At 46.9% G+C, this 144,179-nt stretch overlaps 1 protein-coding gene across 1 annotated transcript; it reads left to right on the top strand.

The window, feature by feature from the left end:
- The first annotated feature begins 37,990 nt into the window (after window positions 1-37,990).
- LOC147725694 (uncharacterized) lies at window positions 37,991-118,411 on the top strand. The gene is made up of 3 exons (XM_086964481.1): window positions 37,991-38,040; window positions 77,313-77,418; window positions 117,675-118,411. Exons 2-3 carry the CDS (start codon window positions 77,349-77,351, stop codon window positions 118,409-118,411), a joined length of 807 nt encoding a protein of 268 aa, XP_086820607.1. The 5' UTR covers window positions 37,991-38,040; window positions 77,313-77,348.
- Window positions 118,412-144,179: the final 25,768 nt, after the last annotated feature.

The raw sequence follows: 144,179 nt of genomic DNA, 5'->3' as shown, positions 1-144,179 counted from the left end.
GTGGGGACAATAAAACAAGATATGAGAGCAACTCATTGCTTGAAGTTAGAGTGTCCCTCTGATGTGGGGGCAGGCAGCAGCGTGTGAAATCCCTGTCCTGCTCGGAAAGTAATGAAACAGCAAGGCGTGGCCAACAGCGTGGGTGAAGGTCCTCTGGCCGAGTGTGTTACCCTGAGCACATCGAGAGAGGCTTTACACGTAGTGTGGCTCACTGGTTAGAGGCGGCAGACCCGAGAGCAGAGGACGGCCCGGGACCAGGGTTCGATTCCCGGCGCGGCAGGTTTCTGGACCAGGGTCAGCGGACTCGATAATTCTCTCGCCTCGGTGCCCACTCTGATCAGCGATCACACTCGGCAACTCTGGGCTTTAGCTTGCCTCATCTTCACTAACGGCCCCACCAGACCGCCGGGGATGCCTGGTCTCACCCTGGAGATACCCATTAAGGGACCATCTCTCAGGGAAGCCAGGAAGGGTTTCGCAGCGGTCGAAGCGCCTTGGGACCCTACGGGTAAGTAGTGCGCTATATAAATGCCTATACATTTTACATTTTTTTACATTTACACGCAGCTTCAAAGCTGCACTGAACTGCACTGGTGCCTAAGAGAGCGTTCCCCTGCCATCTAGTGGCCGTTTCTGTTATGGCAGCTAGGACAAATCAAGATAATTTAGAGCACAAGTCTGCAGTAAGGGGATGATTACTGTAGCCTGTGGTAGACCAGTGCCAAAGAGGGTCAATAGAAGCTGGCCCAGGCAGGTAAAAGGGACACAGAGCATTTGCAAACAAAACAATCAGAAAGGCAACACATGGCAGCGTGAACTGCCACATACAGAGCAGTGTGCGGCAAGAGAGACTTGCCATGCTAGTGTGGCACCAAACCACTGCGAAGGAACCACGCAGGAACGCGCCAGGAGTGCAGGAACTCCACACAGAGACAGTGTGGGTACGTTACCCAAAGTGCATGAGGACAGAAAACAGGATTTCAAAAAGGGGCAGGCAGACCCCTAAGACATTCTGTCTGCGGGAAAGGAAGCAAGCAAGCCCCCCTTCGGCAAAATACAACCGGAGAAGCCTGGGGGATTGTCAAACGGAAGAAGCCAACCACCCAGTTGGTCGCAAGGGAGAAGAAGCTGACCACCCAGTTGGTCGCAAGGAGGAAGAACCTGACCACCCAGTTGGTGGTAAGGAGGAAGAAGCCTACCACCCAGTTGGTGGCAAGACGGGAGAAGCCGACCACCCAGTTGGTCGCAAGGGAGAAGAAGCCAACCACCAGGTTGGTCGCAAGGAGGAAGAAGCCGACCACCCAGTTGGTTGCAAGGAGGAAGAAGCCGACCACCCCGTTGGTCGCAAGGGAGAAGAAGCCGACCACCCCGTTGGTCACAAGGAAGAAGAAGCCAACCACCCAGTTGGTCGTAAGGAGGAAGAAGCCGACCACACCACTGGTCGAAAGGGGGAAGAAGCCGACAACCCCGTTGGTCGCAAGGAGGATGCTGACCAGCAAGAAGTCAGCAAACAAAGAGATCTGACAAAGACATCCGACAAGAAGAATGGAGAAGACATATGTGAAGAGAACGACTGAGGAGCTGTCCATGAAGAGGACCAGGAAGAAGACTGAAGCGAAGTCTAACGGAATCTACTGAAAGTCAGAAGTAATCAAGCGAGAGAAGGTCGTGACGACAGGTCCAGTCATGACGGATGTGAAGATTGTGTCCGAGAGGAGGAAAGACCAGGGAGACCCGGGTAGAGTGCACGCTACACTGTGACGCCTGGTGAGGGAAGACCAACCAGAAAGAGGACCAGACCGAGTCGCAAAGGAAGGAAGAGAAGACCAATTCTGAGTGCCATGATGCCACGCTGAAGGAAGAAGAGAAGAGAGGAAAGGAGAAGAGCAAAGAAGTGTGCGTGACAGACCAACACAACACACACCAGAAGGGGAACACCCGATGGGGAACTGAAAAGGTGCATGAACATCCGAACACAGTACCTGGAAAGCATCAGCACCACTGGGAGAACACATCTACGTGCAAACCCGAAGGTCACCCGGGAACGACAGAGGCGAGCAGGCCGGTCCATTGGCAACAACCACCTCTGGGATGGAACGGACACAGGACCTTGGCTATCCAAGGGGCTGAGGCCTCAGGGACACCGGTGGCAGCTGGTCCTGAAACAAGAGATGGACCGTTGAAGTTTGCTCTGGGGATCCAGGGAGAAAAACTGTAGCATGGGACAGAACAAGGGCCAACAACACCCTTTTCTTGTGGAGCTTCGGACACGGAGAAGGGACCCGTAGCGACTCCTCTAACGCGTTTGGAGCGACAAGGCGGCAGCCCACCGGTCCAGTGGAAGCCTGGCAGCTAAGGGCCTTCGGGTCGTCCTGTGAGAGGGGATACCCACGAGAGAAGGGTATCCGTGAAAGGGATAGCCTGCAACTGCAGATCCTGTTGGAGACAGCCACCAGTTGGAGAAAACACCTCAACCAGAATTATACAGTGGACAGCAGCACACCAATGGTCCACCATCATCCCATCTGCACTTTTCATGGACTGTGGTGTCGGAAGAAAACAACTGTAAAGCACACTTCCACGGTGCCAGTACAAAAGGAGCACGTCCACAGGGCACCGGAACATCGTGCCGAGGAGAACTTATGGTTCTGGCAGCAAGGATGCCCTCGCCAGCAGATGACCACTAGTGAAGAGACTCTGTGGATGTCATCTACATTTAGTTACTTTTGGTTTGCAATTTTGTATTCTCTCCCACAGGTTCGGACTTCATTTAGTTCGGACCTTCATTAAAGTTTGGGAGGGATATAGTATCGCGCTGGATACATTCTAGTGTTCAGCATGTTGTCACACACACTGAACAACCACCCACCACAGGCATCATCAGTCAGATGACCCTGCTAAATAAAAAGGGCTTAACGCACATGCTCAGGGCCAGTTATCTAATTACACAACCTGTGTCTGCGACACCTCAATTCATTAGTATGAGGGCCTCGGGCCCAAATACCACACCACCCACTCCAGTATTCAAACCTGTGGCCGCAAGGAGCACGCAGTTCTGGGCAACACGTCCATACCACTTGGACCTACCTTAAGCAACAGGAAGTCAGAAAGTTTTCGTGATGAAGTTGGCAGTGAAAGAGGCAAACACATTCTTTTTGTGCTGACAGCCTAGTAAGTGGGTGCAGCAAAGGCATGGCGCGATCACGCCGGAGCAATGGGAATGGGGCAGAAAACCAGGACATCCCACAACAGGGGTTGAGATGAATACAAGCATTGCACCCTCCCTTTTTATACGCTTTAACAAAATACAGGCCAATGGGAGGGCAGGGGCAGCCGGGCCACCAAAGGATCGAAGCGCACGATTCTTACTCTGACATCCTCGAGTCTGTTGAGATGGGACACGTCAGACACATTCAGTGCATGGCCTCTCTCCGACCCCGGTAGAGAGGGGCCCGACAGAGAGGGGCCCATCAGACAGGGGCCTGGCAGAGAGGGGCACCAGCAGAGAGGGGCCCCGGCAGGGAGGCACTCGGCAGAGCGGGGCCCCGGCAGAGAGGGGCCCCGGCAGAGAGGGGCCTGGCAGAGAGGTGCCCTGGCAGAGAGGGGCACCGGCAGAGAGGGGCCCAGCAGAGAGGAGCTGCGGCAGAGAGGGGACCGGCAGGGAGGGGCCCCGGCAGGGAGGTGCCCGGCAGGGAGGGGCCCCGGCAGAGGGGGGTCCTGGCAGATAGGGGGCTGCCAGAGAGGGGCCCAGGCAGTAAGGGGGAAGGCAGAGAGGGACCAGGCAGAGAGGGGCCCCGGCAGTGAGAGGCCTGGCAGAGAGTGGCCCCGGCAGAGAGGGGCCTGGCAGACAGGGGCCCGGCAGAGAGGGGCCCTGGCAGACAGGGGCCCGGCAGATGGGCCTGGCAGAGAGGGGCCCAGCAGAGAGGGGCCCAGCAGAGAGGGGCCCGGCAGAGAAGGGCCCCGGCATAGAGAGGGGCATCGGCAAGGAGGGGCCACGGCAGAGAGGGGCCCAGACAGGGAGGGGTCTGCAGAGAGCGGCCCTGCAGAGAGGGGCCTGGCAGAGAGGGGCCCGGCAGACAGGGGCCTGGCAGAGAGGTGGCCTGGCAGAGAGGGTCCCTGGCAGAGAGGGGCCCGGCAGAGAGGGGCTCATGTATTTCTTCTACACAAAAGTCAACAGAGCACATCCGATAGTTGATGTGCAGCTAATATCGCCATGTCTACCCATCACAAACATGCCCAATAACGGAAGATGCCGCTCCCACACCAACGAGTCTCCTCAGCTATGTCAGGACTGGGGTTCGACTAGTAAATTCAACCAGCGCTTTTTACAGGGCGGCAAACAAGTAGTTAAGTGGTTTTCACAGAAACGCTCATAGATAGGTTCTGACTGCCATACAGGGCACGAGTCGGGGGTACACACGGGTGGAAAGCATCCCCCTACTTTTTTCACGGGGTGGACTCCGTCCACCCTGCCAAGAGTTGGGCCCCACTGATAAAGATGCTGAATTTGTCCCCGTGTAATTTCCAAACACCGGGACACTTTCTGCAACGCCTGCACGCTGTTATCTTCTTTCCATCTGCAACAATGTGTAGGCGGGGATGGGACGGGACGGGGCTGACTTATTTCTGACTCCTGCTGGGCCCATAACAAAGGCCGAATCTGAGGGGTCATCAGACCACCTTTTGTTGGAGTCTCCTTTCTGGCAGCAGTCAGGAGCCCACACCTAGAAGCAAATGCAGTGGAGGGGAAACAAAGGCTTGCACCTTGTTAGCACTTCACACATACTTAAGAGGGCCAACTTTTAACTTTCTTCAGGCTCTGTTCAGGAGATATGCATGCTCTGTAAGAATACCAAATGGGAAGATGGACGGAGCGTTTGAGCAAATCAAACACTCACCCCCAGTCAACTGATCTGGGTTTAATCCATCATCATTCTTTAGCTCACTCCACCACCCCAGTGCACTGTAAGAATGTCAGATGTGTTGATCTTTCCCAGTATTTGCACAAAATAAATAGCATTTATATACCGCTTACTACCCCTGAGGAGGCATTGTAATCACTTAAATATCACTATTTATTTAAAACCACTATGCGTAAAGGAAGCTTTACGCTGACAAGAGGCAACATTGGTTTATGTGAAGCTTACAAACGTATGAATGTTCTGCCTAAATCAGGAGGGTTTGGAAGTTTACTCAAAATGTGCTCAAATGTACTCATGATACACCTGCTAAACATATATATAAGGGCTTAAAATCTGACGTCACTTCTTGTGCTGTCACGTGCTTCAATGTCACGCGCTGCCATGCCATGTGCTGCGATGCCACTTGCATACTGATTAACTAGGTTAGTCCCCCCACTTCTTTCTTTACGACTTGTGCCCTGCTCCCATATATCAAGTGAGAACAATGAAAATGATGCCTTGGGACTAATTATCCAACCAAGTAACAGAAAAAGATACCACTAATTATCTCTTCCTATTGTGTTTACTCAGTTATGAAATAAATCTGTATTTATTTTAACCTCTTCAAACAATGGCAACCAAGAAAGAATTTTCTAAATTATAAAGTCTTTGTTCTATTTATTTCACCATCTTCTTAAAAAAAGAACGATTATATATAGTTTTTTTCACTATTTTGCAAACATATATATATATATATATATATATATATATATATATATATATATATATATATATATATATATATATATATATATATATATATATACATATATATATATATATACATATATAAAACTTCCCGTAGGGGAAAACTGAACTAATATATATATATATATATATATATATATATATATATATATATATATATATATATATATATATATATATATATATATATATATATATATATATACATATATATATATATATACATATATATATATATATTTCACTATTTTGCAAACATATATATATATATATATATATATATATATATATATATATATATATATATATATATATATATATATATATATATATATATATACATATATATATATATATACATATATAAAACTTCCCGTAGGGGAAAACTGAACTAATATATATATATATATATATATATATATATATATATATATATATATATATATATATATATATATATATATATATATATATATATATATATATATATACATATATATATATATATACATTACACTCGAACGTTTTTCTCCTCCAGAAAGAACGTAGTCGACACACCAAGAGTCTGCTGTGCTGTGGAAATTTATTAGCAGGCAAAAACAAACAACGCGTTTCACCTCACGGCTTGCTCACGTTTGTTGTGGATTCCAAAACATAGTCCTTTTACATTGTTTTTACAATAATCATAGAGGTAGGACTATCATATCAACACCCAAAAGTGCAAAGTGCAGGAGACATGTTGGAATTGGAAAATGTCAATTACATTTCATTGGATTGGTGTCTCATTGTCCTAAACAGATTATTATTTAGACAAAACCAGAATTACAAAATTAATAAACGTTATGTCATTATAACATTTTTGCCAATCATTACTGCGGTCTCTGGATTTGTTTGCCCCTTAAATGTTCTTTTTAGCGCCAAATTGGCAAAGAAAGGACAGAAAGTCACGCCCAAGTGGGCTAATTAGGAAAACGCTATATATATATATATATTAGTTCAGTTTTCCCCTACGGGAAGTTTTTCAAAATGCACTCTCGGGTTAACCAATTAAACCACACGTTTTCGAAGATTTGTTCCGTTTATTTAATTGTATAACAGCAAGCCAGCAACACCTTACGCGTTTCGGTCTCTACGGAGACCTTGCTCACAGGAAAGCCAAATCGTCATTTTTTTACTCAAATTAAAATAAAGTGCATCCACATTACTCTTACATCATTTCCTGTTATCTACACAGGAGTTCTGGGACATGAAGTTTTTGTTTATAAAAAACAATTCTTTCTCATTTTCTTATAATGTATTATCAATTATATACAGGGAATTATATCACTTTGTGATTCTGCCCTCCAGTGGGTAATTTCAGCATTCTATAAGTCATATATTCAGAGTCATACTTTCTGACCTCTTTATGTTTCTCATTTTAACAATTCATCAAATATTCCCAATATTTAAAGCTTAATCACTTTCATTAATGCCCTCCAGTGGGCTTGAATTCTATGATACAAGTATTGAAGGGCAAGTTCCCTCTTATGCAATATTGTAATATCATACTTTTGAATTCAGTAATTACATATGTAATGTTATGATTACGTGCCCTGTGATGTAATAAGAAAAAACAAAAGTGTAAATCATATTAGTGCTACAAATTTTCATATGACCATGTAAATTTAAAATCATACATAGAGAGGTAATGTTCCGTGCTCATTGTTTGTTCAGTTAATCAGTTCATTATCAGAGTGTCTAAAGGTGGCAATGTAGTTCCTCGTCCTGGTTGTGCCCGTGAGGGCTCAAAGTTCGAAAACTCATAATGTGCTTCGATTCCTTCTGCCTCATTATTTTTTCACGATCACCTCCTCTTTGGTGTGGCCCAACACTTTCAATTCCATAAAATTTGAGTTCCTTCCAGTTACCGTTGTGTTCCTTTTCCATGTGCTTGGCCACTGCGTTGCTTCTGTCCATGTTAATTGTGGCCCGGACATGCTCCAGTATTCGTACCTTTAGTTCCTTCTTGGTGCTGCCAAACATATTTCAAAGAGCACGGGCACTCCAAAACATAAATAACAAATTGAGTTTTACAGTTAATCAGTTGTTGGATTTTTCATGTCTTTTTATTAGCCATGTCAAGTTTGTTGATGTTTTTGGCAATACAACACACTTTGCAACCAGAGCATTTATAAAATCCCTTTGGTTTGTACCAAGCTTCTGTTTTTTTCTGATCTTGAAAATCACTGTAAATTAATTTGTCTTTTAAGTTTTTTGCCCTTCGATAGGTAACATTTGGATGGTCCCCTACAATTTCTGCTATTTTAGGATCCATATGAAAAATATGCCAGTTTTTTCTTAAGATTTTGACTATGGATTGATTGGCCGTTGAGTCAGTTGTGATGAATCGAATCTTTTGTTCCTCAGTATTTGTTGTTTGTTTTTCTTTCAGCAGATTTTTACATTTGAGGATCGATTTAAAGCAGTTTGAATAATCGCAGGATTGTATTTTTGTTTTTCAAATCTTATGCTGGCTTTTTTTGTTGATATTCCAATCTTCTTCTTTTGAGCAAATTCTCTTTCTTTTTAAGAAGTCTCCATATGGAATATTGTGAGTTAAACTGGATTGATGAAAACTCTGAGCATGTAGAACCGCATTAGTCGCAGTGCTTTTGCGGTGCAATGTTGTCTGTATTGCGTTGTATTCAATAAAGATTTCAGTATCCAGAAAAATCACTCTTGACTCACTGATTGTATATGTGAATTTCAAACCAAAATTTTAATTATTGAGTATTTTGAAGTAAGTGTCAAATTCTTCATTTGTTCCGTCCCAAATCAATAGCAGATCGTCAATGTATCTTAACCATGCTATACTTTTTGATACAGCCTCATCATTTTCAAATTTCCAAGCCCATATTTTCTCCCATTGTCCCATCGTAAGACATGCATATGATGGACTAAAAGAAAAGCCCATCGCTGTGCCTTTTGATTGGCGATAGATCTCTTTCCCAAACATGAATACATTTTGCTCCAAACACATTGAAATCATTTCTAGAAGCATATCGTTGTGATCTGCAAATTGGATATTTCTGTCCATTAGGAAGGATTTACATGCTTCCAAACCAATTTTGTTTTGAATATTCGAGTACAGAGATATGACATCCATAGTGATTAACTTGTAGGAAGATTGCCATGGAGTGTCTTGTATTCTTCTCAACAGGTCTCCAGTGTCTTTAATGTATGATGTAAGTCCTTTTACATAAGGTAGCAAAAAAATATCTAGGTAATTTGCCATTGGTTCTAATAGGGCTCGTTTGGCCGAAATTATCGGCCTCCCTGGTGATTTCGTGGGATGTTTATGGATTTTGATCAGGAAGTATATAGTGGCCATTTTTGGGTGGGATGTCTGTATATATTTATATTCATCAATGTCAATTAAATTCTGTTTGAACCAATTGTCTAGTTTGGCAAGGGATTAATTTTCAATTTTTCATAATATTCCTTATTTTGAAGTTGGGAATGTGCTTCTCGCATATATGATTCTTTACCCAGAACAATCACATTTCCACCTTTATCCGCCATTTAGATTTCGATGGTGTCATCTTTTTTTAGGTTTTTCAGAGCTTGGCGTTCTTCTCATGTTAGATTGTCTTTTTTGTATGGAACTTTAAGTTGGTAAAGATCCTTTACTACACATTCGTGAAAAAAGTCTATTTTGTTTCCTGGAGGGAGTTGCGGGTAAAATTTTGACTGTGGTTTCATATTAGAGATTCCTGCTCCTAATTGTACACAATAGGCTTGTACTTCCCTGCCACTGCGTTGAGGATCTTGACTTAGTTCCATTAAATTGACAAAATGTTCCGCATCATGTATTGGTATTTCCATTGTTGGTTGAGGTATGTTTCTTCTGTAATTAGCCATATTTGGTTTATCCAGAAATAATTTTGCCAGTTTTATCTTTCTGACAAATTTATATAAGTCTACGCGTGTTTCTGCCAAGTTCATTCCGCTCGTAGGACAAAAATTCATGCCTCGTTTTAGCAGATTAAGTTCCAAATCATTTAGATTTTTTGAAGATAAATTGATTACTTGCAATTCCTGATTTTCAATTGTTGCATACGGGTTTAGATCTTGATTTAGTGGTTCCATTTCTTCCGCATGTTTCTTGTCATGGTTCCTATGCGGTTTGCGCCAGTATTTTGTGCCGTACTTCCGCTTGCCTCTTCTGGTTTGTTTTGAAGCACATTTCCTCATCCTCTTCCTATGTTGTTGATTTTTGGAGGTCCCATGATTTTTTCCAATTCTTTTGGTGGAATGCTAATTTCATTTCGTCTAAAAAAGAAACTCTAGCTCTAGCTTCTCTTTGCTCTTCTTCTCCTCCACTGACACTTGGTTCCATTGACGTAAGTGAGGATAATGAGGACATGCTTCCAGTGGTCATCATATTCCCAGGCTCATCTTGTCTGAATTTCTCATATTTCCTGGCATATGTGAAGATACGGCCCTCCTCGTAATCCTCTTTATCTCGTTGGAACTTAGATAGTTTCCTCAGGCGTACACTTTCCTCATGTTTTTCAATATATTGCTCAAGATCTTCCTTGAATTTTTTCATTTCTGGATTTAAATCCAATGTGGGGAATTCTTTTTCCATTTCTTTTAACTGTTTTGTCGTTTTTTCCAACGCAATTTCTATGTGTTTCACTAAGATCTCCATTAGACCTAAAGATGAATTCAGGATAAATTCGCCCCATTCACTCAATAGTTCGTTGCTTGTATCTTGATGGCTAGGCATCAAACTGATGCGTAAGCCTCGGGGTACTCGTTTAACCTCCAAATATTTATTTAGGGCTGCTACTTCTCACCATTTATTAATTTTCTTTTTTGGATAGTTTTTCCCACGTGCGTAGTTTTTATTTTTAGATCAGTTTTTCGAACACCACCACTTGCTCCAGTGGATGTTATTTCCTCCTCAAAACATGTCTGAATAAGAGCACTTCTTGTTACCTCCCTTTTATCCATGATGAGCTGGCACTTGTTTGTTTAAGCTGTATCAAATTTAAACACTTTTTCTTATTTTTCTTCTTTTGACTGAGAGTTTTTATACTTTGTATTGGCGCCCAACTCCACTTGTGTCAAAGTGAACCAGAAGGGTTCCGTTCCGTGTTTCAATGTTCCAGGAAAAAGTTCCCCGAGTTTTTCTTTCACTCGTAGTTTTAGATTAAATGACACACTTTTTGGAGACTAACCGACACTTGTGCGGATGCACATCCGAAATGTTGCACTGTTTTTTAAAAAAAAAGAAAGAATAATTCGTGGTCGCTTACCAACTCCAGGGTACTCCGGTTAACATGCTCCCTCCAGAACCTCTGCCTCCCGTTTCCAACCTGTGTCAGCTAGTTTCCCTCGATTTCTTTCCCAGCACTCGTTCTTTCAATATTCTTGTCGGCGTTCACCCGAGCCTTTTCCAAATCACCCCCGTTTTAATCCAAAATCCAGGCTTCCGGGTGCTCTGAGACGGTGCACGCGAAGCGCGGCGGGACCCAGACGTGCTTTCAATTAGTTCCGTTTCCCCTTCGGGAACTTTTTCTTCATGCACTCTCGGGTTTACCAATTTAACCACACGTTTTTCGAAGATTTGTTCCGTTTATTTCATTGTATAACAGCAAGCCAGCAACACCTTACGCGTTTCGGTCTCTACAGAGACCTTGCTCACATGAAATCCAAATCGTCACTTTTTTACTCAAATTTAAATAAAGTGCATCCACATTACTGTTACGTCACTTCCTGTTATCTACACAGGAGTTCTACACAGGAGTTCTGGGACATGTAGTTTTTGTTTATAAAAAACAATTCTTTCTCATTTTCTTATAATGCATTATCAATTATATACAGGGAATTATATCACTTTGTGATTCTGCCCTCCAGTGGGTAATTTCAGCATTCTATAAGTCAGATATTCAGAGTCATACTTTCTGACCACTTTATGTTTCTCATTTTAACAATTCATCAAATATTCCCAATTTTTAAAGCTTAATCACTTTCATTAATGCCCTCCAGTGGGCTTGAATTCTATGATACAAGTATTTGAAGGGCAAGTTCCCTCTTATGCAATATTGTAATATCATACTTTTGAATTCAGTAATTACATATGTAATGTTATGATTACGTGCCCTGTGATGTAATAAGAAAAAACAAAAGTGTAAATCATAATAGTGCTACAAATTTTCATATGACCGTGCAAATTTAAAATCATACATAGAGAGGTTATGTTCTGTGCTCATTGTTTGTTCAGTTAATCAGTTCATTATCAGAGTGTCTAAAGGTGGCAATGTAGTTCCTCGTCCTGGTTGTGCCCGTGAGGGCTCAAAGTTTGAAAACTCATAATGTGCTTCGATTCCTTCTGCCTCATTATTTTTTCACGATCACCTCCTCTTTGGTGTGGCCCAACACTTTTAATTCGATAAAATTTGAGTTCCTTCCAGTTACCGTTGTGTTTCTTTTCCATGTGCTTGGCCACTGCGTTGCTTCTGTCCATGTTAATTGTGGCCCGGACATGACCCAGTATTCGTACCTTTAGTTCCTTCTTAGTGCTGCCAGCATATTTCAAAGAGCACGGGCACTCCAAAACATAAATAACAAATTGAGCTTTACAGTTAATCAGTTGTTGGATTTTCCATGTCTTTTTATTAGCCATGTCAAGTTCTTTGATGTTTTTGGCAATACAATATATATATACACAACATTAATATATATATACATATATATACAATATACACATGAACAGCATTATATACATACAGACACTGTATTCCTATTATTCACAAGCTAACATATGTATATATATATATATATTTTTTTTTTAACCTTTAAGCCTTCGCCCTTAATTGTATCAATCAAAGGATGCTTCCAAACCATATATAAACAAAGGCATTTCTTACAAGAAAAGGTCACCATTCAGTAATGAGAGTATGAGAGGTATATTCATAAGCCTCTATTATTTTTATACTCTTTCTAGTCTCCTTTATATATTAAAAAATGTTTGGTGGTGCCTTTAAACAAAAGTGTCGACGCGTTTCAGCCTTTCTAATTTCCAGGCCTCATCAGGACTAGGGCGTTCAAGGTTCCGCCTAAAGAATCAAAAACAATTACATTTGCAAATTACCATATATACATCAGGGACTAATGATTTTTCTATATACACAACTTCCTATACATCGAGACATTATATTGTCATTCTACCACTTTATCTAAATATCCTCAGAGTGGTATGGCATCTTTTACATTTACACACCCGTTTAGAACAAGCCTCTCAATTCTACAAGGAGGACGATGCCCATTATACAAAAGTGACCACATCAAATCGCTATATGTGAATTAGTATTTGATCCACAACCAACAATCCATATGAGTACGAGGAAGGAGACATGGTTCTAGTAGTGCATATGGTTCAACGAAAAAGAGGGGATAAAAAATCTTTCAATACCAATTTCTATTATGTGACTCGGCTCTTCGAATGGTACGTCTATCTGTGTTTCCCAGTCTTCCCGATTCAGTACTGCATGTGGACAAGACGCGTTGTCAATACACTAAATAGAACCAGTCATTCGTTCTACCTAAAAAAAAACAAAGCCAATTATCCGAAAGACTTACCAAGCGTATGAGACCACCGTAGATGCCTCTCTTCCTAGTCACTTCAATTTTGGGCCAATCGTCATTTGCCAAAATTCTAAATATAATACAGGTTGTTAGATAATAGTAAGACCCCTCTTTTGAACCCAGTAACCTACACATTATTAGGTCTGGAACAACTTACTTGTAATTAGCTTATCTCCCGCGCTGTTACTACGCGTTCACTCGGGCGGCCATTACACTCCAAAGCGTTTACTGTATCACGTGTGCGGAAGACTCTTAACTTTCACGCTCCGGCAGTCGAAGTAAAGAAAGGACTAAGGAAACTAAATGTAAACGGGCACAACTACCGCAATAAAAAGAGGGCTTATCAACTTATTGTCATCTCAACTATTCCCCTCTGACTATTATCAATAGGTAATCCAAATGCTCGCAACAGCCAGCAATTATCGAAGGGTAAGCACACACCTTAAATGTATATGGGTATATAACATCAAACATTATATATATAGGGAGTTCTTCCGAACTGCTTGAAAAAAGAAACTATTGTGTGCTACCGAAAACCTCATCTGTGAATGCACACCTCCTCTACAAATAAAATTTCTAATAAATAATACAAAAACCAAGTATATACACCTTATAGCACAGTGTTGTGCCGCCACTCCTTACAATCTATACAGATTCAGAAAGAAAACACCAGATACAGTTATTGTAACAAAGCCCAAATTTCATCTTTGTCATTAAGGCCTGTCCTCGCAGTCTGATATTTCTCAATTAATCTGGCATCAAGTCGATTTAGTTTAGTCTCTACCTCGTCTCTGTTTGAGATACCTACTGTACATAGAACTGACCATTCTATATCTTTTTCGGTGTGGTTTGAGGTTTGAAAGTGATTCACCAGCGGACGCCTTGTACTTTGCATTGAACCCGCGATTTATGCTGCAAAATTCTTTTTTTTATGGCTTGAGTCGTTTGGCCTGTATAAAACTTATCGCAGGGACACCTAATGCAATACACTATGTTTTTAGAATTACAATTAGAAAATGTTCTTTGAAAGTGTATGTGGCCATTTATGTTCACTTCTTTGGAATCTTTCGTCAAATTGCACGCCAAGCAATTCTGACACCGATAGTGTCCAACTATTGGGGGCAACTTTAATAATTCTCTCAAATCTTTTTGAGGGGGTTCAGATTTTCTTGCTGCTTTCACCAATTGTTGGCGAACATTTTTACCTTTTTTAACGGCGAAAAGCGGTTTTGGAAATCCTAGATGTTCGATTACTTTCAAAATTTTTTGAACCAATTTATTAACTCTGTTGGCTCTGGGGTCATCTGTGATGACACATGTTAGCGGTGTATCTTTCTCTTGTGATTTGGGGGCTAATAGCGTTTCTCTCGGGGTATACCATGCTCTTTTAAGCGTCACTTTTACCAATCTTTTTGGGTACCCCCGTGCCACTAGCTTGTCCTTTAATTTTTCAGTATTAAAGAAGTAGTCATCTTTATTACTACAATTCCTCCTAACTCGGAGGAATTGTCCGCATGGCAAGTTTTCTTTTAATGTACGTGGATGGCTGCTGGTGAAATGTAACAACGCATTTCGGTCTGTTGGTTTAGTATACAGACTAACTTGTAATTGTCCACTCTCATGTTGGACATATACATCCCAAAAATGTATTTTATTTCTATCACTTGTCAGTGTGAAATTAAATTCTTGAGTCCTACAATTTCAACCAATTATAAAAAATTGTTAAAAGTGCCTCATCTCCATTCCAAAGCATAAAGATGTCGTCTATATAGCGACACCAAAACTCCACCTGGGTCTTAAAGGGGTTGGTGTCGCTATATATCCATTTTTTTTCAAACTGTGACATTACTAGATTGGCTATTTCAGGAGAAAAACTACAGCCCATGGCCCCTCCTGATATTTGCAAGTAGAGATTTTCTTTGAGGTTGAAGAAATTATTCTTTAAGCAAAGTGTTGCTAATGATGTTATAAATTCAGTAGGGACCTGATGTGGGTGTTCTCGTAAGTCACGTGCTTCAATGTCACGCGCTGCGATGCCACGTGCTGCGATGCCACTTGCATACTGATTAACTTGGTTTGTCCTCCTACTTCTTTCTTTAGAACTTGTGCCCTGCTCCCATAAATCAAGTGTGCACAAACCTTAACGTACTTCAATTATTTTGTACTGAGGGGCATTGTGTTGCAGAGGGCTTAGCCGGCCTGGGCCGGATCTCAAGCAGGAACACCTCGATCCAAAACCAGTTGGGAACAGCCACTCTGGCGCCCTGAAACCGTTCTTCTGTCTGCCTAGGCGGAGAGAATCCTTGTCCTTTATCTCAGGTAGTCACAGAGAACAAAGGCTGTGCGAAGGTAGGGTAATGCACTGCTGCTCCTCGGCCAATAAATGCACCTCGATCCAGACTCGAGCATGCCTTCTATTCCAGTATTGAGACCCCTCTATAGTATCTGCCGATCCACCTCGATCCAGACTCAAGCGCCCCTTCTATTCCACTATTGAGACCCCTCTATAGTATCTGCCGATGCACCTTAATCCAGACTCAAGCACCCCTTCTATTCCAGTATTGAGACCCCTCTATAGTATCTGCCAATGCACCTCGATCCAGACTCAAGCACGCCTTCTATTCCAGTACTGAGACCCTCTATAGTATCTGATGATGCACCTCGATCCAGACTCAAGCACGCCTTCTATTCCAGTATTGAGACCCCTCTATAGTATCTGCTGATGCACATCGATCAAGACTCAAGCACGCCTTCTATTCCAGTATTGAGATCCCTCTATAGTATCTGCCAATGCACCTCGATCCAGACTCAAGCCCGCCTTCTATTCCAGTATTGAGACCCTCTATAGTATCTGCCAATGCACCTCGATCCAGACTCAAGCACGCCTTCTATTCCAGTATTGAGACCCCTCTATAGTATCTGCCAATGCACCTCGATCCAGACTCAAGCACGCCTTCTATTCCAGTATTGAGACCCTCTATAGTATCTGATGATGCACCTCGATCCAGACTCAAGCACGCCTTCTATTCCAGTATTGAGACCCCTCTATAGTATCTGCCAATGCACCTCGATCCAGACTCAAGCACGCCTTCTATTCCAGTATTGAGACCCTCTATAGTATCTGATGATGCACCTCGATCCAGACTCAAGCACGCCTTCTATTCCAGTATTGAGACCCCTCTATAGTATCTGCCGATGCACCTCGATCAAGACTCAAGCACGCCTTCTATTCCAGTATTGAGATCCCTCTATAGTATATGCCGATCCACCTCGATCCAGACTCAAGCATGCCTTCTATTCCAGTATTGAGACCCCTCTATAGTATCTGCCGATGCACCTCGATCCAGACTCAAGCACCCCTTCTATTCCAGTATTGAGACCCCTCTATAGTATCTGCCGATGCACCTCGATCCAGACTCAAGCACGCCTTCTATTCCAGTATTGAGACCCCTCTATAGTATCTGCTGATGCACCTCAATCCAGTCTCAAGCACCCCTTCTATTCCAGTATTGCGATCCCTCTATAGTATCTGTCGATGCACCTCGATCCAGACTCAAGCACGCCTTCTATTCCAGTATTGAGTCCCCTCTATAGTATCTGCTGATGCACCTCGAACCAGATTCAAGCACGCCTTCTATTCCAGTATTGAGACCCCTCTATAGTATCTGCTGATGCACCTCGATCCAGACTCAAGCACGCCTTCTATTCCACTATTCAGACCCCTCTATAGTATCTGCGATGCACCTCGATCCAGACTCAAGCACGCCCTCTATTCCACTATTGAGACCTCCCTATAGTATCTGATGATACACCTCGATCCGGACTCAAGCACGCCTTCTATTCCACTATTGAGACCCCTCTATAGTATCTACTGATGCACCTCGATCCAGACTCAAGCATGCCTTCTATTCCAGTATTGAGACCCCTCTATAGTATCTGCCGATGCACCTCAATCCAGACTCAAGCACCCCTTCTATTCCAGTATTGACAGCCCTCTATAGTATCTGTCGATGCACCTCGATCCACACTTGACCATGCCTTCTATTCCAGTATTGAGACCCCTCTATAGTATTTGCCGATGCACCTCAATCCAGACTCAAGCACGCCTTCTATTCCACTATTGAGACCCCTCTATAGTATCTGCCGATGCACCTTGATCCAGACTCAAGCTCCCCTTCTATTCCAGTATTGAAACCCCTCTATAGTATCTGCCGATGCACCTCAATCCAGACTCAAGCACCCCTTCTATTCCAGTATTGACAGCCCTCTATAGTATCTGTCGATGCACCTCGATCCACACTTGACCATGCCTTCTATTCCAGTATTGAGACCCCTCTATAGTATTTGCCGATGCACCTCAATCCAGACTCAAGCACCCCTTCTATTCCAGTATTGAGACCCCTCTATAGTATCTGCCGATGGACCTCGATCCAGACTCAAGCACCCCTTCTATTCCAGTATTGAGTCCCCTCTATAGTATCTGCCGATGCACCTCAATCCAGACTCAAGCACCCCTTCTATTCCAGTATTGACAGCCCTCTATAGTATCTGTCGATGCACCTCGATCCACACTTGACCATGCCTTCTATTCCAGTATTGAGACACCTCTATAGTATTTGCCGATGCACCTCAATCCAGACTCAAGCACCCCTTCTATTCCAGTATTGAGACCCCTCTATAGTATCTGCCGATGCACCTCGATCCAGACTCAAGCACCCCTTCTATTCCAGTATTGAGATCCCTCTATAGTATATGCCGATCCACCTCGATCCAGACTCGAGCATGCCTTCTATTCCAGTATTGCGATCCCTCTATAGTATATGCCGATCCACCTCGATCCAGACTCAAGCACCCCTTCTATTCCAGTATTGAGACCCCTCTATAGTATCTGCTGATACACCTCGATCCAGATTCAAACACCCCTTCTATTCCACTATTGAGACCTCCCTATAGTATCTGATGATACACCTCGATCCACACTTGACCACGCCTTCTATTCCAGTATTGAGACCCCTCTATAGTATCTGCCGATCCACCTCGATCCAGACTCAAGCACGCCTTCTATTCCAGTATTGAGACCCCTCTATAGTATCTGCCGATGCACCTCAATCCAGACTCAAGCACCCCTTCTATTCCAGTATTGGGACCACTCTATAGTACCTGCCGATGCACCTCGATCCAGACTCAAGCATACCTTCTATTCCAGTATTGAGACCCCTCTATAGTATCTGCTGATGCACCTCGATCCAGACTCAAGCCCGCCTTCTATTCCAGTATTGAGACCCCTCTATAGTATCTGCTGATGCACCTCGATCCAGACTCAAGCTCCCCTTCTATTCCAGTATTGAGACCCCTCTATAGTATCTGACGATGCACCTCGATCCAGACTCAAGCACCCCTTCTATTCCAGTATTGAGACCCCTCTATAGTATCTGCCGATGGACCTCGATCCAGACTCAAGCACCCCTTCTATTCCAGTATTGAGTCCCCTCTATAGTTTCTGCCGATGCACCTCGATCCAGACTCAAGCATGCCTTCTATTCCAGTATTGAGACCCCTCTATAGTATCTGCTGATGCACCTCGATCCAGATGCAAGCACCCCTTCTATTCCAGTATTGAGACCCCTCTATAGTATCTGCTGATGCACCTCGATCCAGACTCAAGCACGCCTTCTATTCCAGTATTGAGACCCCTCTATAGTATCTGACGATGCACCTCGATCCAGACACAAGCACGCCTTCTATTCCAGTATTGAGACCCTCTATAGTATCTGCTGATGCACCTCAATCCAGACTCAAGCACGTCTTCTATTCCAGTATTGAGACCTCCCTATAGTATCTGCCGATGCACCTCAATCCAGACTGAAGCACCCCTTCTATTCCAGTAGTGAGACCTCCCTATAGTGTCTCCCGATGCACCTCGATCCAGACTCAAGAGCACGCCTTCTATTCCAGTATTGAGACACCTCTATAGTATCTGCTGATGCACCTCGATCAAGACTCAAGCACGCCTTCTATTCCAGTATTGAGACACCTCTATAGTATCTGCTGATGCACCTCGATCAAGACTCAAGCACCCCTTCTATTCCAGTATTGAGACCCCTCTATAGTATCTGCTGATGCACCTCGATCCAGACTCAAGCACGCCTTCTATTCCAGTATTGAGACCCCTCTATAGTATCTGCCGATGGACCTCGATCCAGACTCAAGCACCCCTTCTATTCCAGTATTGAGACCCCTCTATAGTATCTGCCGATGCACCTCAATCCAGACTCAAGCACCCCTTCTATTCCAGTATTGACAGCCCTCTATAGTATCTGTCGATGCACCTCGATCCACACTTGACCATGCCTTCTATTCCAGTATTGAGACCCCTCTATAGTATCTGCCGATGCACCTCAATCCAGACTCAAGCACGCCTTCTATTCCAGTATTGAGACCCCTCTATAGTATCTGCCGATGCACCTTGATCCAGACTCAAGCTCCCCTTCTATTCCATTATTGAAACCCCTCTATAGTATCTGTCGATGCACCTCGATCCACACTTGACCATGCCTTCTATTCCAGTATTGAGACCCCTCTATAATATTTGCCGATGCACCTCAATCCAGACTCAAGCACGCCTTCTATTCCAGTATTGAGACCCCTCTATAGTATCTGCCGATGCACCTTGATCCAGACTCAAGCTCCCCTTCTATTCCAGTATTGACAGCCCTCTATAGTATCTGTCGATGCACCTCGATCCAGACTCAAGCTCCCCTTCTATTCCAGTATTGAAACCCCTCTATAGTATCTGCCGATGCACCTCAATCCAGACTCAAGCACCCCTTCTATTCCAGTATTGACAGCCCTCTATAGTATCTGTCGATGCACCTCGATCCACACTTGACCATGCCTTCTATTCCAGTATTGAGACCCCTCTATAGTATTTGCCGATGCACCTCAATCCAGACTCAAGCACACCTTCTATTCCAGTATTGAGACCCCTCTATAGTATCTGCCGATGCACCTTGATCCAGACTCAAGCTCCCCTTCTATTCCAGTATTGAAACCCCTCTATAGTATCTGCCGATGCACCTCAATCCAGACTCAAGCACCCCTTCTATTCCAGTATTGACAGCCCTCTATAGTATCTGTCGATGCACCTCGATCCACACTTGACCATGCCTTCTATTCCAGTATTGAGACCCCTCTATAGTATTTGCCGATGCACCTTAATCAAGACTAAAGCACAACTTCTATTCCAGTATTGAGACCCCTCTATAGTATCTACCGATGCACCTCAATCCAGACTCAAACACCCCTTCTATTCCAGTATTGAGACCCCTCTATAGTATCTGCCGATGCACCTTAATCAAGACTAAAGCACAACTTCTATTCCAGTATTGAGACCCCTCTATAGTATCTGCCGATGCACCTCAATCCAGACTCAAGCTCCCCTTCTATTCCAGTATTGAGATCCCTCTATAGTATATGCCGATCCACCTCGATCCAGACTCGAGCATGCCTTCTATTCCAGTATTGCGATCCCTCTATAGTATCTGCCGATGGACCTTAATCCAGACTCATGCACCCCTTCTATTCCAGTATTGAAACCCCTCTATAGTATCTGCCGATGCACCTCAATCCAGACTCAAGCACCCCTTCTATTCCAGTATTGACAGCCCTCTATAGTATCTGTCGATGCACCTCGATCCACACTTGACCATGCCTTCTATTCCAGTATTGAGACACCTCTATAGTATTTGCCGATGCACCTCAATCCAGACTCAAGCACCCCTTCTATTCCAGTATTGAGACCCCTCTATAGTATCTGCCGATGCACCTCGATCCAGACTCAAGCACCCCTTCTATTCCAGTATTGAGATCCCTCTATAGTATATGCCGATCCACCTCGATCCAGACTCGAGCATGCCTTTTATTCCAGTATTGCGATCCCTCTATAGTATCTGCCGATGGACCTCAATCCAGACTCAAGCACCCCTTCTATTCCAGTATTGAGACCCCTCTATAGTATCTGCCGATGCACATCGATCCAGACTCAAGCACCCCTTCTATTCCAGTATTGAGATCCCTCTATAGTATATGCCGATCCACCTCGATCCAGACTCGAGCATGCCTTCTATTCCAGTATTGCGATCCCTCTATAGTATCTGCTGATGCACCTCGATCCAGAACTAAGCACCCCTTCTATTCCAGTATTGAGACCCCTCTATAGTATCTGCTGATACACCTCGATCCAGATTCAAACACCCCTTCTATTCCACTATTGAGACCTCCCTATAGTATCTGATGATACACCTCGATCCACACTTGACCACGCCTTCTATTCCAGTATTGAGACCCCTCTATAGTATCTGCTGATGCACCTCGATCCAGACTCAAGCACTCCTTCTATTCCAGTATTGAGACCCCTCTATAGTATCTGCCGATGCACCTCAATCCAGACTCAAGCACCCCTTCTATTCCAGTATTGGGACCACTCTATAGTACCTGCCGATGCACCTCGATCCAGGCTCAAGCACCCCTTCTATTCCAGTATTGAGACCCCTCTATAGTATCTGCCGATGGACCTCGATCCAGACTCAAGCACCCCTTCTATTCCAGTATTGAGTCCCCTCTATAGTATCTGCTGATGCACCTCGATCCAGACTCAAGCACCCCTTCTATTCGAGTATTGAGACCCCTCTATAGTATCTGCCGATGGACCTCGATCCAGACTCAAGCACCCCTTCTATTCCAGTATTGAGACCCCTCTATAGTTTCTGCCGATGCACCTCGATCCAGACTCAAGCATGCCTGCTATTCCAGTATTGAGACCCCTCTATAGTATCTGCTGATGCACCTCGATCCAGACTCAAGCACGCCTTCTATTCCAGTATTGAGACCCCTCTATAGTATCTGACGATGCACCTCGATCCAGACACAAGCACGCCTTCTATTCCAGTATTGAGACCCCTCTATAGTATCTGCCGATGCACCTCGATCCAGATGCAAGCACCCCTTCTATTCCAGTATTGAGACCCCTCTATAGTATCTGCTGATGCACCTCGATCCAGACTCAAGCACGCCTTCTATTCCAGTATTGAGACCCCTCTATAGTATCTGACGATGCACCTCGATCCAGACTCAAGCACGCCTTCTATTCCAGTATTGAGTCCCCTCTATAGTATCTGCTGATGCACCTCAATCCAGACTCAAGCACGTCTTCTATTCCAGTATTGAGACCTCCCTATAGTATCTGCCGATGCACCTCAATCCAGACTGAAGCACCCCTTCTATTCCAGTATTGAGTACCCTCTATAGTATCTGCCGATGCACCTCGATCCAGACTCAAGCCCGCCTTCTATTCCAGTATTGAGACCCCTCTATAGTATCTGCTGATGCACCTCGATCCAGACTCAAGCTCCCCTTCTATTCCAGTATTGAGACCCCTCTATAGTATCTGCCGATGGACCTCGATCCAGACTCAAGCACCCCTTCTATTCCAGTATTGAGACCCCTCTATAGTATCTGCTGATGCACCTCAATCCGGACTCAAGCACCCCTTCTATTCCAGTATTGAGACCCCTCTATAGTATCTGTCGATGCACCTCGATCCAGACTCAAGCACGCCTTCTATTCGAGTATTGAGACCCCTCTAGAGTATCTGCTGATGCACCTCAATCCAGACTCAAGCACCCCTTCTATTCCAGTATTGAGACCCCTCTATAGTATCTGTCGATGCACCTCGATCCAGACTCAAGCACGCCTTCTACTCCAGTATTGAGAGCCCTCTGTAGTATCTGCCGATGCACCTCGGTCCAGACTCGAGCATGCCTTCTATTCCAGTATTGAGTCCCGTCTATAGTATCTGCTGATGCACCTCAATCCAGACTCAAGCACGCCCTCTATTCCAGTATTGAGACCCCTCTATAGTATCTGCCGATCCACCTCGATCCAGACTCAAGCACCCCTTCTATTCCAGTATTGAGTCCCGTCTATAGTATCTGCTGATGCACCTCAATCCAGACTCAAGCACCCCTTCTATTCCAGTATTGAGACCCCTCTATAGTATCTGCCGATCCACCTCGATCCAGACTCAAGCACCCCTTCTATTCCAGTATTGAGTCCCCTCTATAGTATCTGATGATGCACCTCGATGCAGACTCAAGCACGCCTTCTATTCCAGTATTGAGAGCCCTCTATAGTATCTGCCGATGCACCTCGATCCAGACTCAAGCATGCCTTCTATTCCAGTATTGAGAGCCCTCTATAGTATCTGCCGATGCACCTCGATCCAGACTAAAGCATGCCTTCGATTCCAGTATTGAGACCCCTCTATAGTATCTGCTGATGCACCTCGATCCAGACTCGAGCACCCCTTCTATTCCAGTATTGGGACCACTCTATAGTACCTGCCGATGCACCTCGATCCAGACTCAAGCACCACTTCTATTCCAGTATTGAGACCCCTCTATAGTATCTGCTAATGCACCTCGATCCAGACTCAAGCACGCCTTCTATTCCAGTATTGAGACCCCTCTATAGTATCTGCTGATGCACCTCGATCCAGACTCAAGCACGCCTTCTATTCCAGTATTGAGACCCCTCTATAGTATCTGCTGATGCACCTCGATCCAGACTCAAGCACCCCTTCTATTTCAGTATTGAGACCCCTCTATAGTATCTGCTGATGCACCTCGATCCAGACTCAAGCACGCCTTCTATTCCAGTATTGAGACCCCTCTATAGTATCTGACGATGCACCTCGATCCAGACTCAAGCACGCCTTCTATTCCAGTATTGAGACCCCTCTATAGTATCTGACGATGCACCTCGATCCAGACTCAAGCACCCCTTCTATTTCAGTATTGAGACCCCTCTATAGTATCTGCTGATGCACCTCGATCCAGACTCAAGCACCCCTTCTATTTCAGTATTGAGACCCCTCTATAGTATCTGCTGATGCACCTCGATCCAGACTCAAGCACGCCTTCTATTCCAGTATTGAGACCCCTCTATAGTATCTGACGATGCACCTCGATCCAGACTCAAGCACCCCTTCTATTCCAGTATTGACAGCCCTCTATAGTATCTGTCGATGCACCTCGATCCACACTTGACCATGCCTTCTATTCCAGTATTGAGACCCCTCTATAGTATCTGCTGATGCACCTCGATCTAGACTCAAGCACGCCTTCTATTCCAGTATTGCGATCCCTCTATAGTATCTGCCGATGCACCTCGATCCAGACTCAAGCACCCCTTCTATTCCAGTATCGACAGCCCTTTATAGTATCTGCTGATGCACCTCGATCCAGACTCAAGCACCCCTTCTATTTCAGTATTGAGACCCCTCTATCGTATCTGCTGATGCACCTCGATCCAGACTCAAGCTCCCCTTCTATTCCAGTATTGAGACCCCTCTATAGTATCTGCCGATGCACCTCAATCCAGACTCAAGCTCCCCTTCTATTCCAGTATTGAGACCCCTCTATAGTATCTGCCGATGCACCTCGATCCAGACTCAAGCACCCCTTCTATTTCAGTATTGAGACCCCTCTATCGTATCTAACGATGCACCTCGATCCAGACTCAAGCACCCCTTCTATTCCAGTATCGACAGCCCTCTATAGTATCTGCTGATGCACCTCGATCCAGACTCAAGCACGCCTTCTATTCCAGTATTGAGACCCCTCTATAGTATCTGACGATGCACCTCGATCCCGACTCAAGCACGCCTTCTATTCCAGTATTGAGTCCCCTCTATAGTATCTGCCGATGCACCTCGATCCAGACTCAAGCACGCCTTCTATTCCAGTATTGAGACCCCTCTATAGTATCTGACGATGCACCTCGATCCAGACTCAAGCACCCCTTCTATTCCAGTATTGAGATCCCTCTATAGTATCTGACGATGCACCTCGATCCAGACTCAAGCACGCCTTCTATTACGGTATTGAGTCCCCTCTATAGTATCTGCTGATGCACCTCGATCCAGACTCAAGCACGCCTTCTATTCCAGTATTGAGACACCTCTATAGTATCTGTCGATGAACCTCGATCCAGACTCAAGCACGCCTTCAATGCCAGTATTGAGACCCCTCTATAGTATCTGCCGATGCACCTCGATCCAGACTCAAGCACCCCTTCTATTCCAGTATTGAGACTCCTCTATAGTATCTGACGATGCACCTCGATCCACACTCAAGCACCCCTTCTATTACAGTATTAAGACCCCTCTATAGTATCTGCCGATGCACCTCGATCCAGACTCAAACACCCCTTCTATTACGGTATTGAGTCCCCTCTATAGTATCTGCTGATGCACCTCGATCCAGACTCAAGCACGCCTTCTATTTCAGTATTGAGACCCCTCTATAGTGTCTGCCGATGCACCTCGATCAAGACTCAAGCACGCCTTCTATTCCAGTATTGAGACCCCTCTATAGTGTCTGCCGATGCACCTCGATCCAGACTCAAGCACGCCTTCTATTCCAGTATTGAGACCCCTCTATAGTATCTGCTGATGCACCTCGATCCAGACTCAAGCACGCCTTCTATTCCAGTATTGAGACCCCTCTGTAGTATCTGCTGATGCACCTCGATCCAGACTCAAGCACCCCTTCTATTCCAGTATTGAGACCCCTCTATAGTATCTGCTAATGCACCTCGATCCAGACTCAAGCACGCCTTCTATTCCAGTATTGAGACCCCTCTATAGTATCTGCTGATGCACCTCGATCCAGACTCAAGCACCCCTTCTATTCCAGTATTGAGACCCCTCTATAGTATCTGCCGATGCACCTCGATCCAGACTCAAGAGCACGCCTTCTATTCCAGTATTGAGACCCCTCTATAGTATCTGACGATGCACCTCAATCCAGACTCAAGCTCCCCTTCTATTCCAGTATTGAGACCCCTCTATAGTATCTGCTGATGCACCTCGGTCCAGACTCAAGAGCACGCCTTCTATTCCAGTATTGCGATCCCTCTATAGTATCTACCGATGCACCTCGATGCAGACTCAAGCACCCCTTCTATTCCAGTATTGAGACCCCTCTATAGTATCTGCCGATGCACCTCAATCCAGACTCAAGCACCCCTTCTATTCCAGTATTGAGACCCCTCTATAGTATCTGCCGATGCACCTCAATCCAGACTCAAGCACCCCTTCTATTCCAGTATTGAGACCCCTCTATAGTGTCTGCCGATGCACCTCGATCCAGACTCGAGCACCCCTTCTATTCCTGTATTGAGACCCCTCTATAGTAGCTGCTGATGCACCTCGATCCAGACTCGAGCACGCCTTCTATTCCAGTATTGAGACCTCTCTATAGTATCTGCCGATGCACCTCGATCCAGACTCAAGCATGCCTGCTATTCCAGTATTGAGACCCCTCTATAGTATCTGCTGATGCACCTCGATCCAGACTCAAGCACGCCTTCTATTCCAGTATTGAGACCCCTCTATAGTATCTGCTGATGGACCTCGATCCAGACTCGAGCACGCCTTCTATTCCAGTATTGAGACCCCTCTATAGTATCTGCCGATGGACCTCGATGCAGACTCAAGCACGCCTTCTATTTCAGTATTGAGACCCCTCTATCATATCTGCTGATGCACCTCGATCCAGACTCAAGAGCACGCCTTCTATTCCAGTATTGAGACACCTCTATAGTATCTGCTGATGCACCTCGATCAAGACTCAAGCACGCCTTCTATTCCAGTATTGAGACACCTCTATAGTATCTGCTGATGCACCTCGATCAAGACTCAAGCACCCCTTCTATTCCAGTATTGAGACCCCTCTATAGTATCTGCTGATGCACCTCGATCCAGACTCAAGAGCACGCCTTCTATTCCAGTATTGAGACCCCTCTATAGTATCTGCTGATGCACCTCGATCCAGACTCAAGCACGCCTTCTATTCCAGTATTGAGACCCCTCTATAGTATCTGCCGATGCACCTCAATCCAGACTCAAGCACCCCTTCTATTCCAGTATTGAGACCCCTCTATAGTATCTGCCGATGCACCTCAATCCAGACTCAAGCACCCCTTCTATTCCAGTATTGAGACCCCTCTATAGTGTCTGCCGATGCACCTCGATCCAGACTCAAGCACGCCTTCTATTCCAGTATTGAGACCCTCTATAGTATCTGCCGATGCACCTCAATCCAGACTCAAGCACCCCTTCTGTTCCAGTATTGAGACCCCTCTATAGTATCTGCCGATGCACCTCGATCCAGACTGAAGCACCCCTTCTATTCCAGTATTGAGACCCCTCTATAGTATCTGCCGATCCACCTCGATCCAGACTCAAGCACCCCTTCTATTCCAGTATTGAGTCCCCTCTATAGTATCTGCCGATCCACCTCGATCCAGACGCAAGCACCCCTTCTATTCCAGTATTGAGACCCCTCTATAGTATCTGCCGATGCACCTCGATCCAGACTCAAGAGCACGCCTTCTATTCCAGTATTGAGACCCCTCTATAGTGTCTGCCGATGCACCTCGATCCAGACTCAAGCACGCCTTCTATTCCAGTATTGAGACCCTCTATAGTATCTGCCGATGCACCTCGATCCAGACTGAAGCACCCCTTCTATTCCAGTATTGAGACCCCTCTATAGTATCTGCCGATCCACCTCGATCCAGACTCAAGCACCCCTTCTATTCCAGTATTGAGACCCCTCTATAGTATCTGCCGATGCACCTCAATCCAGACTCAAGCATGCCTTCTATTCCAGAACTGAGACCCCTCTATAGTATCTGTCGATGCACCTCGATCCAGACTCAAGCACGCCTTCTATTCCAGTATTGAGACCACTCAATAGTATCTGCCGATGCACCTCAATCCAGACTCAAGCTCCCCTTCTATTCCAGTATTGAGAACCCTCTATAGTATCTGCCGATCCACCTCGATCCAGACGCAAGCACCCCTTCTATTCCAGTATTGAGACCCTCTATAGTATCTGATGATGCACCTCGATCCACACTCAAGCACCCCTTCTATTCCAGTATTGAGACCCCTCTATAGTATCTGCTGATGCACCTCAATCCAGACTCAAGCACGCCTTCTATTCCAGTATTGAGACCCCTCTATAGTATCTGCTGATGCACCTCAATCCAGACTCAAGCACGCCTTCTATTCCAGTATTGAGACCCCTCTATAGTGTCTGCCGATGCACCTCGATCCAGACTCAAGCACCCCTTCTATTCCAGTATTGAGTCCCCTCTATAGTATCTGCCGATCCACCTCGATCCAGATGCAAGCACCCCTTCTATTCCAGTATTGAGACCACTCCATAGTATCTGCCGATGCACCTCGATCCAGACTCAAGCACCCCTTCTATTCCAGTATTGAGTCCCCTCTATAGTATCTGCCGATCCACCTCGATCCAGATGCAAGCACCCCTTCTATTCCAGTATTGAGACCACTCCATAGTATCTGCCGATGCACCTCGATCCAGACTCAAGCACCCCTTCTATTCCAGTATTGAGTCCCCTCTATAGTATCTGCCGATCCACCTCGATCCAGATGCAAGCACCCCTTCTATTCCAGTATTGAGACCACTCCATAGTATCTGCCGATGCACCTCAATCCAGACTCAAGCTCCCCTTCTATTCCAGTATTGAGACCCCTCTATAGTATCTGCCGATGCACCTCGATCCAGACTCAAGCACGCCTTCTATTCCAGTATTGAGACCCCTCTATAGTATCTGCCAATGCACCTCGATCCAGACTCAAGCACGCCTTCTATTCCAGTATTGAGACCCCTCTATAGTATCTGCTGATGCACCTCGATCCAGACTCAAGCACGCCTTCTATTCCAGTATTGAGAGCCCTCTATCGTATCTGCCGATGCACCTCAATCCAGACTCAAGCTCCCCTTCTATTCCAGTATTGAGACCCCTCTATAGTATCTGCTGATGCACCTCGATCCAGACTCAAGCACGCCTTCTATTCCAGTATTGAGACCCCTCTATCGTATCTGCCGATGCACCTCGATCCAGACTCAAGCACGCCTTCTATTCCAGTATTGAGACCCCTCTATCGTATCTGCCGATGCACCTCGATCCAGACTTAAGCACGCCTTCTATTCCTGTATTGAGACCCCTCTATCGTATCTGCCGATGCACCTCGATCCAGACTCAAGCACGCCTTCTATTCCTGTATTGAGACCCCTCTATCGTATCTGCCAATGCACCTCGATCCAGACTCAAGCACCCCTTCTATTCCAGTATTGAGTCCCCTCTATAGTATCTGCCGATCCACCTCGATCCAGATGCAAGCACCCCTTCTATTCCAGTATTGAGACCACTCCATAGTATCTGCCGATGCACCTCGATCCAGACTCAAGCACGCCTTCTATTCCAGTATTGAGACCCCTCTATAGTATCTGCTGATGCACCTCGATCCAGACTCAAGCACGCCTTCTATTCCAGTATTGAGAGCCCTCTATCGTATCTGCCGATGCACCTCAATCCAGACTCAAGCTCCCCTTCTATTCGAGTATTGAGACCCTTCTATAGTATCTGCTGATGCACCTCGATCCAGACTCAAGCACGCCTTCTATTCCAGTATTGAGAGCCCTCTATCGTATCTGCCGATGCACCTCAATCCAGACTCAAGCTCCCCTTCTATTCCAGTATTGAGACCCCTCTATAGTATCTGCTGATGCACCTCGATCCAGACTCAAGCACGCCTTCTATTCCAGTATTGAGACCCCTCTATCGTATCTGCCGATGCACCTCGATCCAGACTCAAGCACGCCTTCTATTCCAGTATTGAGACCCCTCTATCGTATCTGCCGATGCACCTCGATCCAGACTCAAGCACGCCTTCTATTCCTGTATTGAGACCCCTCTATCGTATCTGTCGATGCACCTCGATCCAGACTCAAGCACGCCTTCTATTCCTGTATTGAGACCCCTCTATCGTATCTGCCAATGCACCTCGATCCAGACTCAAGCACCCCTTCTATTACGGTATTGCGTCCCCTCTATAGTATCTGCTGATGCACCTCGATCCAGACTCAAGCACGCCTTCTATTCCAGTATTGAGACCCCTCTATAGTATCTGACGATGCACCTCGATCCAGACTCAAGCACCCCTTCTATTCCAGTATTGAGACCCCTCTATAGTATCTGACGATGGACCTCGATCCAGACTCAAGCACGCCTTCTATTCCAGTATTGAGACCCCTCTATAGTATCTGACGATGCACCTCGATCCAGACTCAAGCATGCCTTCTATTCCTGTATTGAGACCCCTCTATAGTATCTGCCAATGCACCTCGATCCAGACTCAAGCACCCCTTCTATTCCTGTATTGAGACCCCTCTAAAGTATCTGCCGATGCACCTCGATCCAGACTCAAGCATACCTTCTATTCCTGTATTGAGACCCCTCTAAAGTATCTGCCGATGCACCTCGATCCAGACTCAAGCACACCTTCTATTGCGGTATTGAGACCTCCCTACAGTATCTGCCGATGCACCTCGATCCAGACTCAAGCACGCCTTCTATTGCAGTATTGAGAACCCTCTATAGTATCTGACGATGCACCTCGATCAAGACTCAAGCACGCCTTCTATTCCAGTATTGAGACCCCTCTATAGTATCTGCCGATGCACCTCGATCCAGACTCAAGCACGCCTTCTATTCCAGTATTGAGACCCCTCTATAGTGTCTGCCGATGCACCTCGATCCAGACTCAAGCACTCCTTCTATTCCAGTATTGAGTCCCCTCTATAGTATCTGACGATGCACCTCGATCCAGACTCAAGCACGCCTTCTATTCCAGTATTGAGACCCCTCTATAGTATCTGCCGATGCACCTCGATCCAGACTCAAGCACCCCTTCTATTCCAGTATTGAGAACCCTCTATAGTATCTGACGATGCACCTCGATCAAGACTCAAGCACGCCTTCTATTCCAGTATTGAGACCCCTCTATAGTATCTGCCGATGCACCTCGATCCAGACTCAAGCACGCCTTCTATTCCAGTATTGAGACCCCTCTATAGTGTCTGCCGATGCACCTCGATCCAGACTCAAGCACTCCTTCTATTCCAGTATTGAGTCCCCTCTATAGTATCTGACGATGCACCTCGATCCAGACTCAAGCACGCCTTCTATTCCAGTATTGAGACCCCTCTATAGTATCTGCCGATGCACCTCGATCCAGACTCAAGCACCCCTTCTATCCCTGTTTTGAGACCTCCCTATAGTATCTGCAGATGCCTTTTATTAGAGTTGGTTCCAAAGGATATATATATATATATATATATATATATATATATATATATATATATATATATATATATATATATATATATATATATATATATATATATATATATATATATATATATATATATATATAAGCACCTCATCACACTGCATATTTATACACATTAAAACCCATCAAGGTAAAACATTCTAACACAATATCAATGATTCCAAAATGTCATAAAAACATAGCCGCTGTAACATACATTCATGAGTTCAAATATCATCTTTGTGTATTTGATTTTTCACACAAATACAATTTAAAAATAATTGTTGTATTATTATTTTTCTGTTAGTAGGCCAAAAAGGGTTCTATATTATAGCATCAAAGTACATTCCAAAACATGAACCAACCCATTAGTAGAGAAGTGTGGCTCAATGGTTAGAGCAGGAGACCCTGATGCAGGAGTCTGGTCGGGACCAGGGTTCAATTCCTGCCGCGGCGGGTCTCGGGCTCAATTTCCTCGGACCTGATAATTCTCGCTTTGTTGCCTATTCCAATCATGAGCTCCACTCTGCACCTCTAGGCAATAGCTTGCTCAATCTCTACAACGCCCCAACAACTCTGAGGATGCCTGACTTCACCTTGGGGGTGCCCAGGAGTGGGCTCCTCACAGGAAAAGGCCAGGAAGGGTTCCTCGGTAGTATTCGTACAAGAGCCGAGATGCCTCCGGTAGATGTGCGCTATATAAGTGCGTAATTATCCTTTATTAAAAACATCATGAAAATTACAAATACTTTTATGGGTTAGTTCATGTTTTGGAATGTACTTTGATGCTATAATTTAGAACCCTAAAAATTGCCTTTGCATATATATTTTGTAGGTAGCTATTGCTGTCAAAACCTAGTAGTAAGAAGCGGTAGGGTGTTAAAATATCGATAACAAAAATATAGCTGACATAAATATCGTTGCAAAAATATTGTTTACAAAAATATCGACACCCTATACTTAAACAGGTAAGTACATAAATATCGACTCCAAAATATCGTTGTAATTAATATAGATGTAAAAAATATCGACTTTTTAAAATAATTAAAATTACATTAAATAATAAATAAATATAAGTCCTATTAACAAAATACATTACATTACTTTTATTTTTTAACTATTTCAAACACATTTACTACACTTTTTAATTAAAAACTTAATAAATGTGGACATATAAATTAATTTTACACATTACTTTATATAACAACAATAATACATATATATAATTAAAATACCCCTTTACCCAAAAACCCAAAACTGACCCTGAACCCTAAAAATACCCCTTTACCCAAAAACATTTTCACTAAAAAAATCCTGTACACACACCTAAAATTAATTAAAAAATTAACATAATTAATGACATAATTATTATTCAATTAACTAATCAAAATTAATTAACTATTATTTATTACACTATTTATATTTATTTAAAACATTAATTAATCTATTATTTCATTATATTTAAAAACCCCTTTACCCAAAAACTGAAAACTGACCCTGAACCCAAAAAATACCCCTTTACCCAAAAACTAAAAACTGACCCTGAACCCTAAAAATACCCCTTTACCCAAAAACTAAAAACTGACCCTGAACCCTAAAAATACCCCTTTACCCAAAAACTAAAAACTGACCCTGAACCCTAAGAATACCCCTTTACCCAAAAACTAAAAACTGACCCTGAACCCTAAAAATACCCCTTTACCCAAAAACTAAAAACTGACCCTGAACCCTAAAAATACCCCTTTACCCAAAAACTGAAAACTGACCCTGAACCCTAAAAATACCCCTTTACCCAAAAACTGAAAACTGACCCTGAACCCTAAAAATACCCCTTTACCCAAAAACTGAAAACTGACCCTGAACCCTAAAAATACCCCTTTACCCAAAAACTAAAAACTGACCATGAACCCTAAAAATACCCCTTTACCCAAAAACTGAAAACTGACCCTGAACCCTAAAAATACCCCTTTACCCAAAAACTGAAAACTGACCCTGAACCCTAAAAATACCCCTTTACCCAAAAACTGAAAACTGACCCTGAACTCTAAAAATACCCCTTTACCCAAAAACATTTTCACTAAAAAAATCCTGTACACACACCTAAAAATAATTAAAAAATTAACATAATTAATTACATAATTATTATTCAATTAACTAATTGAAATTAATTAACTATTATTTATTACACTATTTATATTCATTTAAAACATTAATTAATGTATTATTTCATTATATTTAAATTACTTCCCACCCTACTCCCCTATAAACCCACAACCCGCTACGGAACTATTAATACTAAATTCAACTGAAAATACATTATTAAATAATAACATACTACTAAAAATACTACTTTGACTAAAAATAATCATTAAAAACACTACATTACTTATAATTATTTAAAAAACGATATTATTGTAAACTATGTTTTTGTAAACGATATTTATTACAACTATATTAATGTTAACGATATTACTTACCTGTTTGTCGATATTTTGGTCAGACGATATTTTTGTCAACGATATTTCTTCCTGTAGATATTTTTGCGGCGATATTTATGTTAGGCGATATTTTTGCGGCGATATTCCTGCTCTGTACCGTAAGAAGCCTGAAGAAGGAGGTCGGACCTGTGTTACCCTCCGACATGCGTCACTTTTTTGGCCTACTAATATAAAAATAATAATACAGCAATTCTTTTTAAGTTTTATTTGTGTGACAAATTAAATACACAAAAATGATATGTGATGTTGCAAAAAGGGTTCATTTGGATAGAAATCAATTCTGGTTATTAAAGCGAACCCCCAACCATGGTATTATGCTCTAAATTCAGAATTTGTGTTTCTCCAGACCAATCACTATTAAACTGTACTGCCTACTAATTTGAATGTCATGTGACTCGTACACATTGTAGTCCGTTGTAATATGTAACATGTGCTATACTGTGGTTTACACACATATGATTGATTGTCTCAGTGTAATGTGTGTGATATAAAGTGCTCTGACACCCTACACTGGTATCAGTGGCGCTTTTAATTCAAATTAAATGCATGTGGTTATGGAGACTTGAGGGGCACTGTTACACCGCCGCCGCCCGCAACCTCAGACAGTGGATCAACGACTGCGCCAACACCCTCGCCCCGATCAAGAAACCCTCCAACAATCATACCAACAAGAAAGCCAGCTGGTTCACTGAAGACCTCCGGCCTCCAAGCAAACCTGCCGAAAGCTGGAGAAGATCCGGCTCCGTGAACAAACTCCGGACAGCCACGCCGCCCACAAGAATGCCACCTGCAAACACCATCACCTCATCAGATCCACGAAAAAGGTCTCCTTCAAAGACCGCCTAGACAACAACGCACACAACAGCAAAGAGCTCTTCAACATCGTGAAGGAACTCTCCAACCCCAGCTCCAACACCAACAACATCCCACCCTCGCAAGAACTGTGTGACTCGCTGGCCACCTTCTTCCACAGCGATACCACAGACATCCACGACAGCTTCAAGCCACGACCGCCCTGACAACCACTGAAACCTCTGCCCCCACGACCTCCATCAGCACCAACCGCCTGCTCTACTGGATCAACATCAACGATGATGACACCATCAAGATCATGAACACCATCCACTCCGGATCTCCGTCAGATCCATGCACACACCACATCTTCAACAAAGCCAGCACATCCATCGCACCCCATCTCCGGAAAGTCATCAACACCTCCTTCGAGACAGCAACCTTCTCTGAGAGCTGGAAGCACGCTGAGATCAACGCCTTACTCAAGAAACCTAAGGAGGACCCCACCGCCCTCAAGAACTTCTGGCCCATCTCCCTGCTCCCGTTCCCGGAAAAGGTCATTGAGAGAACTGTCAACGAACAACTGACCCGCTACCTCGAGGAGAACAACATCCTGGACCCTTCCCAGTCCGGGTTCCGTAGCAACCACAGCACCGAGACTTCCCTCATCGCCACCACCGATTACATCAAGTCCCAGCTGGACAATGGAGAAACGGAGGCCCTCATCCTCCTGGACCTGTCAGCCGCCTTCAACACGGTCTGTCACCACACACTACGAACACGCCTCCACAAAGCGGGGGATCCAAGAGAAGGCCCTGGACTGTACCTCCTCCTTCCTCTCCGGCAGAACCCAGAGCGTCCGCCTTCCCCCCTTCCCCTCCGAAGCCACCGAGATCATCTGCGGCGTACCCCAGGTCTCATCCCTCAGCCTAACTCTGTTTAACATCTACATGGCACCGCTCGCCCACGTCGCCCGTCGGCACGACCTCAACATCCTCTCCTACGCCGATGACACCCAGCTGATACTCTTTCTCACAAAGGACCCCCACACCGCCAAAACCAACCTTCACGAAGGAATGAAGGCAGTTGCTGAATGGATGAGGAACAGCCGACTGAAGCTGAACTCGGACAAGACGGAGGTCCTCATCCTCGGATCCTACCCTTCGGCCTGGGACGACTCCTGGTGGCGGACCGCACTAGGAACCGCTCCAACACCCACCGACCACGCACGCAACCTAGGGGTCATCCTCGACTCCACCCTCTCCATGACTAAACAGGTCAATGCCGTCTCCTCCTCCTGCTTCAACACCCTCTGCATGCTCCGTAGGATCTACAAGTGGATCCCCACTGAAACGAGAAGAACAGTCACCCAGGCACTTGTTAGCAGCAGGATGGACTATGGAAACGCCCTGTACGCAGGAGCCTCGGCCAAACTCCTGAGACGGCTCCAACGCATCCAGAATGCCTCTGCACGCCTGATCCTCGACATCCCTCGCCGCAGCCACATCACACCCCACCTGAGAGACCTGCACTGGCTCCCGGTCAACAAGAGGATAACCTTCAAGCTCCTCACCCACGCACACAAGGCACTCCACAACACCGGACCAACGTACCTCAACAGACGACTCAGCTTCTACACCCCCACCCGCCAGCTCCGCTCTGCCGACCTCGCCCTCGCTACAGTCCCCCACTTCCGAAGAGCGACCTCAGGCAGCAGATCGTTCTTCCACCTCGCTGCCAAGACCTGGAAGACCCTCCCCATCCACCTACGTCAGACCCAAGACCTGCTGACCTTCAGAAAACTCCTCAAGACCTGGCTTTTCGAGCAGTAGCAGCATTCCCCTCCCCGAAGCGCCTTGAGACCCTCACGGGTGAGCAGTGCGCTTTACAAATGATATGATTGATTGATTGATTGTTAAAGGGTGGTAGTGAGGGAATCCGTGGCAGAGGGAGTCATTGGGTCACCAACAAACATTGTCGCACAGGGCGGCCACTTCTACTTCCCACAGTTCTAACACCAAATCAAAAACGTTGATTTGAAATCCCCTCGAATCTGCAGCATACCTTCAAGTCAATGTATGATTTAGTAGTGGTCTCGGTTGTTCTAAGTCTTTTTTTGTTTATGTACAATCATTATTTGTTTGCAATGGTGTCTTGTATTTTGTATTATATGTGTTGTGTTTTTGCACTTAAGATAATTCTGGCGAGTAATGTGCCCACACACAAAAAATATTGTCCTACGAGGCTTAGCATGTGCGTGTGGGGGATACTGGTGAGAGGATTTATGTTAAAACAAACTACTAAGTATTAATGTCATCCTAAGGTGGCACACTGATGGCACGGAAAGATAACGGAGCCTTTTGAAATTTGCGGTTATATCCATGGTGTGAGGAGTTTTGTCTTGTTTAGTTTTATATTTTGAATGATCCCGCCCCTCATTACCTCAACAGGATCGCTCCCCTTTATGAGAGAGAACTGGAATTTTCATCATGCACTCATCTGGAAACAACCAGTTAACATGTAGTAAAGAATATCCATCTTTGTGAAATCTGCACCTGGCTTTTCCATCCAATGTGTCAAATGTAATCCATTTAATACAGTCTCAAATATATGGACTTATTTCACTTCTATATTTATCTTTTTGTCCATTTTACTGATGTACACGTTAGGTCTCTTCAGTGACGCCAAATGAAATCAATAGTCCTTGTTGTCCCTTTCTGTGATGTCACTTCCTGTGATGATACATTCACATTAGAGGGGCCTCATCTTCCCTCACACACGGAGCCCCAGAAGTCCCAGGACCGTCCCTGCCTACATGGGAGCTGCACCTTGTGTTGCGCGCACTGCAGGGCTTTAAATGGGCCGGTGCTGAGTACCGTCCTCATTCCGTCAGGTCGACGTGCCCGGTCTTGTGAGCACGCCTCACATTCTTACACTGTGACACGTGCTCACATGGTGGCATTTCACACCGAATTCACACTGGTGGCGAGGTGGCACAGCCCAGCCAGGTCTGACGTCACCCCAGGTGGCTGCTGGGCGGGAAGGGATGGAAGCCCTTTAAAAGGGGCCGTTTGGGCTGCTTTTCTCAATCTTGTTTCCCGGCTCAGGAGCGCGGAAAACAAAGTCACAGCTCACGAGGGTGAAGCACAGAAGAGGGCCTTCTGCATCACCTCAGGTAAGTACCCAACCTACCCGTGCTTGAAAGAAAGGAGCGTGCTTGGGTCAAGCAGGGGCGCTTCACCCCTGCGCCCTGCACGACACCTCTCCAAGGGGCTCATCCAATCCGGGGTCCCAGCAGAGGCAGGAACAAGACGAAAGGAAGCTGCTGAATCGAATCCTTTCCTCCTCTTCCCGCCTCTGCTGCTGGCCGGCTCCTCCCCCCAAGGGCGCATCTTCAGTGGCGCTTCACCCCTGCGCCCTGCATGACACCTCTCCAAGGGGCTCATCCAATCCGGGGTCCCAGCAGAGGCAGGAAGAAGACGAAAGGAAGCTGCTGAATCGATTCCCTCCCTGCCCTCCGGCCTCTGCTGCTGGCCGCTCCTCTCCCCAAGGGCGCATCTTCAGGGGGGTTTGTATGGGGTGTACCACCCCTCCCCCAATTATATTTTGCATTCGGTCCGGTCCTGTGGCGTGCATTCAGCCTTGGAGTTGGTACCTAAAACACTTGGGCAGCAGGGACCATGTTATCTGGGCCAGCAGGCCTTTGAAATCACAGGTGGAGGCACAGAGGGGGGGTTTCCTTTCCGATGGCCCCTGGAATGTTAAACACTTTTTTGGGTGGGGATTAGTCTTTAGTATTTTGCTGTTTTGATGGTCTTCTGTGTCGTTTATGCAACTCTCACATTTACACCAGAAGGGTTGAGATTTTTAGCTGACAAGCAGATTAGTGTATTCCACGGTTGCTTGCAAACATTTTTCTTTGTCTAGGATCACATAATGTGTTAAAGTGGGTAAGCCAGGATTAATTCCAGGTGTTCTGGCTTCACATTCTGCAGTTGCACCGCGCCATGTGAAGCCAGACAACCTGGAATAAATCCTGGCGTCCCCACTTTACCAAATTGTGTGATCCTAGCCAATTGTTTTTATGTTCCCTCCTTTTTCTTCATTATCACATATAGGTGACCCATGCAATATGACTTCAGGATATGCGCTTTACAAAATCCTCCTCTATGTTTGATAGATACATTATAATGACGTTCATGTATAATAGGAACCCCGCCCACTCCAGAAGATGCACACACCAACAGATTTAACTCTTAGTTCAATATATTGGCATTGTTGTCAGGTCGGAGGGAAGAATTCATGTTTTTAAATTCACCTTTGAAAACTATCACTTTAAACGAAAAAATGCTTCTCAACGCACTGATATAATCTGATGTAAAACTGATCTGCATGTTAATGAAATAACACTTTTTTAATTTGCAAGAGGCTTTATTTAATGTTTGCACTTTTGCTGCAAGATGTGTTTAAAAATGAGAGTTGGTACAGTTAAGAGGTGCAGGACACCCTAGTTACTTTCTTTCTTTAACTTCACTTAACCTTTAAATAAATGCTTGCATGTTTATTTAGCATCTTGTTCCTGTCAGTGCTTAGTGGAGTTGACTGCAGCCTGGTCCTGCTGTTGATCAGGGTCCGCACCTAAAGGTCAGTGCTGTATAGCATTCTGTTAGTCCACATCCAGAAAGATGAAGCATACTAAAGACGGTCATCCTGGTGGCCCTAAACGTGGAATGCTTCGCCTACAGCAAACTCTTTCGTGGTCCAGTCATGGGCCGTGGGCCCTGGCCTCTCCGCCGCACTCTTAGAGCCGCAAACTCTTTTGTGGTCCAGTCATGGGCCGTGGGCCCTGGCCTCTCCGCCGCACTCTTAGAGCCGCAAACTCTTTCGTGGTCCAGTCATGGGCCGTGGGCCCTGGCCTCTCCGCCGCACTCTTAGAGCCGCAAACTCTTTCGTGGTCCAGTCATGGGCCGTGGGCCCTGGCCTCTCCGCCGCACTCTTAGAGCCGCAAACTCTTTCGTGGTCCAGTCATGGGCCGTGGGCCCTGGCCTCTCCGCCGCACTCTTAGAGCCGCAAACTCTTTCGTGGTCCAGTCATGTGCCGTGGGCCCTGGCCTCTCCGCCGCACTCTTAGAGCCGCAAACTCTTTCGTGGTCCAGTCATGGGCCGTGGGCCCTGGCCTCTCCGCCGCACTCTTAGAGCCGCAAACTCTTTCGTGGTCCAGTCATGTGCCGTGGGCCCTGGCCTCTCCGCCGCACTCTTAGAGCCGCAAACTCTTTCGTGGTCCAGTCATGTGTCGCAGGCCGTGGCCTCTCCGCCACACCCTTAGAGCTGTGCAGGCCGCAGACTCTTTTCACAGGGGGGCTTCTCGTGTCGGGACTCAGGAAAGACACAGCTGCCGGCAGAGATAGGGTCAAACCAGTGAGGTTAGATGTGCTCCACAGCTGCACTGATTCTCCTCTACCCGCCCTCACCACCCGCATGGGCAACTATGGCTATTAGAGCAGCACTGGTAGCAGCACGGCAGAGCCATGAAGCAGGCCTGCCCAGGCTTAGCTGGTACGCGCTACATGTTCATGAAGTAGGGTGGGGGTTGGTGTTGCGGTTACCCAGTGCCTAATGCATCCACTTAAAGAATGTGTGTTTGACCTCTTGGTCTCCGCTTTAAATCTCAGGAGGTTCACTTAGCCTTTCATCCTTCTGAGGATGATACAATTAGTAACATTCATTTGGGTGGTAATATACATCTTTCAGAAAGCACCAAAATACCTCAAGGGATAAATGTACACTTTACTAGTAAGTTCTCTTCCAACATTTCCTCCTGCTGTGTGTGGTTCTCCTGCCAGGTGCCACGGCTCACATTGGAAACCCCTTTCTTTAATTCAGACCGCCTCCACTTGCTTTGCTACTACGTAAGGGTCCCTTTACTATGGTGCAAGGAATGGGGTTTCTTGGCTTGGGATTGGCGTCTTCCCCCATTTCGCCAGGCCCCACCCTGGTTTCATCACGAGGCCTTTAAATCAATGCCTTTGTCCATCACCCCTCCTTGTTAGCTGGATACTCAATGGGGCTTCTTGTGAAATCTCAGGCTCACGCCTCCCTAATATTCTTCACTAGGCTCCGCCCCTGCCTCGCCCCATCCATCCAGCCCCGGATAGCAGTTTCCTACCAGCTCAGCGAGACAGCTGTCTGCAGGGGGTTCAGCTGACCCAGCAGGTGAGACTGCTCCGGGAATCGACAGCAGGTGGAGAGACAGATGAGAGCACAGGAACAGCGTTTACTGGATGAAGTCAACCCAGGGCAGTCGGGATGTGTCATTTCATCCTAACAGCAATAATAAGGCACACTGATTGAACCCCTAAAGGTAGCTCTGTTCTGATTGAACCCCTAAAGGCAGCTCTGTTCTGATTGAACCCCTAAAGGTAGCTTTGTTCTGAGCCGACTGCCCTGTAACCTCCGCCTCATCCAGACAAAAACCCTCTTTGAAAGTCCCTTAAACCCTGGATTCTCACCTCTTCGATGCCCGGTGCAGAGCCCTGAGCGAACTCTTCCAATGCTGTCTCAGTCGCTGTTGCAGTAAACCTGCACCTCACTCATCTATAGCACCTTGATGCGCCTTGGAGCGACAGCGGCGCTCTATAAATACCACATGACATACCAGCGCTGCGCCCCACCACCTTGAATCATTCTTTCATCAGATGCTTTGAAATTGCATTTTCGTTTCATTTATTTTTAATGTGGGTGATGTGTGAGAGCTTAATACAGACATTCTGCCGAGAATGTTTGTGTTTGTTTCATGCAACATCCATTAAAGTTTCTTTTAGATCAAAACAGGACCTCGCATATGAGAACTGGGGGTGTCACAGATTATGTGCAGTAATATTGGTGAGCTGCTGCTGCTGTTGCAATATTTAAAACACGTCACTTTCCATGAATATTAGATGTAAAAACATTTAGGATTTAGACGAGTGCCCCTGTGCGCTGTGAGAGACCTGGCCAAAGAGGGCATGAAAGAGCTGCAACTGGATCATAAATTCAATACGGTTTCAGATGGGGGCCCCAAAATACATTTGGCCCAGGGCCCCGTAAATACAGTCGACCCAGGGCCCCAAAAATCCTTCCAAAGTCTCTGTCCTACACACACAGCATGTTTGGTGCAAGCAGCCTTCTTGGCCCGGTTTGTAAGGTGACTCACTTGTGAGTTGTAGGAATGAATATCAAATCTCCGTAAACCACATAGATGGTGTCACTGCACTGTGCAGAGGTAATCAATGAGGGTACGGAGGGTAGACTGGCATAGGAACCAGAGGGAGCTGAGGTACCAGCGGGCAGAGATGCAGTACACTGAGGGTAGACTGGCACTGGAACCAGAGGGTGCAGAGGTACCGGGGGTAGAGCTGCAGTAAGCCAAGGGTACGGAGGGTAGACTGGCACAGGAACCAGAGGGAGCTGAGGTACCAGCAGGCAGAGATGCAGTACACTGAGGGTACAGAGGGTAGACTGGCACAGGAACCAGAGGGAGCTGAGGTACCAGCAGGCAGAGATGCAGTACACTGAGGGTACAGAGGGTAGACTGCCACAGGAACCAGAGGGAGCTGAGGTACCAGCAGGCAGAGATGCAGATCACCGATGCTGCGAGGGTACACTGGCACAGGAGCCAGAGGGAGCTGAGGTACCAGCGGGCAGAGATGCAGTACACTGAGGGTACAGAGGGTAGACTGCCACAGGAACCAGAGGGAGCTGAGGTACCAGCAGGCAGAGATGCAGACCACCGATGCTGCGAGGGTAGACTGGCACAGGAGCCAGAGGGAGCTGAGGTACCAGCGGGCAGAGATGCAGACCACCGATGCTGCGAGGGTAGACTGGCACTGGAACCAGGGGGTGCAGAGGTACCGGGGGTAGAGCTGCAGTATGCCAAGGGTACGGAGGGTAGACTGGCACAGGAACCAGAGGGTGCTGAGGTTCCAGCGGGCAGAGATGCTGTACACTGAGGGTACGGAGGGTAGACTGGCACAGGAACCAGAGGGAGCTGAGGTACCAGCGGGCAGAGATGCTGAACGCTGAGGGTACAGAGGGTAGACTGGCACAGGAACCAGAGGGTGCTGAGGTACCAGCGGGCAGAGATGCTGTACACTGAGGGTACAGAGGGTAGACTGGCACAGGAACCAGAGGGAGCTGAGGTACCAGCGGGCAGAGATGGAGACCACCGATGCTGCGAGGGTAGACTGGCACAGGAACCAGAGGGAGCTGAGGTACCAGCGTGCAGAGATGCAGTACACTGAGGGTACAGAGGGTAGACTGGCACAGGAACCAGAGGGAGCTGAGGTACCAGCGGGCAGAGATGGAGACCACCGATGCTGCGAGGGTAGACTTGCACAGGAACCAGAGGGAGCTGAGGTACCAGCGGGCAGAAATGCAGACCACTGTTGCTGCGAGGGCAGCCTGGCACAGGAGCCAGAGGGCGCAGAGGTACCAGGGAGGTAGAGATGCAGTATGCCAAGGGTACGGAGGGTAGATTGGCACAGAAACCAGAGGGAGCTGAGGTACCAGCGGGCAGAGATGCAGTACACTGAGGGTACAGAGGGTACACTGGCACTGGAACCAGAGGGCACAGAGGTACCAGGGGGTAGAGATGCTGTACACTGAGGGTACAGAGGGTACACTGACACAGGAACCAGAGGGCGCAGAGGTACCAGGGGGTAGATATGCAGTATGCCAAGGATACGGAGGGTAGACTGGCACAGGAACCAGAGGGAGCTGAGGTACCAGCGGGCAGAGATGCAGTACACTGATGGTACAGAGGGTAGACTGCCACAGGAACCAGAGGGCGCAAAGGTGCCAGGGGGTAGAGCTGCAGACCACCGATGCTGCTAGGGTAGCCTGGCACAGGAGCCAGAGGGCACGAAGATACCATGGGGCAGAGATGCAGAACACGAGGCTCTGAGGATAGACTGGCACAGGAGCCAAAGGGTGCAGAGGTACCGGGGGTAGAGCTACAGTATGCCAAGGGTACGTAGGGTAGACTGGCAAAGGAACCAGAGGGAGCTGAGGTACCAGCGGGCAGAGATGCAGACCACTGTTGCTGCGAGGGTAGCCTGGCACAGGAGCCAGAGGGCGCAGAGGTACCAGGGAGGTAGAGATGCAGTATGCCAAGGGTACGGAGGGTAGATTGGCACAGAAACCAGAGGGAGCTGAGGTACCAGCGGGCAGAGATGCAGTACACTGAGGGTACAGAGGGTACACTGGCACTGGAACCAGAGGGCACAGAGGTACCAGGGGGTAGAGATGCTGTACACTGAGGGTACAGAGGGTAGACTGGCACTGGAACCAGAGGGTGCAGAGGTACCAGGGGGTAGAGATGCAGTATGCCAAGGGTACGGAGGGTAGACTGGCACAGGAACCAGAGGGAGCTGAGGTACCTGCGGGCAGAGATGCTGTACACTGAGGGTACAGAGGGTACACTTGCACTGGAACCAGAGGGTGCAAAGGTGCCAGGGGGTAGAGATGCAGTACACTGAGGGTACAGAGGGTACACTGGCACAGGAACCAGAGGGAGCTGAGGTACCAGCGGGCAGAGATGCTGTACACTGAGGGTACAGAGGGTACACTGGCACTGGAACCAGAGGGCGCAAAGGTGCCAGGGGGTAGAGATGCAGTACACTGAGGGTACAGAGGGTTGACTGGCACAGGAACCAGAGGGTGCTGAGGTTCCAGCGGGCAGAGATGCTGTACACTGAGGGTACAGAGGGTAGACTGGCACAGGAACCAGAGGGAGCTTAGGTACCAGCAGGCAGAGATGCTGTACACTGAGGGTACAGAGGGTAGACTGGCACAAGAACCAGAGGGTGCTGAGGTACCAGCGGGCAGAGATGCTGTACACTGAGGGTACAGAGGGTAGACTGGCACAGGAACCAGAGGGAGCTGAGGTACCAGCGGGCAGAGATGGAGACCACCGATGCTGCGAGGGTAGACTTGCACAGGAACCAGAGGGAGCTGAGGTACCAGCGGGCAGAGATGCAGACCACTGTTGCTGCGATGGTAGCCTAGCACAGGAGCCAGAGGGCGCAGAGGTACCAGGGAGGTAGAGATGCAGTATGCCAAGGGTACGGAGGGTAGATTGGCACAGAAACCAGAGGGAGCTGAGGTACCAGGGGGCAGAGATGCAGTACACTGAGGGTACAGAGGGTACACTGGCACTGGAACCAGAGGGCACAGAGGTACCAGGGGGTAGAGATGCTGTACACTGAGGGTACAGAGGGTAGACTGGCACTGGAACCAGAGGGCGCAGAGGTACCAGGGGGTAGAGATGCAGTATGCCAAGGGTACGGAGGGTAGACTGGCACAGGAACCAGAGGGAGCTGAGGTACCAGCGGGCAGAGATGCAGTACACTGAGGGTACAGAGGGTACACTGGCACTGGAACCAGAGGGCGCAAAGGTGCCAGGGGGTAGAGCTGCAGACCACCGATGCTGCTAGGGCAGCCTGGCACAGGAGCCAGAGGGCACGAAGATACCATGGGGCAGAGATGCAGAACACGAGGCTGTGAGGATAGACTGGCACAGGAGCCAGAGGGTGCAGAGGTACCGGGGGTAGAGCTACAGTATGCCAAGGGTACGGAGGGTAGACTGGCACAGGAACCAGAGGGAGCTGAGGTACCAGCGGGCAGAGATGCAGACCACTGTTGCTGCAAGGGTAGCCTGGCACAGGAGCCAGAGGGCGCAGAGGTACCAGGGAGGTAGAGATGCAGTATGCCAAGGGTACGGAGGGTAGATTGGCACAGAAACCAGAGGGAGCTGAGGTACCAGCGGGCAGAGATGCAGTACACTGAGGGTACAGAGGGTACACTGGCACTGGAACCAGAGGGCACAGAGGTACCAGGGGGTAGAGATGCTGTACACTGAGGGTACAGAGGGTAGACTGGCACTGGAACCAGAGGGTGCAGAGGTACCAGGGGGTAGAGATGCAGTATGCCAAGGGTACGGAGGGTAGACTGGCACAGGAACCAGAGGGAGCTGAGGTACCAGCGGGCAGAGATGCAGTACACTGAGGGTACGGAGGGTAGACTGGCACAGGAACCAGAGGGAGCTGAGGTACCAGCGGGCAGAGATGCTGTACACTGAGGGTACAGAGGGTACACTGGCACTGGAACCAGAGGGCGCAAAGGTGCCAGGGGGTAGAGATGCAGTACACTGAGGGTACAGAGGGTTGACTGGCATTGGAACCAGAGGGCGTAGAGGTACCAGGGGCGCAAAGATATCAGATGGTAGAGATGCAGTGCCCTGAGGGTGCAGAGACAGATGTTATGATGTAGAGATGCAGTGCCCTGAGGGTGCAGAGACAGATGTTATGGTGTAGAGATGCAGGGCCTGATTCACAGAACTAACTTAAGACAAAATCCTAAACTTACTACCATTATGGTATTCACAGAAGGCACTTACTCATTTTAGTATTCACAGAAGTTAGGAGTCCTAAATGCCTTCTGTGAATACCGAAAGTCTTAAAGTTAGGATTTTTCTCAGTTTAGGAGTAGTAAAGTTAGGAGTCCGAACTTCTGTGAATACCGAAATGAGTAAGTGCCTTCTATGAATACTATAATGGGAGTATGTTTAGGATTTTGTCTTAAGTTAGTTCTGTGAATCGGGCCCTCAGTGCCTTGACGGTGCATAGGACAAAGATGCAGTGCATTGAGGGTGCAGAGGCAGATGTTACAGTGTAGAGATGCAGTGCATTGAGGGTGCAGAGACAGATGTTACAGTGTAGAGATGCAGTGCCCTGAGGGTGTGAAGGCAGAGGACAGAGATGCAGTGTATTGAGGATGCAGAGACAAATGTTACAGTGTAGAGATGCAGTGCATTGAGGGTGCAGAGACAGATGTTACAGTGAAGAGTTGCAGTGCCCGGAGGGTGCAGAGGTAGAGATGTTACAGTGTAGAGATGCAGTGCCTTGAGGGTGCAGAGGCAGAGGACAGAGATGCAGTGCATTGAGGGTGCAGAGACAGATGTTACAGTGTAGAGATGCAGTGCCCTGAGGGTGCAGAGGCATAGATGTTACAGTGTAGAGATGCACTGCCTTGAGGGTGCAGAGACAGATGTTACAGTGTAGAGATGCAGTGCCCTGAGGGTGCAGATGCAGAGTGCAGAGATGCCGTGCATTGAGGGTGCAGAGATAGATGTTACAGTGTAGAGATGCAGTACTCTTAGGGTGCAGAGGCAAAGATGTTACAGTGTGGAGATGCAGTGCCCTGAGGTTGAGGAGGCAGGAATGTTACAGTGTAGAGATGCAGTGCCCTGAGGGTGCGGAGGCAGAGGGCAGTGATTCAGTGCATTGAGGGTGCAGAGACAGATGTTACAGTGTAGAGGTAAAGTGACCTAAGCGTGCAGAGACAGCAGTGCCAGTGTAGAGATAGCATGCCCTGAGGCTGGGAAGGCAGAGATGTTACAGTGTAGAGATGCAGTGCCCTGAGGGTACCGAGGCAGAGGGCAGAGATGCAGTGCATTGAGGGTTTAGAGACAGATGTTACAGTGTCGAGATGCAGTGCCCTGAGGGTGCAGAGGCAGAGGGCAGAGATGCAATGCCCAGAGGGTGTGGAGGCAGGGATGTTACAGTGTAGAGATGCAGTGCCCTGAGGGTGCACAGGAAGACGGCAGAGATGCAGTGCATTGAGGGTGCAGAGACAGATGTTACAGTGAAGAGTTGCAGTGCCCGGAGGGTGCAGAGGTAGAGATGTTACAGTGTAGAGATGCAGTGCCCTGAGGGTGCAGAGACATATGTTACAGTGTAGAGATACAGTGCCCTAAAGGCGCAAAGACATCAAATGGTAGGGATGTAGTGCATTGAGGGTGCAGAGACAGATGTTACAGTGTAGAGATGCAGTACCCTGAGGGTGCAGAGACATATGTTACAGTGTAGAGATGCAGTGCCCTAAGGGCGCAAAGACATCAAATGGTAGGGATGCAATGCATTGAGGGTGCAGAGACAGATGTTACAGTGTAGAGATGCAGTGCCCTGAGGGTGCAGAGGCAGAGTGAAGAGATGCCGTGCATTGAGGGTGCAGAGATAGATGTTACAGTGTAGAGATGCAGTGCCCTGAGGGTACAGAGGCAGAAATGTTACAGTGTAGAGATGCAGTGCCCTAATTCTGGGGAGCAGAGATGTTACAGTGTAGAGATGCAGTGCCCTGAGGGTGCAGAGGCAAATATGTTACAGTGTAGAGATGCAATGCCCTTAGGGTGCAGAGGCAAAGATGTTACAGTGTAGAGATGTAGTGCCCTGAGGTTGCGGATGCAGAGATGTTACAGTGTAGAGATGCAGTGCCCTGAGGGTGCGGAGGCAGAGACGTTACAGTGTAGAGATGCAGTGCCCTGAGGGTGCGGAGGCAGAGATGTTACAGTGTAGAGATGCAGTGCCCTGAGGGTGCGGAGGTAGAGACGTTACAGTGTAGAGATGCAGTGCCCTGAGGGTGCGGAGGAAGAGGGCAGAGATTCAGTGCATTGAGGGTGCAGAGACAGACGTTACAGTGTAGAGGTAAAGTGACCTAAGCGTGCTGAGACAGCAGTGCCAGTGTAGAGATAGCATGCCCTGAGGCTGGGGAGGCAGAGATGTTACAGTGTAAAGATGCAGTGCCCTGAGGGTGCCGAGGCAGAGGGCAGAGATGCAGTGCATTGAGGGTTTAGAGACAGATGTTACAGTGTAGAGATGCAGTGTCCTGAGGGTGCAGAGACAGATGTTACAGTGTAGAGATGCAGTGCATTGAGGGTTTAGAGACAGATGTTACAGTGTAGAGATGCAGTGCCCTGAGGCTGGGGAGGCAGAGATGTTACAGTGTAGAGATGCAGTGCCCTGAAGGTGCCGAGGCAGAGGGCAGAGATGCAGTGCATTGCGGGTTTAGAGACAGATGTTACAGTGTAGAGATGCAGTGCCCTGAGGGTGACGAGGCAGAGTTCGGAGATGCACTGCATTGAGGGTTTAGAGACAGATGTTACAGTGTAGAGATGCAGTGTCCAGAGGGTGCAGAGACAGATGTTACAGTGTAAAGATGCAGTGCATTGAGGGTTTAAAGACAGATGTTACAGTGTAGAGATGCAGTGCCCTGAGGCTGAGGAGGCAGAGATGTTACAGTGTAGAGATGCAGTGCCCTGAGGGTGCCAAGGCAGAGGGCAGAGATGCAGTGCATTGAGGTTTTAGAGACAGATGTTACAGTGTAGAGATGCAGTGTCCTGAGGGTGCAGAGACAGATGTTACAGTGTATAGATGCAGTGCATTGAGGGTTTAGAGACAGATGTTACAGTGTAGAGATGCAGTGTCCTGAGGGTGCAGAGACAGATGTTACAGTGTAGAGATGCAGTGCATTGAGGGTTTAGAGACAGATGTTACAGTGTAGAGATGCAGTGTCCTGAGGGTGCAGAGACAGATGTTACAGTGTAGAGATGCAGTGCATTGAGGGTGCAGAGACAGATGTTACAGTGTAGATATGCAGTGCCCTGAGGGTGCAGAGGCAGCGATGTTACAGTGTAGAGATGCAGTGCACTGAGGGCGCCGAGGCAGAGGACAGAGATTCAGTGCATTGAGGGTGCAGAGACAGATGTTACAGTGTAGAGATGCAGTGTCCTGAGGGTGCAGAGACAGATGTTACAGTGTAGAGATGTAGTGCATTGAGGGTTTAGAGACAGATGTTACAGTGTAGAGATGCAGTGCCCTGAGGCTGGGGAGGCAGAGATGTTACAGTGTAGAGATGCAGTGCCCTGAGGGTGCCGAGGCAGAGGTCGGAGATGCACTGCATTGAGGGTTTAGAGACAGATGTTACAGTGTAGAGATGCAGTGTCCTGAGGGTGCAGAGACCGATGTTACAGTGTAGAGATGCAGTGCATTGAGGGTTTAAAGACAGATGTTACAGTGTAGGGATGCAGTGCCCTGAGGCTGGGGAGGCAGAGGTGTTACAGTGTAGAGATGCAGTGCCCTGAGGGTGCCGAGGCAGAGGGCAAAGATGCAGTGCATTGAGGGTTTAGAGACAGATGTTACAGTGTAGAGATGCAGTGTCCTGAGGGTGCAGAGACAGATGTTTTAGTGTAGAGATGCAGTGCATTGAGGGTTTAGAGACAGATGTTACAGTGTAGAGATGCAGTGTCCTGAGGGTGCAGAGACAGATGTTACAGTGTAGAGATGCAGTGCATTGAGGGTTTAGAGACAGATGTTACAGTGTAGAGATGCAGTGTCCTGAGGGTGCAGAGACAGATGTTACAGTGTAGAGATGCAGTGCATTGAGGGTGCAGAGACAGATGTTACAGTGTAGATATGCAGTGCCCTGAGGGTGCAGAGGCAGAGATGTTACAGTGTAGAGATGCAGTGCACCGAGGGCACAGAGGCAGAGGACAGAGATGCAGTGTATTGAGGGTGCAGAGACCGATGTTACAGTTTAGAGGGCAGTGCATTGAGGGTGCGGAGGCAGAGGGAAGAGATGCAGTGCATAGAGTGTGCAGAGACAGATGTTACAGTTAGAAATGCAGTGACCTCAGGGTGTGGAGGCAGTGGGCAGAGATGCAGTGCATTGAGGGTGCAGAGACAGATGTTACAGTGTAGAGATGCAGTGCCCTAAGGGTGTGGAGACAGAGATGTTACGGTGTAGAGATACAGGGCCCGAGTCACGGAACTATATTTAGACAAATTCCTAAACTTACTACCATTTTGTTATTCACAGAAGGTACTTACTCATTTTGGGAGTCACAGAAGTTAGGATTCCTAACTTTAGGACTGCTAAATGCCTTCTGTGAATACCGAAAGTCTTAAAGTTAGGATTTTTCTCAGTTTAGGATTAGTAAAGTTAGGACTCCTAACTTTAGGACTCCTAAATGCCTTCTGAGAATAACGTAAGTCTTAAAGTTAGGATTTTTCTCAGTTAAGGAGTAGTAAAGTTAGGTACTGAAGTTCCCGGGACATAGGTACACCAGGGGTCTCCTATTTGATGCAGCATGTATCATGCCACCCATGAGAGACCACTCAAATTGTGACTATGGGCCTGCCATTACAGCCTGTGTAAGCTGGTGCTAGCACCACTTACAACAGATATAGGTTTCCCTATATCTGAGGTCACTGTACTTAAAACCTACAAGTCACCCCTAAGACAGGCCTTTCAATCCATGAAGGCAGGGTGCTCGGTTCTAAGTGTGAGGGCGTGCCTGCATGAGCAGGACACCACTGTAACCTTCGGAGTCCATACTCCTGTTTATTTTTGTTTAACTCAGTTTTATTGAATTTTTGGCAAAAGAAAGATAGACACAATACATGTCTCATGCATCCCCGTTTTGGAACAATGGAGGCGGGCCCTGAATCCAACCCCAGCTTCCAGCCATGCAAAACAAGAGTTCTTTGATGTAGTGATAGTCCAAAGTTGCCCAACTGGGCCGGGGCTCTCGTTGGATTGACCCATTGTTAACTCTAGAGAACAAGAAAAAAGAAACCGTACCTCCCTAACCCCCCTCCTCCCCACCTGAACCCGCGTGCCATGGTCTTGTAGTAAGTAGATACCGTGTGTGAGGATTGCCAAATGACTACATCCTTCAGGGGTTTCTTCTGCTGCTGACGTATCTGTGAGTCGTAGGAGGCGAAGATATTTTGGGCATGTGATTTCGTTAAATTCCATTACCAGCAGGGATAATAAAGGGTGCCAAATAGTGTCAAAGGAGGCCGAAGATTGGGTAAGATGGGCTTGTATGCGTTCCATACCGATAACGTACCATAGCTTATGCAGCCAACCTGTGTGCGTGGGTCGAGTCTGCGTACCCCAAAGTGATAGGATATGTTGAACAGTCGCTCCCATAGCTAGCCCCATCTGTCTCCCCCTGAGTGACTTCAGTGGGAATATGAGTGCGTTGGGCAGCCCTAAAAGTGTATAGGTGGGAAAACGGGGAATTTCAGTATCAAATTGATTGTCGATATCGTTGAGGACTGCCGCCCAGTATCCCGCCACCTCCCTGCACTCCCATAAGAGATGAGTCAATGTGCCCTCCTCGTCACAGCCTCTCCAGCAGGTGGGGCTGCGGTTAGGATTACCCCTGTTCAATCTGACTGGTGTTAAGTACCAATATGTTGCAACTTTGACCGCTGCTTCTCTACTAGCCTATCTGTGGAGAAGCGTGGCTCAATGGTTAGAGCGGCAGACCCTGATGCAGAGGTCTGACCCGGGACCAGGGTTCAATTCCCGCCTCGGCGGCTCTTGGACTCAATCTCCCCGGGCCTGATTATTCTCGCCTCGGTGCCTTGTCTAATCATGGGTCCCACTCTGGACTCTCGGCAATAGCTGCTTAATCTCCACAACGGCCCCAGCAGCGCTTGGATGCCTGGCTTCAACTTGGGGTGCCCAGGAGTGGACATCTCACAGGAAAGCCAGGAAGGCTTCCACAGCGGTATGAATACAGCGCTACGACACCTCTGGGTAGAAGGCGCTATATAAATACAAACACATTTACATTTACTAGCTGTATTCCTGGTTGTGCGGTTCACTTTATAACATATGGCCTGCTATTCTTTGTTTGAGAGGTCTCTCCCCAACTCCCTTTCCCGTTGTTTCTGACCAGCCGAGGCCCCGAGGGAGCCGGAGGACAAATCATCTTATAAAGCTCCGTGATCAGCTTTTGGTCAGACTGTTTAGTAATGAGCCATTTCTCATAGGCTGTCAGCTTTCTGCCTACCAGGGGGCATGCCTCTGGGTGTGTCAACCAGTGTCTGATTTGGAAATATTGGAAATGTTTTGGGTCCTTGATGTTATACATCTGTGGTAGAGTGGAGAGCTGGAGGAACCAGTCAAGGTCGGATATAAGGCCTGCAGATTTGCAACCCGATGTACGCCACTGCGAAAACGCGCACCTCTCCGTCCCCGGTTTAAATTCAGGATTGTCAAATAAGGGCATGAGCGGGAAAGTGAAGGTGTTGTGCTCCCTCTGAACCACGACCGTGTACCATACGCACATCACTGTGCGGGTGATTGGAGATTTGTTGAGGTAGACCGGTCTGTCAGGTCGCCGTAGGAAGGATATCTTCCAGAGCGATGTCTGTGCCATCTTGGAAGAGCCATCTCTTCTCTGATTCGCTCCGGCTCGACTCCACCAGGTATCGCAATTGCGCCACCTGGAATATCATGGTATGTTAGGGATCCCCAGTTCACCCTCATCCGGATGTCGGTGGGACAGGTCTCTGCGCATCCTTGGTCGTTTTCCGGCCCATATGAATTGTTGAACTGCTTCCTGCAGCTTGCGTATGGTTCCCATGGGGAGGCAGACTGGGATGGTGTGAAAGATGCATAGTATTTTAGGTAAGATGGACATCTTTATCGCTGTGATACGGCTGAGCAGTGACAGTGGCTGTTTCTGCCATCTCCTCGTATCTCCTTGTATTTGGTAGGTGAGGTTCGCGTAGTTCAGAGTGACTGTCTGGTCCGCAGACGGTGTAAGGACTATCCCCAAGTACAGAATCGTGGCGTGGGGTTGCAGGCCCCCATATTCAGGAGATGCGCCGCTTATCTTGTTTGCGTTGCAACACAGAGGTAGCAGCAGCGATTTCCCCAGATTCATTTTAAAGCCGTACACCCTCCCAAAGGCCTCCAATTCCCACAGAACGGCAGGTACTGACCGCTCGGGTAACTCTAGCGCCGCTAATATGTCATCTGCATATAAGATAATTACGTGTTGCTCCCCTCCAAAGGAAATGCATGCGATATCTGGGTTGTCCCGAATACTCTGTGCTATGGGTTCTATGCAGAGGGCAAAGAGGAAGGGCGACAGCGGGCACCCCTGCCGCGTCCCCCTCCTAATGTCAAATGGCCGTGAGCTTATGCCATTAATGCATATCATTGCCCTCGATTTGTCATAGCAACTCACGACCCAGGCACTAAAGCGGTCCCTGATACTGAAGTGCGCCATCGTTTTGTCTAGAAAACCCCAATCTACCCAGTCGAAGACCTTTTCGGCAGCTACAGACAGCAACATGGCGTCCATCCCTGTGTAGTGGGCCTTATCTACTAGGTGCATGAGGCGTTTAGTGTTGTCGCTGCATTGTCAGCTCAGGATGAAGCCAGATTGATCTGGTTCGATGATGCCAGGTAACCGTAGTCCAAGGCTAGACGCGAGGACCCCTGTAAAAGGTTTTAAGCCTGGATTGAGTAGGGAGATCGGCCTGTAAGCGGCGCATTGAGTGGCATCTTTCCCTGGTTTGGGTAAGACTATTATATCCGCTTCGAGCATATCTGGAGGTATGGAACCGGGTCCCTGAAAATAATTTAAAAGTCAGGTTAAGATCGTTGCCAGGAGTGGGCAAAAGGTTTTATAAAAAACGGCCGAGAAGCCGCCCGGCCCAGGAGTTTTCAGAGGCTTGAGGCATGCGATCGCACCGACCACCTCCTCTATCCTGATACGGCTACGGCTGTGTTGAGAGCTGTCATCGCTATGTGGCGTAGGTAGGTCTCTCCGTCTTTGTCAATATTCAAGTCCTAGCTATATAGAGATGCATAGAAGTCCCTAAAGGCCTCAGCTATCTGGTCGTCGTTACCCACCTCCTCTCCCTGAGCAGTGCGGAGGGTTGTGATTTCAGACCGTTGAGCTCGGGCTCTGAGCTTTCTTGCGAGGATACGCCCTGTTTTATCGCCTCCTACATAGTATGTGTGTTTTAGCCGCAGGGCTGCGTACTCAGCCCTGTCCAGGTCCATGCCTGCTAACTGCACCCATGCGGCCTTCAGTTGCTTCCATATCCTGGGAGCTCCCGTGCTGTAGAAAATAGAAACCTTCTCAGGGGTCTCACTGATACACCTTATTCTCTAAACCAATAAAGAAGAGATTGGCAAAGAAAAGATATCTTTATTAACCTCAGATGAGGGGGACTAGTCAGAAAAAAACCAACGGGAGGTCCTGGCATGTGTAAGCATGCAAAATGTCTAATATGGGTATGCAAGATCTGCTCGCTCAACAAAGTGGGAGGAGAGTTATTTCTCCGTACAGCAGCAAGAATAGCATATGGCGAGCACATGACAACCTAAAATGGCTGCCAAATTCAAAATGGCTTTCAGCTCATGCTAACAGATCCCTGCAATCTTTAACAGATGGTCCTTTTAGCATGAGCTGAAGACATTCCTATGATCCAGTAGGAACACAGAAAATATTTGCACATTTATTTTAATAAATGTATTAATATCTTAATTCATTGTTAGGTGGCCATTTTCCATTCTAAACATTGCATTAAGCGGGTATATATGAGGTATAAGCAGGAGTACAAATGGAACAAAGCTTTGGGTCATAATTAACATACATTTAGATAGGAGGAGAGAATAATGACCATTATCACAAACTGAATTGTCATCAGTTTTCTTTTTTTTTCACCCTAAACAAAAAGCAAATCCTAGAACCATCTAGTAAAAACATTTTCAGGGCTCCTATGCATTTCAGTGACCACCTATTTCAATTTCAGAGTAGCCAACAGCACATATCTAATAAAAACATTTTCAATCAACTTTTCCATTTTTCCTTTTATGAGGGCTAGAACATTAATCATTTTTTAAGAAGGAGGGCAAAGAAACATTTTTCAATTGCTCAGAAAAACGTTTTTCATGCAGAATAAACATAACTAATGCAAATATTACAGCAGCTAGACAAATTATTACAAAAACAATCCTGGCTCTAAGGGACCCGGAGGACCACACAGGGCCATAGGAATTAGGACGAAGAGCTGCAAAGGGCTGCTCCTCCTCAAAAATGGGACGACCAAAAGAGTACATTATTAATAAAAAAGAAGTCCATGGGGAAATCGAAACCGCTGTACAACCAGCCAGAGGGGAGTCTTCTCCCTGTGTCCGTTTGAGACTCACTTGGCAGGCTCTTGTTGTTTCCACGGTGGAGCTACACAACTCGCAACTGAAGAATCTCAGCCCAGTTTCAAAGGAAAAGGTTCTTCTTTCAGGATAGGGCATCACCCCCTCCCCCCCCCTCCCCCCTCCCAGGGCAAATGCCCTCAACGATCCTGTCCAGTGTCTCAGGCAGTGCACCAGTTTTCTTCACTTCAATCTAACAGGCACCGGAGACACAGCACCTGTACCCTAAACTCAAGTCCTTCCCTAACTCCTATATTGCTCTGATGGAGTACTGCTCATTCGTTGGGGCCACAAATTACATCCAGTGTGCCCAGGCACCTCTTGATCATCAAACAGTGCAAACTTGCATTCACTTTGGGACCAGGATTCAGAGGGCTAATGCTAGGATCTCTGAAGCAACCCTTGTTCCAAAAGGGGTCACCTCAAGCAAAGACTCTTCGCCGTTCTTTTCGGTCTGTGACTCTCAACTGGGCATCAAAAACTTGATCCACCATTTCTCCTTTCTGATTTTGTGACCCGTCTTTCGCCCAAGGCAGTGGCAGGGGTGCGCACTTTACATCCCAGTGCTTCCCCCTTTACTGAGGTCCTAGTTGCCTATGCTGGTTACCTTCACTTTGGCTCCAAGCTGGACTGGTGCTGACTCCCCAAGCTGGATCTGGTGTCTGGGCCTCTCTTACAATGGTTGTAAAGCAGCAAATATCGATTGGCGGGGAGCAGAAAAGGTCTTTAGACAAGGCAAAGAAATAATCTATCAACAGAGAGGATACTTCCTAGTCTTGGGACGCCCCATTTATTAGCAAGGCACCCAAGAACCACTTCATCTATGTGAGAGTAAAAAAAGACAACAGCCTGGACCTATTGGCAAGTATAAAAGGAACTCTTTGGTGAACTGACAAGAGTAATACGTCACCCAATCCCAAGCAGCCAAGGAAGTCTGTCTTCATTTACTAGATTCTGAGGAAAAGAGAAAAACAATACAGACATACTCCAAATCCTTACATTGGTGTATTCCTATATTATTAATCTGAAGACCCTGAAGAAAAAGGGGAAATGTTCTACACTTTTACTCATAGATGTTACATTACTTGTACAGGACTGCAGGCACTTCTAAAATAATTTCTCTTCATAAAAGCAACTACATTCTGTGCTTAGGACCATGCTCTTGTGTTATAGGTGCAACAGGAAAATCTAAAACTGCTAATTTAACAGGGATTCTTATTACATAAAGAACTAAAAACTTCAACATACTGGGTACATTTTCTCCAGCAGAACATGTTGTGACAAACAAACTCCTATAAAACAATAATTTCTTCAAAAATGTTTGCTAAGGATCATATGGGCGTCTATCCTGCCCTACTTTTCACAATCCAAACTAGGCAACATCAGCTCTAATAAGGACTGTCAGTTTATTTACACAGACTGGCTAATAATGTTGTTGAAAGCTTTTATTCGATATACAAGATATCTTGAAAGCGAATTACATACAATAAAAAGACATTTCAAGACATGCAGCTAGTCAATACATTCATCATAAAAAAGTTAAGAACCGGGTAAGCTCCTGAATAAATTAATTAAGAGTACAATTAAACTGAAATTGACAGCCTCTTGCAGCGAATCAACTAGAATTGTTTTAAAAATTTGGAGACACCACAAACAATAACGGGGGAGGTATCTGACATTAAAATGCGAAGGGCAACCAGGTGACTGCGTGTTCCCATGTTGGAAAAAAGGGGCTTGAGCCAGTACTTCCTTGGATTTAGATAGTCCGGGTACTCAAACATAATGTGAGCCACGGTTTCAAGTCTAGTGGGGCAATGGGCCCAAAACGGAGACAAAGAAGCACCAGGTTTCCATTTCGATATTAAAGCTCCGATTGGGAGAGTGCCCACTCTAAATTTAAAATACAGTGCCCTGTCGACTGGGAGGGTGATAAAATCAAAGTAGGACTCGTATCTTGTCATGTCCTTTAGGAGCAAAAAAGATCTCGTGGAATTACAATGGGAAGAGTTCATGATTAGCTGACCCGCAGACCAATCCCAATATAGTTTCTTCAAGACTTCTTTTGGGGGTGACGTTTTTGCGCTCCAATGTTCACCAAGGCTAAGGTCATATAACAGTTTCTTTGTGTCCCTCAGCCATTTGATTTTGGCCCAACCGCCCATATTCATTATCTCAGTTAAACCATTTGCATAGGATTTCAGTTCCTCCACCCTCCAGATCCGGGACCACAATAGGAGCGGACGGACGTAAACGTGCTTGGTATTTAATGCTCTTGCAGCCCGTATCTAATACTACGGGAACTGTTGGTGTACTTGAGGGGAGACAAAGGAGGTCCTTCAGGAACCTATTCTCAGCTTTTTCCAATGAGTCTAGGTTTTCATGTCCCCATATCTCCGCCCCATATAGGGCCGACGAAACACCTTTAGCCTTGTATATTTCGAGGACTGGCGCTATTCTATGTCTGGGTGACTCCCGAAATTCTCTCAACAGGGCGCCACCCACTCTCTTGTGACTTAGAAGCATTTTGTCCATGTACATGGACCAGCTCATGCTATCTGTTGAACGAAAACCCAGATAATCAAATTGGGATACTCTCTCCAGTGGTATAGAGTTGAGAACAGGAGGGCTTCCGAGCTTCATCGGGGGATGTAGAATTAGGTACTTTGTTTTGTCTACATTAATGACAAGACCTCGAGCGGCACAGAAGTCCTGGAAGCGGTTGAGTAGTTTCTGCAATCCTTGGGGAGTTTTCGAAATTATAAGAGTGTCGTCCGCAAAAAGCAGAGTCGGCACTCGTACACCCCCCAAACATGGGGCGTCAGCCGGTTCCTTCTAAAGATAGTCAACCACCCCATTAACATACAACGAGAACAGGGTGGGGGCCAACACACACCCTTGTCTCACACCCCTTAACACTGGGATCTTCTCTGTGGTCTCAACGTTGCTCCCCCACCGTACCTGAACGAAGTTGCCTTCATGCAGCTTGATAAGCAGAGATAACAAATAGGGAGGCATCCCCAGGCTGTGTAAAACCTCCCACAACCGCCCCCGTGGAACTAGGTCAAAGGCAGTCTTCAAGTCGATAAAGGCTAAGTAAAGACTGCCCTTGCCCAGCACCACCACCTTCCAGTTAATAAGGGCCAGCCTAAACGCCTGCTCCACGGTTCCTGTTCCTGTACGGAACCCAGCTTGATAGTCGGACAGTATTCTATTTTCGTCGACCCAATGCAGAATACGCCCCAGGAGGACCTTTCCCGCCACTTTCTGCGAAGAGTCAATGGGACTAATGGGCCTGTAGTTCCCAGGGCTATTCCTGCAACCTTTTTTAAAGATGGGGACTACCACTGCCCCTTTCCAGGAATCAGGGACCCGCCCACCCTTCATAATATCGTTAAGTACTGCCGATATTATTTTCCCCCACTCCGTTGGGTAAGCCTTCAACAAGTCTCCAGGCAGGCCGTCCGGTCCTGCCGCCTTCCGGGGTGCCACCCACTGAATGACATTCTCAACCTCCTGAGGGGTAAACAGGTCTAGGATAGCTGGCTCAGGGGAGGGAGCTAGAGGAACAATTTCAAAGGGAGCCCCTTCTCCAAGAGCATAAAGTGCCCCAAAATGATTGGCCCAACTCTGGGAGGGGATATTACAAGTCCTTAGGGTGTCATCTGGCTTGCTACGCTTCCCCACAAGTAGCCAGAACCCTCTTGAGTCTTTGTTTCTGCTAGCTACTAGCAGGTCCTCCCAAAATGTTTCCTCCCATTCCCTCTTTGCAAGAGAGATTGACCTAGAGTACAATCTCCTTGCCTCTTTCACTCTGGTTGGGGAATTGGATTTTACCGCTTCTACCAGCCTTGTTTTTAACACTCTACATGTGTGGGTATACCATCCCTTTGCTTGGGTTTGTTTGTTTTTCCCTCCCAGCTACTTTATGGAACAGTAAATAAATTTGTTAGGGCCTCTGTCAAGATACAAAACTCCCCACAGGCTGCTCCCACTCCCCCCAGGGATGAATCTAGACTTTGTTGTGCTTTAGATAAGACAAGCATTACCTGTTCAACCCTCTCCTTGGAGAGTGAAAGTTTTTCCCACTTTAGGCGCCTCCCGCAGGGGGCAACTTGCGATTCGCCGAGACCTACCAGACGAGAGGTGGATGCACCCTCCCTTCCTACTGCCCACCAACACCCCAATGTGAGAGAGAGTAGATTATGGTCGCTCTCTATGGTGGGGGCCACGACCATATCTTTTAACTCACTCCATAAACCCACAACGAGCATGATATAATCAATCCGCGATGTGTGGTTTGGTCTATTATATGTATGTGCTTCCCCCTTGTCTGATTTGGTCCTGCCGTTCACCGCCCGTAGCCCGAACTCAATAGAAAGGGAATATACTTGGAGGGCCACCTGCGACCACCTTCTGATTGGCTGTATCTCTAAGCCCGGAATCCCTCTAACACTATCCAGCTCTTCCTGGTCCAGGGAAACATCCGAGCCCAAGGGCTCGAATGTGCAGTTAATGTCACTTGCGACCATAGTGCAAGACTTGTGGGGAGTTGCTTTTAGAAGACCCTCCAGTATTTTAATAGTTGCTGACTGGCTACCCCCTATGGTGCTACGTGCATAAATATTGAAAATATTCAGCACGGCTCGATTCCGGGAGTCTTTCAAGATGATGTTTTGAATGTCAGGGCAACCCGTTTGACACTCCACTATCCTACAGTTTAAAGACGCTGACACCCATATTAAAAGACCACCCGAAGGGCGTCCTTTCCTAGAAGGCGAGCATATAGCCGGGACAGAGCTGGTTGAGTAACCTGCTCTGTGCACAGGATCCACGCTCCAGGTCTCCTGGAAGATGCATATGGCATATTCCTCTATCAAAGCATTCCAGTCTGGCAATTGTAGCTTCCTAGTAATTCCAGCCACATTCCAGCTGGAGACCCTGAGATCGGGGTCCACTATAGCCGCAGCACAGCTGCTCGCAGGAACAGGACAGGGGGACAAGCCCGCCAGGGGACCATCAGCTCCCAGATAAAGGCTGCAGGTTTGGGGCCTACTAGCTCCCACTATGTCATTTTATGTGAGCGGCAATTCCTCCAAGGGAGAGGAATTGGGCGTCTGTTTCGGGTCGATAATTACACTGTTCAGTTCCTCCCCTAACAGCTCATCAGCTCCCTCAGGTCAACACCCCCCAAGATTCCAATGGGGAACAGACCAGCCAACCTGGGGGTAGGACAGAGGTTCCACTGGCCAACATACACCCATGCTTTGACAAGGAGGATTAACACTCACACCCAGTTTTTGTGGTTTAAACACGGGCCTGGGGTAAAAATAAGACAAATCCACTGCTTGTATACCCTCGCTAGCTCCCTCTTGGCCCGAGGCACAGATTAGTCCTGCGACCCTAAGGTCCTGAAAGTTGACAATAATGCAGTCCCCCTCCAGATGCTTCTTACCTTTGCCCACCCAATCCACTCTACGAATGGCTAAAATCAGCCCGCCCACACTGGGGGGCAAGGGTTTTTTTTACATTAGCCAATGAATACACTTGTTTTTTAACATCTGGTGTGTTTCTGTTTGGTTTTCCTTCAGTGGGGGAACTTTTACCAAAACAGCCACGTAAGGATAACAATCAGGAGGAAGGTTTGCCGACTGCCTCCTTTGTGGCGGCCTCTGGGGACCGACTACAGGTGGCGCAAGAGTTGCCTTGTTCTTGTCGGGGATAGGTGCAGGGCTAGGGCTGATGCCATTTACTTTCTCTGCCCCCTCCACGGCTTGGTTGCCCTTAGACGTACCCACTTTATCAACTGCCTTGGGCTGAGATGGCTTTAGGGGTTGAGTTTTAGAAGGGACAGGGGATTTTTGTTTGGATTTTGGGTGGCATCCTACTGTGAACACAGAGGGAACTGTGGCTAAGGGTGCAGCTGTTTTCCCCCCCACTGAAAGTGCAATAAGTGGAGCCAACGTCTGGACCTGTGCTACAGGGAGTGATTTCCCTACCTCCCCCGCCATATTATTCTCGCTCACTCTAGTCTGCAATTTAATCAGATTTTTGAGCGAGCAAAAGTTATCAAGTGTTGTTTGCTCTAGCTTATCCAATCTTGCGCCCAATCCCTCAACTGTACTTAACAGGGGGGCTAAAAGGCTAGTGAGCTTTTTAATAATAATGTTGGAGTAGTCAGGGACTGCCATGCTCGGTGTATTACTATTAGGGTTTGGGAAGCAGCACCCCTCTTCAGGTGTTGGGCTTGGGAGATTCCCCTCTGTTGATACATCCTCTGTGGCGGGGGTTGGAAGGGAATATGATCTTGGCCCCTGCCCTCTGCATTCTTGCTTCTTGGAGTGTTAGAAAGGGTGACGTACTTCCCCTTCCGACAGCAACCACCCCTCTTCCCCTTTTTGTGTGCGGGCAGGACCAAGGGTCTGGCGGGCTCAACTACTTCTTCCACAATATCCTGGTTAATTGGAGAGGGTATCACGCTGGTGGTCGGAGGCTGCGTTCCGTTTGGGGGCGAGACCCCGGACTCCTCGAAAACCTCCTCAGCCTCGTAGACCTCCGGTCCCGGCAGTAACACTGCCAGTTTCTCAAGCCTATCAACGCTGTCCCCTATTGCTGAGATCCGAGACTTCTGAGGATAACCCGCTGTTGGGGGACGTGGAACGTTATTAGGAGACGGGGACATTGCCAGGGCCACGGCCCCTAGGGAAGAGCGCCTAGTGGGGAGATATACATCAGAAAGGCGTTTTTCAGTCATCACTATTTCTTTTTCAATTACCGCCGCTACTCTGGTAATAAAACGGTCCATGGTGCCGATCATGGTAGGCGCGGTAGGGCCAGCACCACCTCCCTCACTCCTCAGAGACTTCCCTGACCTGGTAGACATCGCAGGGTTGTTTCTCTCAAGTATGGTGTCAATAGTCACACTATCAGCACGCTAGCGGAAAGGGATGTGGCCCAGCCCAGCCTTGACAGCCCCGGACTGCCACAGACTGCCCGCCCTTTGCTCGGGCTTCGCTCGGCGTCCCGCCGAGCGTCCTGCGCTTTGTTAATAAGGGGCGTTGCAGGCAGGGTGGGCGTGTCTGTCAGGGGGCGCGGCCGTGCACACCTGTGCAGAGCAGGGACTCCTGGTCTTGCGAGTCCCTGCTGACGCGCTCCCTCTGGCGCCTCGAAGTACCTCCTCCTCCTCCTCCGGGGGTCCGCCTGGAAGTCAGCTGGCAGCCGCCCCTCACCGTGGGCTGCGCAGCAGCACCCGCGGAGCGGGTGCTGCAAGTTGTGATCTCTGCAGCAGCAGCACGGTGGATCCCGATCCGGGCGAGGGCAGGCTCCTCCAACTCGCAGGTCAGGTCAGTGGCGGCGTTTGTAGGGACCTGCAGGCAGCACCTCCCTCGGCAACAATTAAGCAATTCAAAGTGTCCCCTGGCTAATAATAATGGTGTAATCACCTGAGAATTTTAGAACAAAAACTACCAACATCTAGCTCCCCTTAAAGATCAAATAAGGGAACAGCAATCTAGATTACTCATCTTTTCATAATTTCATCAAACAGGATGGGCAGTAACATAGCATATGTATTTTATTCATTTTTATTAATGCTAACAATGTTTAAACAGTAGTACTGAATAGCCAATTAAATGTCTCATGGCTATTTCATAGACAGTTTAGACAGGCTCAAAAGAAATTGAGAAAAAGAGAGAGAAAACCTACATTTGCTTTCCTTAATTTGTAGAGGAGCTGGCATCCTTCCTCCATTCTGACAGTTGGAAACCTGAAATAGGTTTCACTTCTGTCAACACTATCAACCCCTATTTGTAGCAACTGGGCATAAACAAAGTTATAGGAGGTAAATAGCACATTGAGCAAGCTAAAAACACATGAATACCCAACCACCAATTCCGCTAACAAATGTACAAGTGTAACATGAGGGCGCATAAATTCAAACTAAACCCCATTGCCTTATTTATCTCAGCTTTTGCACAGTAACGTTCAAACTAAAATCATTAGTGCTGTATATATGGCAAAGATACCTGCTAATCTGACCTCACATATGCCATTATATTGCCGTTTATTCATATCAGTGCATCCTGTCGTCTTTCAAAAAGTTTCAGAGGTCAACATGTCAAAGCAAACCTTGCTGGGAGCCCTACTAGGCTTCTAAATGTAGAACACAACCTTTAACCATTACCAGCTGTCCCATCGCGTGTATAAGGCTTTCCACGCGGTTCTCTCAATTCAAAGAGATCCTGGAGACTAACAGCTGAAAAGCAGACGTATTCCATTCCTGGTCGCCAATAATTTTGAGGTAAGAGAATAACTTCTGCTGGTTTTATATTTATTTCCAATTGTAAGCAGTGTGTGGTATACTTTTCTAGCAGTATAGAGGTGAGCTATTTGTGTTATACTTAAATGTGTGCATTTACTGAAGCCTAAGGCAGTTTGAAAGCTGCTCTGAATGGCAGAACTGCATTAAATAGTGAATTTTTACCCAATTTCAACTTTGGTGTTTGGGGCAGTTAGAAATGAATATCCCCAGAGTGTCCTCTAGAAAGCCCAAGAATGGGAAATCAGAAATGTACAAGGTATATCCTTTAAAAAAAGGGTTTTGTACACCTGTGCAGAGTGACATTTCACATACAAGTTCCCCTCTATTGCGGTACAACACTGCTTAAATTCAATTTTGATAGTAGGAGATCACAGTATGATAATTACGCTTTATAAAGATTAAAAAACTTTAATGCACCTATTTTTAATAACTTTTTTCATATAATATATATTTTTTTAATAAAACCAACCATTTTCATAACTCCACATATGAAAAGCAAGCTTCATCTCTTGCCTATCATATTTAGATGCATTCATTCATAACCCTAAGCACAGGAGCCTAACTTGAAACATCAAAAATCTGTGCCACTTTTTAAAAGGACAGTCATTATTTAACATCCGAACCACGGATGTGCTTATGTAAAAAGGAATTAAGAAAGGAAAATCCCTACTGTCAAGCTATTCTCTGTTATCCAAAATAATGAAACTGTATTTCTAACTTTTAAAACAGCAGTCTGAAATGCAGGGTATACTGAGGTTGCACTGACTTAAGATTTAGTTGACTTCAGCATTTTCTTTTATGTGGTCATGTGAACAAAAATAGCCACGTGCTATTTATGCAGCTGTTGGTTGAGCAGCTAGCGTCGAATTCCCACGCCTTTCTCAGGAGAGAAAATTATTTTTCTGTATTTCTAATGTCTTGACAAAGTATAATCTCCGTTGGTTTGTGTCAGACAGCTTTTCTCAGTGAGACAGTTAAACACAGCTATTGGGAAGCTTTTATTTTTAGTGTGACAATTTGAGGCATTTCAATGCAGTCAAGTCTATCGTACTATAATGTGTGTTTAGTTCAGATGACGTGATTGCCTGTTAATATCTAATACAATGTATCTAAGGAAAATGCTGTAACATTTTATATGTTAGTCATAATCATTACAAAATACACAATTTTGGTTTTGAGGCCTATTTTATTCCTATTGAATGTGAATTCTAATTTTATCTTTTAGCATTGTGGCAATTTGCACATGTGTATAGTTTATTAGTCTGTCAATTTAATAGTAACATGCAGCTATTTAGCATATGTCATATGGTTCATTACTGGATTTTTTTATTTGTATTTAATATTAATTAAATGACATTTTGCATAACAGAATGATAATAACTAAAAAATAAAAAAACACATTGAGCTCATTCCAGACATTTACAAAAGGGGGTCATACACTCAGAACACACAATACAGCACGCTTAAGACTAGCCATTCTTACACAGACAAGTACCACCAATGTCAGATCACAAACCACATATACATTGAAACACACGATTAACCCACAAATCAACACTTAGGACATCAACAAAAGACAGCCCAAAGACTGTACTTAAACCAAACCGTTTGTAAATACTAGTTGTAAGGCATATTTACAAGAAGTGCTTCTCAATAGTAGCCCAAAAGACTGCACAAAAACAGCCCAAAGACTGTTCCATTTTCAAGAAGCCAAAATACACTAAATTCACTACATTTGGCTGGCAGAACACCAAAAATCGCTATGCATATCTCCATTTATAAAAGTGTGCAAAATAGGATCCTTTTTATGTCCATATTTTAATTCCATGGGGTACTGAGTCACCAAGGAAGAAGTTCGTTTTTTATACCTAAACCTATTTAGTTATCCCCTCTAGGGGAGCCGACTGATTCTATTCACATCACATTATGGTATCTCCAAAAAGCAACACATTCTCCGACGTGTGCTTGAAACAGGCATGCCAAAAATATTTCAGAATATACAATATTATATGCAAAGTAGCAGTTAAGTAATGTGCCGTTTATAAAAAGTAGAGCAAAGTCTCCTCATTACCTGCCTACACAAATTGCAATTCATACATATACTCCCTTATATTCCCATATCACTATATATCACTGTATCACTTTATCACTTTGCATCACATTATCACTTTATCACTTTGTTTCACTTTATCACTTTATCACTTTGTATCACTGTATCATGTTATATCACTTTTTATGTCTCACATTGTATGTCACATTATATTACTTTATATATCACTGTTACATCACATTTTATCTCACATTTATATCTCACTGTTATATCACGTTATATCTCACGTTTATATCACTTTATATCCACGTTTATATCTCACTTTGTATCACTTTATATCTCACTTTATATTTCACTGTATATCTCACTTTATATTTCACTGTATATCTCACTTTATATTACTTCACTTTTTTTATATATTTCACTTTATCTCACTTTATCTTTGCAGCCGGGCCGGCGCACTTCTCGCACCATCTCACAAATGACCTTACTGAGCATAGGTCTCCAGATTCTAACTGCCAAGTTCTGAATGACCCAACAGTCGTTTTTAGAATACTCACGCCAAAAATGTTCTCAGTCAGGAGCTGTAAACATTTGCAGGATCAAACCAGGAAGACCAGAAATATACTGGGCTGCAGAGACAGAGAATCCCCAAAATCCCCATGCACAGAGTACCTCCTTAGTAGAGTCCTGTCCTGTCCTCCTCAGTGGATTCCTGTCTCCTGTCAAGATCACTCCCTTGGATAGCCGCTTCTCTGATGAGGGCCACGTTGAGGCGCCATTTGTAGAGAATATAAACCTTCTCAGGGGTCTTTTAAACCAACAAAGAAGAGATTGGCACAGAACCTGTAATATAAAAGATATCTTTATTAACCTCAGATGAGGGAGACTATGTCACACAGTACCCTCAGGAACTGTAGGAGGCAGTCTGAAGACTACAGAAAACAGGGGCCTTATATATGCTTAGGTTTACATAATCAGCAAAAAACCAAGGGGAGGTCCTGGCATGTGTAAGGATGCAACATGACTAATATGGGTATACAAGATTTGCTTGCTCAACAAAGTGGGAGGAGAGTCATTTCTCCTTACATCAGCAAGAATAACCCGACAGTTATAACATAAGAGCAGGTGCATTCTACTAGCTAGGCCCCTCTGAGCATGTGCAAGGCTCTGGAAGAGGGAAACAACGCATGGCGAGCACATGGCTACCTAAAATGGCTGCCAAGTACAAAATGGCTTTCAGCTCATGCTAACAGATCCCTGCAATCTTTAACAGTCCCAGGGTCACCCCCCCTGGCTCAATCCCCTTAGACTCTAAGGCAATAACTTACTCGAGTAGCGATCTCATCTTCTTCACCCTGCAATAATGTGCCCTCCGATAGAGCCAGGTGCCTCCCCAAGCGACCTTTCGAAGGTCTGTCCCTACTGTGACTTCCCATTACTCTCCCATCCCAGCCCAGTTTGGTTACCTCCCAGGCATACTCTGCCCATTCTACCGATGAAATCATTACTGCAGCCCTTGTAAACACACGCTCTATAGTTAAACATAAGTATGAGATACTAGAGTTTGTCACAGAACATGACCTTGATGTTCTTTTCATAACCGAAGCATGGACACACTCCTCATCAAGACCCAATCTCACTACGGCTACCGCTGAGGGTTATGTAGCCTGTCGTCAGGACAGACCCAATAAGAAGGGTGGCGGGCTAGCAATAATCTATCACAGAAAATTCTCAGCTAAAATAGACAATATACCATATCAGACCTGTGAAGCATTGAGCTTCTTCTTCCTGCTAACCTCCTCCCAAACTTTTAAGGGTATTTTACTATATCGGCCCCCAGGATCTCGGACCCTGTTTCTTTCTACTCTGAGCACCATGCTGAAACCCTTGGCTGCTGAAGAACCATCTCTCTCTATTTAATGCGATTTCAACTTTCATCTTGAAAATCACGCTGACAACAATACGATCATGTTACTTTCAGAATCAGAGAGACGCTGGTTCTTTCACAGCGGGTATCCAACCCCACGCTCATAGCCGGACACACTCTTGATGGCCTTTCCTCCAACTCTTCAACCATCTCCTTAAAGAACATTCTTCCCTTGGCCTGGACAGACCATCATGCGGTCATATTCTTTATCCATATTAATAGAAATCTGACACCCAGTGCTCTCTCAGGCCCCCCCCATAACAATCAAAGCTTGGAAAAGCACAGATCCTGAGCTCCTTAAAGCACATTTATCCTCAAATCAACCAGAAGCTTACCCAGATCCCAAGTTAGCATCATCAGATTATTCTAATTGGCTGCATAATGCTTTTAATCTGTTGGTGCCAAAAAAGACTTTCTCGAAAAATCGCTGCTCTCCATCGGCCCCCTGGTTCTCTGAACCCCTTAGAGCTCAGAAGAAATTGTGCAGGAACCGCTAAAGACAATCGCGTAAAAACTATAAAGAATCACTTAACAAACACAAATTGCTGATCACACAGGAGAAAAGTAAATATTACATCGCACAAATTGAATCTGCGCATGACTCCAACAAACAGCTTTACGAGGTTGTAGCTAAACTATCAGGACAAGTCTCAAATTGCAATCTAGCTCCATCACACTGGCTAATTATTTTTTTGAAAAGGTGAATGATATTTACAGCAAATTCTCTTCTCACACCCAAACGAATTCTTAGCCTTTTAATCTTGACCCCATTAAATACTCTCCCTCGCTAGCGCAATTTGAGAGCACCATTCTCGACCAGATCTCAAACCTAATCGCCACTATCAAGTCTGCTACTGACCCTTGCCTGCCTTCAGTACTCAAACCACTAGCTGACCTAGTTGCACCATCACATTCTATCATCTGTAATGCAATGTTTCCATCAGGCATCTATCCAAGAATTTATTATATCATATATTGAAGATCACCAACTCTTGGATGACACTCAATTTGGCTTCTGTAAAGGCCACAGAACAGAAACAGCGCTTATCAAAGCATCAGAAGACATTAGAATTATTCTCGATCAGGGAGGGATGGCTGTCCTCATACTGCTGGATCTCTCAGCTGTCTGTTGTCTGTTGTCCTCAGCGCCGAGACACCCAGGGTATTTGCGCACTCTACAAATCTCATAAGTAAATAAATAAATAAAACAGTGCGACTATGCACCCTCTCGAGTTCAACCACCTTAGCCGTGAGTGTTTCCCTTTTTTCTTTTCGCTCTCTGGATTCTGCCGCCGAGATGGCTATCAGTTCCCCTCGCACTACTGCTTCAAGAGCACACCATAGCGTGGTTAAGGGTGTGTCTGGCTTATCGTTGGTGGTGAGGTAGTCAGTGATACTCTTGTGTAACTGTTGGGACACCCCTTTTCTTTGTAGTAGGGTCTCCCGCAGTTGCCACCCCCCCCCCAGTTGTCTTAGTCCGGGGGACCGTTATAGTCACTAACACAGCGTCATGGTCGGAGAGTGCAGCTGGGGTGATGTCTACTCCTTCGACTAGCGTCTTGATTTCCGAGGATCCAATAAAGTGGTCTAACCTCACGTACATGTGGTACACGTGTGAGTAGAACGAGTATTGAGCACTCTGAGGATGTGCCTCCAGCCATAGATCCACCACTCTCCTGCGGGCCATCCAATTTTTCCCCTCTGCCGATATTGCCCCCGTGGAGCCAGAGCGGTGGCCTGCTCTGTCTGTGTCTGGGTCCATGACCAGGTTAAGGTCGCCTCCCACCAGTATGTGCCTTTCTTGGGGTCTCAAGACCTCTGACATGGCTCCCCTGAGAAAAGTTTCCTGATTTGAGTTAGGGACATAAAGGGATCCAATGACCATGGGAGTGCCCTCCACCCTCACACTATATGCCAACAGCCTGACTTTAATTTCTGCCACTTTATCACCCACCGTGCCCTGGAAGTGCCTCGCAAACAATATAGCTAACCCTTGTCAGTAGTAGAGGAATAAAACTGTTGAGGAAATGCCGGGATCTCATTCTTTGCCAATCTTTGGACAATAGGTGCGTTTCTTGCAGGAGACAAAATCGAAGCAGCAGAGTGCTCTAAGTATGACAATATAGCTGGTCTCTTAATGGGATTATTTAGCCCCTTTACATTAAGGGTGATACCTTTCAGGGTAGATCCCGCCAAAGTGGCTGCGTGAAGAGGGACTGTATTGTCATTGGTGGTCTCCCCCTAGTAAGCACCTCTCGTGGATCCTCTCCATGCGTGGCACACCGGTTCCTTCCCTCCACCCCCTCAACCACTTCCCCGCTTCCCGAAGCCCAACAGCCCTCCCCAAACTGAGTCCCTTCCCTGTCTACTCCGCCCAACACCCCCTCACCCCCCTTCCTAACTCCAACTGAACATTCCCAACAAAGTACCATAGTCCACTGCCTGCCTACCAAGATCGCAGGCAAATGGTGAGTAATCAGGAAGATATAACAATAAGTAGGGGAAAGTAATGGATCAAGTTCTGATCCAGTTGGGCTCAAATTGCCATTCAAGGAAAAATGAGAATGGAAGGTCCAGCCACAGTCAAAGCCCCGAGACAGTAAATAACAAAACGACTGAGCTGTTCCTAAAGGAGAGAGTAGGAGAAGGGAACGGTCAAGAGGGATGGAGGGGATAGTGCTCAGTGGAGGACTACCCTGGGTATCCAATTTGTTGGATATAATGGCCTCACACACCCTTGCGAGTGTCATGCTTCATCATCAGCAGTGCTCCTCGTTGGGCAGGCGGTGCAATGTCCAACCGGCTCACCTCAAAGAGGGGCTCTTTAGCAGAGATCTTTTATCCAACTGCCTATGGGTGAAGTGTGGGTGAGGGGCCAGAGAGAGTGGATAGTGTGGGTGAGGATAAAATGTGGCACAAGGTACCGGAGAACAGTTTATTCTGGTGGTCCTCTGCCGCAAGTAAAAACAGAAGGTAGTCTGTAATCGCTGGAACTTAGGTTTCCAAGTCACGATACAGGACTAGCGTGCAATTAGTGTGGTCAACATGTTTCTCGCCTTAGTACATTGACTGCGATTCTTCAGGACCTAATAAATAACTACGATCACAAAAACATGATCTATCAAAGTATAAGTTTACAATAAAGTTCATCGGTTGTACTACCTGAATGGCACTGCTCTTGCCTAAGGAAAGACAAAGGAGATCATTACCACAGGTAAGTGACAACAAGTAATCAGGAAGAGCCTGTAACCCTGAGAACCCCGGCCCCCGCCACCCCTCTCTCCAGCCAGCTGTGAGTCTGTGCATGTATGTCCCCAAATGCGGATCCAGGTTATTCAGGAGATGAGGTGTCTCGAGTCACCGCTTCTAGGGCCGACGCCCGTTCCTACGTCATGGTTGTCTGGTCAGGTTTCAGTTCCTCTTCGGGTGAGCGTCTGTGGCGCACTGTTTGCCATCCTCTGCCCAACAACCATTGGGAATGACTAGGGAAGGTGTCTGGGTCACTGTGTTCAAGGCCCAGGAGCGCACAAGTCTCTCGGAGGGATCTCATCTGGTGATGCGCGCCGTTCCATATAAAGATCAATCGGAAAGGATGGCCCCAGGAGTAGGGTATTCCCTTATCTCTTAAGAAGGTATTCACTTCCTTGAATGATTTTCTCTTTTGGAGAGTGATGAAGGCCAAGTTCTGAAAAAGAACTACGGGGTGTCCTTGATGTTGAAGAGGCTGCTTCAATCTCGCCTCCCGGAGGATGCGCTCCGTCAATGGAAAATCCGGTAAGAAGGCGAGAATGTCTTGGGGGGGGGCTGGTGCCTGTCTCGCCAAGCCCACCCTGTGCGCACGATCAATGCGGGTCTCGAAGTACGGACCCTCACTGAGGATCTCCCGAAATAAGCCCTGTAGGTAGTGGGCAATATCCTCCCCCTCCGTTTTTAACGGGACTCCACGGACCCAGATGTTATTGCACCTCAACCTGTATTCTAGGTCCTTTGCATGTGGTTGTAGGTCCACCTGTTGGTCCTTAAGGTGGTCCTGTTGTAGTTAATCCAGCTCCTCGCTTCTTGTGTGATCATTGTCCTCAATGGTGGCTACTCGCTCCCCCAGCTCATCAACATTGCAACATATTTCCTTCTCTTCTCCTGCTACCTCTTGCTTGAGTGTGTGAAAATCCTCCTGGAGAGTGTTAAAAAGTGTCTCTAGAAACGCTTGGGTGATCGGCACTTTCCCGTCCCCATGTTCTGCATGCTGTTTAGGGGCAAGGGGTGTGTGATTTCCCCTGTCTCCCGCTACGGGGCCTTTGATAAGCATGTCTTTTAGTGAGCGGTCCCCTTTCTTATGTGTTGTGGACATGGTGAAGCTCCCGAGCCTGGTTGTCTGTTCCTGACTCTCTCCGGCACCTATGGGGTAGTCTCACTGTGGGCCATGCACTGGATCAGCCACTGAGCTCACCCCCTCTCCAGAATCGCAAATTCCTTGTCGTGTGTCAGCTCGTGCCTGGGGCACCGTGGAGATCTTGGGTCACAACCCTCTTCCTACCAAGATTTCGGGAGCTCAGAGTACTTCAGCGGGACCGCTTGTCTCCCCATGTACTTTCCCACTAGCTCTGGCTGTCCGTACCGCAATTTGGGAGGTTGGCGGGCAGGCTCAGATCCACTGCACTCACTTGGTCTTGTAGCTGCGTGCTGGGAGGTCGCATGTTTGTCCCGCTGTGGCAACTGCTGTCCTGGGCCTCATGGGGGTTCCGGCTCCCTCCTTTCACCTAAGAAGGTTCTCTGTGGCTCCCAATCCTGGGAGCTGGGGGGTCTCAAGAGCTGTTTTGTGGGCCCCTGGGTTTATGCGCCCATTGCCCTGTGCTTCTTGCTGAGTGTAGATTGCAGGCCGGCTGCCTACTGCAGCTACGGGCACCTCACCCTTGCCCGTGAGGGCCCTCCAGCTTTTCCCTCTGGTGCTCCTATACAGGTCTCTAGTCCGCCTCAGCCACTGCTCCTGCCATCAATGGTGGCACACGCACTCCGCTACGGGAGGCGCCCCTGGGGTGTGCTATACCCGCACCCACCTTCTTCCTTCCTCTGCGTGCCACCAGGGGGCTGCTATCAGGGGAGCTGCACTCACCCTGCTCCCGGCGGGTCCGATAGGTCGCACTGATGCCGCTGCACGGATTATCAGCAGCCCCTTGTCTCCTCAGTCCTCACCTCCCTTCCGTTTCAAGTACGTGGCTCTTGCTGCATGTAATTCTGCTGGGGGCTTCGGGTTCCAGTTGATCTCCGCCGTCACTGTTGCGCACTTTCAGGGGTCCCGCGCTGTTGTCCCGCGCTGCGCAGCTAAGATGGGTGGCTCCCGCTCGTGCCCATGTAGGACCAACAGCCCCGGCCTCGATTTTCACCCCACCGCTCAGGTGCGCCTCTCAGCCCTCCGTTGCTCGCTGAGGTGCTCCGGCATATCTTCCGCCCAGCAGTCCTACCACCCACTTATTGTCAGTCAGGGCCGGTGGTCGGCGGGCTGTCACAGAAGCCTTGGTGTCTCCGCAGCTGAGCTCGATCATGCCCAAGTCAGTGCCCGCTCAGCCTGGGTGCCATTTTGTGTCAGCCTGCTGCAGGCCTCATTGGGGTCTTCCGGGGGCGATGTGCCTCCGAAAATGCTCTCAGGCACAGCTCCTCGCCTCCCCTCGATTTTCTGCCAATTTTAAAGCACAAGTGGGGACTGTTATGCTTGAATCGGCTGGGAAGGGGAGCCCTTTGCGAGGAGCCTCAAGGCCCTGTGTCCTCCTAGGTCACCATCTTGGCCACACCCTTCCATTCTCCTGGTTTTAAGTGCATCAGCCATTAAGATACAAAGAGTGGCCAGGCATCATTACACAATGAGCTTCTCTAAACTGGCTTTAACAAACCCTGTCATGTTTCGTATTAAACATGTTGGGATCATACCTCCACACCAGAAACGGTGTGGGAGGTATGATTCCATGCACTGTAAAGCTCCTCCAGAGACGACTCTCAGTGCTCCAGAGACCAGTCTTCTAGACCCAGTCAGCACAACATGACTGATGCCGACCAGAGACATGATTCTGCCCTCCTGCTGCTGAGCCAAGCTCAAGCAGGGGAAGGCAGAACAAATAGGTATCCTGTCACATGGAGCTGTGACCACCTCCCAGACAGGTTTAGTGTATTGGGGCTGGGTGGGAGCGCTTGCCAGCGCCACTCAGTCTGCTTGAGGGCCACATTTGTGCCCTCCATGCATAGTCCAGTTCAAACCAGCTCAGGGAGCTGTTGGCTCCCTCCCTGCGCAAAGCTGGTCAAAGGACATGGGAGTATCCTCCCCACTGTCTGACCCCTCCCCTTGAAGGGACTCCTGAATCGTCCCAGTGCTTTCCATGGGGTACTTAAGTGCTTACCTCTAGGTGGGTCCCTAGATTCATCATGGGACAAGATTAATTTCAAGACACCACTTCTTTGACCGTCTGGGCTCTCTGGACTTTGCTAGACTTCTCTCTGGGCCTCAAGACTGAAACTAGGAAGACTCCTGCTGCTCCTGGTCTCGTCCCCCTGGTCATCTGTTGCAATTTCTGTACCTGTGCCCCATACAGGAACCTTCCAATGCCTGTGGGCATCCAAGACACCTGAAGGAATCTCCCTTGAAGTGAAGGAGTCACTTCCCTGCATCTGCATGCACCGCAACAAAGCTGACCGGTCTGCTGATCCTGAGCTCCAATACACTCCAAAAGGCTCAGAAACACAGGGGGGGGTTCTTCACATCCATCGAGGCCTGCCCCGTATTTTCACCAAGTTTGAGGCCAGTATCCCTCATCAGAGCCGCAGGAACCAAACCCCTGCACACAGTGTTGACTTGCCATTGCAAAGGCTTGTTGGCTTTCTTCCGCCAAGATCTTTGGGCTCTAAGTATCCACCTTTGGATTCCACCAAACACCTTCTCCTTCTCCAGCAGTGGCATCTTCCTGAAATCCTCCATGAGTTTGACTGTGGTTTCCAGCACCACTTCACACCGGCTTCCCTGCTGTAGGTAATGTGGGTACTATGGTATCCACGGGCGGGGTGGCTCTTCAACCTTCTGTCTTCCACAGGATTTTTTCAGGGTCCACTGGGAAGGGTCCTTCTTTAAAATTGCAACTGCGACTTGCACGTTCACTTGTATTGAGCCTACTTTCGTGTTGCCACACTGCACACAGCCTCCGTGGAGTTCCTGGTTAATTACCTCGGGTGGTTCCTTGGGTCCCTGGCACTTCTACGTCTTCAGGGCACAGTCTTGACTCTTAAGTCGTAGTTTGCATACCTCTATTTTAGTATATGGTAACCCCTGTGTATTTGTGCTACTCATCTGTTTTCTTTGCAAAGTATTGTGTGCATTTCGTATATCTCCGGGTAGGAGATACTTATATGTGTTAGTGAGTGTCTTATAATAAATACATATTTTTATAAATACAGTGTGTGCTTCTTTTTCACTTAATCTATACCAATAAGATTATACTCTGGTAAAACAAGCTGCTTTACACTCCTTCTGTACTAAGCATGAAGGCTGCTCTCCACAGCTACCACTTAGAGAGCTTTCTAAGGTTGTCTGAGACCTCCTAAATCACCATAAGGGTTGTCTGGATTAGTGCAGGGCGACCACTTACATAAGCGTGCACAATATACTAAGCCAGCTTCTCACAAATATCTACAGGGATTCTTCACTCACCGACACTCACTCAGTCTGGGAGATCCCTGAAGAGACAGCTGGAAGCAGTGAGACTCATCCTCCGGCATCCTTTTATGCAGGAAGGATCTCCCTTCCTGCACAAAAACAATCCTACTAACAACGCAGGCACCCTTGCACCAATGTGCAAGGGTGCCTGTGTTGGTGCTAGGCGGCACATTGTGCGCAGGTGCTAGGAAAAGAGAGAAAATGCACCTTATTTTGTTAAATACGGTGAATTCCTGCCCTTTCCCTGTCACGCAGCGCAGCAAGGAGGCTTTCTGCACTGTACTGCATGACTTTTTGATTAATGGGCCCCTAAAAGCCTGGTTGCTTTGATCTCACCCTCTTTTTAGGTCTGGCCTTTGAGACCCACTTGCAGCTAGCTGTTTGGTGCAATGGGTCAGTGCACTTTACCCGCTGGTTGCTTTACCCCTCGCCCCTGCTAACTTGTTGAGTGTGCCACATATGTGCAGCTTATACCCTGACGTCGAGGACTGGTCTGCACGCGCCGACACCGTGACATGTAGGGGTGAAACTGTGGCATTCATGAGAACTCTCAAAACAATCCCTGTTTAGTCAAGGATCGGAAATCCGAGCGGGGAGTATTTACCGGATCCGGTAATTACTGGGTGCATTAAATATCTCACCCTTTGTAAAACCTGCCAGAATTTAACAGGGAAAAAGTGTAAGATAGTTGCCAGACCATGTGTGTTTTGTGCTTTCAACACCAAAATCTGCATATTATTCCCCAAAAACTAGTGATAGGTGATACTTATTGCAGCAGATAAATATTATACGCGAGTGTGTGTCTATTTATATGATGTAAAAAAAATAACCGGATTCTGAGACGATTGAATCGCAGGATTATAAAGATTGCTCTGTAATATCTGTGCCTTGTCTCACTTCACATGTCCATGTCACAGTTTTTAAAAATCAACAACATGGACCAGTTTCCTCTACTGCTCATGTTCTTATGCAGTGTTTTCACACTAAGCCTGGACGTAGTTCGCGGTGTTTCGCTATGCAGAACTCCGTGAAGTGACAAAAAAACTCTGAAGTTGTGTGTAGTGCGAACTGCAGTTCGCGCTGATCTTCCTGCCCTTCGGGTAGAAACTCCACCTAAGCAGCAGCTGGTGCACGCCAACTTACTGTGCATGAGTGCAGAAATACTCTGCTGCGCCACGTGGAGTGAAGTTTACGGCGGTTCCGTGAGCCACGCGGAATGCAGAAAATTCCGCAAACTGAAGAGAGTTTAACGCCCAGGCCCACTTCACAGCATGTCCAAGCAGCGACCAATGGGATAAAGTGAGCAACGCCACATCACACAATCCTCTTGTCCCATGTGATGAAACCAAAGTGACACTCACACGTCATGAGATGAAATGAAAGGCACACCCCATGAAGTCATGCACGTTAATATCACATGATTCAATGAAAGTGACACACATCGTCTAAGGCAACCCACGTGACAGAAGCCAGGTCATGCGCTGCCATCACACTCTCCGCAGGGGTGCCACCGCGATACCCCAGCCTTAAGGCTCCTCCTCACAGAAACCAATCTTTGAACTCTTGTGTTGACGTCAGTGAGTGACAGACATTTCTCTGTCCTTTTCCCCACAGGAAGAAGACGCGATAGCGGAGTACCCCGAGAGCATCATGGGGTTCAGGGCACTCCTCACCCTTTGCATCATGTTCACCATCTTGGAAAGCGCCATTTCCGACCGCAGTAAGTGACCTGGTACAGAGGCTAACGGGGGGGGGCATGATTGGGGGGAGGGGGAAGGAGGGCATGATTGGGGGGGTCGTGGTGGGGTTACTGATCAGCACATTTCTAATGTAGTGTCACTGTGACGGGAAGTAGTAGACCCCTACATAACAGGAGAAGTATTGGATGGAGTAAAGAGACATATCTGAATGAAATCTCTGTATTAAATGCAATCAGGACAAGATATAGGCCAGCACACTTAATGCCCCAGAGGATGCTGACCTGAATGTATTGATTATGTAGGGTCTAATGGTTCATGGATTGAAACTCCTGTGGTCGCAGCCAGTATTCACAGTAAAGGGAGGTCCAAGCATGCACAGTCACCCCTGCTGGTAAGATAAGGAATGTTGTAACATGATGTACAAAGTTTTACAGGCTTGAACCCAACGCCACCAGGAGGTGGCAGTGAATGACTCCTATGAGCCAATAGGAGAGAGTATAGAAGTCTGCCAGGAACAAAGAAGCGAGCCGCACAGGATGTAGGGTGACCAACTGTCCTTAAATTTCACGGACCGTCCATGATTTGGACCGCATGTCCATTGTCCACGATTATCCCTTTTACAGACGCCTTTTGTCTGTAATTTTGGGCATTGCAGGGAGTGGCACTGTTCCCCTCCGAAAAGCCTCCGCTCCATGATGGGGGCGCCTCGCACTCCTCCTCGGAGCACAAGAGCAGCTTCACCCGCCCATTGGCATCCTGTAAGGGCTGATGATTGTCATCCTGTATGGGCTGATTGTCATCCTGTATGGGCTGATGATCGAATCCTGTATGGGCTGATGATTGTCATCTTGTATGGGCTGAAGATTGTATCCTGTATGGGCTTATGATTGTATCCTGTATGGGCTGATGGTTGTATCCTGTATGGGCTGATGATTGTTATCCTGTATGAGCTGATGCTTGTCATCCTGTATGGGCTGATGATTGAAATCTGTATGAGCTGATGACTGTATCCTGTATGGGCTGATGATTGTCATCCTGTATGTGCTGATGTTTGTCATCCTGTATGGGCTGATGATTGTCATCCTGTATGGGCTGATGACTGTATCCTGTATGGGCCGATGATTGTATCCTGTATGGGCTGATGATTTTCATCCTGTGTGGGTTGATGATTGTATCCTGTATGGGCTGATGATTGTCATCCTGTATGGGCTGATGATTGTCATCCTGTATGGGCTAATGATTGTCATCCTGTATGGGCTGAAGATTGTCATCCTGTATGGGCTGATGATTGTCAACCTGTATGGGCTGTTGACTGTATCCTGTTTGGGCTGATGATTGTAGTCCTGTATGGGCTGATGATTGTCGTCCTGTATGGGCTGATGCTTGTATCATGTATGGGCTGATGATTGTATCCTGTATGGGCTGATGATTGTTATCCTGTATGGGCTGATGATTGCCATCCTGTATGGGCTGATGATTGTCATCCTGTTTGGGCTGATGATTGTGGTCCTGTATGGGCTGATGATTGTCAACCTGTATGGGCTGATGATTGTCGTCCTGTATGGGCTGATGATTGTATCATGTATGGGCTTATGATTGTCATCCTGTATGGGTTGATGATTGTATCCTGTATGGGCTGATGATTGTCATCCTGTATGGGCTGATGACTGTATCCTGCATGGGCTGATGACTGTATCCTGTATGGGCTGATGATTGTCATCCTGTATGGGCTGATGATTGTCATCCTGTATGGGTTGATGATTGTATCCTGTATGGGCTGATGATTGTTATCCTGTATGGGCTGAATATTGTCATCCTGTATGGGCTGATTACTGTATACTGTATGGGCTGATGATTGTATCCTGTATGGGCTGATGATTGTATTCTGTATGGGCTGATGATTGTCATCCTGTATGTGCTGATGATTGTCATCCTGTATGGGCTGATGACTGTATCCTGTATGGGCTGACGACTGTATCCTGTATGGGCTTATGATTGTCATCCTGTATGGGGTGAGGATTGTCATCCTATGTGGGTTGATGATTGTATCCTGTATGTGCTGATGATTGTCATCCTGTATGGGCTGATGATTGTCATCCTGTATCGGCTGATGATTGTCTTCCTGTATGGGCTGATGACTGTATCCTGTATGGGCTGATGATTGTCATCCTGTATGGGCTGATGATTGTCATCCAGATCCATAGTCAATTTACTGGCTGACCTCCACTCTGGCCTTTCTGCCAAAATTAGAGTTTCCACTAACGGAAGGTGCACTGACGTGTTTGCATCTGAAAGGGGAGTCCGACAGGGATGCATATTGGCACCACTACTGTTCACGCTATATGTGAACGCTCTAGAGCCCGCCCTAAGGGGCGTTACAAGCGACATCCCACGTGCAGGGGAACAGGGCATACCAGTTCTTCTGTACGCGGACGATGCGGTTCTACTAGCTCGAACAGGGGTGGGGCTTCAACGACTTTTGGACGCCTTTGAATCCTTCATGGGTTCCTTAGACCTGAAAATAAATGCGAAAAAATCTCAGGTTATGCTCATGGGCCGGGCCTCAAGGAAATCTTTCCACAAAACCTTTTTCTGTGGCCAGGAAAAGCTTGTTCGCATCACCTCTTTTCCCTACCTGGGGATCACCTTTGATGAGAAAGGTAGTTGGGGTCCCCACGTAAAAAACAGAGTAGCCACGCTGGCCAGAACTTCCGCTGCCCTCCATGGGTTTTCTAAAAAACTGGGGGGTAGGCCAATGGCAGCTATCAGTAAAATATATAGAGCTAAATGCATCTCAGTTGCATCATATATTGGGTCATTGTGGGGTTATAAGGGAGTTGATCCCATTCAGACAGCGGAAAACAAATTTTTTAGATCTGTTTTGGGTGTCCCGCAGTCAACCCCGTCCTATACCGTCCATCTGGAATTAGGGGAAGGCTACATCGCTGATTTGATTAAAACAGCACCTTTAATCGCTTGGCTTAAGATGTGGCCTAATACTGAAATTCCCCTGAATCATACTATAATGAGGGACTGTTTGACTCTAGATAATGTACATAGGATTGGATGGTTGATGTACATTAAGGATAGCTTTTCTAGGTTGGGGAGGCCCGAACTATACTCTGTCATTGACTCTGTAACATCCAAAGACGTCGTTTACACCAAGGTGGCTATGAAGGAGCTCCTCTCCCTGGAGAGGGAAGAAACCGAGCTGAAGAAACCCAGTGTCAGGGCCAGTCTTTTGCTGGCTATACCTATTGGTCCTGACAACTACCTCAACGTGGTGACTCATCCCTACCACAGGTTCATTTTAACCCGTTTTCGACTTAATTTGATTCATTTTAACTTGGTTTTTTTTCCTGTGTGGAGCACCCCTGAAAAGGCTCCGCCCTGTTCTTGTGATCATTTTTCGGAGCAAAGTACAATGCATTTTATAATGTTCTGCAGTTATTATAACGATGCTCGAAAGTTGTTTCTTGTACCTATACTCAAGGAAGCAGGATTTATCTTAGTCAGACCTGCTCTTATTTACTTACAAATGTTACAAACTCCCAGGATCATGTTTTATGTGGCAAGCTTCCTGGTGAGAGCTATAAGAAGCAGGAACATCAGACTTAAAAATGCGCCTACCTCCTTTTGTAGCCCAGACTCGCATATCAACTAGTCTGGCTGCTGGTAATTTTCGGTCAAGAATCTTAGATTATATTGTAACAGGGCTTGTAGATACCTTACTCTAATATCCATGTGGGGACACACCTAGGAAAATTTGCACCTTTTTCTGCACTTTAGCACTTTGCACTTTAGTACCTCGTAACTTGTACTAATATTTTATCTAAGAAACATAATATGGTGTACAATGATTTTAACTAAAATGTTTTTTTAAATGTTTTTTAACTGTTTTTACTCATGGTATTTGTTGTTTGTGATTTCATGCCATTGTCTTTGTATGATATTAAGTTATCGCAATAAAGAATTTTGACTGACTGACTGATTGTCATCCTGTATGGGCTGATGATTGTTTCCTGAATGGGCTGATGATTGTATCCTGTATGGGCTGATGATTGTCATCCTGTATGTGCTGATGATTGTCATCCTGTATGGGCTGATGATTGTCATCCTGTATGGGCTGATGAATGTATCCTGTATGGGCTGATGATTGTATCCTGTATGGGCTGATGATTTTCATCCTGTATGGGCAGATGATTGTCATTCTGTATGGGCTGATGATTATCATCCTGTATGGGCTGATGATTGTCATCCTGTATGGGCTGATGTTTGTCATCCTATATGGGCTGATGATTGTTGTCCTGTATGGGCTGATGATTGTCGTCCTGTATGGGCTGATGACTGTCAACCTGAATGGGCTGATGATTGTCGTCCTGTATGGGCTGATGATTGTTATCCTGTATGGGCTTATTTTTGTATCCTGTATGGACTGATGATTGTCATCCTGTATGGGCTGATGATTGTATCCTGTATGGGCTGATTGTCATCCTGTATGGGCTGATGATTGTCAACCTGTATGGGCTGATGACTGTATCCTGTATGGGCTGATGACTGTATCCTGTATGGGCTGATGATTGTCATCCTGTATGGGTTGATGGTTGTATCATGTATGGGCTGATGATTGTCATCCTGTATGGGCTGATGATTGTATCCTGTATGGGCTGATGATTGTCATCCTCTGTAGGCTGATGATTGCCATCCTGTATGGGCTGATGCTTGTCATCCTGTATGGGCTGATGATTGTCATCCTGTATGGACTGATGACTGCATCCTGTATGGGCTGATGATTGTCATCCTGTATGGGCTGATGATTGTCATCCTGTAAGTGCTGATGATTGTCATCCTGTATGGGCTGATGACTGTATCCTGTATGGGCTGATGACTGTATCCTGTATGGGCTTATGATTGTCATCCTGTATGTGCTGATGATTGTTATCCTGTATGGGCTGATGATTGTAATCCTGTATGGGCTATTGATTGTATCCGGTATGGAATGATGATTGTATCCTGTATGTGCTGTTGATTGTATCCTCTATGGGCTGATGATTGTATCCTGTATTCAGCTGATATTTGTATCATGTATGGGCTGATGATTGTCATCCTGTATGGGCTGATGATTGTATCCGTAAGGGATGATGATTGTATCCTGTATGGGCTGATGATTGTCATCCTGTATGGGCTGATGATTGCATCCTGTATGGGCTGATGATTGTATCCTGTATGGGCTGATGATTGTTATCCTCAATGGGCTGATGATTGTCATCCTGTATGAGCTGATGATTGTCATCCTGTATGGGATGATGCTTGTATCCTGTATGGGCTGATTGAATCCTGTATGGGCTGATGATTGTAATCTGTATGGGCTGCTGATTGTATCCTGTATGGGCTGATGATTGTCATCCTGTATGGGCAGATGATTGTCATTCTGTATGGGCTGATGATTATCATCCTGTATGGGCTGATGATTGTCATCCTGTATGGGCTGATGATTGTCATCCTATATGGGCTGATGATTGTTGTCCTGTATGGGCTGATGATTGTCGTCCTGTATGGGCTGATGACTGTCAACCTGAATGGGCTGATGATTGTCGTCCTGTATGGGCTGATGATTGTTATCCTGTATGGGCTTATTTTTGTATCCTGTATGGGCTGATGATTGTCGTCCCGTATGGGCTGATGATTGTTGTCCTGTATGGGCTGATGATTGTCATCCTGTATGGGCTGAAGTTTGTCATCCTGTATGGGCTAATGATTGTCATACTGTATGTGCTGATGATTGTATCCTGTATGGGCTGATGATTGTCATCCTGTATGGGCTGATGATTGTCATCCTGTATGGGCTGATGATTGTATCCTGTATGGGTTGATGATTGTATCCTGTATGGGCTGATGATTGTCATCCTGTATGGGCTGATGATTGTATCCTGTATGGGCTGGGATTATTGTATCCTGTGTGGGCTGATGATTGTATCCTGTATGGGCTGATGATTGTCATCCTGTATGGGCTGATGATTGTTGTCCTGTGTGGGCTGATGATTGTCATCCTGTATGGGCTGATGATTGTCATCCTGTATGGGCTGATGATTGTCGTCCTGTATGGGCTGATGATTGTCGTCCTGCATAGGCTGATGATTGTCGTCCTGTATGGGCTGATGATTGTCATCCTGTATGGGCTGATGATTGTCATTCTGTATGGGCTGATGATTGTCATCCTGTATGGGCTGATGATTGTCATCCTGTATGGGCTGATGATTGTCATCCTGTATGGGCTGATGATTGTATCCTCTATGGGCTGATGATTGTCATTCTGTATGGGCTGATGATTGTATCCTGTATGGGCTGATGATTGTCATCCTGTATGGGCTGATGATTGTGGTCCTGTCTGGGCTGATGATTGTCATCCTCTATGGGCTGATGATTGTCGTCCTGGATGGGCTGATGATTGTCGTCCTGTATGGGCTGATGATTATCGTCCTGTATGGGCTGATGATTGTCATCCTCTATGGGCTGATGATTGTATCCTGTATGGGCTGATGGTTGTCATTCTGTATGGGCTGATGATTGTCATTCTGTATGGGCTAATGATTGTATCCTGTATGGGCTGATGATTGTCATCCTGTATGGGCTGATGATCGTATCCTGTATGGGCTGATGATTGTCATCCTGTATGAGCTGATGATTGTCACCCTGTATGGGCTGATGATTGTATCCTGTATGGGCTGATGATTGTCGTCTTGTATGGGCTGATGATTGTCGTCCTGTATGGGCTGATGATTGTCATCCTGTATAGGCTGAATATTGTCATCCTGTATGGGCTGATGACTGTATCCTGTATGGGCTGATGATTGTCATCCTGTATGGGCTGATGATTGTATCCTGTATGGGCTGATGATTTTATTCTGTATGGGCTGATGATTGTCATCCTGTATGTGCTGATGATTGTCATCCTGTATGGGCTGATGACTGTATCCTGTATGGGCTGATGACTGTATCCTGTATGGGCTTATGATTGTCATCCTGTATGGGGTGAGGATTGTCAGCCTATGTGGGTTGATGATTGTATCCTGTATGGGCTGATGATTGTCATCCTGTATGGGCTGATGATTGTCTTCCTGTATGGGCTGATGACTGTATCCTGTATGGGCTGATGATTGTCATCCTGTATGGGCTGATGATTGTTTCCTGTATTGGGCTGATGATTGTGTCCTGTATGGGCTGATGATTGTCATCCTGTATGTGCTGATGATTGTCATCCTGTATGGGCTGATGATTGTCATCCTGTATGGGCTGATGACTGTATCCTGTATGGGCTGATGATTGTTTCCTGTATGGGCTGATGATTGTCATCCTGTATGTGCTGATGATTGTCATCCTTTATGGGCTGATGACTGTATCCTGTGTGGGTTGATGATTGTATCCTGTATGGGCTGATGATTGTCATCCTGTATGGGCTGATGATTGTCATCCTGTATGGGCTAATGATTGTCATCCTGTATGGGCTGATGATTGTCATCCTGTATGGGCTGATGATTGTCAACCTGTATGGGCTGAAGATTGTCATCCTGTATGGGCTGATGATTGTCAACCTGTATGGGCTGATGATTGTCGTCCTGTATGGGCTGATGATTGTCGTCCTGTATAGGCTGATGATTGTCGTCCTGTATGGGCTGATGATTGTCATCCTGTATGGGCTGATGATTGTCATTCTGTATGGGCTGATGATGGTCATCCTGTATGGGCTGATGATTGTTTCCTGTATGGGCTGATGATTGTATCCTGTATGGGCTGATGATTGTCATCCTGTATGTGCTGATGATTGTCATCCTGTATGGGCTGATGATTGTCATCCTGTATGGGCTGATGAATGTATCCTGTATGGGCTGATGGTTGTATCCTGTATGGGCTGATGATTTTCATCCTGTATGGGCTGATGATTGTTATCCTGTATGGGCTTATTTTTGTATCCTGTATGGACTGATGATTGTCATCCTGTATGGGCTGATGATTGTATCCTGTATGGGCTGATTGTCATCCTGTATGGGCTGATGATTGTAAACCTGTATGGGCTGATGACTGTATCCTGTATGGGCTGATGATTGTATCCTGTATGGGCTGATGATTGTCATCCTGTATGGGTTGATGGTTGTATCATGTATGGGCTGATGATTGTCATCCTGTATGGGCTGATGATTGTATCCTGTATGGGCTGATGATTGTCATCCTCTGTAGGCTGATGATTGCCATCCTGTATGGGCTGATGCTTGTCATCCTGTATGGGCTGATGATTGTCATCCTGTATGGACTGATGACTGCATCCTGTATGGGCTGATGATTGTCATCCTGTATGGGCTGATGATTGTCATCCTGTAAGTGCTGATGATTGTCATCCTGTATGGGCTGATGACTGTATCCTGTATGGGCTGATGACTGTGTCCTGTATGGGCTTATGATTGTCATCCTGTGTGGGCTGATGATTGTCATCCTGTGTGGGATGATGATTGTATCCTGTATGTGCTGATGATTGTCATCCTGTATGGGCTGATGATTGTAATCCTGTATGGGCTATTGATTGTATCCGGTATGAAATGATGATTGTATCCTGTATGTGCTGTTGATTGTATCCTCTATGGGCTGATGATTGTATCCTGTATTCAGCTGATATTTGTATCATGTATGGGCTGATGATTGTCATCCTGTATGGGCTGATGATTGTATCCGTAAGGGATGATGATTGTATCCTGTATGGGCTGATGATTGTCATCCTGTATGGGCTGATGATTGCATCCTGTATGGGCTGATTGGATCCTGTATGGTCTGATGATTGTAATCTGTATGGGCTGCTGATTGTATCCTGTATGGGCTGATGATTGTCATCCTGTATGGGCAGATGATTGTCATTCTGTATGGGCTGATGATTATCATCCTGTATGGGCTGATGATTGTCATCCTGTATGGGCTGATGATTGTCATCCTATATGGGCTGATGATTGTTGTCCTGTATGGGCTGATGATTGTCGTCCTGTATGGGCTGATGACTGTCAACCTGAATGGGCTGATGATTGTCGTCCTGTATGGGCTGATGATTGTTATCCTGTATGGGCTTATTTTTGTATCCTGTATGGACTGATGATTGTCGTCCTGTATGGGCTGATGATTGTCGTCCTGTATGGGCTGATGATTGTCATCCTGTATGGGCTGAAGTTTGTCATCCTGTATGGGCTAATGATTGTCATACTGTATGTGCTGATGATTGTATCCTGTATGGGCTGATGATTGTCATCCTGTATGGGCTGATGATTGTATCCTGTATGGGTTGATGATTGTATCCTGTATGGGCTGATGATTGTCATCCTGTATGGGCTGATGATTGTATCCTGTATGGGCTGGGATTATTGTATCCTGTGTGGGCTGATGATTGTATCCTGTATGGGCTGATGATTGTCATCCTGTATGGGCTGATGATTGTTGTCCTGTGTGGGCTGATGATTGTCATCCTGTATGGGCTGATGATTGTCATCCTGTATGGGCTGATGATTGTCGTCCTGTATGGGCTGATGATTGTCGTCCTGCATAGGCTGATGATTGTCGTCCTGTATGGGCTGATGATTGTCATCCTGTATGGGCTGATGATTGTCATTCTGTATGGGCTGATGATTGTCATCCTGTATGGGCTGATGATTGTCATCCTGTATGGGCTGATGATTGTATCCTCTATGGGCTGATGATTGTCATTCTGTATGGGCTGATGATTGTATCCTGTATGGGCTGATGATTATCATCCTGTATGGGCTGATGATTGTGGTCCTGTCTGGGCTGATGATTGTCATCCTCTATGGGCTGATGATTGTCGTCCTGGATGGGCTGATGATTGTCGTCCTGTATGGGCTGATGATTATCGTCCTGTATGGGCTGATGATTGTCATCCTCTATGGGCTGATGATTGTATCCTGTATGGGCTGATGGTTGTCATTCTGTATGGGCTGATGATTGTCATTCTGTATGGGCTGATGATTGTATCCTGTATGGGCTGATGATTGTCACCCTGTATGGGCTGATGATCGTATCCTGTATGGGCTGATGATTGTCATCCTGTATGAGCTGATGATTGTCACCATATATGGGCTGATGATTGTATCCTGTATGGGCTGATGATTGTCGTCTTGTATGGGCTGATGATTGTCGTCCTGTATGGGCTGATGATTGTCATCCTGTATAGGCTGAATATTGTCATCCTGTATGGGCTGATGACTGTATCCTGTATGGGCTGATGATTGTCATCCTGTATGGGCTGATGATTGTATCCTGTATGGGCTGATGATTGTATTCTGTATGGGCTGATGATTGTCATCCTGTATGTGCTGATGATTGTCATCCTGTATGGACTGATGACTGTATCCTGTATGGGCTGATGACTGTATCCTGTATGGGCTTATGATTGTCATCCTGTATGGGGTGAGGATTGTCATCCTGTATGGGGTGAGGATTGTCAGCCTATGTGGGTTGATGATTGTATCCTGTATGGGCTGATGATTGTCATCCTGTATGGGCTGATGATTGTCTTCCTGTATGGGCTGATGACTGTATCCTGTATGGGCTGATGATTGTCATCCTGTATGGGCTGATGATTGTTTCCTATATTGGGCTGATGATTGTGTCCTGTATGGGCTGATGATTGTCATCCTGTATGTGCTGATGATTGTCATCCTGTATGGGCTGATGATTGTCATCCTGTATGGGCTGATGACTGTATCCTGTATGGGCTGATGATTGTATCCTGTATGGGCTGATGATTGTCATCCTGTATGTGCTGATGATTGTCATCCTTTATGGGCTGATGACTGTATCCCGTATGGGCTGATGACTGTATCCTGTATGGGCTGATGACTGTATCCTGTATGGGTTTATGATTGTCAACCTGTATGGGCTGATGATTGTCATCCTGTGTGGGTTGATGATTGTATCCTGTATGGGCTGATGATTGTCATCCTGTATGGGCTGATGATTGTCATCCTGTATGGGCTAATGATTGTCATCCTGTATGGGCTGATGATTGTCATCCTGTATGGGCTGATGATTGTCAACCTGTATGAGCTGAAGATTGTCATCCTGTATGGGCTGATGATTGTCAACCTGTATGGGCTGATGATTGTCATCCTGTATGGGCTGATGATTGTCGTCCTGTATAGGCTGATGATTGTCGTCCTGTATGGGCTGATGATTGTCATCCTGTATGGGCTGATGATTGTCATTCTGTATGGGCTGATGATTGTCATTCTGTATGGGCTGATGATGGTCATCCTGTATGGGCTGATGATTGTTTCCTGTATGGGCTGATGATTGTATCCTGTATGGGCTGATGATTGTCATCCTGTATGTGCTGATGATTGTCATCCTGTATGGGCTGATGATTGTCATCCTGTATGGGCTGATGAATGTATCCTGTATGGGCTGATGATTGTATCCTGTATGGGCTGATGATTTTCATCCTGTATGGGCAGATGATTGTATCCTGTATGGGCTGATGATTGTCATCCTGTATGGGCTGATGATCGTATCCTGTATGGGCTGATGATTGTCATCCTGTATGAGCTGATGATTGTCACCCTGTGTGGGCTGATGATTGTATCCTGTATGGGCTGATGATTGTCGTCTTGTATGGGCTGATGATTGTCGTCCTGTATGGGCTGATGATTGTCATCCTGTATAGGCTGAATATTGTCATCCTGTATGGGCTGATGACTGTATCCTGTATGGGCTGATGATTGTCATCCTGTATGGGCTGATGATTGTATCCTGTATGGGCTGATGATTGTATTCTGTATGGGCTGATGATTGTCATCCTGTATGTGCTGATGATTGTCATCCTGTATGGGCTGATGACTGTATCCTGTATGGGCTGATGACGGTATCCTGTATGGGCTTATGATTGTCATCCTGTATGGGGTGAGGATTGTCAGCCTATGTGGGTTGATGATTGTATCCTGTATGGGCTGATGATTGTCATCCTGTATGGGCTGATGATTGTCTTCCTGTATGGGCTGATGACTGTATCCTGTATGGGCTGATGATTGTCATCCTGTATGGGCTGATGATTGTTTCCTATATTGGGCTGATGATTGTGTCCTGTATGGGCTGATGATTGTCATCCTGTATGTGCTGATGATTGTCATCCTGTATGGGCTGATGATTGTCATCCTGTATGGGCTGATGACTGTATCCTGTATGGGCTGATGATTGTATCCTGTATGGGCTGATGATTGTCATCCTGTATGTGCTGATGATTGTCATCCTTTATGGGCTGATGACTGTATCCCGTATGGGCTGATGACTGTATCCTGTATGGGCTGATGACTGTATCCTGTATGGGTTTATGATTGTCAAACTGTATGGGCTGATGATTGTCATCCTGTGTGGGTTGATGATTGTATCCTGTATGGGCTGATGATTGTCATCCTGTATGGGCTGATGATTGTCATCCTGTATGGGCAAATGATTGTCATCCTGTATGGGCTGATGATTGTCATCCTGTATGGGCTGATGATTGTCAACCTGTATGGGCTGAAGATTGTCATCCTGTATGGGCTGATGATTGTCAACCTGTATGGGCTGATGATTGTCGTCCTGTATGGGCTGATGATTGTCGTCCTGTATAGGCTGATGATTGTCGTCCTGTATGGGCTGATGATTGTCATCCTGTATGGGCTGATGATTGTCATTCTGTATGGGCTGATGATTGTCATTCTGTATGGGCTGATGATGGTCATCCTGTATGGGCTGATGATTGTTTCCTGTATGGGCTGATGATTGTATCCTGTATGGGCTGATGATTGTCATCCTGTATGTGCTGATGATTGTCATCCTGTATGGGCTGATGATTGTCATCCTGTATGGGCTGATGAATGTATCCTGTATGGGCTGATGATTGTATCCTGTATGGGCTGATGATTGTAATCCTGTATGGGCTATTGATTGTATCCGGTATGGAATGATGATTGTATCCTGTATGTGCTGTTGATTGTATCCTCTATGGGCTGATGATTGTATCCTGTATTCAGCTGATATTTGTATCATGTATGGGCTGATGATTGTCATCCTGTATGGGCTGATGATTGTATCCGTAAGGGATGATGATTGTATCCTGTATGGGCTGATGATTGTCATCCTGTATGGGCTGATGATTGCATCCTGTATGGGCTGATTGGATCCTGTATGGTCTGATGATTGTAATCTGTATGGGCTGCTGATTGTATCCTGTATGGGCTGATGATTGTCATCCTGTATGGGCAGATGATTGTCATTCTGTATGGGCTGATGATTATCATCCTGTATGGGCTGATGATTGTCATCCTGTATGGGCTGATGATTGTCATCCTATATGGGCTGATGATTGTTGTCCTGTATGGGCTGATGATTGTCGTCCTGTATGGGCTGATGACTGTCAACCTGAATGGGCTGATGATTGTCGTCCTGTATGGGCTGATGATTGTTATCCTGTATGGGCTTATTTTTGTATCCTGTATGGACTGATGATTGTCGTCCTGTATGGGCTGATGATTGTCGTCCTGTATGGGCTGATGATTGTCATCCTGTATGGGCTGAAGTTTGTCATCCTGTATGGGCTAATGATTGTCATCCTGTATGGGCTGATGATTGTCATCCTATATGGGCTGATGATTGTTGTCCTGTATGGGCTGATGATTGTCGTCCTGTATGGGCTGATGACTGTCAACCTGAATGGGCTGATGATTGTCGTCCTGTATGGGCTGATGATTGTCATTCTGTATGGGCTGATGATGGTCATCCTGTATGGGCTGATGATTGTTTCCTGTATGGGCTGATGATTGTATCCTGTATGGGCTGATGATTGTCATCCTGTATGTGCTGATGATTGTCATCCTGTATGGGCTGATGATTGTCATCCTGTATGGGCTGATGAATGTATCCTGTATGGGCTGATGGTTGTATCCTGTATGGGCTGATGATTTTCATCCTGTATGGGCTGATGATTGTTATCCTGTATGGGCTTATTTTTGTATCCTGTATGGACTGATGATTGTCATCCTGTATGGGCTGATGATTGTATCCTGTATGGGCTGATTGTCATCCTGTATGGGCTGATGATTGTAAACCTGTATGGGCTGATGACTGTATCCTGTATGGGCTGATGATTGTATCCTGTATGGGCTGATGATTGTCATCCTGTATGGGTTGATGGTTGTATCATGTATGGGCTGATGATTGTCATCCTGTATGGGCTGATGATTGTATCCTGTATGGGCTGATGATTGTCATCCTCTGTAGGCTGATGATTGCCATCCTGTATGGGCTGATGCTTGTCATCCTGTATGGGCTGATGATTGTCATCCTGTATGGACTGATGACTGCATCCTGTATGGGCTGATGATTGTCATCCTGTATGGGCTGATGATTGTCATCCTGTAAGTGCTGATGATTGTCATCCTGTATGGGCTGATGACTGTATCCTGTATGGGCTGATGACTGTGTCCTGTATGGGCTTATGATTGTCATCCTGTGTGGGCTGATGATTGTCATCCTGTGTGGGATGATGATTGTATCCTGTATGTGCTGATGATTGTCATCCTGTATGGGCTGATGATTGTAATCCTGTATGGGCTATTGATTGTATCCGGTATGAAATGATGATTGTATCCTGTATGTGCTGTTGATTGTATCCTCTATGGGCTGATGATTGTATCCTGTATTCAGCTGATATTTGTATCATGTATGGGCTGATGATTGTCATCCTGTATGGGCTGATGATTGTATCCGTAAGGGATGATGATTGTATCCTGTATGGGCTGATGATTGTCATCCTGTATGGGCTGATGATTGCATCCTGTATGGGCTGATTGGATCCTGTATGGTCTGATGATTGTAATCTGTATGGGCTGCTGATTGTATCCTGTATGGGCTGATGATTGTCATCCTGTATGGGCAGATGATTGTCATTCTGTATGGGCTGATGATTATCATCCTGTATGGGCTGATGATTGTCATCCTGTATGGGCTGATGATTGTCATCCTATATGGGCTGATGATTGTTGTCCTGTATGGGCTGATGATTGTCGTCCTGTATGGGCTGATGACTGTCAACCTGAATGGGCTGATGATTGTCGTCCTGTATGGGCTGATGATTGTTATCCTGTATGGGCTTATTTTTGTATCCTGTATGGACTGATGATTGTCGTCCTGTATGGGCTGATGATTGTCGTCCTGTATGGGCTGATGATTGTCATCCTGTATGGGCTGAAGTTTGTCATCCTGTATGGGCTAATGATTGTCATACTGTATGTGCTGATGATTGTATCCTGTATGGGCTGATGATTGTCATCCTGTATGGGCTGATGATTGTATCCTGTATGGGTTGATGATTGTATCCTGTATGGGCTGATGATTGTCATCCTGTATGGGCTGATGATTGTATCCTGTATGGGCTGGGATTATTGTATCCTGTGTGGGCTGATGATTGTATCCTGTATGGGCTGATGATTGTCATCCTGTATGGGCTGATGATTGTTGTCCTGTGTGGGCTGATGATTGTCATCCTGTATGGGCTGATGATTGTCATCCTGTATGGGCTGATGATTGTCGTCCTGTATGGGCTGATGATTGTCGTCCTGCATAGGCTGATGATTGTCGTCCTGTATGGGCTGATGATTGTCATCCTGTATGGGCTGATGATTGTCATTCTGTATGGGCTGATGATTGTCATCCTGTATGGGCTGATGATTGTCATCCTGTATGGGCTGATGATTGTATCCTCTATGGGCTGATGATTGTCATTCTGTATGGGCTGATGATTGTATCCTGTATGGGCTGATGATTATCATCCTGTATGGGCTGATGATTGTGGTCCTGTCTGGGCTGATGATTGTCATCCTCTATGGGCTGATGATTGTCGTCCTGGATGGGCTGATGATTGTCGTCCTGTATGGGCTGATGATTATCGTCCTGTATGGGCTGATGATTGTCATCCTCTATGGGCTGATGATTGTATCCTGTATGGGCTGATGGTTGTCATTCTGTATGGGCTGATGATTGTCATTCTGTATGGGCTGATGATTGTATCCTGTATGGGCTGATGATTGTCATCCTGTATGGGCTGATGATCGTATCCTGTATGGGCTGATGATTGTCATCCTGTATGAGCTGATGATTGTCACCCTGTATGGGCTGATGATTGTATCCTGTATGGGCTGATGATTGTCGTCTTGTATGGGCTGATGATTGTCGTCCTGTATGGGCTGATGATTGTCATCCTGTATAGGCTGAATATTGTCATCCTGTATGGGCTGATGACTGTATCCTGTATGGGCTGATGATTGTCATCCTGTATGGGCTGATGATTGTATCCTGTATGGGCTGATGATTGTATTCTGTATGGGCTGATGATTGTCATCCTGTATGTGCTGATGATTGTCATCCTGTATGGACTGATGACTGTATCCTGTATGGGCTGATGACTGTATCCTGTATGGGCTTATGATTGTCATCCTGTATGGGGTGAGGATTGTCATCCTGTATGGGGTGAGGATTGTCAGCCTATGTGGGTTGATGATTGTATCCTGTATGGGCTGATGATTGTCATCCTGTATGGGCTGATGATTGTCTTCCTGTATGGGCTGATGACTGTATCCTGTATGGGCTGATGATTGTCATCCTGTATGGGCTGATGATTGTTTCCTATATTGGGCTGATGATTGTGTCCTGTATGGGCTGATGATTGTCATCCTGTATGTGCTGATGATTGTCATCCTGTATGGGCTGATGATTGTCATCCTGTATGGGCTGATGACTGTATCCTGTATGGGCTGATGATTGTATCCTGTATGGGCTGATGATTGTCATCCTGTATGTGCTGATGATTGTCATCCTTTATGGGCTGATGACTGTATCCCGTATGGGCTGATGACTGTATCCTGTATGGGCTGATGACTGTATCCTGTATGGGTTTATGATTGTCAACCTGTATGGGCTGATGATTGTCATCCTGTGTGGGTTGATGATTGTATCCTGTATGGGCTGATGATTGTCATCCTGTATGGGCTGATGATTGTCATCCTGTATGGGCTAATGATTGTCATCCTGTATGGGCTGATGATTGTCATCCTGTATGGGCTGATGATTGTCAACCTGTATGAGCTGAAGATTGTCATCCTGTATGGGCTGATGATTGTCAACCTGTATGGGCTGATGATTGTCATCCTGTATGGGCTGATGATTGTCGTCCTGTATAGGCTGATGATTGTCGTCCTGTATGGGCTGATGATTGTCATCCTGTATGGGCTGATGATTGTCATTCTGTATGGGCTGATGATTGTCATTCTGTATGGGCTGATGATGGTCATCCTGTATGGGCTGATGATTGTTTCCTGTATGGGCTGATGATTGTATCCTGTATGGGCTGATGATTGTCATCCTGTATGTGCTGATGATTGTCATCCTGTATGGGCTGATGATTGTCATCCTGTATGGGCTGATGAATGTATCCTGTATGGGCTGATGATTGTATCCTGTATGGGCTGATGATTTTCATCCTGTATGGGCAGATGATTGTATCCTGTATGGGCTGATGATTGTCATCCTGTATGGGCTGATGATCGTATCCTGTATGGGCTGATGATTGTCATCCTGTATGAGCTGATGATTGTCACCCTGTGTGGGCTGATGATTGTATCCTGTATGGGCTGATGATTGTCGTCTTGTATGGGCTGATGATTGTCGTCCTGTATGGGCTGATGATTGTCATCCTGTATAGGCTGAATATTGTCATCCTGTATGGGCTGATGACTGTATCCTGTATGGGCTGATGATTGTCATCCTGTATGGGCTGATGATTGTATCCTGTATGGGCTGATGATTGTATTCTGTATGGGCTGATGATTGTCATCCTGTATGTGCTGATGATTGTCATCCTGTATGGGCTGATGACTGTATCCTGTATGGGCTGATGACGGTATCCTGTATGGGCTTATGATTGTCATCCTGTATGGGGTGAGGATTGTCAGCCTATGTGGGTTGATGATTGTATCCTGTATGGGCTGATGATTGTCATCCTGTATGGGCTGATGATTGTCTTCCTGTATGGGCTGATGACTGTATCCTGTATGGGCTGATGATTGTCATCCTGTATGGGCTGATGATTGTTTCCTATATTGGGCTGATGATTGTGTCCTGTATGGGCTGATGATTGTCATCCTGTATGTGCTGATGATTGTCATCCTGTATGGGCTGATGATTGTCATCCTGTATGGGCTGATGACTGTATCCTGTATGGGCTGATGATTGTATCCTGTATGGGCTGATGATTGTCATCCTGTATGTGCTGATGATTGTCATCCTTTATGGGCTGATGACTGTATCCCGTATGGGCTGATGACTGTATCCTGTATGGGCTGATGACTGTATCCTGTATGGGTTTATGATTGTCAAACTGTATGGGCTGATGATTGTCATCCTGTGTGGGTTGATGATTGTATCCTGTATGGGCTGATGATTGTCATCCTGTATGGGCTGATGATTGTCATCCTGTATGGGCAAATGATTGTCATCCTGTATGGGCTGATGATTGTCATCCTGTATGGGCTGATGATTGTCAACCTGTATGGGCTGAAGATTGTCATCCTGTATGGGCTGATGATTGTCAACCTGTATGGGCTGATGATTGTCGTCCTGTATGGGCTGATGATTGTCGTCCTGTATAGGCTGATGATTGTCGTCCTGTATGGGCTGATGATTGTCATCCTGTATGGGCTGATGATTGTCATTCTGTATGGGCTGATGATTGTCATTCTGTATGGGCTGATGATGGTCATCCTGTATGGGCTGATGATTGTTTCCTGTATGGGCTGATGATTGTATCCTGTATGGGCTGATGATTGTCATCCTGTATGTGCTGATGATTGTCATCCTGTATGGGCTGATGATTGTCATCCTGTATGGGCTGATGAATGTATCCTGTATGGGCTGATGATTGTATCCTGTATGGGCTGATGATTGTAATCCTGTATGGGCTATTGATTGTATCCGGTATGGAATGATGATTGTATCCTGTATGTGCTGTTGATTGTATCCTCTATGGGCTGATGATTGTATCCTGTATTCAGCTGATATTTGTATCATGTATGGGCTGATGATTGTCATCCTGTATGGGCTGATGATTGTATCCGTAAGGGATGATGATTGTATCCTGTATGGGCTGATGATTGTCATCCTGTATGGGCTGATGATTGCATCCTGTATGGGCTGATTGGATCCTGTATGGTCTGATGATTGTAATCTGTATGGGCTGCTGATTGTATCCTGTATGGGCTGATGATTGTCATCCTGTATGGGCAGATGATTGTCATTCTGTATGGGCTGATGATTATCATCCTGTATGGGCTGATGATTGTCATCCTGTATGGGCTGATGATTGTCATCCTATATGGGCTGATGATTGTTGTCCTGTATGGGCTGATGATTGTCGTCCTGTATGGGCTGATGACTGTCAACCTGAATGGGCTGATGATTGTCGTCCTGTATGGGCTGATGATTGTTATCCTGTATGGGCTTATTTTTGTATCCTGTATGGACTGATGATTGTCGTCCTGTATGGGCTGATGATTGTCGTCCTGTATGGGCTGATGATTGTCATCCTGTATGGGCTGAAGTTTGTCATCCTGTATGGGCTAATGATTGTCATCCTGTATGGGCTGATGATTGTCATCCTATATGGGCTGATGATTGTTGTCCTGTATGGGCTGATGATTGTCGTCCTGTATGGGCTGATGACTGTCAACCTGAATGGGCTGATGATTGTCGTCCTGTATGGGCTGATGATTGTTATCCTGTATGGGCTTATTTTTGTATCCTGTATGGACTGATGATTGTCGTCCTGTATGGGCTGATGATTGTCGTCCTGTATGGGCTGATGATTGTCATCCTGTATGGGCTGAAGTTTGTCATCCTGTATGGGCTAATGATTGTCATACTGTATGTGCTGATGATTGTATCCTGTATGGGCTGATGATTGTCATCCTGTATGGGCTGATGATTGTATCCTGTATGGGTTGATGATTGTATCCTGTATGGGCTGATGATTGTCATCCTGTATGGGCTGATGATTGTATCCTGTATGGGCTGGGATTATTGTATCCTGTGTGGGCTGATGATTGTATCCTGTATGGGCTGATGATTGTCATCCTGTATGGGCTGATGATTGTTGTCCTGTGTGGGCTGATGATTGTCATCCTGTATGGGCTGATGATTGTCATCCTGTATGGGCTGATGTTTGTCGTCCTGTATGGGCTGATGATTGTCGTCCTGCATAGGCTGATGATTGTCGTCCTGTATGGGCTGATGATTGTCATCCTGTATGGGCTGATGATTGTCATTCTGTATGGGCTGATGATTGTCATCCTGTATGGGCTGATGATTGTCATCCTGTATGGGCTGATGATTGTATCCTCTATGGGCTGATGATTGTCATTCTGTATGGGCTGATGATTGTATCCTGTATGGGCTGATAATTATCATCCTGTATGGGCTGATGATTGTGGTCCTGTCTGGGCTGATGATTGTCATCCTCTATGGGCTGATGATTGTCGTCCTGGATGGGCTGATGATTGTCGTCCTGTATGGGCTGATGATTATCGTCCTGTATGGGCTGATGATTGTCATCCTCTATGGGCTGATGATTGTATCCTGTATGGGCTGATGGTTGTCATTCTGTATGGGCTGATGATTGTCATTCTGTATGGGCTGATGATTGTATCCTGTATGGGCTGATGATTGTCATCCTGTATGGGCTGATGATCGTATCCTGTATGGGCTGATGATTGTCATCCTGTATGAGCTGATGATTGTCACCCTGTATGGGCTGATGATTGTATCCTGTATGGGCTGATGATTGTCGTCTTGTATGGGCTGATGATTGTCGTCCTGTATGGGCTGATGATTGTCATCCTGTATAGGCTGAATATTGTCATCCTGTATGGGCTGATGACTGTATCCTGTATGGACTGATGATTGTCATCCTGTATGGGCTGATGATTGTATCCTGTATGGGCTGATGATTGTATTCTGTATGGGCTGATGATTGTCATCCTGTATGTGCTGATGATTGTCATCCTGTATGGACTGATGACTGTATCCTGTATGGGCTGATGACTGTATCCTGTATGGGCTTATGATTGTCATCCTGTATGGGGTGAGGATTGTCAGCCTATGTGGGTTGATGATTGTATCCTGTATGGGCTGATGATTGTCATCCTGTATGGGCTGATGATTGTCTTCCTGTATGGGCTGATGACTGTATCCTGTATGGGCTGATGATTGTCATCCTGTATGGGCTGATGATTGTTTCCTATATTGGGCTGATGATTGTGTCCTGTATGGGCTGATGATTGTCATCCTGTATGTGCTGATGATTGTCATCCTGTATGGGCTGATGATTGTCATCCTGTATGGGCTGATGACTGTATCCTGTATGGGCTGATGATTGTATCCTGTATGGGCTGATGATTGTCATCCTGTATGTGCTGATGACTGTATCCTGTATGGGCTGATGACTGTATCCTGTATGGGTTTATGATTGTCAACCTGTATGGGCTGATGATTGTCATCCTGTGTGGGTTGATGATTGTATCCTGTATGGGCTGATGATTGTCATCCTGTATGGGCTGATGATTGTCATCCTGTATGGGCTAATGATTGTCATCCTGTATGGGCTGATGATTGTCATCCTGTATGGGCTGATGATTGTCAACCTGTATGGGCTGAAGATTGTCATCCTGTATGGGCTGATGATTGTCAACCTGTATGGGCTGATGATTGTCATCCTGTATGGGCTGATGATTGTCGTCCTGTATAGGCTGATGATTGTCGTCCTGTATGGGCTGATGATTGTCATCCTGTATGGGCTGATGATTGTCATTCTGTATGGGCTGATGATTGTCATTCTGTATGGGCTGATGATGGTCATCCTGTATGGGCTGATGATTGTTTCCTGTATGGGCTGATGATTGTATCCTGTATGGGCTGATGATTGTCATCCTGTATGTGCTGATGATTGTCATCCTGTATGGGCTGATGATTGTCATCCTGTATGGGCTGATGAATGTATCCTGTATGGGCTGATGATTGTATCCTGTATGGGCTGATGATTTTCATCCTGTATGGGCAGATGATTGTATCCTGTATGGGCTGATGATTGTCATCCTGTATGGGCTGATGATCGTATCCTGTATGGGCTGATGATTGTCATCCTGTATGAGCTGATGATTGTCACCCTGTGTGGGCTGATGATTGTATCCTGTATGGGCTGATGATTGTCGTCTTGTATGGGCTGATGATTGTCGTCCAGTATGGGCTGATGATTGTCATCCTGTATAGGCTGAATATTGTCATCCTGTATGGGCTGATGACTGTATCCTGTATGGGCTGATGATTGTCATCCTGTATGGGCTGATGATTGTATCCTGTATGGGCTGATGATTGTATTCTGTATGGGCTGATGATTGTCATCCTGTATGTGCTGATGATTGTCATCCTGTATGGGCTGATGACTGTATCCTGTAGGGGTTAAGACGGTATCCTGTATGGGCTTATGATTGTCATCCTGTATGGGGTAAGGATTGTCAGCCTATGTGGGTTGATGATTGTATCCTGTATGGGCTGATGATTGTCATCCTGTATGGGCTGATGATTGTCTTCCTGTATGGGCTGATGACTGTATCCTGTATGGGCTGATGATTGTCATCCTGTATGGGCTGATGATTGTTTCCTATATTGGGCTGATGATTATGTCCTGTATGGGCTGATGATTGTCATCCTGTATGTGCTGATGATTGTCATCCTGTATGGGCTGATGACTGTATCCTGTATGGGCTGATGATTGTATCCTGTATGGGCTGATGATTGTCATCCTGTATGTGCTGATGATTGTCATCCTTTATGGGCTGATGACTGTATCCCGTATGGGCTGATGACTGTATCCTGTATGGGCTGATGACTGTATCCTGTATGGGTTTATGATTGTCAACCTGTATGGGCTGATGATTGTCATCCTGTGTGGGTTGATGATTGTATCCTGTATGGGCTGATGATTGTCATCCTGTATGGGCTGATGATTGTCATCCTGTATGGGCTAATGATTGTCATCCTGTATGGGCTGATGATTGTCATCCTGTATGGGCTGATGATTGTCAACCTGTATGGGCTGAAGATTGTCATCCTGTATGGGCTGATGATTGTCAACCTGTATGGGCTGATGATTGTCGTCCTGTATGGGCTGATGATTGTCGTCCTGTATAGGCTGATGATTGTCGTCCTGTATGGGCTGATGATTGTCATCCTGTATGGGCTGATGATTGTCATTCTGTATGGGCTGATGATTGTCATTCTGTATGGGCTGATGATGGTCATCCTGTATGGGCTGATGATTGTTTCCTGTATGGGCTGATGATTGTATCCTGTATGGGCTGATGATTGTCATCCTGTATGTGCTGATGATTGTTATCCTGTATGGGCTGATGATTGTCATCCTGTATGGGCTGATGAATGTATCCTGTATGGGCTGATGATTGTATCCTGTATGGGCTGATGATTTTCATCCTGTATGGGCAGATGATTGTCATTCTGTATGGGCTGATGATTATCATCCTGTATGGGCTGATGATTGTCATCCTGTATGGGCTGATGATTGTCATCCTATATGGGCTGATGATTGTTGTCCTGTATGGGCTGATGATTGTCGTCCTGTATGGGCTGATGACTGTCAACCTGAATGGGCTGATGATTGTCGTCCTGTATGGGCTGATGATTGTTATCCTGTATGGGCTTATTTTTGTATCCTGTATGGACTGATGATTGTCATCCTGTATGGGCTGATGATTGTATCCTGTATGGGCTGATTGTCATCCTGTATGGGCTGATGATTGTCAACCTGTATGGGCTGATGACTGTATCCTGTATGGGCTGATGATTGTATCCTGTATGGGCTGATGATTGTCATCCTGTATGGGTTGATGGTTGTATCATGTATGGGCTGATGATTGTCATCCTGTATGGGCTGATGATTGTATCCTGTACGGGCTGATGATTGTCATCCTCTGTAGGCTGATGATTGCCATCCTGTATGGGCTGATGCTTGTCATCCTGTATGGGCTGATGATTGTCATCCTGTATGGACTGATGACTGCATCCTGTATGGGCTGATGATTGTCATCCTGTATGGGCTGATGATTGTCATCCTGTAAGTGCTGATGATTGTCATCCTGTATGGGCTGATGACTGTATCCTGTATGGGCTGATGACTGTGTCCTGTATGGGCTTATGATTGTCATCCTGTGTGGGCTGATGATTGTCATCCTGTGTGGGATGATGATTGTATCCTGTATGTGCTGATGATTGTCATCCTGTATGGGCTGATGATTGTAATCCTGTATGGGCTATTGATTGTATCCGGTATGGAATGATGATTGTATCCTGTATGTGCTGTTGATTGTATCCTCTATGGGCTGATGATTGTATCCTGTATTCAGCTGATATTTGTATCATGTATGGGCTGATGATTGTCATCCTGTATGGGCTGATGATTGTATCCGTAAGGGATGATGATTGTATCCTGTATGGGCTGATGATTGTCATCCTGTATGGGCTGATGATTGCATCCTGTATGGGCTGATGATTGTATCCTGTATGGGCTGATGATTGTTATCCTCAATGGGCTGATGATTGTCATCCTGTATGAGCTGATGATTGTCATCCTGTATGGGATGATGCTTGTATCCTGTATGGGCTGATTGAATCCTGTATGGGCTGATGATTGTAATCTGTATGGGCTGCTGATTGTATCCTGTATGGGCTGATGATTGTCATCCTGTATGGGCAGATGATTGTCATTCTGTATGGGCTGATGATTATCATCCTGTATGGGCTGATGATTGTCATCCTGTATGGGCTGATGATTGTCATCCTATATGGGCTGATGATTGTTGTCCTGTATGGGCTGATGATTGTCGTCCTGTATGGGCTGATGACTGTCAACCTGAATGGGCTGATGATTGTCGTCCTGTATGGGCTGATGATTGTTATCCTGTATGGGCTTATTTTTGTATCCTGTATGGACTGATGATTGTCGTCCTGTATGGGCTGATGATTGTCGTCCTGTATGGGCTGATGATTGTCATCCTGTATGGGCTGAAGTTTGTCATCCTGTATGGGCTAATGATTGTCATACTGTATGTGCTGATGATTGTATCCTGTATGGGCTGATGATTGTCATCCTGTATGGGCTGATGATTGTCATCCTGTATGGGCTGATGATTGTATCCTGTATGGGTTGATGATTGTATCCTGTATGGGCTGATGATTGTCATCCTGTATGGGCTGATGATTGTATCCTGTATGGGCTGGGATTATTGTATCCTGTGTGGGCTGATGATTGTATCCTGTATGGGCTGATGATTGTCATCCTGTATGGGCTGATGATTGTTGTCCTGTGTGGGCTGATGATTGTCATCCTGTATGGGCTGATGATTGTCATCCTGTATGGGCTGATGATTGTCGTCCTGTATGGGCTGATGATTGTCGTCCTGCATAGGCTGATGATTGTCGTCCTGTATGGGCTGATGATTGTCATCCTGTATGGGCTGATGATTGTCATCCTGTATGGGCTGATGATTGTCATCCTGTATGGGCTGATGATTGTATCCTCTATGGGCTGATGATTGTCATTCTGTATGGGCTGATGATTGTATCCTGTATGGGCTGATGATTGTCATCCTGTATGGGCTGATGATTGTGGTCCTGTCTGGGCTGATGATTGTCATCCTCTATGGGCTGATGATTGTCGTCCTGGATGGGCTGATGATTGTCGTCCTGTATGGGCTGATGATTATCGTCCTGTATGGGCTGATGATTGTCATCCTATATGGGCTGATGATTGTATCCTGTATGGGCTGATGGTTGTCATTCTGTATGGGCTGATGATTGTCATTCTGTATGGGCTGATGATTGTATCCTGTATGGGCTGATGATTGTCATCCTGTATGGGCTGATGATCGTATCCTGTATGGGCTGATGATTGTCATCCTGTATGAACTGATGATTGTCACCCTGTATGGGCTGATGATTGTATCCTGTATGGGCTGATGATTGTCGTCTTGTATGGGCTGATGATTGTCGTCCTGTATGGGCTGATGATTGTCATCCTGTATAGGCTGAATATTGTCATCCTGTATGGGCTGATGACTGTATCCTGTATGGGCTGATGATTGTCATCCTGTATGGGCTGATGATTGTATCCTGTATGGGCTGATGATTGTATTCTGTATGGGCTGATGATTGTCATCCTGTATGTGCTGATGATTGTCATCCTGTATGGGCTGATGACTGTATCCTGTATGGGCTGATGACTGTATCCTGTATGGGCTTATGATTGTCATCCTGTATGGGGTGAGGATTGTCAGCCTATGTGGGTTGATGATTGTATCCTGTATGGGCTGATGATTGTCATCCTGTATGGGCTGATGATTGTCTTCCTGTATGGGCTGATGACTGTATCCTGTATGGGCTGATGATTGTGTCCTGTATGGGCTGATGATTGTCATCCTGTGTGTGCTGATGATTGTCATCCTGTATGGGCTGATGATTGTCATCCTGTATGGGCTGATGACTGTATTCTTTATGGGCTGATGATTGTATCCTGTATGGGCTGATGATTGTCATCCTGTATGTGCTGATGATTGTCATCCTTTATGGGCTGATGACTGTATCCCGTATGGGCTGATGACTGTATCCTGTATGGGCTGATGACTGTATCCTGTATGGGTTTATGATTGTCAACCTGTATGGGCTGATGATTGTCATCCTGTGTGGGTTGATGATTGTATCCTGTATGGGCTGATGATTGTCATCCTGTATGGGCTGATGATTGTCATCCTGTATGGGCTAATGATTGTCATCCTGTATGGGCTGATGATTGTCATCCTGTATGGGCTGATGATTGTCAACCTGTATGGGCTGAAGACTGTCATCCTGTATGGGCTGATGATTGTCAACCTGTATGGGCTGAGGATTGTCGTCCTGTATGGGCTGATGATTGTCGTCCTGTATAGGCTGATGATTGTCGTCCTGTATGGGCTGATGATTGTCATCCTGTATGGGCTGATGATTGTCATTCTGTATGGGCTGATGATTGTCATTCTGTATGGGCTGATGATGGTCATCCTGTATGGGCTGATGATTGTCATCCTGTATGGGCTGATGATTGTATCCTGTATGGGCTGCTGATTGTCATTCTGTATGGGCTGATGATTTTATCCTGTATGGTCTGATGATTGTCATCCTGTATGGGCTGATGATTGTGGTCCTGTATGGGCTGATGATTGTCATCCTGTATGGGCTGATAATTGTCTTCTTGTATGTGCTGATGATTGTCGTCCTGTATGGGCTGATGATTGTCATCCTGTATGGGCTGATGATTGTTGTCCTGGATGGGCTGATGATTGTCGTCCTGTATGGGCTGATGATTATCGTCCTGTATGGGCTGATGATTGTCATCCTATATGGGCTGATGATTGTCATCCTGTATGGGCTGATGATTGTATCCTGTATGGGCTGATGATTGTCATTCTGTATGGGCTGATGATTGTATCCTGTATGGGCTGAAGATTGTCATCCTGTATGGGCTGATGATCGTATCCTGTATGGGCTGATGATTGTCATCCTGTATGAGCTGATGATTGTCATCCTGTATGGGCTGATGATTGTATCCTGTATGGGCTGATGATTGTCGTCTTGTATGGGCTGATGATTGTCGTCCTGTATGTGCTGATGATTGTCGTGCTGTATGGGCTGATGATTGTCATCCTGTATGGGCTGATGACTGTTTGTCATCTTGTATGGGCGGATGATTGTCATCCTGTATGGGCTGATAATTGTATCCTGCATGGGCTGATGATTGTCGCATACAGAAGGACAAGGGGCAGTCTTGGCTGTCCCAGCATGTGGTGGCCTCTTCCTGCCTTGGTCTAGGGCAGGGCATTCAAAGGCGGAAAGAATCAAACATCGCCGGCCGGGCTTTCTTCCTAAATAGCGCAACTTCCAGATTATCTAAAATATTTAATTCGAAACTATCATGTTGGGGCCATCGTAAAACACCATCTTTCTTCGTATAGCGAACCCATACTTCATTATAGGTGATAGGACCCACTCCATGTTTTGAATAGAGCTCGTAAGTCGGAGTTCCAACCGGAGGTATCGGACACGAATCCTCCAATCGGGAATCCCTGTTGCAACCACAACTAAACCATTTCCTAAATTTTCTAAGACCAGGCATCTGATAGCTCACTAATCTAGCTTCAAACTTCAAGGGGTTATCAACTATCGATATACTCACAAATATACGAGCCCCTCGGCTTCGAATATTGCAATAACCGAATTAAAACCAAGAAGCAAAACAAAGTCGTGGGAGCGACCCACTTGTACTTAACCAAAATATCCGTCACGCCACCAGAAGACCGTCTATCGTCTCGCTCTACAAATCATCAATCGAGGGTCCAAGACAGGGCGACAGTCAGGGCAGCAGTCCTTCGTAGCTGTCGGAAAGTGGGAAGCCTCGCAGCAAAAACCTTCGGACCACGACAACATACAGGGGTCGATGAAGTGGATGGCCTTCCTCCAGAATTTCCTCACGTGGCTCCTCACGATCCTCGGGCTTGGACCGGTACCGCTGAAGTCGCCCAACGTTGGGCGCCAACTGAAGAACCGGGTTTTTAGAACCCAGCGGCGCCAGGGGCACGCCCAAAGTCTTCGGGTTCACCTGTCTTGGCATACAGAGACACGGAATACTTCTGGATGGCGTCAGAGATCAAATTTATTAGCTGTAGCTAGTAACAGTAATCCCAGCAATACAACACGGTGTACAACTCAGGAAACTGTTCAACTTTTGTAGAGCAAGACATCACTTTTTATCCACATTTTGCTCATTATAAATGCACACCCACTGCGACAAACACTGACGAATGAAATACATTTTACCATGCATTATCACATCATAAAAGCTCGATTTACATTGTACCAACCCACAAGTTAATTATTAGGAATGTCCCAAATTCGATTTCTACAAGCCGGACAAACCCATAATTTAAAGCACTATACATGTAATGAAAAGTCAAAAGAAAAGAAACAATTCAGATGCTGAATAGGATAAGATAGAACTAAAGTTAACGATATCCTGAACATTGATTGGAAATCTCAGACAACGGTCAGCCAGAGAAATTGGCTTCGCAAAAGGGTCCGTTTCAGGTGACGGGGTCAGCGTCCTACAGTTCACTCACAAGTCAGAAAAGGCCTAGTTAATACGTACATGAACAATGAAGCCCATGCAACTTTGTTCGTTCGGTTACCTCCACGGGCCTACGTGAGGGCAACACAAAATGGCGTCACGAACAACTCGAACAAAATGGAGTCCGGTTCGAGAATCACAGAACCTCATACCAAGCTTTCTCTCTTCTACCGCACCCAACACATAAACAGCATCACAGCAACTCTGTTTTATCCACCTCTCATCCATTGGACAGTTTAGAACCTTACTACATGACCCACAGGCTGCACCACCACCCCTAACTCATACACCTTCCACCCTAAACAGACACAAATAAAATAAGCAATGTGCCACACCTCACAACTTTGCTTCTCCATATCTACTGATTAACAAGGTTAGTCTACAAAAACAACACAGCACAACAACTCCCTCTCAAACACCCTCTCCACCACCTACGCACGCACACCCATCAAAATGCCTTCTGACCCTGCTGGACGAAGAACACGATACAGAAAAGATACACGATTGCTATCCTCATTTACCAAATACCAACACTTAGGACACACCAGCTGGAAGCCCACAAAATACTGCTCACTCCTCTACAAAACAGTCACACTATCTCCAAAGCACATTCTCTAAACTGTCTACTAATAAATGCTTGATCACTCTTTAAGAACAAACATCACATCAACGACTCTCTCACCGATGCAAAAGGAGACATACTGTTAGACCTGGCATCATTGGCGCAGGTCTCCCTTCCCCCCTCCTCTTCCTATCTTTTGTGTTGGCTGGATTTAGATGCTCTGGGCGATTGCTCCCTGTATATAAATGACTGTATGAATTAGGGTAACCAATAGTGAGTTACCCTCCATTTCCCTATCGCAGATACAAATATACAGCATATCTCTCTATATCTAAGCATGTATTTGTACTATAGGTATGTACCTATAGGTGTGTATTGCTTTGTATAAATATGTAGAATAATTATGTTTAAAAACAATTTATTATATATATATAAATATAAATATATATAGATATAGATATATATATATAGATCTTCATTAGTTCTGCTCAACAAATGTACATATTACTGATAGTAACATTCTGTTTTTAAGATGTATATAGGTGACTGCATAAATAAGTAAATATTTTCATCATAACTATTTATCTACACTTGCTTCACTATTGATCTATAAAAATTGTATATAAATAAATAAAACTAATTTAAAGTACGGCAACACTTGAAAGCCAGACTTTATTTAATGCATCTTTAATCTACATATACTACCTTCGTTGTTGCCTCTATCTACCTTCCATGTACTTATGGATCTATATCTTTATTACTTTTGAATCTATATATTTATTCTTTTTACGTATTTATTACTTTTCCTCTAATTCAGCATATCCAATGCACTACTCTATTTTTCACCCTATACCGCTCTCAATATATTCTCCACCTCAACTCTCTGACTCATCTCAAACCTCTTTTTACTACTCCTTCTAATGCACTACCCTATTTCTCACCCAATACCTCTATCAATATATCCATTACCCCCACTCTTTCATTCATCCCAAACCCTATACCACTACTATGATCCTTAAAATAACCCTTTCAAGACTCTTCCCTACTCCACCCTTCCTTACATCATCTCATACCTCTTTTTACTATTCTGCTTTCTAAAACAAGCCTTTCTAAATGCTCCCTCTGACTCACCCCCTCCACCTCCCTTTTACTCATCCCAAGCCTCTTCCTACTGCAATGAGCTGCAAAACAAATAAACAAAAACAAATCTGAATCCTCCCCCTTTATCCCTCCACTATCCTTCTCAATCCAAATAACTGACTAACATATCCCCCACTCAAACTACTTTCATATTTTCACTGCACTAATTCACCACTAATCCTTTATGGGTTCGGGAGTAGCATGCTACTTGCCGAAAAAGCGCTTCAACACCCCATCAGGGGTAGCAAGAGCTACATAAATGCAAACCTTTTCCCTCTTCTACCCCTTCACTATGCTTTTCAATCCAAATAACTGACTAATATCCACCACTCAAACTACTTTCATATTTTCACTGCACTAATTCACCACTAATCCTTTATGGGTTCTGGAGTGGCGTGCTACTCGCTGAAAAAGCACTTTGACGCCTCGTCAGGGGTAGTGAGTGCTATATAAATGCAATTACAATATAATATAAATGCATGCATGCATACCAACATGCGCACATAGATAAATCCATACATGCACACATACATTCACTATGTTCCTTGAAAGATAATGTATGGAAATATATAGCCTGAAATGCTTTACTTAACTTTATAACTTGTACCTAGCCTCTGTCTTTATCCCACACATGCAGTCAATCAAGCATACACACATGCATATATATGCGTACCCATACATACTAGCAACATATATACAATGAAGCATAGGCACATGCATACATATATGCATACATACATATTTACATACACACCTACATACAGACATACACAGGTAAACAGTCCTTCTTAAGACGCTCCTCCAAAGCTGGTGCCTACGTGAAGTTGGGCGGATCTCTGTTTCTCAGAAACAAAGCCGTCTGAAACTGAACTCAGACAAAACAGAAGTCCTCATCCTAGGTACATCCCCCTCTGCCTGGGACAACTCCTGGTGGCCGGAAGCCCTCGGAAAAGCACCCATCCCGACACACCACGCACGGAACCTTGGCGTCATCCTGGATTCTTCACTCTCAATGAACAGACAAGTCAGCGCCGTATCCTCATCCTGCTTCAACGTTCTTCGCATGCTCAGAAAAACATTCCGCTGGATCCCCTCCGAAACAAGGAAAACAGTCACCCACGCTCTGGTCACGAGCCGACTGGACTACGGAAACACCCTCTACGCAGGTACCACCGCTAAACTCCCGAAGAAACTCCAACGAATCCAAAACGCCTCAGCCAGGCTCATATTAGACATCCCACGTAACGAACACATCTCTGGTCACCTTAAAGACCTCCACTGGCTACCCGTCAATAAGAGGATCACTTTCCGACTGCTTACCCACGCACACAAATCACTCTACGACATCGGACCCGATTGCCTCAACTCTCGACTGTCCTTCTACACCCCCTCCCGCCAACTACGTTCTTCCAGCCAAGCCCTCGCCACTGTACCTCGCATCAACAAGACCACCATGGGAGGCAGATCCTTTTCATACCTGGCTGCTAAAACATGGAACTCACTCCCCGCTTACCTTCGTCTCACCCAGAACCACCTAGCGTTCAGAAAGCAGCTTAAAACGTGGATATTTGACAAATAATCCTCCTCCCCTTCCTAAGCGCCTTGAAACCCTCTGGGTATGTAGTGCGCTATACAAATTATTTGACTTGACTTGACTTGACTAGATATACACACACATGACCACTTGGGGGAATGACGATTTCCAACCTCATTACAATGTTCTGCTCCAGATCCTCACCATCTCCTGCCTATTATTATTGCATTTCTTATATAGCCTTATATGCCTATGTATTTGCGGCTCCAGATGCTTATTTATGAAATAATCACGCAGTGCGGCCCCCTGCTGTGCTGCGTGATAGGGAAAGCCGACGGACACCACACCCGAGGGAGGAACCGAGGAAGCCAGTGTCCCTGCTGCACGCCGCCACCCCTCGCCGGACCCGCTGCGCGGGTCCCGCATCGCGGCTGCAGCCGTTTTCTTCTCTTTGCTCTTGTGAAGGGGCATACTTTGCAGCAACCGGCAGGGCTGCGAGCACAGCGGCGGACTCCGAGGACCAGGAGTCCCCGCGAGCCCTTCTCCAGCTGGGCTGCTCTCCCTGCCGGCCCCGCCCTCACTCTTGACCACTTTAAATTGCTGCCTCACCTGGACTCGGCGGATTTCGTTGCCGACGGACACCACACCCGAGGGAGGAACCGAGGAAGCCAGTGTCCCTGCTGCACGCCGCCACCCCTCGCCGGACCCGCTGCGCGGGTCCCGCATCGCGGCTGCAGCCGTTTTCTTCTCTTTGCTCTTGTGAAGGGGCATACTTTGCAGCAACCGGCAGGGCTGCGAGCACAGCGGCGGACTCCGAGGACCAGGAGTCCCCGCGAGCCCTTCTCCAGCTGGGCTGCTCTCCCTGCCGGCCCCGCCCTCACTCTTGACCACTTTAAATTGCTGCCTCACCTGGACTCGGCGGATTTCGTTGCCGACGGACACCACACCCGAGGGAGGAACCGAGGAAGCCAGTGTCCCTGCTGCACGCCGCCACCCCTCGCCGGACCCGCTGCGCGGGTCCCGCATCGCGGCTGCAGCCGTTTTCTTCTCTTTGCTCTTGTGAAGGGGCATACTTTGCAGCAACCGGCAGGGCTGCGAGCACAGCGGCGGACTCCGAGGACCAGGAGTCCCCGCGAGCCCTTCTCCAGCTGGGCTGCTCTCCCTGCCGGCCCCGCCCTCACTCTTGATAGCTATTTGGACACCTACATATAGGAACTAACACTCCCGCGGCGCGGGAGCGCGCGGGAGGGCGCCGGGAGAAGCCCGGGACAAGGGCGGGACCGTCTGTGGCCGTCCGGGGCCGGAGGAGGCTGGGCTGGGCCCCATTATTAACATTTTCCTTCCTGACCTTTTAAATATTCTTAATTGCACCTTGGTTATATTTATATGGTTATATTTTGTGTAAACAGTGTTGTTAAAGTCCCCTTATCTGGACAGATTAACTTTGTGTCTTGAGTGGCTCTGCCACCTATTTAGGTTGGTCATATTTTTGCCTGCTATACTTCAAAAAAGATTAACAAAAATGACCCTAAGATCTGGCAAGGAGAGGCAGGTTCAGGTCTCCACCTCTAACGGTACCTTTACTGGTACAATTGATCAATTTTTTAAACGCTCAACTGCAATATTAGAGAAGGAGATCGCCTTAGTTGAAAAACGCCTCTCGCTTGATATCATAACTGGCAAGCGCTCTTCACTTGGTAAAATAAGTGAGGCTGTCTCTCCTGTCCCACTTTCTACGTTGAATGCGGATAGTAATGTAGATGTAATGTTGGCACCTGTTCCTGAGATTCATATCGGGGAGATTACGAACACTAACCAGGAAAATGCTTTTAATACTGCACATGAGAATCTACCCAATAGTGGGACTATTTGTTTAGATCAGTCTGGGGATAATTCTGGTCTCTCAGACTCACCAAAACTTAACATTAGTAATGATCTAATGGACTCTCCATCTCTATTAGAGCAGACACCGACCCAGAATCCTGGGAAACGCAAGAGGGTTGCCTCACCAGATTTGGTGGAACAAACAGAGGGGGTGGTAAATGTTTCAGCTCCGCCCCCACAGCCACCTAACACTAACGCTTCTACTCAACAAGGGGGGGGTGAGACTATGACAATGATTAGCATCACAGAAGAAATATTTTTGGCTAAAATTGAGTTGCTATTCAAATCTCTTCTTTTACCTATTTTTGAAAGGACAAGGTTGTTAAACACAAAAATGGACACCTTAGATCTGTTGGTGAAGGATAGTATAGCGACTTCTGATAGAATTCTCTCCAGCCTAGCAAAAGCTGGTTTGTCCCCTCCTGTCCCGTCCAATCCGAAGCCCTTGATTGTGACAAATAATAAAGTAGGGGGTAACAACACCCAAGTAGGAGCTTCTAAATCAAAGGCCCCGCTAAAATCAGGACCCGCTCAAATAAAAATTGCCCCTACAGAGAATCCTGCAAGGCCTAAGCCCACCAAAAACCAGCAGGTTCAGAATAATCCAACACCATCCAGGGGCCAAAACACCACTCATCAGCCCATTGCCAAACCCATCCCAAAGAAACAGTGTGTGAACCTTCCACCGGAGTCAGTGCCCTATACAATCGTCTTAACTGGTGTGGCTCCACTTGCACACGGCAAGAGGGAAACACACAAGGATCTTTATAATAAGGTCACATTTTGGCTTAATAAAAACCGGCCACTTCCACCCAATTTAAATCCTGAAATACTTAACGTTAGGAGGGTGGACTGGATAGGTTATGGTAAGAAAGACCTTGAGGGGGATTGTGTGGTGGTTAGTTTCAGAGAGCCCTGGGTTGCCGAATACATCGGCAGAGAACCAAGATTTGGTAGAGTTGGGGACGTACAAACCTTACTATTGCATTACTTTTATCCAGCTTTACATGCTAATAGACCCCACACTCCGTTCCAACACTCAAGAAGGGACAGGCCCAGAGGGAGATTTCATTTCGATACCCCGCTCTATCCAATGTTCTATCCTCACCTTGCGAACCGGTTTGCCCCCCTCTCCGGTCTAGAAGGTGTGGATTGACTTGATGTAGAACAACTGAATACTGGGAGTACTAGCGCTGTACTAACTTGCTCTCCAAAAAATGTGTATGTTTCAGGGGTAGAAACTGTCTCCATATCTGGCACAAACCCTAAGAGGGTGGAAAAAAGGGAAACATTCTTGTCAGGTAATCCCAGACAGAAAAACAATAAGGCCACTGTTAACCCATCTGCCAATATGGCAGAGAAATCAACATACACCCTTGCAGTCTTGTCTTGGAATATAGCGGGATTGAAAGGGAAAATGTCAGAGGCCGCTTGGGGTTCTTTTGTGGATCTACATGATGTAATTATCCTGCAGGAAAGTTGGTCAACAGAAGCTATCTATCGGGTTGGCTTTCTTAATTACTATAAACCAGCCAGCAAAGGACCGAAGGGCCGCCCGTCAGGGGGTTTAGTCATTTGGATCAGACAATCCTTAGCCATTACCATCACTGAACTCCCTACTTTGGGTAATGATATTCTAGCACTGAAATTAACAGACAACAATAATCAGGTCCTTTTTCTGTTTAATATATATGCTAGAGGGATACCGGGTGGGAAGACTGCGGGAGTGGTAGCTGAACTTGACTTTCTATTGAATAACATTAGCAGGGATAGCTGTGTCATGGTGGCAGGCGATTTCAACTGTTGCTTCGAACCATTTCCCAACCTTGATAGTGGGGGTTATGGGGAAATTGATCAGATCTGGAATATTCCCCCTTTGTCTGTTGCCCCTATCAAAAAAGTGACGGAGGCAGTTATGCAATGGTTAGGTTTTTGTCTTGAATGGGACTTACGCGCAGTGAATGGTAGGACCAAATCAGACCCGATGGGAAAAGTTACATTTGATAACTCCATAAACTCAAGTCGTATTGATTACTTTTTACTTAAGATAGAGTTTTGGAAAATGTTGGTGGATATGGAAGTAGTCAGTAGATCTGAGAGTGACCATAATCCCCTGGTGATATCATTATTAGTATCTGGGGGTCTCTGTATGAACCCTGCTACAAACATTGAAACTGCAGATGCTGGCCTTACAAACGACTGCAGAAGAGTAAAATGGGCTGGGCTTCAAGACAACACTGCTACTATTAGCAGGATTGCCATGGAGGTCTTAGCGGCCACAAAGCAGATGGTTCCCATACTTGAGGTTGGTACTCCACTCGACCAAATTGGGACTATACATGAGACTCTTTTTAATAAAATTAAGTCTTTTTTTATCAAACCTGTTAAGGGAGGAAGTAATAAAGCCCAAGCACATCCTAGGTTGAAATGGTACGATAAGACATGTAGTATTGCCCACAGCTCTCTGCTAAGTGCCATTAAATCTAAATCATGTGTGTACATAAGGATAGCGAGGGTGAATTACAAGAAGGCATTAAAAGAGGCAAAAACTAAATGGGACGACCAGCGTTGGTTGGATTTATACCAGGCAAGTACCTCATCCAACCAACAAAGATTTTGGGAGGTTGTGAAATGGGGAGAATCTGGGGAACTACATAGTCCGGTAAACCACGTTCCAGCAGAGCAATGGGTCAAACATTATGAGGTGCAGTTCAGCCACACGGAACGGATCTCCCTCACTACCATTAGGGAAGATGCCAGTGTGCAGCCTGAATTGTCCTCATCTGATCACGTTGTTTTTACCGAAACCGAAGCTATTTCTGCTCTTAAACAAGTGCAGAATGGCAAAGCCCCCGGCATAGATTGTATCCCCGCGGACCTCTTCAAATATGACCAAAAACACTGGGTCCCGTATATATTAAACTTAGCAAATGCTATAGCCAGGGGCACTAGGATCCCTAACTCCTGGAAAGGGGCCGAGATTTTGCCAGTGCATAAAAAAGGGGATAGATCTGATGCGGGAAATTACCGCCCCATCAGCCTCATCGACGCCCTTCAAAAAGTAATAGCCAGAATGTTGTTGGGGAAGATTCATTTGTGGATGATAGAAGTAGATATCCTGTCTCCAATGCAGGCTGGGTTTAGGGCACACATTAGCACAGTTGATCAGATTTTAAGATTTGTCATGATCTATTGGAAAACTGTGCTACTGAGAGATGGGAAGATCTTCGCTGCATTTGTGGACCTCAAATCAGCGTTTGATCTGGTCCCTAGAGGGAAGATGTGGGCTGCACTGAGAAGGATGGGGGTTCCTCCTGCACTTCTAGATCTTACCATTAGGATGCACGAGGGTAACTTCGCAAGAGTCAGATGGGGTCGTCAGGGCCAGGTTACCGAACCCTTCCCCGTGACCCGTGGTGTGAGGCAGGGTTGTGTCCTGGCCCCCACCCTATTTGTGCTTTTTATTAATCAGGTGGTTAAGTTCCTTTCAGACACCCCCACTGATGCTCCTTCACTGGGTGGGACAAAATTCCCCCTTTTAATTTTTGCAGACGATACCCTCATATTGGCCAAAACGCAGAAGGGTTTACAGGTTGCAATAAACAAATTTATGGATTTTTGCAATTTGAATGATCTTGAGATTAATATTAATAAAACCAAGTTTATGGTCTTGACCAAGAAAAAGCCATTGAGGGGCAATATTCTAATGAATGGGTCCAGACTGGAACAGGTTGATGTAATGACTTATCTTGGTGTTACTTTGGATTACAGGTTAAAATGGAAAGAGCAAGTAGAGGCACTCTGTCTGAAATTTGCCCGCTTGACTGGCTGCCTAGTAAAAGAGCAGCGGCGCTCCCTGACTAAAAGAGTACTGCCCGCGCTCAAAATCTACAGTGCTAAAATCAGCTCAGCGATATTGTATGGGGCAGATATTTGGGGTTGTGTGGACTTGGCTGTCCTGGATAGGATACAGAATAAATTTCTTCGTAACCTAGTTAGTCTCCCCCCATCAACACCAGTCCTTCCACTTCTGATGGATATGGGCATGCACACCATTAAACATCAGGCCCAGTACAGGATGGTGGCTCTATGGAGACGCATATGGTCCACCCCGGAACTGGCCATGTTTGCCCGTGAGCTTCAAGATGTGAGACTGCAACAAGGGGCAGGCAATATACCGTGGCTAAAGCAAGTCAAGAACACCCTAATTGAAAGGGGCCTACCTTTGCTATGGTCAGAGCCGGGCTCCCAAACCTTTCCTACTAAGGATGAATTTAAAGTTTTTTTCTGGTCCATGGTAAAAACGGAACATGTTTTACTTTCTGAGAAAGCAAACTTGACAGGCCAGTTTTTGCTCCACAAAGTAATTCCTAACAAAGAAGTATATTGGGATGTAATCCTTAAAACATTGGATAGGAAGCTATATCATCAGTTCCGTGTGGGCACATTGCCCCTGAGGGCCTTTACTAGCGGCTGGCAGGGGCTGGAGTCAAGCTTCTGTCCCTGTTGTGCCGTTTGTGAAGAAACACTAGGCCATTTTTTATTTGTCTGTACTGCCTATTACGAACCTCGTAAAAAGTGGCTGAAACCTGTATGTACTAGACTAAACACCCGAGTGAGTAGTGAAGCATTGTACACCTTGAAAACGAACACTTCTGAATGGCTAACTATAGGATTGGCGAAATTCCTCGGGTGGGCTTGGTTGATAAGGTCTAAGTCAATCAGTTCATAATTCACGATCTAAACAACCTGTATATCACGTTCCCTGACTGTTTCTTTGGTCTATGAATTTAATAGTATTGAAGATCTGCTACTTTTATATATGCTCTAATGATTTTACCATTTCCCTTGACGTCTTTATATGTATGTTTAATCGAGATCTTAACCTCATTGTTCCTTTTTTTCTGATTTGGTTACTGTATGTATTTGGATAATTATATTGTTATGACTATGCTGTATCTATTGTAGACTATGTAAATCTTTCGTATATATGTGTCTTTTATGATGAAAAATCGAAATAAAGACGTTAAAAACTGAAACTGGAAAGGACAGGAAATGAGATGTGCCGTATTTAACATATAGCACATGAATGTGTTGTCAGACTCGTACTAAAGAAGACGATATTCATAATCTCTTCTTTTGCGCGGCGTAGGTATCAGCCAGGAAACGGTGGATTAAGCCCCTGTTTAATGTCATAGGTGTACGCTCGTACAAAGAAGCAGACAGGATTAGCAAAACTGACACCAGACATGTGGTTGTGTTTTGTATCAGTAGATTCCTTTTGGCAGCAAGCTTTGTACGCAAGAGACTGGCTCTGGACCTGTAGTTGCTTAGGCTTGTATTCATGTATTTATATTTCACGGGCTTCCTCTGATTCATCAAATGGTTGTATAGTAATGAATTGCTCCTGCGATGCCAATTACTGGAACTGTATAAACTAATTTTTTAAAAATGTTTTTAGGTTTTGCCTTCTTCTTATCAAATTTATGAATGGTATAGTGTTTTCCCTAAACCCCATCCGCCTGCGTGTAAACCCTCTATTCTTCTGTTATGTATGTGCTATGAAGTGTTGCTTATATGCATCTTTTATGGCCTCAATGTGCCGAAATAAAGACGTATGATGATGATATAGCGCAGTCCTGTCTCTTCCCACCTCTGGAGCTCCACGTGCCTCCCAGCCCAGCGCAGGGTCCCCTGTGCCCCGGTGCCAGGGCGCCTGCGCTGTAAGCAGGGTGTTTCGGTGCAGGAAGGGACAAAGATCAGGTGCAAATAACTCTCTCTCTCTGTTGCTTCCCAGGTCTGACCTTCTTCACCGTGGACAGTAGTGGCGTCTGCAAGGCGGGGATGCCGCCCTATTATGGCTACAACTACGGTGCCAACGCGGATGTTGTGGGCACGCTGGGGGCGGCGCTGACCAATGTCACCCACCTGCTCGTCGGCCCCGAGGGTCTTCTGTATGTGGTGAACGGCTCCCAGATGTACCGCGGGCCCATGCCTTCCAACGCGTCAGAGGTCTGGCTGACAAGTAAAGCGACGCTCGTGGGGAGCGCCGAGTGGGCCGACTTCAAGCGCCTCTTCTTCCTCGCTCGGGGGTCTCTGCTCTACGCCGTCACTCACGCGGGGGAGCTCTACGCAGGCTTCCCCCCGGACGCGGCCTGCCAGGTGTGGAAGGGCGTGCGAGGAGCCAGAATCGCCCTGGCCGGGTGGAACTCATTCTCCGCCCTCTTCTTCGACCCCAGTGGGGTGCTGTACGCAGTGACTGCCAGTGGCTCATTGGTAAAAGGAAGGCCCCCGGCGAGCACAGCGGACGACTGGCTGGCGAGAGCCAAGACCATCGGAACACTGGTCTGGGGCGAGCTGAGCCGGTTCATGGCCATCACTCCGGACGGCAACCTCTGGTGCGTCACCAGGACGGACGGCAAGGTCTACACGGCCCCCCCGCCGAGCTGCGCGGCCGACGACTGGCTGGCCAGCGCCTACTATGTGGGCATTCATTACTACTTTCCACAAATAGCATTTCATGCTCAGTTTTAGAGAAGAAGCGCCCATCACCCTTGTCTACGTAAGTATGACGTCATTCCCTCTTCTTTAACACACTTTCCACAACAGCTCTTAGTTCAGCTTGGCCTTCGAGTTATTGACTCAACTTTCCTACAGGGAGTTTTCAAAATGCACGGATGCTGATGCCAGAGTTGCCAACACGCTCCATCCATCCTGGGTTCTCAAACCTCATCGTTTCCTCCTAATGACTGACAAGTCTCCCTTTTCGCAAGCCCCCCTTCGCGCCAATCATGGCAGCTGATTGGGAATAGGTTGGGATGTTGGCAGGGGTGCCAGGCCTTGGGGGTCAGTTTCTCTTTCATGGCAGCTGATTGGGAATAGGTTGAGTTGTTGGCAGGGGTGCCAGGCCTTGGGGGTCAGTTTCTCATTCATGGCAGCTGATTGGGAATAGGTTGGGATGTTGGCAAGGGTGCCAGGCCTTGGGGGTCAGTTTCTCTTTCATGGCAGCTGATTGGGAATAGGTTGGGATGTTGGCAGGGGTGCCATGCCTTGGGGGTCAGTTTCTCTTTCATGGCAGCTGATTGGGAATAGGTTGAGTTGTTGGCAGGGGTGCCAGGCCTTGGGGGTCAGTTTCTCTTTCATGGCAGCTGATTGGGAATAGGTTGGGATGTTGGCAGGGGTGCCAGGCCTTGGGGGTCAGTTTCTCTTTCATGGCAGGAGCAGTAAGTCATTAAAACAACACCTGACGCAGTCTTTATTTTTTTTCATTTTCAGAAATAAAACTCCAAAGCGGGGTTTACGTTTGAAACACTAGACATAGATGTCCTGGAAGAGTTGGGGGTATCCTGTTTGCGACCGCTAGGTCTTGCATTACAGACATTTAAGGACCCATCAAGGGTGGGCGCCCTCCCTAAGTGACTGATGCAAAAAGAACGATTGGTGGACAGAATGTTAAACAATGTCAAACATTCCCCCCAGTTACAGCGATCTGGGCTTATATCGAACTTTTTTTTGCTCCACACACTATTCCATTTCAAAGCCAGCCACATGCAAATCAGTCTTGACCCTGCTTCCTATGGGAACAGTCCAACCTGAACTGCCAGGCCAGCACCTCCCTGTATCGGAAATCTAATCCTAGGACCAGATTCGGGGTTTCACCCCTCATCAGCCTGGCTAGCTAGACTCCACTGGCATTGAAGCACAGAACCCAGGTCTGACTCGGGGTGACAAATGCAAAAAGAACAATTGGTGGGCAAAATGTTGTACAATGTCAAACATTCACTCCAGGACAGAGATCTGGGCCTAAATCCATTGTTTGTTTGTTCCCCATGCCCCATGCCTCCCCAGTTTAGACCCAACCATGTGGAAATCAGTCTTGACCCTGTTCCCCATGGGCACAGCCCATCCCGAACGACCAGGCCTGGTCCTCCCTGGACCAGAAACAAGCATCAAAGGACCGGTTTCGGGGTTTCACCCCTCATCAGTCAGGCTAGCTAGACTCCAGTGGCATGAAATCACAGGACCCATGTCTGGGCTTCCCTTTCCAACTTGGTGTGACAAATGCAAAAAGAACAATTGATGGACAGAATGTTGAACAATGTCAAACCTTCACTCCCGTACAGAGATGAATGTTTGCATTGTTCAGCATTCCATCAATTATTTGTTCCTTTTGCTTTTGTCGCCCTAAGTGGGAAGGGTATGCCCAGACTTGGGTCCCGTGCTAACTGTGCCACTTGATTCAAGCTAGCCTAGCTGATGCCCCAAAACCAGTCCCAAGATGCTGGTTTCCAGTCCAGGGAGGACCTGGCCTGGCAGTTCGGGCTGGACTGTTCCCATAAGGTGCAGGGCCAAGACTGATTTGCGTATGGCTTGGTCCAAACTGGGGTGGCTAGTGAGAAAAAGAACGATGGAATAAACCCAGATACTTGTGACTGGGGGTTATCATTGGCATTGTACAGGATTCCGTCCATCATTTCCTCCTTTCGCTTTTGTCTCCCTAAGCGAGGCGGCCAGTCCCATGCTGTGGAGGAGCCGGTCTTCTAGGAGCTAGAAAACTAGCACCTGATTTCCAACAAGGGAGCCAGCTAAGGCTGTGCCGCCAGAAACTGAGCAGCCTTCAAGCTGAAGAAACCATGAGTGGGGCTGCCCGTTACCACCCCACTGCAAATAAAGCCCTTTGTCTTGAGTGGAACCATCTAACCCCGTATGTTAAAACATCCAGCGAAAGTGCTGCCCATAAACATTGCTGCAGTCAGCAAAACACTGAGGGGTATATTTAATAAATAATGACGCAGCGCAGCACAGCGCAGCACAGCGCAGCGCAGCGCAGCACAGCGCAGCACAGCGCAGCGCAGCGCAGCGCAGCGCAGCACAGCACAGTGCAGCACAGCACAGCGCAGCACAGCGCAGCACAGCGCAGCGCAGCACAGCGCAGCGCAGCGCAGCACAGCGCAGTGCAGCACAGCGCAGCACAGCCCAGCGCAGCACAGCGCAGCACAGCGCAGCGCAGCACAGCGCAGTGCAGCCCAGCACAGCGCAGCCCAGCACAGCGCAGCCCAGCACAGCACAGCGCAGCACAGCACAGCACAGCAAGTAACCCTCTCAGCTAGACACAATAGCGTCGTTCTCCCCACTCTCTGCCGAGCAGCTGCTCAGCTTGGTCACTTCTAATAAATCAGACCCCCTTTGTCCTCCGCAAATACTGCTGGGGCCAGATGTACGGTGCATTTTCCTATGTACCAACCTTATCTTGTGAGTCAGTAACCAATTACACACTCGCAAAATAGGGCTAGTGAGTCGCTATTAGGATGGGGCACGTAAAGGGCGTCCCTTCCTAATAGCGAGTCGCACTGGTATGTATGAATGTTTTGAAACTGAGAATGCGGCCACAAACTCTCTGCAGATTAAAACCAATTTCAAATTAATGTAATTACATCCGCAAACGAGAAGGGGTCCCCAAGGAACCCCTCCCCCTTAGTGATTGGGGGCACCAATAATTTTTCAGAGCACTGTAAAAAAATAAAAAGAAAACATTTCATTTTTATCTTTGAAATGCATTCCGCTTTCCTGTATGGAAAATGGGTTGCATTAAAAAAAATACCTAATGTATTTAAAAAGTAGTCACAGACATGGCGGTCTGCTGACCCCAGCAGGCCACTATCCCCGTGAGTGCCTGCTATTCCCAATGGGTCGCAAATTAAGACCTGCCTTCCGAATATTAATGAGGCAGGTCCATTGCAACGTATTTGAGAATCGCAAATAGTGTCTGAGACACTGTTGTACTCGCAAATTGGGAGTCGATAAAATTGCAATTTGCGACTCGCAAAACCAGACAGTCATCAAAGTGGCATACATATAATTAGGGTAAGGAGTAAAAACGCCCAACACAGGTCAAGTGTCCCCATAAATACTTAAAGGGTCCATACAAACAGTAGTAATAGGATGGGGCAGGGCACCGTTAAACCAAATCTGGTGCTCCCAGGCCGAAGAGAACTTTAACAACCACACAAGGGCAATGAGCTGCCGGAACAGCGGCAGGAGTAGAAGCATGAAAAGAATTATCATTCGCATCCACAGCGGAAAACACAACCAAGTAGTAAAACACTTTGAAAGGGTATGCATGATCCACCTAGACTACAAAGAGAACCAGGGACCCCGCATTGGTGACTCCATGTTGCAACAAATGTTGATTAACCGCCACGTGGCAATGAGCCGGAATCGCAATCGGTTGGGCAATGAACCAATAGAAAAGGATTCAAACGGTAGCAAAAAAATGGGTAAAAACCTTTTAAAATTCGTTCTTGAAAAAAATATATTGCAATAGTTGATCCCTACAAACTGAGATGTCAAAGTACTCCCACGTCGGATACCTCCAAGAAATGGTGTGATCGTATTGTGGACAAGGGCTTGTCAGGGGTCCCGTGAATAAGTTCCAGACCGAACCTTGACTGCCCCATGTTGCAGGGATTCTGCGGAGTCACAGAACTATGCTTGGGCTCATAGAACCTTAGTAGGCAGGGACTGAGTCATCCTACCACCTGAGTACCCATGAGCCCGGGGACCAACTAGCTATAGTGTCTCACTTGACCTCCTACTCACTTACAGAGGAACAAGTGATTAGACACCCCAGAACGTAACACTCCCCACCTTGTCAGAAATCATGATTGCAGGACAACCCCTTTCGCTCTCATTCGTACTAGTCCACAATAGGGGGCCCATTATGATGGCAGGCGGTTCGAACCGCCTGCCATCTGTACCAGAAAGACCCCCGCCATATTAGGATGGCTGGGGGGTCCTGGCAGACTGAAAGACCGTCCACCGCTTTTCCACCGGTCGACCGGGCGGAAAACATGGTTAATATGGTGGCAGTGTCAAAGACACCGCCATCCATATTAGGATGTTGGTGGAGATCAGCCTTTCCATGGCAGGGGTGCCTGTCACGTTGTGCATGCAAATGCACGACATGCATTTCTGACAGCACCGCCTGCCTCATGTTAGGAATGAGGGATGCCCCCGCCAGTGTGGCGGGGGCATCATTATGAGTACGGTGGGACTGTCGCACCTAAGGCGGGCGGTCCCTTTAGCCATTCGGTGGCAGGCGGACTTAGTCCGCCCTCCATCGTAATAGACCCCAAAGTTCTGACAGAGACAGGAGAAAAGTCTAAAATGTTTATTTCAACTATTGTGCTCTAGTATGCAGTATACTTGCCATAATGAGTAAGAAAATGTCTAACACAAATAGAGTCAGCATAGTAAGTAGTCCATAAATCATAAAAGAAGCTGTCTTTATACAAGACAGGGTAGCCTGATGCTCTCTCCTTCTACAGAAGCACAGTGATTATATCAGCAGATCTATGGGTATTGGCAGCAGACCGCGTACCTTAGAATGCACAGATGAAAGTTCTACATCTCAGGTTCTGTCCCAATCTCTTACCTGGAAAGATCCCTCTCCAAGTGTGTTGTTACCTATTCTGTACTTAGCTATATGACAGAGTATGTGTTCCCAAAAAACAGCTGCATTTGTGTATTTCATCTATGTGCTGAGGCCTGACCAGAACAAAATACCAAGGGGCATTGTTGTTTGACCGTGTCTATGGTGTGTAGACTAATTCCCAGGAAAGAACAGAACGCAAAAACAGTGGCAGGTTCTGTGTGAAAGTACAGTGTGGCACAAAGCAAAATATGTTTGTAAAGTAGTGTGTGCAAAACAGAGGACAGTCTGCGATGTGCTCATGCTATCATAGGGAAAACAATGATGGGCCGGCACAGGACATTTGACAACATAAATCACACTCCACTCGAGGTAAAGCGGCTGCTGCTGCTTTATTGAGGAATATCTCTATTCCGGATAATTGCAAAGCATCCACGTGGAGATCTATTCCTACATTTAGCAAACATTACTACCTAGAGTTGGATGCTAGAGCAGACGCTCCAGTAGAACCTGTTTCAAAAATCTCTTTACTTAAATGGCTACCTTAGTTCACGCTGTGTTCCCCACCGCGCTCTGTGGGGATGAGCTTATATAATAAGCAATTAATAATAGCAATTATTATTAAAAACATAGAAATCACATTGCGCAGAAATCACATACCAGCCCCCATCTCATAAAGGGACTTAAAGAGCCCTGTGTCCAGAATGACAGGGCGTGCTGCCATGCAGCGCCAGTCAGGGGTGCGCCACTGGCACAAAACCTAAACGTTGCAAGTGCCCACTACTTGCTGGGCACCTGGGAACACTCACAAGGGCCTAAACGCTGCAGCTGGCACTAAGTGCTGCACAGCTGTGACTGGCCGGGCACCTCTGTGCCATCTCTGTCCCTCTCAGGGACTCGCTCTCCATCTTGCGCCTAAACGGTGCAGCTGCCCACTAATTGCTGGGCAGCTTAGCGCAAACTGCTCCCACTGCTGGGGCCACACAGGCTCTAAAATAAAATATGTCACTAGGAGCACTCCAGCTCCTGAATTAATTATGCGCCCAGTCAGAGCCACACAGGCTCTCTAAACAAATACAATGTGCCCCCCAAAACTGGAGCCCTCTGGCTTTAAGAATAAACAGACAGGCAACCTGTGGGAGCCACCTAGGCTCTCTAAATAAACACAGCCATCGTTGGAGCCCTCTGGCTCTAGAAAACAATTGCCCCCATTGGCTGGAGCGGCCCCCTGCCATCTGGACCGCTCTGTAGATGGGCGCCGAACAAGTATGGGCACAGGGGGGGAGCGGGCACCGACAACGTGCCCCGACACCATCCTCCCCTAAATAGCAAAGCGTGGGCCCCTCTAGGCCTGAGCAACCATTCTCCTCGTTGGAGCGGCCCACTGCCACACGGGGCCGCTCTTGACACAGTGCCTCCACCGGCACAACCAAAATCCATCTGCTCCCTCGCGGAGCAGCAACAGAACTGCCCCCGCCTCACCCGGCCCAGCCCAGACTCACCGGACCTCGGCGGCGCTTCTCTGGGAAGGCGGCGCAGGACTTCTCTCCCTCCCCGGGGCTCTCCCTTCACTCAGGAGCCCCGGGATGGACACAGCAGGCGGCTTCCTCTCCTCTCGCTGCAGCGCTCCCTCGGCACACGGGAGCCCTGTTCACCGGCCGCCATGCTTCTTCTTCGCAGCCACTCTGCCCAACCAATGGCTGCGGAGCCTTGCTATGACGCAAGGGAATCCATGGGCCAATCACATCGCGGCCCCGGGCGCCGAGCCTCCACCAAAAGCAGCGTGGCCCCTGGAGGGGAGGCGGTTGCAGCGTCTCCTCCACGATCCCCGGGCCGTCAGCAGTGAAACACGGGGTACAGACCGGGTAGGCACCGGCTCTTCTCAGTCTTTTAACAATCGAGGTGGCCACTCGATCGGGCCATAAACAAAAGCGCTCCCCAGTGCTAGGACAAAAAAATAAAGCGCTCTCAAGCGCTTGGGGGAAATAAAGCGCTCCAAAGCGCTAGAAGACAGGCAGAGCGCTCCCAGGCGCTCAGGGGGAAGCACAGCGCTTCCAGGCGCTAGAAATACAACTCAAGCGCTCTCAACAGGAAAATGCAGCTTCTCCATGCTGCAAAGGTCCCAGAGATCCCCAGGGGGCAAAGCCAAGTCCCCCCCATCAGCCCAAGCAAGGCAGAGGGATCCCCCAGGAGTCCAGGAAAGTCCATCAGAGGTCCAGGGGCTGGGCAGGGCCCAGGGATTCTCCTGGGCCCAAGCAGCAGCACGCCCCTGGCAGATTCAAGTAGGAAACAAGAACAAATTGGAAGGGGACACAGCCCCTTCTTATACAGAGAAAAGTCTTTGAAGTCTTTGTGCAGGCAGTGTGAGAACCAGCTAGAACTGGTTTTAGCGAACTCTCTTCAGTGTCAGGGACAGAGGTGACAGTCGCCCAGCGGGAGGGGGAGCCAGCATTGTGGCAGGCAGGCACAGCCCTCTTCACGCCCAGGTGCTATCTCCTCCCACTTCCTTGGCAGCAGATGCAGCCTTTCTTCCACAGGCTGACTTAGACAACCTCCTGGGGCATTCCTGCTCCTGTCGCCCTCAAACCAGACAGTCAATCCACAAGCAGGCCCAGGCACTCCTGGACCAGGCTCACCAGCCAATCACACCCAGACACAAATTACACAAGTATGCCAACTTCTAAAAGTGGCACTTCTACACTAGACACAGTCATGCCGCATATATCATTTCGCAGCATTGAATCTCACGCGTTCGCACATACCAAACTCGACCCTGCACTCCCCACACAACAGGAACTACCATGGGCATACATATTCCCCATTCATTCCTATGGGAGGGCAGGTCACTCACCACACATACACAGAGAGCTCAAGCACTTTACACTGTACCACAGTGAAAAAGTGCGTAGAGGCCTAAAATCACCAACACCAGGTCACAGAAACAGGCTAGGAAAAATCAAAAAGTCTTGGGGTGAACCTGCCTAAAGGGCTGGGTCCAACAGCTGGGTCCAAACTGGGGTGGCCAGTGAGAAAAAGAATGATGTATTAAACCCAGATCCTTGTGACTGGGGGATGATCATTGGATTTGTTCAGCATTCCATCCATCATTTATTGCTTTCGCTTTTGTCTCCCTAAGCGAGGCGGCCTGTCCCATGCTGTGGAGGAGCTGGTCTTCTAGGAGCTAGAAAACTAGCACATGATTTCCAACAACTGAGCCAGCTAAGGCTGTGCCGCCAGAAACTGAGCAACCTTCGAGGTGAAGAAACCATGAGTGGGGCTTTCCGTTACCACCCCACTGCAAATAAAGCCCTTTGTCTTGAGTGGAACCACCTAACCCCGAATGGTAAAATATCCAGTGAAAGTGCTGCCCATAAACATTGCTGCAGTCAGCAAAACACTGAGGGGTATATTTAATAAATAATCACGCAACGCAGCACAGTGTAGCACAACGTAGCACAGCGCAGCACAGCACAGCACAACGCAGCACAGCACAGCACAGCGCAGCACAGCGCAGAACAGCAAGTCACCCTCTCAGCTAGAAACAATAGCTTCTCTCATCCCACTTTTTGCAGAGCAGCTGATCAGCTTGATCACTTTTAATAAATCTGGCCCCCCCATTGGACCCATTTCCTCTGCATATTCAGCTGGGGCCAGATGTACGACACACTTTACCGGGCGCAAACTGCCCACTTTACCAACTATATTTTGTGAGCCGGTAACCAATCACGCACTCGCTAAATAGGGTTTGCAGGTCGCTATTCGGAAGGGGTGTGTAAATGGTGTCCCTTCCTCATAACGAGTCACACTGGTAGGTGTGTGAATGTTTTGAAACCGAGAATGTGGTACAAAACATTCACAGATTCCCACAAATTTAAATTTGGTGTTTATGTTTATGTTTTATAGATTTGTATGGCGCGCAAATACCCGAAGGTGTCTCGGCGCCTAGGATTAACAAAGGACATGGTACACTGAAGGAGATCATTGGTCAAAAAGCCAGGTCTTCAATTGTTTTTGAAAAATGATAAGTGTAGGGCTGGTCTTGATGGAAAAAGGGAGGGTGTTCCAGAGTCTCGCCGTGGCCACTAGAAAACGTCTGTCACCTCAGGAAGCTGTCCTGGCGCGAGGAACTGGTAGGAGACAGGTCAGGGATGAGCGGAGGGGTCTGTGGGGGTGTAGGTTGCAAAAGCTTTCCATAAGTAATGTGGTCCTGAGTTGTGCATTGCTTTATAGGCAGTGCAAAGCGCCTTAAGTTTGGTACGACATCTGACACGCAGCCAGGGCAATTGCCGGATTCCTGCAGCAACTGAGTGATGCTTAGGAGTGGAAAATAAAACCCTTGCTGCAGCATTTTGGATGGACTGTAATTTATTTAGGACCTGTTCCTGGGCGTTAAGCAGGAGAAAGTTACAGTAATCCAATTTGGAAAAGACCAGGGTAGAAATAAGAGTTTTGCCTGCATCTGCTGGTAGGTATGGAAGAAGCTTTTTGATTTTCCTTAGAACCAGGAAGGAAGAGGAGACCACAGTATTGACATGATGGTGGAATGTCAATTTATCGTCAAATATGACTCCAAGGTTTCTAACCTTGGTGACTGGTTCTGGAGGGGGGCCCATGTCCTTTGGCCACCAGTTGTCAGACCATCCAGGGGAGAGGTTGTCAAAGATCATGACCTCAGTCTTATCCGAGTTTAACTTTAGGCAGTTCCTCGACATCCAGTGGCTGATGGTTCGCATGCCTTCCTGCCTTATTCTATTCACAAATGGAAAGGGGTCCCCTAGAGCCCCCTTCCCCTTTGTGCATGGGGGTACCAACTTTTTTTCAGAGCAGGCAGTGTTCCCACGGACCAACCCTACCCTTGCAGACTCTAACAACTATTGACCCATATCACACCTGCCTTTCCCTTCCAAGAGTTGAAAAAGCCATGCATCGTGAGCTAGCCTCTTTCATAAACACCAATCACTTTCTAGACCCTTCTCTATTCAGGTTTAAGAGCAAGCAAAGCACCACATCCGCCCTGATTGTGGCATAGTTGGTTGGTGTTCTGTTCTCTTAGAGGTTTCAGGGAGATCAAAGATCTCCTACGAGAGGCCCACACCATCTACCAGTGACATCTGGAGAGCGTAGCCGTCTAAGGGCCAGATGTAGGTGGCCTATTACCGGTCAGTAATGGCCAAAATCGGCCATTACCGACCGGTAATAGACTTTTCCTATGTAGGAAGCATATTTACCGATTCGGTAAATAACGAATCGGTATTTACCGGTTCGGTTTTTATCGAATCGGTACATGAAATGTAGGAAGCACTTCAAACAGTGCTTCTGGGCTTAAAGGATTCGTCATTTACCACCAACTATTGGTTGGTGGTAAATAACGAATTCCTATGTAAATGAAAATATGTGCATTTACACCTGTGCCATGTGACAGACATACATGCCCTTAAGGCATGTATGTGTGCCACATGTGCACACAAGCACAAATCTGGGGTGCAACAGGGTGTCAAAGTGACACCCTGCCACCCTTGACTTTTTCTCAATTTTAGCGAATTGGTAATTACCGATTCGGTAATTGACATCCATTCCTATGGGCCTCCAGGCCCATAGGAATGAATGGCAAATACCGAATCGGTAAATACCGAATCTTACCGATTCAGTATTTTTTACCGAATTATTATCTACATTGCAATTACCGATTCGAAAATAACGAATCGGTAAATTTCGGTATTTTCGAATCGGTAATTTACAATTACCTACATCTAGCCCTAAGTGCCCAGAACGCCTGCTGAATGCTGGACAGCGCGGTGTGAGCTTGGAACTACAGAATCACGCATAGTCAGAAGTGCCAAGTGCAGAGCTCAAAAAGTTGCCTACATTTGCTAAGAAGTGGTTCTTGTAGTGTCGGGACCTCTGCACACATGAGTGTCTTGTTGGTAGTGAGCAGATTCACGGTTGTGGGATCCAAAGTGGCACGCTTCATTTACTGTGCTGCATTCCTCTCATGTACCAATCCGTCTGCATGCTCATTGCATGTGGTGTCTGAAACTCAAGTTGTGATCCTCGGATGTGATGGATGCACCCATTGCAGAATCTCATTATACCTGGTGAGGCTTTGCGGAGCTTGCGCCTGTGTGTGTGTGTGTGTGTGTGACCAGAATCATCTAGCGCAACCTACATCAAGGTGTGTCGGAAGTAGTACTTGGTTTCCAGGGAGGAACGGATTTGCAACTCAACTTTTTGTACCCTGAGGTGTCTGTGCGACTGATCTCGCTGTGTCGACATTAGATCTAACATATATGGGACACATTTCTGACCCAAAACATAAGCACAGCCGGGATTGCGTTTGCAATATTATTTTCTTCAGTACATTTTCATCTTGTCCATTTTTACACCGTTATTTTAATCCATTAATAATCCACATGTTCACTTGAAATACTTTTAGTCTTCATGCAAGGAAACGCTATTTTTCCAAATTTCTAATGCTCCTGCTGGGCCATCCGAACCTCACTTCAAGAACACGACTGAAGCCAAATTCATCCAAAGCAGTTTAATAAAATCCAATGCATTTCGGGCCTCTGGGGCCCTTCGTCAGGGAATACTAAAAACAACAATAACACATGTTTTAATGTGACAACCAATATGTACACTTTTAACATTTCATGTTTAAAGTCGCCCGCTCTTCTTTATCTCAAACAGTTGCAGTTAACTAAAATACATTCTGCCTAATATCTCGATCCTCACCAAACCCCGTACAGTTTCACATAGGTGTCTTCCTGTCTCTCAATAACCTAATTACCATACTTTCTCACGGACTGCTACCCATCTCAATCTACTACTTTCCTTATTCCCAGTCGAGTGAAACATAACCCTCCCAAAACTCTCCTCTCCCCTCCACATCATGCTCCCCAACCCTCCAGGAACATTTTTAACAACCTTTGCTTTCCGAAATAACATTTATTCATATTATTCGTTCTCAGCTCCTACCTGCTAGGAAGTAATCGTCCTCCTCACTCCATTCTGAATAATGTTTCTACTTTCCCAATCGCTCTCCTGCCTTTAACTCCAATCTAGCCTCTCCTTGCAAGCAGCCCTCCCCCTCATCCCTACGTAATTAACACCTGTGCCTTTTAAAAAAGAAAGTAGAAACATTATTCAGAATGGAGTGAGGAGGACGATTACGACACCTATGTGATAAGTAGCTAGTGCGGTACAATGAAGGGGGGCCACCTAAAAACAGGCTGAACAGGGGACTTGTAGGCAAGTCTGAGGGCAATGACAAGAGTGCAGAGGTCACTATGGCCTGGGGACCATGGGAGCAAAAAGGTTTCAGAGATTCCTCGACTGGTGGGGCTGGGTGCAGAGGAAGAAGGTGATCCAAGCTCTGGGGCGCAAAGTGCACCTTGCGGTCAGGGGCAAACACCTCAGAGGGGCTAGTGCAGGATAGCTGCTGGCATCCCTCAATGGGTGCTTGGTCCTCAGGCAGTTGGAGTCCGGCTTGGATTCTTGTAGTCGGTCTAGGGTTGCAGGGCGTCTGGTACCCCAAGGTTGGTGTTGCCCGGCTCTGGAGGATCCTGGTGCCTCCAAATTTGGTGAGGAGTCAAATTTGATCTTTCAGAGCAGGGCAACCTTCTTCTCGTAGTTGCAGTGCAGAAGGGCAAGGGAGCTGCAAGTCGAAAGTTTGGATCCTGCGGTTTTGGGGCCTGCAATTCTGGAAAGTAGCTCTTCTACTCCAAGGGAGTTCTTAGGCAATTTTTCAAAGTGCTGGAGGGTTTGTAGAGGTTCCAGTGGCAGGATAAGACCGGGCTCCGCGATTGTTGAGTCTTTGGGCTGCAGGCAGGGTTGTGAGCCAAAATCCATTCCAGGATCTGTTCTCGGGGTCAGCGGTTCCTCTTTGTCCTTGATCTTCTTGTGTTCATCGAATCTGAATCCCAGTGCTCAGGGGTGCCACTTAAACACTACATTTAGGGGTGTTAAAGGGAGTGCCAAGTAGTGGTCAATCGGCTACCTACCTTTAGGGTGACTACACCCTCTAACATGCTCAGCACATGTGGGGAGTGAGCATGACCCTGACCTTGATAGGCTATTTTCCCCATCTTTGAGAAGGTGGAAAGTGAATGAGGAGTCCACATCGCCTACCCCACATTAGGGGAGGTGCAGATTGACTGGGGACCCTCGTCCTCATCTAATTAATTTTCCCACCTGTCTTACAGCTGAAAGTGGGGTCAGGACAGTGGGGTTGCCATCTGATGCAAGCAGGAGAGGCGTGGAGCAGAGTTAGAAGGTGGCATCGCCTTTGAAACCTCCTGCCCTGGAAAGCTGTTCCTGCCTGGAGGAGGTGTGAAGCACCTTCGCCCAGGACAGGCATTGTTTCTGGCCCCTGAGAGTAAAGGATCTCACCCCATGGGTCCAGAAACATGTCTAGTAGTGGCAGACTGGTGCAGACCAGTCAGGAACACACTAGATGTCGGTAGGTTCCAGGGGACCCTTCTAAACGTTCCTCTGGGTGCAATTATTAATAAATGTGACACTGGAATCATTGCCGGCTTATTAAGATGAGATGTTTGGTACCAAACATCCCATAATACAGTGAAGTCCTCATTAAGCTGGCTAGCTCATAATAACGGGTTTCCAGCCCATGCACACTATATGGCTTCCCTGTTCACTTACGATATCTCCCTGCAATATCCATGTCGATTCTCGGATATGTCCTCACAGGGGATATAGTGCACCCTGCCAGAGGGGTGACTTGCCAATATCCCATACAGTGATTGGGGGCATGGCACACAGCCATGTTGATTCTTCGGTTTTGTCTGCACCAAGGCACACAGTCTGCAGTGGCAGCATGTGTAGCTTTGGTGAGGGGGCTCTAGTGAAGCACAATTTGTGCTGCTACCCTTGGGGTCCCTCTTCAGTGCCAAAGCCCTAGGTACCAGGGGTACCATTTACAAGGCACTTACAAGGGGAACTGAAGTGACTCCAATTGGGAAATAAAAGGTACAGTTTAGGGAAGGAGCTCTGGCACAGGAGGCCTGGTCCTGTTAAAATCACATCATTTTCCATGCAAAAAGTGGGGGCTAACCATGTTCAAAAGAGGCCATTTGCTACACATGCGGTAGAAAAGGGGGATGTGATGGACGGAGCATCTGAATAATCAAACACTCACACCCAGTCAAAAGATCTGGGTTTAATCCATCACCGTTCTTTAGCCCACTCTGCCACCCCAGTTCAGACATGGCTATATGCAAATTAGTCTGACCCTTTGCCTCATGTGAACAGTCCAGCCCGAACTGCCAAGCCATGTCTTCCCTGGACCGGAAACAAGCTTCCGAGGACCGGTTTCTGGAATTCCAGCCGTCTTCAGCCCGGCTTGCTTGAATCCAGTGGAGTGGTGTGGCTCACTGGTTAGAGGCGGCAGACCCGTAAGCAGAGGACGGCCCGGGACCAGGGTTCGATTCCCGACGCGGCAGGGTCGTGGACCAGGGTCAGCGGGCTCGATAATTCTCGCCTCGGTGCCTACTCCAGTCAGGGACCACACTCGGCAACTCTGGGCATTAGCTTGCCTCATCTTCACAATGGCCCCCCCAGACCGCCGGGGATGCTTGGTCGCACCTTAGAGATACCCATTAGGGACCATCTCTCAGGGTGAGCCAGGACGGGTTCCCCAGCGGTCGAAGCGCGGAGATACTCCTCCGGGAGTCGATTCAAGCGCTATATAAACCCACAATTAAATTAAATTAAATTAAATTAATTTAAATTTAATTAAATTAAAGTGAGCAAGGGACTCACGTCTGAGCATACCCTGCCACACTTATGGTGGCCAAAAGCGGTACAAAAGGGGGTGGTGATGGACTATTTGCAGATTTGCTACACATGAGCATGCAACTAGAATGGCAGACCACTGCCATTTGGGGGCCGGATGTGATAGATTGGAGAGCGAGGTTTGAACACTTTGACACTCATTCGGATTGTGGTGGAACTGCTTCCGATGGCTCATCTGCTGCTGCAGTCTGAGTGATGCATTAGAATGCATGTGGTCGGAGGCAGCAGGTAGAGGAACAGTGTTAAGCTTTCCGACAGGCTCAAGGAGTCCATTGGACCGTCGGAGGGTCAGTAACCCCTACAATAGGGACAATGTCCCTTTCTGCCTACCTTTTCACAGTGGTTCGCCCGCCATGAAAAGGCAGGCGGAAAGTGACTTTGGGGCCACTAGTGGGCCCCCCTTTCTCATTGGCCCTCAGCTATCTGGCTTGGGGGCACACCTATGGTGCCTTCCGCGTGGTGCAGAGATGTTTTTAAAGTGTGCATTTCCTTTGCTGCTTGTGCTTATTGTAGATATCCATCTCAGTTGTTGCCTGTGGTGGGGATTGTTGTTGTAGGTATCTGTCTGAGTTGTTGCCTGTGGGCAGGGAGTGCTATTTTTTGGTGTCTGTCTCACCTGTTGCCTGTGGGCGCTGATTCTTACTGTGGGTGTTTATCTCAGTTGTTGACCGTGGGCGGTGAGTCCTATTTTTGGTGTCTGTCTCACCTGTGGGCGCTGATTCTTATTGTGGGTGTCTATCTCAGTTGTTGACCGTGGGCGGTGAGTCCTATTTTTGGTGTCTGTCTCACCTGTGGGTGGTGATTCTTATTGTGGGTGTCTATCTCAGTTGTTGACCGTGGGCGGTGATTCCTATTTTTGGTGTCTGTCTCACCTGTGGGCGCTGATTCTTATTGTGGGTGTCTATCTCAGTTGTTGACCGTGGGCAGTGAGTCCTATTTTTGGTGTCTGTCTCACCTGTGGGCGCTGATTCTTATTGTGGGTGTCTATCTCAGTTGTTGACCGTGGGCGGTGAGTCCTATTTTTGGTGTCTGTCTCACCTGTGGGCGGTGGGCGCTGATTCTTATTGTGGGTGTCGGTCTCAGCTGTTGCTTGTGGACAGTGAGTCCTGTTGTGGGTGTCCATCTCTCCTGTTGCCTGTACGGGGTGAGTCTCCCCACAGGAGCCGGCTCTGCAGCATGCTTCATCTTGCAGTTCATGGATTTGTAAAGCATGAACGTAGCTCCAAAGCAATGAGGCGCTGTGCAGTAAGGGGTGCAGCACCGTGGGCGGGGAAAAGAGGACAGAGCATGCGCAGGTCTGAGAAGTAAGAGGAAAGGGAGGGGCACAGAGAAGAGACCCCGATAGCGCTCTCTAGTGGGCTCAACTCAACCGAGTGGCTTCAGAAAGGACCGCAAAGTAAAATATATTTTTTTGCAGCTGAAGCACATATTCTCCACCACAAACCCTAAGGTTGACTATCCTGTTTATGTGGAAACCTTCCTTCCTCGTGATGCGGGGAGGGCAGAGGGGGTTGCGAGCTCCTGAAACCAGATCTAGGTGCAGTTTTGTCCACATAGCTGCTGTCAGAGTAGTTGTACATGTACATTTTGCATTTGTTTTCATATTTTTGGAATCCCCAATTAACTATGAAATATTACTAAACCTGTAATTTTAGTAACGCCTGCCTGTCATTTTGCCCCAGGAATGTCTGAATGCAGACTGTCATCTCTTGCTGTGAACAAGACCTCTGCATTTACTGTGCCATGTGAAATGCACATTTCCTTCGTAGCCTTTATTTCCACACCACAAATATTGAATTTGTGCAGTCACAGCCACATTACCACACTCAGTTCAACACTCGTGCCCACTCGAGAAGTGCAACACAGTTAGAGCATTGACAGATGTTTCTGTCCCAGTCCAATGCAACTCCAGTGACACTCACATGGGAACCTACATTGCATCCCCCTCAGGAAAAAAGGGAAAAGATCCCTGCTGCAGGGCCGGCTTTAGGCATGTGCAAGCTGTGCACCTGCACAGGGCCACCAAACCTCAGGGGGCCACCACACCAATATATATCCTTAATATAATATTCCTTTGAGGATGGATACATATTTGCGTGGCGGCCCCTGGCCTCCTGCTCTGTTCCACTTCCAAACACCCTGACCCCCCCCCTCTTCACTGGCCTCCGGGCTCCGTCCCGCCCAGACCCCCTCTTCCGGGGCCCCCTACCTACGCTCCCTGCCCAGGGCCTCCATGAGCCTAGAGCCGCCCCTGCCTGCTGGCCCATGACACCAGAGTAATTAAGTTTACCTAGTCCATGTGGGGATAACTAATCCCGTACATGTATTTTCTTTGCATTCTGGGACTTGTAGTCCTTTAGATATTCGCCACCAGCAGCAGAAATACATTTCAAATGTGATTAAATGAAGTGTATGGAAGCAAGGCAGCACCTTTCATTTAAGGCACAAGTGTTGCTCGTGAAGGGCACAATTGATGACGTAACTCGTCATACGTGGTAACCTAACGAGGATATAATCACATGGAAACATACACATGAACACATTCATCAGGGCACCGCATAATACCGAACACATTTGTCATTAAATTGTCAATTACATTAAGAAAACTGCAATAAGTGCCAAGCAGCTTCTAAACTCAATAAAAATCCCTTAGTTCATCTCTAACCGCAATGGACACCTCACCCGCTGCATTAACCCTAAACTCATCATACCCCACCCACATCTCTCACCTTGAGAGGTTCCTTCCAGTGGAGATATATGTGGTTCTCTCGTAGGGAATTTCCATTTATAGTCATAAGCACTGAATACTCCGCCCACGTGCGGGACCCGGAGCACTCTTTACAATATATCTTCTTAAGTGCAGACGTTTGCCTTTCTTCAGGAAGTCCAGCAGAGTCACTTAAGAAAGAAAAGTATTATGAAACCCGTAGGACTAGGATACTATGGCCCAGTTCTTAATCTTGCCCTTTTAAAAGGAACCTAGAGAAGAATTAAATATGTGCATCATTTCATGACGTTTTAATATAACAGCATACATCTTTCACAAACCCTGATTTTTTTAGATGAGAAACTGAGCAAATAACTATTCTTCCTCTTTGCTGGAAAACTCTTTTCATAACAACAAAATGACTTTATCTTATGTGTCTTCATTTTAACTCCATGTGAGACGTCTTCATAACCAGAGCTCTGCTCAGAGGGAGCCGCTGAGTACTTTATACATGTTGCATGTTTGACTCTGGGACGGTCAATGAAATGTAAAACCGTGTTTTTGTATTTTTGGTTTGTTGTATCTTCTGACTTACTGGGGACTTAAGTTAGTTTACAGCTTACACATGTTTCTTTTATTAATTTTGCTAGAATGACGCAACAATAAGACAGATGTTTAAAAGGTGTGGAGGAAAGCCAAGCCTCAGGGATTTCAACGCTGGACACCCCTCTATCCTGAAATGTTACAGACCATCTAAGACGTCCAGTTCCTGATTGGATGACTGATTTTTACAAACCGGCTGTGGGAAAGAACATGTTCTTCGGCTGCCTGTATAAGCACGAATACTCTGCAGTTGTACAATCTATGCATAACCTGTCTTTATGGTTTTCTCACTTTTTCAAATAAAGGCTGATTGAAGTGTCAACATTTCTACTTCTCTATTGATTTTGTGTTCTGTCTTGAAAGTGCAGCTGTCACCAGACAATTATATGCACATCACTAAAAGTGAACCAGAAGTACATGTTTTCATTGGACAGAAGTTATGTGCTTCCACGAAAAAGTGATTGCTGTCCACGCAACTGTGTTCATTTTGTTTATGTATCCAGCTGCCTAAGCTTGAACTTCAAAGCATACACACATAACTAACCCTGGGCGGAAAGCTATGCTACGCTCACGGAGTGTGCGTAGTTTGCGCAACTACGCGCAACGCAAACTGCACGTTGCACAGTGCAAAAATGCATAGTGTAGCGGGCATTTTATGCTCGCTCGCGGTCCTCAACTTCAAGTTGGCGATCACGAGCGAGCAAAATCAGCATCCCGTCGAGACTTTTTCCTCGTTTGTGATCGCCAACATCAAGTTGCCGATGACGAGTGTGGAAAATAAACCTCCTGGCGAGATTCTCAACACGGGGAGGTTGAATTTCACATTGCGAGTGGTTGCATATGCTCGCGACCGCTTCTGATGAGAAACTACCAGTCCGTGTTGAGAAAGCTGCCGCTCGAGTACAAATCTACTCTAGCGGAAGAAAACGACTGCTTGCACTGTGCATGATGCTGCAATGATTACACAGTGTGGACAAGCATCCGGCACTGTGCAATCATTGCGAATAGCATTTCCCTACCGCACTACACAGTTCATGTAGCTACTCGTAGCGTGCGTAGTGCACTTTGCATAGCTACGCATAGCGCTACTACGTAACTACGCCTAGGGTTAAATAACGTTCACACTCCGCTGAAGTGCAGAAAAAACTGAATCTGGGTAAAATTGCATTCAGGCTTCGCATTTTATCCTCTTACTTAAACCATGGCGTTTAACTCTGGGTACTTGCAGTGTGGAAGGTGACGAAAAACAGCAGTGAAATTGTGATTTTGTTTTCTCACACTTTTCCTGCCTTTCTCCCTTTTAAACTTGGTTGAGGCAGCAACGGAATTGTGGAAAAAGCTATTAAAATACCAACTGGGAAGAGGTGGCCGTTTGAGCGTCTTGGGGAAGACATACTGAAAACATGGCTTTTGCTGATGCCCAACTCCACCTGTGGTAAAAGGCTTCCATGGTCCCAGATTTCTGTCCAGAAACTGATAGAAGTGTGTGGTATTACAGCCACGTCGCCCGCCTGGTATAACCATATCCGCTCTTGTAATTACCAGTCGAGTATAAAATGTTCTAACAAGAGAAAATGTCTAGTAAACTAATCTGACATTGTATCCTATTTAAAGGAAATCAGTTCTTTGCCTCCAGTTTTCACTGCAAGTTGCTTTCGGTCTCCTGCACCTTCTGTTTTGCTCGCGCTTCTCTTTGCCCGTAGCTGACCTCAGGTTTGTCTGTTATATCACTCGCACTGACACGTTGTTCTTCTCATTCTCTTATTGACATGTTCTCCATTTTTCCTTTGTTTTTGATTATCTCCTGTCTCTGATATTTCGAGTGCAGCTCTGAATTCCACGCTGTGCTTCATCGTTCCCCTGTTTTTAGCAGGGGCGGCTCCTCCACTAGGGCGGAGGAGCGTCGCCTCACTGCTTCCTCACAGTGCGAGAAAGCCAAAACATAAAATGGTAATACTAAAAGTTATTACGATTTTATGTTTGCTTTGTGCATTGTAGGCTGGGCTGCTCTGCTCTTTGGGCGGGGCAGGAGTGGTTTGTCCACTCCTGAGCTCGCAAAGACTGTTTGGTCGGCCCATTCGGACGGCCTAAACCAGTCATGCGCACTCTGCCGTTCTTCATGCAGGCTGCATTGGGGAAGAAGGGTGGAGACTGCCAGAGACCCGGGACGTGATGGCGGAGTTTGGGGCCCCATCAGGGCTCAGAGTAAACTGGCAGAAATCCCACCTCTTCCCGTTGACGGCAGACAGAGCCCCACCGGCTGGATAGGGGTCCTATTGTGGCAACCTTGCTGCTTAAAATACTAGGAAGTGAAAATGTATCATTCCTAATCAGATATTCAAGAAGGGAACAGAGGAGGGATGGTGAGATCCTCTGGGGTGTCTGCCTATGTCTGTAGCTGGCAGGGTGGCCCTACTAAAGATGGTGGCTCTCCCGAGATTACTGTACCTTTTCACCACACTGCCTGTATGGATACAGAGAGCGCGGTTTGCAGAACTAGACTCATACATGACATTGTTCATGTGGGGGACTGTCCGGCGGAGGGTAGCCCTGGTGACCCCGAGACAGCCGACTGAAGAGGGGGGCTACCTGTCCCAGACTTCGAATCATACTATCTGGCGGGGCAGCTGCAGAGGTTCATGCAAATGATAGCGGGGAGATTGACGCAAGGAAGGGAAATGGGGCCTTTTACCCCTGAGCGAGGCGAGCTCCAATGCCCCTCCTCAGGATTGGGGGAGCACCATGAGAGTGCACAAACGAATTAAGTGATACGGCAGTGTTGGGGTAGGTGCCTCTAGAAGACACAGACTCAACAATCCAATTCACAGGGCCTCCCAATGATAGTGATCCAGGCGCTGCCACATGGGGGACAATGGACAGCCCTGAAGGACTGGATACAGGCGGGCCACTAGATTGGGAGACCTGCCTAGACGGAAAGCTCCTGCTGTTCAAAACATTTTGAGCAGACTGACACACCCCAAGGACAGTTGTTGCTCTACAGAGCGATTATGGTGGCATTTCGAAAGCACTGGGGAGTGGGCATCCTGGAACCCAATCACCACCCCACATGTTTGTATATAGGAATGGTAGGAGGCACTATAAAGGCAGTCACCTGCCTTGGCAGAGTGAATGGTGAGAGTACCTCCAACCCCTGATGGCATTGAGGGATCACTGAACAGAAGACCTGGGCATTCATCTGGAAGATAAAGATTGGAAGAACATACTAGCTTGCACTTCTAAGATTTCGAGGAATGCCTGCTTGAGAGTAATTAATTTCTATGTCCTACATCGGGCATAGCTCACTCCAGAAGGCATCAACTGAGATTTTTACAGGGGAGATGTGGGTTGCCCATGATGTGGGGAGATGGGGGCGGACATGCTACACATGGTCTGGGGTTGCCCAATATTAGTTACATATTGGCAGGAGGTGACGGCTGAAGTAGCAAACATAACTGACCAGGAGGTTCTATGCGCCTCCTCAGCCTTTCCTCCCCCTCACCCATCTAAATGGGGTGGGGGCCTGTTTCATAAGATGGAAAAGGGAACTGGAGAAATGGGCGGGCTGTGAGTGTAGGATCCTACTTAGAAACGCATGAAGGGGGATGGGCAAAATCACTGGTGGAGAGCATGAGACCTCCTGAGTCAGGATCACCTGCATCACAATCCCGACAGGCGAGCCCACTATGACAAGACTCGGAAAGGGATATAGCGCAGCTGCAACCAGCTGAGTAAATAAAACAAGAAGGGAGAGCATCAGGGGGGTCAATGGGGACAGAAGGCAACAGGGGGGAAGGGAATCAACGCTCTGATAAACAAGCAGTGGCATAGCCAATAGGTCTCGCTTTTGGGACCTTTTAAGCATGTAGTTATGCAGCACAATATCCTTATTTTATTTTAAAGGTTTATATGGCGCTGGCTAGACCCGGAGGTATCAGAGCGCTTTACATGAGTAACAGACCATAATTGAAGGTTTCATCGTTACAAAGGTTACATAGTGACAAGTAAGGTCGCGAGAAACCAAACAGACATATACGTAAGGGAAAAAGCAGGCATGGGGAGAGATTCAGGGGGGGGGGGTAAGAGCAGGGAAGTAGACAGAGAATGGAGGAGGGTAAGAAGAGGGGACGGTGAGAGATCACAGCATGGAAAGTGGAGGGGAGGGTGACGTGGACACACACTGGTAGACGAGTCAGAGCTGCGTCCAAAGTCCAGTAAGCTGTGATCCCGGGGGAAGTGGTATAATTTGCCCATCTCTGTTGCGAGAGGCTCCCTTTATGCAGTGGACTCTCTCAGAGGGGTCTCTGAGACTCCAAGGCCTACATACTGGATCCTTCCCCAAAAAAGGGGAGAGGGAGTGCAACAACATCAACTGCTGCATGGCTAAACACTTATAAAGGTCCAAAAGGCGAGACCTATTGGCTATGCCAATGCTTGTTCTTAATTAGAGATGCTTCTTCAGACAAACATTGTACCATGCAGACTGCAACAAAACCATAAAAACTGGCCATGTTTATTACTTTAAAAAAAATGTTCTTTATAAAATTGTTTAATGAGAACTTTTTCATATATAGTTAGATTTGACTTGCATGCTGCGATGCTCTAGGTAAGGTTTTATTTATATCAAATTATGAACAAACCTTATTGGTATCAGAATGCATCAAACATTAACATCTTAGTATTAACTCTGGAATAGCAACGTGAGTATTCTAAAGCAACACCAAAACCACATTAACGGAGCCAAGAACACAACATGTCATCCAATGTGGTTCCAACAGTGTGCTAGCAAAAACACTTGTTCATAACATCCTGAGACAGGGGAAATATATGTGCGCACAACACTACTGCAGTGCTACCAACCAAGAACTACAGTCATGAAGGTTTAAATGAATAAGGACCATGAGCTACTGGCAGAATATACTAGTAAAGTACGCTATAGGAAGGAGTTGAATCCCCACCACATTAGAAAAAGGCACCCATCTTTAAAACTAGCCCTTACAAAGCACTTCAAAATTTGACACCTAAGATCATAAACCCCCAACTTGGCTGTATTCGTACAGATATCATTAGCAAAAACATTTTACCAGGCAAAATAAACAAAACAGACCTCTCACAACTCCCAACAGAGCCCGTGGTGTTTTCGTATTAGTGAATTAAAAATCGGAGCAGGGAGTGGACTGAATTACAAATTGCATGTGTCATTCATTTTCTGGAGCGCCCGCACGAAAATGATTGCGTTGCATTTAATGACCCATGATTTAGGAAAGACAGATGGCGGCTTCGGAAGTGCACGTAACCACAAGCTTGATGCCACAAAAAGCCTCTAGTAGCACTTTCAAAAACCACTTACTAAATGTCTTGCAGGGAAACACATGCACTGGCTCAGGCGAGACCTAAAAAGCAGCGCCCCACACACATGCAAAGGAACATTAATTTTTTTGTTTTATTTTTTTTTACATTTATTTATTTTTCACAGTGATCTCAACATAGACTGTAAGTCAGGTGCGTTGCGGCATAAGTAGCCAAGAATAGAACATCATACACCCTTAGGATCAGAACACAGCCTTTCTGCCCACATCCCGGAGGCCAGGCGGCGTTAAGCTGTGGGTCATCATAGATTAACAGTTTTTGGGCTTGTAACGTCGAACTTCCAGTGTGGAAATCACATTTTCAAGTGACAAGACAACATTATTTACAAAATAACTATAATAAGAAAAAGAAAAAAAACCCCGAGAAAACACTACAAACTAGAGGTGTCTACCCATCAGCAATTTCGCTCTATACTTGTGATGCATGATCTCTGAGTTGTTATATAATACACAGCCAGCAAGCACCAAACCGCGGTCTCAAGTGCGCAGCGAACACCAGCTGTAACCCCTCCTAGCAAAAGGCCTCTCAACCCATCATCCCTCCACTCTACAGCGCGCAGTGGGGAGGGTCCCCCGGCACATCCGCACCGGTATCGGGCGCCGTCAAGTCCTGACGTCTCCTATAGACTAGATATAGTCTCCAAAAATTCTTGGGCCTGCTTTTGTGAGGCAGAAGCTCACTATAAGTCTCTGACTGCGTGCTACAATAAGTCAGGTCTTCAATCCACTGTTTCGCCTTGGGTGGGGGGCCCCTCATCCAGCACATGGCCAGTGTCCTATTCGCCAATAGCATTCCCATGTCCACCATCCTGCGCTGCGCCCTGGGCAGGACTTTGGAATAACCTAGCAGTGCCAGCGGCGGAGACGGGGCTATCTCCTCCTCAAGGATCCTGCCTAATTCCTGGAACACCTCACCCCAGTAAGGATGCACACCCAGACACTCCCACGCCAAATGCATAAACCCTGCATCCTGCGCTTTGCAGCAGTCGCATGTCACTTCCTCACACAACCCAAACCGGTGCAGCCTTTCAGGAGTGTGATAAACCCTGTTGATGAATTTGAAATGCACTAATCTGTTCCTGCCATTCAGGGAGACCGACCTCGTGCTAGTGTAGCAGTAATGCCACATGTCATCATCAAGTGCTACATCTAGGTCGCGCTGCCAGGCCAAGCGTGCCTTACTGTACCCAGTCACTCTCTCAGCTATAGTTATCTTATATAGAGTCGAGATAATTTTCCTCGGCGTTTCCGATTTAATGACATAGGTAAGTTCTAAAATTTCTGGGGGTTCCTGCCAGTCGTCACCTAGTTGTCCCCGCCAAGCCTCTTTAATTCTGTGGTATTGGAAAGTCTGCAAACTAGTGGGCTGTGTTGCCTGTATCTGAAAGAGACACATTAGTGATAGATTCCTTACCTTAGAATATCCCCCGGCGTCAGACTGGATCCGGAAATTTTTTGAGTAGCAGTACCCTTGCACGTCGGTAGGCGTCGTCTGCGGCTCCGCGTCCGTCGTCGGCGTCGTGGGCGCCGTGATAACGTCGTCGGAGTATTTAGACGCCGCCTCCGCGTGCTGACATCAGTTCTTCTTTTTTCCGCGCCAGCAGCGCAGATCTGGAAAAAGTGGTACCTTAGTCACTTTTTGACTAAACTTTTTTGAGATCTTTTTGGATCATTCTTTCGAGTGTTCGACTCCGAATCTGTGCCGGTAGGGATGCCAAGTTTTAAACCCTGTGAGGATTGCGACCGATTGATGTCGGTCACCGACCCTCACCTTCGGTGACCTCACTGTCTCGGCGTCGACCACAACGACAAGACCTGCTCCGACTGCCGGGCCCTGACTTTGAAAGCTAGACGGGAGCGGTCCCGCAAGTGGCTCGAACTCCGGCAGTCGGCCCCGCGCCATGAGAGGTCCCGGTCCGAACGGAGGTCGAGGGACCGGCCACGGGGTCGGAGACACCAGAGCTCCGGTAGTCGACATCACTCCTCTGGGTCGAAGTCGTCAGGTTAGCACAAGAAGTCGAAGAGACTTCATCGCTCTTCCAACTCCCCCTGATGCTCGCGCGAGCCTGCCGGGGGCTCGGGTGACACCACCCACGTGGCTCTGTCGGAGTCGCGGGCGTCGCAGCCTGCCCCACACCCTCCGATCCCTGGGCAGCACGGGACCCTGGAGGAGATCGTGCACTTCCTCATGGACATGAGGTCCCTCGCTCCTCTGACAGGCTCCGCGGGGCCTCCGGTCCCAGCGGACCCATCTGGCGGGCGCTAGCGGGTCGGGGGCTTCGGCCCCGATGCCGTCGGGTGCTTCGGCCTCGACACCGCCGGCGCCTTCGTGCCCGGCGCCGCAGGGCCCCACTGGATCCGCCTCTGGATCTGGGTCGTCACCGG

The sequence above is a fragment of the Lissotriton vulgaris genome, chromosome 3_2 (assembly GCF_964263255.1).
Source record: "Lissotriton vulgaris chromosome 3_2, aLisVul1.2, whole genome shotgun sequence".
In the NCBI taxonomy this organism is placed as follows: Eukaryota; Metazoa; Chordata; class Amphibia; order Caudata; family Salamandridae; genus Lissotriton; species Lissotriton vulgaris.
Note: the sequence above shows the minus strand (reverse complement) of the source record. Positions and strands in the feature narration are given on the sequence as shown.

Coding starts and splice junctions, on each gene's coding strand:
- LOC147725694 (XM_086964481.1), top strand. CDS start 77,349: ATGGGGTTCAGGGCACTCCTCACCCTTTGCATCATGTTCACCATCTTG. Junction 77,419..117,674: donor AAGCGCCATTTCCGACCGCA/GTAAGTGACCTG, acceptor GTTGCTTCCCAG/GTCTGACCTTCTTCACCGTG.